Source organism: Ostrea edulis, chromosome 10 (assembly GCF_947568905.1).
Source record: "Ostrea edulis chromosome 10, xbOstEdul1.1, whole genome shotgun sequence".
NCBI classification, from domain to species: Eukaryota; Metazoa; Mollusca; class Bivalvia; order Ostreida; family Ostreidae; genus Ostrea; species Ostrea edulis.
In genome coordinates, this window is record NC_079173.1 from 12436335 (window position 1) to 12580513 (window position 144179).

General features: G+C 34.4%; 3 protein-coding genes, 1 long non-coding RNA gene and 19 other non-coding genes across 71 annotated transcripts; 11 read left to right on the plus strand and 12 right to left on the minus strand.

The window, feature by feature from the left end:
• Positions 1-16303: 16303 nt before the first annotated feature.
• Positions 16304-16375, minus strand: Trnam-cau (transfer RNA methionine (anticodon CAU)). The gene has a single exon. It is a non-coding gene; the product is annotated as a tRNA-Met (tRNA).
• Positions 16376-21428: 5053 nt separating this feature from the next.
• Positions 21429-21500, plus strand: Trnam-cau (transfer RNA methionine (anticodon CAU)). Its single transcript has one exon. It is a non-coding gene; the product is annotated as a tRNA-Met (tRNA).
• A 525-nt stretch (positions 21501-22025) lies between these two features.
• Trnam-cau (transfer RNA methionine (anticodon CAU)) lies at positions 22026-22097 on the minus strand. Its single transcript has one exon. It is a non-coding gene; the product is annotated as a tRNA-Met (tRNA).
• A 1396-nt stretch (positions 22098-23493) lies between these two features.
• Positions 23494-23565, plus strand: Trnam-cau (transfer RNA methionine (anticodon CAU)). Its single transcript has one exon. It is a non-coding gene; the product is annotated as a tRNA-Met (tRNA).
• A 525-nt stretch (positions 23566-24090) lies between these two features.
• On the minus strand, positions 24091-24162 carry Trnam-cau (transfer RNA methionine (anticodon CAU)). Its single transcript has one exon. It is a non-coding gene; the product is annotated as a tRNA-Met (tRNA).
• Positions 24163-25579: 1417 nt separating this feature from the next.
• On the plus strand, positions 25580-25651 carry Trnam-cau (transfer RNA methionine (anticodon CAU)). Its single transcript has one exon. It is a non-coding gene; the product is annotated as a tRNA-Met (tRNA).
• A 512-nt stretch (positions 25652-26163) lies between these two features.
• Trnam-cau (transfer RNA methionine (anticodon CAU)) lies at positions 26164-26235 on the minus strand. Its single transcript has one exon. It is a non-coding gene; the product is annotated as a tRNA-Met (tRNA).
• A 3280-nt stretch (positions 26236-29515) lies between these two features.
• On the plus strand, positions 29516-29587 carry Trnam-cau (transfer RNA methionine (anticodon CAU)). The gene has a single exon. It is a non-coding gene; the product is annotated as a tRNA-Met (tRNA).
• A 1582-nt stretch (positions 29588-31169) lies between these two features.
• On the minus strand, positions 31170-31241 carry Trnam-cau (transfer RNA methionine (anticodon CAU)). Its single transcript has one exon. It is a non-coding gene; the product is annotated as a tRNA-Met (tRNA).
• Positions 31242-32643: 1402 nt separating this feature from the next.
• Positions 32644-32715, plus strand: Trnam-cau (transfer RNA methionine (anticodon CAU)). The gene has a single exon. It is a non-coding gene; the product is annotated as a tRNA-Met (tRNA).
• Positions 32716-33240: 525 nt separating this feature from the next.
• Positions 33241-33312, minus strand: Trnam-cau (transfer RNA methionine (anticodon CAU)). Its single transcript has one exon. It is a non-coding gene; the product is annotated as a tRNA-Met (tRNA).
• A 1429-nt stretch (positions 33313-34741) lies between these two features.
• Trnam-cau (transfer RNA methionine (anticodon CAU)) lies at positions 34742-34813 on the plus strand. The gene has a single exon. It is a non-coding gene; the product is annotated as a tRNA-Met (tRNA).
• Positions 34814-35325: 512 nt separating this feature from the next.
• Positions 35326-35397, minus strand: Trnam-cau (transfer RNA methionine (anticodon CAU)). The gene has a single exon. It is a non-coding gene; the product is annotated as a tRNA-Met (tRNA).
• Positions 35398-38659: 3262 nt separating this feature from the next.
• Positions 38660-38731, plus strand: Trnam-cau (transfer RNA methionine (anticodon CAU)). Its single transcript has one exon. It is a non-coding gene; the product is annotated as a tRNA-Met (tRNA).
• Positions 38732-42350: 3619 nt separating this feature from the next.
• Positions 42351-42422, plus strand: Trnam-cau (transfer RNA methionine (anticodon CAU)). The gene has a single exon. It is a non-coding gene; the product is annotated as a tRNA-Met (tRNA).
• Positions 42423-42934: 512 nt separating this feature from the next.
• On the minus strand, positions 42935-43006 carry Trnam-cau (transfer RNA methionine (anticodon CAU)). Its single transcript has one exon. It is a non-coding gene; the product is annotated as a tRNA-Met (tRNA).
• Positions 43007-46270: 3264 nt separating this feature from the next.
• On the plus strand, positions 46271-46342 carry Trnam-cau (transfer RNA methionine (anticodon CAU)). The gene has a single exon. It is a non-coding gene; the product is annotated as a tRNA-Met (tRNA).
• Positions 46343-47930: 1588 nt separating this feature from the next.
• Trnam-cau (transfer RNA methionine (anticodon CAU)) lies at positions 47931-48002 on the minus strand. The gene has a single exon. It is a non-coding gene; the product is annotated as a tRNA-Met (tRNA).
• Positions 48003-49406: 1404 nt separating this feature from the next.
• Positions 49407-49478, plus strand: Trnam-cau (transfer RNA methionine (anticodon CAU)). The gene has a single exon. It is a non-coding gene; the product is annotated as a tRNA-Met (tRNA).
• Positions 49479-51795: 2317 nt separating this feature from the next.
• Positions 51796-113960, plus strand: LOC125666832 (rho GTPase-activating protein 15-like). 49 transcript variants are annotated; one of them, XM_048900148.2, is made up of 20 exons: positions 51804-53042; positions 67452-67700; positions 71263-71397; positions 71572-71589; positions 72411-72491; positions 79524-79736; positions 83178-83228; positions 85800-85858; positions 88722-88902; positions 89725-89823; positions 91446-91530; positions 93263-93289; positions 97838-97960; positions 98389-98487; positions 99275-99352; positions 103773-103808; positions 105526-105654; positions 107351-107456; positions 108131-108298; positions 109996-113960. In XM_048900148.2, exons 1-20 carry the CDS (start codon positions 52392-52394, stop codon positions 110024-110026), a joined length of 2619 nt encoding a protein of 872 aa, XP_048756105.2. In that variant the 5' UTR covers positions 51804-52391; the 3' UTR covers positions 110027-113960. The 49 variants fall into 49 exon arrangements, with proteins under 49 accessions (XP_056007954.1, XP_048756105.2, XP_048756112.2 ...); XM_048900155.2 differs by having other exon boundaries at positions 79524-79610; XM_048900152.2 differs by having other exon boundaries at positions 67452-67667.
• Positions 53567-63717, minus strand: LOC130050945 (uncharacterized). The gene is made up of 2 exons (XR_008799333.1): positions 53979-63717; positions 53567-53731 (listed from the first exon to the last, which is right to left on the minus strand). It is a non-coding gene; the product is annotated as an uncharacterized LOC130050945 (long non-coding RNA).
• Positions 113961-128132: 14172 nt separating the features above from the next.
• Positions 128133-132842, minus strand: LOC130050946 (toll-like receptor 8). Its single transcript, XM_056152002.1, has one exon. It carries the CDS (start codon positions 132722-132724, stop codon positions 131009-131011), a length of 1716 nt encoding a protein of 571 aa, XP_056007977.1. The 5' UTR covers positions 132725-132842; the 3' UTR covers positions 128133-131008.
• Positions 132842-133983, minus strand: LOC130050947 (biglycan-like). Its single transcript, XM_056152003.1, has 2 exons — positions 133775-133983; positions 132842-133431 (listed from the first exon to the last, which is right to left on the minus strand). The coding sequence occupies exons 1-2, from the start codon at positions 133794-133796 to the stop codon at positions 132866-132868; spliced, it is 588 nt and encodes a 195-aa protein (XP_056007978.1). The 5' UTR covers positions 133797-133983; the 3' UTR covers positions 132842-132865.
• Positions 133984-144179: the final 10196 nt, after the last annotated feature.

Below are 144179 nucleotides of genomic sequence, written 5' to 3' on the forward strand. Positions count from 1 at the left end.
TTTATAATGTGATTGAAAAGGAGTCTTCATTTTTCAGCAGTGTAAACGTTTGGGGGTAATTTGTATCTCATAATTCTAGTATTCATGTCACAGTCGGCCTTGTTTATTATTTCTAAGGATACAAAGCATAAAACAATAAATCATTTCCACTTCTAAAACACTTTAATGATAACAAGGTAAATTGAATTTTTTGTATAGAAATAGAGAAACCCAAGACACAATGTCCAAACGTACTCACAACGCATGTCAACTGCCCTGCTTCACATCACAAAACGTGCTCACAAAGCATGTCAACTGCCCTGCTTCACATCACAAAACGTGCTCACAAAGCATGTCAACTGCCCTGATTCACATCACAAAAGGTACTCACAAAGCATGTAAACTGCTCTGCTTCACATAGCAATGTCAAAATGTATTCACAAAGCATGTCAACTGCCCTGCTTCACATCACAAAACGTACTCACAAAGCATGTCAACTGCTCTGCTTCACATCACAAAATGTTTTTCTGATCTAAGGATACATGTATAAATAACTATACATTGAAAGCACATACCTTTGATAGTATTATGGCATAAGATTAACAACTTATAAAAATGGGCCACATTTGACCCTTGATACCGTGAAATCAATGTACATATACACGAAATAGATTCTTTAAGTTCTTAAGTAAATCTAGGGTCCTCCAGCAGTATAGGACTGGATTTATTGTGGAATTGATACTAGAAACACATAAAGCAATCCCATTCACGTAAAGCGGGATATTATCAAAAAGAAATATAAAAACGATAGGCCCAGCAAAAACAGACAACAGACTAATAAGTATACTGACAAGAACAATCGATTTTGATGTCTTGTGTTTCTTTGCACGAGTTAACGGCCGGTCGCAGAGGTGCATGGCAACCGTTGTACTTGATTCTTCCCACCTGACCCATGTGTGAGCCCGTGGTCTTTGAACAATTTTCCTAATCTTTTCTGTTGTAATTCCACTCTCTTCCAATTTTTTCCATCTGTATCAACTACATACGTTTTCAAATCAAGCACCATTTTTGAAATAGCATTTCGCGTGTTTGTTTTTTCAACTTTCGAAGTTTTTCCACGAACTCTTTCGTTTTCATCTTCTTTCGACTTCTGCGTCTCCGTATTACCTGAAGCAGTCTGAAAACTGGGCTGCATGTTTGAGTTAATTCGAGAATTAACAGGTTTGACAATGGATCTGATGACTTGCATTTGATTGTGCTTAGCCCACAGATGTCTGAGGGTATAGCAATAAAGCACCAGTGTTGATACTAAAATAAATGCTGTACACCCCACGACAATTTTTACAGCTTGAGAGTTGCCCTGATATACAAACGCTGAGAGACACACGTCTATTTCTTCGCCTTCAGGAGGCGACAAAAATCCAACTGTAATTGCTACGACAATCGTCCAGGTAGCCAAGCATAGGTAGTATCTGTATCTATAAAGAAAAACATTACCGACCGGAGTTGTCTTGCGAACTGCAAGGAATCGTTGAAGACTGATTAAAAATGCTTGTAGCAGCGATAAAACAAATCCGTTTATAAAAAGGATTGTCTGGAGTATGCATAAGGTTTTCGACTTTTCCAAAAGCGGATGTGCATCTCGAACTGCATTCAGGGAAGTCGCTAGTCCAATCAGAATGCCGGTAATGGCCAGCAGAAGAACGAAGACCTGATACGTATTCTTGAGATGCTGATGTCTTCTCTTGATAAAGAAAGCTAAGACAGATCCGTTCAAAATCAGACATGTTCCGCCCGTAATGAGAAGGGGAATCATGAAGTGTCTTTCAAAAGCATGTTGTTCTGGGGGTGTTGAACAGTTGGTACAATTCATGTTGTATGTTCAGTACTACCTGCATAAAACATTTTAAAGTCATATAATTCCAATGTTAGTTATTACAATTGTTTTGATTGGACAAAAATAAAGCTGAACAAGAGTTTACACATCAATAAATCCGAAAATGCGATGTATTCATACACGCCTGAAAACAAATAACATAGTGCGGGGAAACTATTAAAATTTTTGCAATTGTTAATAAAGTGAATGAATTGGAATTATAAGAATCAAAATTCTTTTTGAAGAATTTATCGATGTGTAAACTCCGGACATTTTACTCACAAACTTAACATAAAAGTGCTTCGCACTTTTATTCAGTTTGTGAGTAAAATGTCCGGAGTTTACACATCGATAAATTCTTCAAAAAGAATGTTTAATCCTATAATATACTTTTTCAAAATTCTAGGTCATGTCGTCAAGCCTTAAAATACGGTAAAATCATCAAATGCATGCACATAACTATAAATACATAGAAGAGACATTTGATTAATCATTTAATGTTTTCTAAGGGAGGAAGGAAATATACTGGATCCACGAAAACAAGAAGATTCCCAGGGTGAGGCTGTGGAATAGCTTTTATTCACGTTAGTTTAAATTGTCAGTAATCCAAATTAAGATATGATATAATAAATGCTAGACTTAATTTTCCCGATATTTGATTGGTTGAAAACTTACTCATACCCTTTCAAAGCGACTTCATCAAGAAGACTTATATTGTTGCTACCAAGGAATTTGAATAAAGCAAGGTGAAGATAACGAACAGTGATCAATCTCATAACTCCTATAAGAAATACAAAATAGATAGTTGGGAAAACACGGACCCCTGGACACACCAGAGGTGGGATCGGGTGCCTAGGATGAGTAAGCATCCCCTGTCGACCGGTCACATCCGCAGTGAGCCCTATAGATGATACAATTAACTAATATCAGAGAGGCATTTTTGATAACGTTGCAGAACTTCTATATTTAGGTTCGATTAAAACATCATATAAACACATAAATTTCATGTTTGAAAACTGAAAATTATCTTTAGAGGGGAACCAAACATTTATGCAACAGCTGACAATATTTCTAGGTGGATCATTTAAATTGAAATGATTTATATAATTTTATATTACATGTGCAGCACGTTTAAACTTACGTTTTGTCACAAATGTATATTTAAAGAGTGGAACTAGGAAGTTTCTGCTCTTTTTGATCTTACATTTCAGTGGCGGATCCAGAGGGGGTTGTGGGTATCGGAGGTATGAACTCCCTTTTCGTGAGGAACTTTGCTCAGGGTGGACCCCCCCCCCCCTGAAAATCAAAATTAATGGTAGACCCCCCCCCTTTCAAAAATCCCTGGATCCGCCCCTGCCTTTATGAACTACTAGTATATTCAGTATTTTACATCTTAGCATGAAAGAGGGTTTGACGGTAGAATTTCAAAGAAAAACCTATAATTGTTCGTCTCTCATCGTCATTCAACTACATACTCAAACTGTAATTTGTCAATATTGGAGACATCAAATCACAGAAGTGATAATGAACAGAAGGAATGGCGAAGTGATTATGAAATCGCTCCATCGGTGATTAGTCGCTACTTAATTATGTAGCACACATAAAGAAACTAAAGATGACGTATTTTTGTTACCAAATGTCTCACAGTATACTACTGAGGAGAAGCCTAATATCAGAGAAAAGCTCTTTTACTAAGTCTAAAGATGCTACAAAGTCACAATCATATTTATATTGTATCTATGAGACGATAAAGTTAACGAACAGCGATTAATCCCATAGCTCCTATGTAAAGAATACACTTTGTACAAAATTAAGTAGGTCAAAGACGGAAGCCTGGACATATCAGTGGTGGGATCTCTCTCTCTCTCTCTCTCTCTCTCTCTCCATATATACAGCAATGCATGATTTTTACTTTTTTATTTATTTATTAAAATGTTCTTCATCCTATGAAATAGTATGAAGAAATTCTCACAATTCTTACAGAGGAAAAAGTGAAGATACTGAACAGTGATTAATTTCATAAAGAATACAAAACGACAGGCAAACACGGAGCAAATGTGGAGGAGAAGTAACACGGGTTCATATCATAACTACAAGTCTATGAAAATACAGCTGTTTTTCATTTTGTAAATCATATCAAGTTCGGAAATAAGTTTGAATTTAGAACAAATAATAATGGAAATAACAAGATGCAATGTTTTTCATTGAATGTCCGAAATATCATCTCCGTCCGAAATATCAACACTTTCCTCTTTATGCCAGTACCTGCACCACTCGCACAAAATAACGGTTTTGACAGCTTTCATCGTCATCGACTGCAAACCTAAAGAGTAATCAAAACTGACCAGAACCTGTTTACTCCTCCTAGGCACCTGGAGGTTATAAATCTTTTACCGTACTCATACTCAAACTCAGCCATGTTTGTCTTGAGTACCACTCTGAGCAAGCTCTGAAGTATACTCCAAAAATCTTGAGCATGTACATCTTTTGAGTATGAGAATGATTTTATAAAAGTTTTATAACCTTCATTTTTTATATCAGTACGATTTAGAGATGGGAATTTGAGTTTGAGGATGAAAATCTGTTCAAAAAAGTTTTATAATCTCCAGGACAGGGGTCCGTATTGATCACAACTCTTAATTTTGTATTCCTTATACATACTGGTATTTAGGTGTAATGAGATTAATCACTGCCTTTTCATTGTTCTTGGCACACTGATTTTGACAACGGATAACTCCGTTTACCTGATCAGGATATAGGGCTCACGGCGGGTGTGACCGGTCGACAGGGGATGCTTACTCCTCCTAGGCACCTGATTCCACCTCTGGTATATCCAGGGGTCCGTGTTTGCCCAAGTCTCTATTTTGTATTGCTTATAGGGGTTATGAGATTGATCACTGTTCGTTATATTCGCCTTTCATTGTATAGCTATGATTGAATTTTGTTGTTAAGTAAGAGAGTTTGGAGCTCATTAGTCCCTTTTGCTTAGTAGCAGATTTATCTCAGTAAGAGAGCTTTGAACACATTAATAACTTGCGCTCACGACCTGCTTTGTGTGCATTGCGAACTTGGGTGTCAAGCGATAAAGAAATAATAATGAAAAAAACTTTAACACAACGCTTTAAAGACTTTCAGTCCTTAGAAATAATCCCACACAAAAAGTTACATTTTGATGGATGAAAAATACTGGAAATAAAATAAAATTCTTCTTTTTTAATTTTATGATAATAGTGCTATGTACTTACTTTTGTCTTACGTGTGTCCAGTGTTTGAAGAAAAATATCACGTTATGTGAAAGATTGGCTGTGTATTTATACACTATCCAATTAACACATAGTAACGTCAATTCCTGATTATGATCATGGTTATTAAAATGCTGTTAATGATATTGAATATCAAATATCTAGATTCCCCCAACACACAGATGCTAAATCCCATATATATCGTATCTATATCAGCCCGAGGGATGATATTGGGCCCGATTGATTAATATGTAATTTGGATTTCGACATGTAACATTCTATCTAACATATACCTGATCAGGATAAAGGGCTCACAGCGGGTGTCATTTATAATTTATTTACAAATAGTATTTTTACGTCGAGAAGTTATCTAGAAGCCAATGTACCAAGAAATATTATTCTTACATTAGCAAAATTTAGAACAAGTAATCACAGGTTATCTATTGAGACAGGCAGATGGAGTGGTGTGCCCAGAAACCAGAGAATCTGTAATTTATGTGAAAATGAGGTTGGGGATGAGTTTCACTATATCATGACTTGTTCAGCTCTTAGGGATAGTAGAAAATTTTATTTACCTTTTAAATACACAAACAGACCAAATGTTGTAAAATTCTTTATCTTGTTTTCATGTAAAAAGTTATCTGTTATGATTATGAGTAATCTTTCCAAATTCATGAATATAATTCACAAGAGAGTTACCCTTCCAGGTTAAAAATTAAAAACTGTACACTCTTTCATGCATTTCATCAACTGAATTCTTTGTTTAACATTGTGTATATATGTATATCTTCTCTATGTTGATTTGTGGAATATGAGAATAAATTGAATTGCAAATTGAATTGAATTGCAAGTCGACAGGGAATGCTTACTCCTCCTGGGCACCTGATCCCACCTATTTGCCCAACTATCTATTTTGTATTGCTTATAGGAATTATGAGATTGATCACTGTTCGTTATCTTCACCTTTCATACTCTATATTACATTTTCTAGGAATGGCTAAAAAACTATATTTTCCTTCAATATCAGGTGGTCCCTAGGAAACCAGTCGTACAATGATGATGTATCAATATTAGTATTAAAACACACGGTCTAACGAAGGTACTAATATTACAGGTGTTAAAGAACACTAGGGGTACACTGAAATCAGTGAATTCTTATCAAGTTTAATAAATGACAGGACTACAGGAATACATGCATTATCTTACAGCTTAGAAATTGCTCTCTTTATGTAGGCCAGTGTACAATATTTGTAAGGAGGTTTTATCTTAGTTAACGTACCGATAGTTGGCCTTTGGGTATCTTATAGTAAGTACTATATACCGATCATTTCACAGCAGTGAATTTTATATCGCTCCATCACAACTTGACCTTTATTGTAAAGTAATTACCATATTTTCCACATATTACTCCTAATTAAAATCCACCTATGACGTCATTCTTTTGTTCGAACACTCCATTATTTTTCAGGAATGGAGTGTTCGGAAAGTAGGTCAACCTTTATACAAGTAGATATAAATGCATGCAACAAAAGAATGAAAAACGTAAGACATGATTAAAATGCACAAAGTTTAGGTTTTATTAAGGTGGATTTTAAGTGGGTCAATGTACTCGTATCACTCCATTCCTTAAAAGCAATGGACCTCGGCCCCTTCGGGCCCAGCACGCTTCCACTGCGCCACTCTGCTAGGGTTTTAACAATTTAAATAAATATCTAAGGGTTCATATTTTCCAATTTAAAATCTAACTGCTTGTATAACGATATGATAATGATATGATCTATTTATTCCAAATAAGGGCCCAAACGGGTATACCACTCAACATATAGGATTCAAATCACAATACAATAATAGAATTGAATGTTATGCACATAGATATAATGTTATGTACACAAATATAATGTTATCATATGCAATGGACATATATAATCAATACTAATCATGGATATGAGGGTGTTATATGCAAGGTGAAGATAACGAACAGTGATCAATCTCATAACTCCTACAAGCAATACAAAATAGATAGTTGGGCAAACACGGACCCCTGGACACCCCTGTATATGTTGATTACAGACTCCGCTGAAATGGAAATACATACTAGTATGTAACATAATGTATTGTTTTGTTAGTTATAGTATGAGACGGTGCTAGAGGACAAAATTATTTCAATAGTGAAATATCCACTTCCACCCAAAGTAACATATACCCGTATATCAGGTTTTTTTCGCGTCACGTTTTTTTCCGCGAATCAGAACCTTTAACAGTATATTAAATTTACGCGAATCAAATTTTCACTATTTCAAAGTCATAGCGAAAATATAATTCACAATTATTTAAACTTATGAAGGAATTGGGGGAAAAGCCAGTATTTGTACGTATAACTCTTAATTTTTTATGCTAAAATTCAGTCAATGAAACAATATACAGGATTTCTGAGTTACTGTCCTAATTATAATCAAATCTCAATCATGGAATATGGATGATATTCTTGCTTCTCTTAATCCATCTCTGACGATTTGGGGTTTTGTTCGCATGTATAGAGCTTTGTCAGCCATTTCGCTACAAGTGGCTTCATCCAGGTGAGAGAGAAATCGAACTTCTCGTCAATTTCGGAAGACGCGTTCAGCTGATCACACACCTGCGCTGCGAACCAGTTTTCAAAAACAATTTTACGCTTTTGTTAAAAATCAAGTACATGTATATTGTAAATATGAATATGTACAATTTGGCGGTATAGTAACGAAAATCACTGTTCGTTTGCTATAATGGTACCAATACAAAATATTTATCGATAATTATTTGGCCATAAACCATATACCGTTATATGTATGAGTAGCTCAGGTACAATAGCAAAGAACGTAGTCCATTTAATTGTCTTGACCTTTGTTAAATAAACACCGAGGCTTACAGACATGTACCTGGCGCTTGTTGGATATAGGGGGAAACAAAGCATATTGGACTGGATTGTTTATTGACCAAGAACCACACAGTTCATAGGTATAAAGTATATACAACAACTTATACAATGAAATAGTAACAGAACATAATATATCATACTGATGGACAGGATAGATACTGAGGATAATCTTATAATAACTGAGATCTAATAGATGAACATTTATATAGGCATTTACCAAGTTTACATAATTCCGGAATATTTCCAGTTGATGATAGTTGGATAAGCTTGAAAGTGGAGGGGTGTTTATAATAATATTTCTTTAAATACTGTTATCTACAATCATTATAAAAAGGACATACTAATATAAAATGATATTCATCTTCAATACTATCTGAACATAATTTACATTTTCTTTCGTTTCTTGGAATATTGCTAAGTCTACCTTGTTCAATTTCTAATCTATGTGAGGATAATCGGTATTTACTAATATTTTGAACATACATACTTGGAACAGATTTTGTAAGATACAATTGTAATTGGACACAACTTTCACCTTACTATTACCTGTATGCTATATAACTCTATTACAAAAACAAAACTTTCAATCAAATTTACGCGGATTTATTTTCCGCGATTCGGAAATCGTCGAGAACAAAGCGGAGATTAGATATACACGGGGAAAAAAACCTGATATACGGTACTATACGAACGACCCCCCCCCCCCCAAAAAAAAAACAACCAACAACCCAACCCATCACAACCAAAAAAAAAAAAAAAAAAAAAAAAAAAAAAAAAAAAACCAATCAACAAAAACCCCCCCAAAACAACAAACAAACAAACAAAGCATATACATGTAATACATATACCTCACATATCTAAATTAACTATCAAAGCCAATATATAACATCCCTATCCACAAACTGTGTCTGTAGATTATATCTGCTGCAGAGGGTAGACGAGACGGTACTATAGGACAATTTGTTTATGTAAAATATCCACTTCTACCCAAAGCAGCACACTCAACATGTATAACACACAACTAGGAGAAAATATCTCGGTTATTATAGAAATCATACAAAATTATACATTTGCTCCACTTGACAATGTCTTCGGAGGGATGTACTTTAGTGGAGGGGAGGGGGCGATGCTAATTTTGCAATGGGCACTATGCTACTCATTATAGAGAGTCACCATATTATACACTTTATCTTTTAACATGTCCAGAATATTTGAAGTACATGTTGGGAAAACCTGCATTTAATAACCATAAACATTTTGATATAATAGTATCTTTGAATTTCGCGAAATTTAATACCTTCGAAAAAAATATAAGCTATTCGTTAGTTGTTTGGGGTTAGTAAAGTATCGTATTTAAATACCCCAGCTTTGTTATTCAAGTAGAATTGTGTGTTGATAAGATAGTTCGTAGCTGCTAATGAAAATGACATATTCAATTTTCGAGGAATTGGTGGGAGATGGGATTTGCCTTCTGAATTAAGGTTTCTAGGACAACAGCCATACAATGGCGAAGTTATAAGAAATGTAATTATATTATTAGCAACGCGCCAAAACCACGGTCTAACGAAGGTACTAATATCTGTCATTATCTGAGGTGTTGAAATAGACGAGCAGTACGCTAAAGTCCAATCTAATTAAGGTAGTACTCTACATCGTCATAATGGCTGCCTTCCTTTAAAAACATGGATGACAAAATCGATATCAGCAATATTTGACTTTTCCTTTTCAATTTAAATACCTAGCCGAGTAGCTCAGTAGGTTAGAATACCGACTGAGAAAAAAAGAAAAAAAAAAAAAGAATACCGACTGCTGAACTGTAGGTCGCAGGTTCGAGTCCAGCAGGGGTTTTAAATTTTTTTCAGATTACCTTCTACTAAAACTGTATTTTTTGACAAAATAAAGTAAATTTGAAAATTTTCAAATTCAAAATATTTTTGTACATATCCTACACTTTTCATCTACATCAAATTTCTCTGGTGTAGCACACCTTAAAATTAGACTTCTTAGATCCGCGCCGTATACTCTGCGTAAGTTTGTACGGATTGTGAGCGTATTCTAGGATCTGATTTTAATTAGATTGGCTGAAGTCGTGTAAGGATGAATAAATGACATGACTGCAGAAATACATGCATTATCTAATAGTTTCTAAATGGATCCCTTTGTGCAGGCCAGTGTAAAAAGACATGTTCCTGGAAAGGGATTGATGTTAATGTACTGTTAATTTACCTCTGCGTATCTTATTATGAGTACAAGAAGAAAATAGATATAAACAGATATATCAATTTTTTATACCGGTAATTTCACTATCAGTGAATTTTACACCGCTCTATGACTGTGTAACCTTTATTGTAAAGTAATTAACTTATTTTCTACGTGTTACTCCTATGATAGGAATTCATAATCGGGAATTAACGACTAATTTCTTGTTTGCGTTTCACTTAATTATTTACCGCAGAGGAACGACATTGACGTCCTTTCAATCTTGAAACCAATTAAGTCCATCAGCCATTATCGACCTCGTGATAATTTTTGGACGAAAAAAATTAGCAGAGCGTGGTTTCGATCCACGGACCTCTGGGTTATGGGCCCAGCACACTTCCACTGCGCCACTCTGCTTGTAGTCGTTAATTAAAATTTTTAAGGTTTTATGTTTTCCAATTTGAAATCTAAGTGATGTATTGCATCAGACAATTTCATATTTAGAGTTGCTTCCCTTATGCAGTACAAAAAGTTGATATGGATTGTATAACGTGTTTAAAGCGTAGCTATGAGAAAATATCTTGGTTATTACAGAATTCATAAAAGATGATCTATTTTTTAAATTACGCTTTATGTCTTCGGATGGGTGTAATGTATTGCACGCCGGGGAGGGGGGGGGGGTTGTGATGCTATGATGCTAATTTTGAAATGGGTAATTTTAAGATGGAATATTTTGACATAACTGTATGTTTGAATTTCTCGAAATTTAACACCTTCGAAAAATATGAGGAATTCGTTAGATTTTGTAGGAGTTGATGAGAAAAGGTATATATGTATTAAAACAGCTTTTCTTAATTAGTTATTTATATGACAGGTGTAGTGTAAATCAAATGTGGATTCTAAAAAATTCTAAAGAATGCTTAGGAAGCTTGAAATTGCAGAACTTTTCTCAGATCAACATCAAAACCTATGACTTTTTAACACTTTAAACTACCATTCCTCACGATGAATTAAAGACTAGACGTTTTGACATCATAGACAGTTGCTTCTTTAACAAAAATGGAAAACGGAAATATTCATATCTAGTGATTAGATATCCAAAAAATTACTTTGTTAAACACCACTCTGGTTCCACGCACAAGTATTCTGAAGTTGAAATAAAAAATATGCCACAATTCCTTAATGACAATAGCTTTGTGGTCTTTGGTGATCAGGTCTTCCAACAGTCTATTGGTATTCCGATGGGCACGAATTGTGCTCCTTTGTTGACTCACCTGTTTTTATATTCATATGGAGCAGAATTTATTCAGAAACTTCTACATGAGAAGAAAAAATCTCTCGTTGTGGCCTTCAATTCGACATTTAGATATATCGACGACGTTTTATCTATTAACAGTAATAACTTTCATTTATGTGTCGATTCGATATATCTCTGCGAGCTCGAAATAAAAGACACCACAGGGTCGTCAACTGCTTCATATTGAGATATTTTATTGAAAATAGATATCAACGGCAAACTAACCCAACTTCATGACAAATGGGATAATTTCAGCTTCTGCACCGTCAACTTCCCATATTTATGTAACAATATTCCATTATCATCTGCATACGGTGTTTATATCTCTCAACTGATTCGATACACAAGATCTTGTTCTGCGTATGGTCAGTTTTTAAATCGAGGCAGGCTACTGACAAACAAGTTGATGTTGCAGGGGTTTCAACAGACTCGTTTAAAGTCAGCATTTTGCAAAATCTTTGGTCATTATTCTGTAATTATTTTGTTTGCCAATACAACCTATCATTGGGTCAAATGCTGTCTGACTGGTTTCATACCGAATATTAGGCCGTTCTTGGCACACTGATTTTGACTACGGATAACTCCGTTTACCTGATCAAGATATAGGGCGCACGGCGGGTGTGACAGGGGATGCTTACTCCTCCTAGACACCTAATCCCAACTCTGGTGTATCCAAGGTCCGTGTTTGCGCAACTCTCTATCTTGTATTGCTTATAGGAGTTATGAGATTGATCACTCTTCGTTTTCTTCACCTTACATATACATGTATGTGCATTACACAGTTAGCTGGAAAGTGATTCATGGTTGAAATTGCACAATTGAAAAACACCCTTTAGAAAGGGTATCCCCTTCGCTTTGTATTTTCTTTAAATATTACATTAAAACGAGATATCCAAGGTGCAGTAGTGTACCTACATAGGGTCGCGTGTCACCATTTTGAGGAAAGGGAAGGGTGAATTATTTGCCATAAAAATGACCTATACAATGAAAATGTACATGTATTGCACATTCGATTTTCGAGAAATTGGTGGACGATTGGATTTGCCTTCACGCGGTTTCTAGGACAACAGCTATACAACGATGAAGTTATAAGAAATGTATCTATATTAGTAGCAACGCGCCAAAATCACGGCCTAACGAAGTACACAAAATACACAAGCAGTACACTGAAGTCTTGTAAGGATGAATAAATGACATGACTACAGAAATACATGTTTTATCTTATAGTTTCTAAATTGATCTCTTTGTGCGGGCCAGTGTAAATTGACATGTTTCTTGAGAGTGATTTATCTTAATTAACGTGATGATAGTTGTCCTATAAGTATCTGATTGTAAGTACTATGCCGGTAATTTCACTAACAGTAAACTGTACATCGCTCTCTCACCACGTGACCTTCGTTGTAAAGTTATGATCTTATTTTTCACATATTCCTCCTGTGAAAGGAGGTCAGAATGAATAATTAATGACTACTTTCTTGTTTGCGTTTCACATATTACATGTAATCGTTTAACGTAGAGAATGCTATTTTTCAAAGTGTACCTGATGAATATTGTATAAAAGACGAATCTGTTGAATCATGAAGCCACTATTAAATTAAATGGTCAAAATTTAGAAATATTGCGATTTTTCAAATTTGTACCAAGCCCCATCGGAATTAGGAATATGTAGTCACAGAAAACATTATTTTTTTTATTTGCAAATTTTAGTATTTGATAATAACATTCATACATACATTCACACACATAGTTTATAATAACACATCAAGGTTGACAGTACCAAGTAAAGAGTTGAAAGGCATTAATCAAAAATATTTTTCCATACAGCCCAGATTGTACTGAATTTTTTAAAATTACAGGTTTTTGAAAATATACAATGGTCAATTTCATATTTCATCCTAATATATTGTAATACACCCTCTAAAGATGGTAATCTGTTTTGTTTGCATCATAAATATATATATTGTTTGGTATATAAAATTATGAAATTTATTACTTTGTTGGAATTTAGTAATGGACAATCACCAAAAATAATATTAAATACATTGCCCAACTATTTATTTTGTATTGTTTATAGGAGTTATGAGATTGATCACTGTTCGTTATCTTCACCTTGCATTGAAACCGATTTTATTTGTTGTTTCTCATAAATATGTAAGCTTAGTTGGTTCCACAAAGTTCCTATTTTGTCGCAAAACACAAAAATACGTTCAATGTTTTCAGAGCTGTGTCCACAAAATGAGCAAATATCATAATCCACAACTTTGATTTTTTCAAGTAACTTTTAACAGGTATAATTCTATGTAATATTCTGTATTGCAACCATTGTGCTGCTGAATCTGACGTTAATTTGAAACATATTTCAAAAAGTTCTTTGGTAATGATATCTCTATAGCCCCTCAAAATGGACAGGAATTCCATTTAGCAATTGAAGTCGGATTTTCTTCTTTATTAGTAATGTTCTTATATATATAATTTGTGCATTTCTTATGCAATAGTATATCTTCATAGTGAAAGGGTGTGGATGGACCATTCACATATTTTCTCAACTCTTTTGACACACACAGTTTTTTTTGCCTTTGTAGAAATAGAATTTATAATACTGTTGTATTGCATAAAACAAACATGATCAATATCAATTTTTTCCCCAAATCTATCTATTGTTAGAAAAACACCGTGAGAGTCTATAAAATCATTGACTGTCTTGACACCTTTTTCATACCACTTTTTTGCAAACACATATGACTTGCCAACTTTAACTTTTGAATTGTACCATATTGGAACATTTACAAATTTCATTTGCGTCCGAGAATTCAATGCCAAGTGTGAACTCATTACCTTCAACCATGAAGTAAAAACATCAGTCCAAAATGGATTAAAAGTATTTTTTTAGCAGACAATATATATATATTCATCCCCAAAATCTAAGATTTTATTCACCACTCTTTTTCCATAAGAAGCTTCAAAAATGTTTATCCAGGATTGGTTGCATGTTATTACTTTTTGAATCCATGAGCATTTTAAAGATATTATGATATTATTTATATTGGCCATGTTAAGCCCACCCAACATGCATTTTTGAGTAACCGTTACTCTTTTAACTTTATCACATTTTGCTTTCCATATAAATCTAAAGAGTTCCTGTGTTAATGAGTTTATGATTTCTTGCCTGGGATTTGGTAGTGCAGCAAATAAGTGATTAAGTTTTGGAATGAGAAGCGTTTTAATGACTGTGACTCTTCCTATAGGTGTTAAAATCCTTCTACTCCACTGCTTAATCATTGCATGAATAGTAGGAATCTGAGGACTATAATTTAATTCTACAATTCTTTCTAGATCAACTGAAAATGTATTCCTAGGAGAGTGAAGCTTGTGCATCCCCAGTCTAGTTTCCATCTTGGGTGATGATAGACATCAGCAAATTTTTTTTTTGCTCCAATCCATTTAATTTTTGTTTTTGAGCTGTTTATTTTTAATCCTGAGAGCTTTGAGAAGAATTCTAGGGTTTCCAAAGCATTAAAAAGTGATTTATCTGAGCCATCAAGGGTCAAAGATGTATAATCTGCATACTGAGACATTTTATGTTTTTTATCATTGATAACTATACCATTAATATTTTTATTTTGTTTAATCAAAATAGCAAGTACTTCTGCACATAGAATAAATAAGTATGGGGCAATGGGGTCACCCTGACGACACCCTTTCTGAATGTCGAATTGTTAAGAAAGCTTTCCGCATTGTAGAACCGAGGCTTTGATATTGGTATTTATAATTTTAACCCAAGTAATTATATTGTTACCGAAACCAAAAAAAATCTAAGACCTTATATATAAACGACCATGATATTGAGTCAAATGCCTTCTCAAAATCTATAAGCATATGCAAGCCTGGTAAATTATGTTTCACAGAAAACATTATAATCAGAATGCTACATTCCCTTGATGTAAAATGATTTACAAATTAAATGAATTTATAAAAGAAATTAATTGCTTGATGAAAGGTGCGTACAATTAGCAACACTGTGATTATTTTAGGAATTTATATAAATTTTGATCGGGATCGGTACTTTTTTCTCTCGTGTGATTCAAATCTAAAATATAGAGATATATCTGAAATTTGGGCATTTCATTTCAATTTCTTTTTGAAATATATTTGTCAAGTATATCATTTTTCTAACTGATATGTGTTTTGAATATTTTATTCATAGATTTAAAAAATAATAACAAATACCGATTGTTAAGCCGTTCTTGGCACACTGATTTTGACTGCGGATAACTCCGTTTACCTGAACAGGATATAGGGCTCACGACGGGTGTGACCGGTTGACAGGGGATGCTTACTCCTCCTAGGCACCTGATCCCACCTCTGGTGTGTCCAGGGGTCCGTGTTTGCCCAACTATCTATTTTGTATTGCTTGTAGGAGTTATGAGATTGATCACTGTTCGTTATCTTCACCTTTCAAATGGCCTTTTCAGTTTTCATAAATATTTCTTACTTAAAAAATAAGAACGTCTATCTGAGTCGTTTAGGCATGTTTTATTAGATATTGATATCATGCACCAAATCACAGCGAAATTGCAATTGGACTCTAGAATCTCTTATTTGCAAACAAAACACCTTTTTTTATCATTCCGGAAAAAATCACAGAAACATTCATAGAAAATAATTGAGAGCTTGTATCACTCTTTTGATATTGAAATCATACTTCATAAGAGGTGTTTTTAAGAGCCATTAAATAAAATTTTGGTGTAATTAGCTACCTTAAAGTCCATCGTGATATTTTAGGACGAATTTTTTTTTAGCAGAGCGTGGTTTCGATCCACGGACCTCTGGGTTATGGGCCCAGCACGCTTCCACTGCGCCACTCTGCTTGTACTTTTTAAATAGATATCGAAGGCTTTATGTTTTCCAATTTGAAATATAAGTGATGTATTGCATCAGACAATTTTATATTTAGAATTGTCTCACTTATGCAGTACTGAAAGTAGACATGGATTGTACAACGTGTATAGAGCAACTAAGAAATAATATCTAGGTTATTATAAAATCAATAAAATATTCATATATTTTCTATTTAAACTTTTGTCTTCGGATGGGTGTACTTTAGTGCAGGGAGGTGAAACTAATTTTGAAATGGGTACTTTTAACATGCCATGGAATATTTATTTTGACATAATTGTATCTTTAAATTTCTCAAAATTTAACACCATCGAAAAATATAAGCCACTCCTTAGATATTATAGGAATGTATCAGAAAAGGTATGCATGCATTTAAAGCAATTTAGCTTTTATTGATTGATTATTTAAGCTTTGACGCTATTTTAAATAGCAATATTTCAGTCATTTTATGGCAGTTAATTCAAGTAAAGTTATATGCTGATGAGATATTTCTTAGCTGCTAATACAAGATACAGAGATTAAATATCCAATGAACTCGAAATAAAAGACACCACAGAGTCGTCCACTTCTGCTTCATATTTTATTGAAAATATATATTAACTAACAACTCGTCTTTATGGCAATCATCCCGATTTCAGCTTCTCCATCGTCAACTTCCCATATTTATGATCCCGTGGGGATCCGGGATAGAATAGGTCTTCAGTACCCTTGCTTGTAAGAGGCGAGTAAATGGGGCGGTCCTTCGGATGATACCGCAAAAACCGAGGCCCCGTGTCACAGCAGGTGTGGCACGATAAAGATTCCTCCCTGCTCGAAAGCCATAAGTGACGAGGATAGGCCTAAATTTTGCAGCCCTTCACCGGCAATGGTGACGTCTCCATATGAGTGAAATTTTCCCAAGAGGGACGTTAAACAATATTCAATCAATCGATCCCATATTTATGTAGCAATATACCATTATCACGTTCATACAGTGTTTATATATCTCAACTAATTCGATACGCAAGAGCTTGTTCTGCGTATGGTAAATTTTTAAATCGAGGCGGGCTACTGACAAACAAGTTGATGGTGCGGGGGTTTCCACTGTCGACCGGTCACACCCGCCTTGAGCCCTATATCCTGATCAGGTAAACGGAGTTATCCGCTGTCAAAATCAGTGTGCCAGGAACGGCTTAACAATCGGTATGAAACACGTCAGACAACATTTGACCCAATGATAAGTTGTATTGTTATAACGACCTTAGAATTTGCGAAATGCTGACTTCAATCGAGATTGTTGAAACCCCTGTACCATCAACTTGTTTGTCAGTAACTTACCTCGATTTAAAAACTGACTATACGCAGAACAAGCTCTTGCATATCAGTTGAGATATATAAACACAATATGCAGGTGATAATGGAATATTGCTACATAAATTTGGGAAGTTGACGATGGAGAAGCTGAAATCATCCCGTTTGTCATACGGTTGAGTTGTCAGTTTGCCGTTAATGTCTACTTTCACTAAAATATCTAAGTATGAAGCAGAAGTGGACGACGCTGTGGTGTCCTTTATTTCGAACTCACAGGGATATATCAAATCGACATATGAATGAAATTTATTATTGTTATTAGACAAAACGTCATCGATATATCGAAATGTCGAATTGAAGGCCGCAACGAGAGATTTTTTCTTCTCACGTACAGGTTTTTGTATAATTGTTGCTTCATATGAATATAGAAAATGGTCAGCTAATATAGGAACACAATTCGTGCCCATGGGAATACCAACATACTGTTGGAAGACCTGATCACCAAAGACCACGAAGATATTGTCAATGAGGAACTCCAGCATATTTTTATTCCAACTTCAGAGTACTTGTGCTTGGAATCAGAGTGGTGTTTAACAAAGTAAGTTTTTGAATGACTGATCACTAGATATGAATATTTCCGTTTTCCATTTTTGTTAAAGAAGCAACTGTCTATGATGTAAAAAAGTCTAGTCTTTAATTTATCGTGAGAAAAGGTCGTGTATAGTGTTGAAAAGTCATAGGTTTTAATGTTATTGATTTGGGGAAAATTCTGCAATTTCAAGTTTACTGAAAGTTCTTTCGAATTTTTTAGAATCCACATTTGATTAACACCACTTCTGGCATATGTAGTCGCACAGTAAGTTTGAAGTTTCTCCTTCACAGCTGTTGATATTTTCGTGAGGAGCAAAGATAGGGGCTTGGTAGAGCACTTACTGGATCCAGCAATGTATCTTTGTAAGGGTTTTATGTAGTTTAGGAATCCAGTATAGGTACGATAACTCATACTCATTCGACCCATTGACTGGGATATTAAATGTGTCTAAAACATAAATACAAAAGCCAGATAAAAACTAGTATCTTAAAGTCTTATTCCGGTAATTCTAATTAGAGGGAATTTTATCATGATCCATCATCACATTTATTAGAAAGTTGTTATGAGGCGGAGGGGATATTAATGTCTTTTCAGTCATCAAAACTCTACGAGTTGATAAATCCTATATTCTATCGCCCATCAAAACACTACATTATATCGACCATCAAGATACTGCATTTTATTATATGATTGAATAATTCCTAGCTCTCTCATTGGCTGAGATCCAACAATGTAGAAAGCATACTATGTTATGTCTACCTGCACGTGACCTTCCAGGTGAACATAAGGAATTATTTTTTCCACATAGGACCAAAAATACGTCGTGGACTTCCAATTGGACGCGATCGATTGTACTTATTTTTGCCGTCCAATGAAATTCCGCGTTTCTCACTGGGTTCGGCTAAGATTTCAGCAGACGTATATAATTCTAGAAAAATGGCGAGGTTTGCTTCGCTGGATGAGTAAGATTTGACAAGGTGCTCAAAGATAAGGATGCCGAAAACACGCAGAGAGCTACAAAAACGGCAATCAAGATCTTTCGATCCTATTTAGCGGAGAAGGGGCTCTCTCCTGATTTTTAATCACTCGAACCGGATTACCTGGATTCTGTATTGTGCAAGTTTTATGCAGAAGCGAGAACAGTTAGCGGTGAGCTCTATAAACGAAGTACCTTGTTTTCTATTAGACATGGACTTAATAGACATTTGTCCGTGAATTCACAAAATCCAAGGAGAGGCTTTCCGAAAATCACAACGCGCTTTCACTGCAGCTACTAAGGAGTTGAAACGCAGCGGTAAGGGGGGAATTTCACACTTCCTTCGGGCTGGGTGAATATTGTACTCCTCAGGTGTCTAAATCATCGTATTGACCTAAAAACAGCAATAATTGTATAATATCGACCACCAAAACTCCACGATAAATCCTATATTCTATCGACCATCAAGACACTACATTATATCTACTATCAAAACTTTACGATAAGTCTTGTATTCTATCGACCATCAAAACACTACATTATATTGACCACCAAAACACTACGATAAATATTCTATTCTATCGACCATCAAAACAATATAAAAAATCTTAAATTTTATCGACCATGAACATATGTGTTAAATCTTATAGTGTATCGACAATCGAAAAACTATGTTAAATCTTATATTATATGGGCCATTAAAACAATACGATAAATCTTATATTTTATTGACCATCAAAACACCACGAAAATCTTATGTTGTATCGACCAATAAACTCTAAGATAAATCTTATATTGTATTGACCATTAAACTCTATGATAAATCTAATATTGTATCGACCAATAAAACTCTACGATAAATATTATATTGTATTGACCATTAAAACTCTACGATAAATCTTAGATTGTATCGACCATTAGAACTCTACGATAAAACTTATATTGTATTATCAGTTATAGGTACACTACTGCACCTTAGATATCTCGTTTTAATATAATATTTAGAGAAACTACAAAGCGAAGGAAATTCCTCTTCTACAGGGTGCTTTTTCAATTGTACAATTTCAACTTTGAAATACTGTAAGGTAAAGATAATGAAGAGTGATTAATCTCATAACTCCTATAAACAATTCAAAATAGGGAGTTAGGCAAATACGGACCCCTGGACACACTAGAGGTGGGATCATGTGTCTAGCAGAAGTAAGCATCGCCTGTCGACCGGTCACACCCACCATGAGCCCTATATCTTGATCAGGTAAACGGTGTTATCCGTAGTTAACATCAATGTGCCAAGATCGGCCTGACAATCGGTATGAAATACGTCAGGCGGCATTTGACCCAATGATAGGTTATATTGGCAAACTAGATCGCTATAACGACCATAGAATTTGTGAAATGTTGACTTTAAACGAGACTGTTGAAATCTCTGCACCATCAACTTGTTTGTCAGTAGCCTGCCTCCATTTAAAAACTGACCATACGCAGAACAAGCTCTTGCGTATCGAATCAGTTGATAGATATAAACACCGTATGCAGGTGATAATGGAATAATGCTACATAAATATGGGAAGTTGACGATGCAGAAGCTGAAATTATCCCATTTGTCATAAAATTGAGTTGTTAGTTTGCCGTTAATACTATTTTCAATACAATATTTAAGTATGAAGTTGAAGTGGACGACTCTGTGGTGTCTTTTATTTCGAGTTCATTGGATATCTAATCTCAGTATATTGTATTAGCATATAGGAAACTAAGAAAAGCTGAGTTTTTAAAAATACATATATACCTTTTTTGATACATTCCTGGAACATCATTTTTTCGAAGGTGTTAAATTATGTCAAAATATTTATTAATACAGATTTTACTAACATACACTGAAATTATTCCATCTTAAAAATACCCATTTCAAAATTAGCATCGCCCCTTGCAATAAATTACATCCATCCGAAGGCAAAAGTGTATTTTAAATTCTTTTTATAATGTTTTAAGAATTCTATAATAAACAAGACAATCTCTCATAGTTGTCCTTTACCCGTTACACAATAGATATTCAGTTTCAGTACTGCATAAGGGAGACAACTCTAAATATGAAATTCTCTGATGCAATATATCACTTAGATTTCAAATCGGAAAACATAAAGCCTCCAATATTAATTTAATGACTCCAAGCAGAGTGGCGCAGTGGAAGCGTGCTGGGCCCATAACCCAGAGGTCCGTGGATCGAAACCACGCTCTGCTAAAAATCCTTTTTCATCCTAAAAATAACTTCGATCTATTCAGTAAGCCTATTCATAAAAGTACAGAACATTGACTGTCCATTTGGGAAGATGTTTTGCATATCTTAATTCATGAAAGGAAAATCCTTGAGGAGACGCATATTATAGAGGATATCAAAATGACTTTGTTACATTTAATATTCACTTTGATAGATAATGTTCGATAGATCGTAGCAAGAGTTTTAATGTTCGATACTATTGAATATAAGATTTTTCGTAGAGTTTTAATGGTCAATACAACACAAGATTTATCGTAGAGTTTTATTGGTCGATATAAGATTTTATATTCTATCAAACATTATCTATTAATATGAATATTAAATGTAGTAAAGTCGTTTTGAGATCCTTTGTGCGTTTCCTCAAGTATTTTCCTTTCATAAAGATATGCAAAAGATCTTCCTAAATGGAGAATCGATCAATGTTATATGTATGTTTACGAATGGGCTTACTGAGGAGATCAAAGTTATTTTTGAGAAGAAAAATTGTTTTAGCAGAGCGTGGTTTCGATCCACGGACCTCTGGGTTATGGGCCCAGCACGCTTCCACTGCGCCACTCTGCTTGGAGTCATTAACTGAAATATTTAAGATTTTATGTTTTCCAATTTGAAATCTTAGTGATATATTACATCAGACAATCTCCTATTTAGAGTTGCCTCCTTTAAGCAGCTAAAGGTGGACGAGGATTGTATAATGTGTGACGTGAAGCTATGAGAAAATGTCTTGGTGATCATAGAATTCAATAAATGTCAAACTATTGTCTTGGCTTGTTTCCTTAAAAAGTATTTCTATTGTAAGCCGGATTTTGGGGGTTGGTGCTAATTTTGCATTGGGTACAAAATCACTCAAAATAAGCACTAGATTTACGTCTTTTAACACGGCATATCTTCAGTAATTGATAGGACAATCTGCATTTCATAGGCATTAAACTTTTTTGTCTTTCAGTTGTGCGAGAGGAATTTACATGTATTACCTTCCCAAAATACAAGCTATTCGGTAGTTGTTACGGTGATTTTAAGAGAGAGGAGGGGGGGGGGTGCATTAAAAAATGTACCCCAACTTTGTAATTCAAGTAAACATGTGTGTTTATGCTAAACAACAGTATATAGGGAGATTGAATATCGAGTATATGCGTACATTTCACAGTTTGACGGATAAAAATTAATGGTTTAAACCTGAAATTGTACAATTGAAAAACACCCTGTAGAAGAGGAATTTTCTTTGTTTTATATTTTCTTTTAGTAAACCATTAAAGTAAGATATGATGAGTGCAATAACCTACTTTTAGGGGTGGGTGGGGCGTGTCTCCATTATGGGAAAAGGGAAAGGTGAAAACACTACCTTAAAATGTGAAGTTTAAAAAAAAAATTACATTATTTTTCAAGAAACATTCTGAGTGTAGTTATTTCAGAGAGAGAGAGAGAGAGAGAGAGAGGTATAAAATTTTTTTGGTTCCATCTGTTTCAAAAGGCATCAAATTTTTCAGTATCACCATATTTGTAAGATATAAAGTTTTGTGTTTCATAGAATACATATATATCCCCTTCTTTTTTTATACCTTCCTACAACATCTAACGAGTGGCATACATTTTTTTGAAGGTGTTAAATTTTGAAAGATTCAAATATACAATTATGTCAAAATATTTGTTAATGCAGATTTTACTAACATACACTGAAATTATTCCATCTTAAAAATACCCATTTCAAAATTAGTCTCCCCCTTGCAATAAATTACATCCATCCGAAGACAAAAGCGTAAAAAAAAAAAATGATCTTTTAAGAATTCTATAATAAAGAAGATAATTTCTCATAGTTGCGCTTTACCCGTTACACAATAAATATCCAGTTTCAGTACTGCATAAGGGAGGAAACTCTAAATATGAAATTGTCTGATGTAATATATCACTTAGATTTCAAATCGGAAAACATAAAGCCTCCAATATTAATATAATGACTCCAAGCAGAGTGGCGCAGTGGAAGCGTGCTGGGCCCATAACCCAGAGGTCCGTGGATCGAAACCACGCTCTGCTAAAAATCCTTTTTCATCCTAAAAATAACTCCGATCTATTCAGTAAGCCTATTCATAAAAGTACAGAACATTGACTGTCCATTTGGGAAGATGTTTTGCATATCTTAATTCGTGAAAGGAAAATCCTTGATGAGACGCATATTATAGAGGATATCAAAATGACTCTGTTACATTTGATATTCACTTTGATAGATAATGTTCGATAGATCGTAGCAAGAGTTTTAATGTTCGATACTATTGAATATAAGATTTTTCGTAGAGTTTTAATGGTCAATAAAACACAAGATTTATCGTCGAGTTTTATTGGTCGATATAAGATTTTATATTCTATCAAACATTATCTATTAATATGAATATTAAATGTAGTAGAGTCGTTTTGAGATCCTTTGTGCGTTTCCTCAAGTATTTTCCTTTCATAAAGATATGCAAAAGATCTTCCTAAATGGACAGTCGATGAATGTTATATGTATGTTTACGAATGGGCTTACTGAGGAGATCAAAGTTATTTTTGAGAAGAAAAATTGTTTTAGCAGAGCGTGGTTTCGATCCACGGACCTCTGGGTTATGGGCCCAGCACGCTTCCACTGCGCCACTCTGCTTGCCGTCATTATTTGAAATATTAAAAATTTTATGCTTTCCAATTTGAAATCTTAGTGATATATTACATCAGACAATTTCATATTTAGAGTTGCCTCCTTTAAGCAGCTAAAGGTGGACGAGGATTGTATAATGTGTGAGGTGAAGCTATGAGAAAATGTCTTGGTGATCATAGAATTCAATAAATGTCAAACTATTGTCTTGGCGTGTTTCCTTAAAAAGTATTTCTATTGTAAACCGGATTTGGGTGGGTGGTGGTGCTAATTTTGCATTGGGTACAAAATCGCTCAAAATAAGCACTGGATTTACATCTTTTAACACGGTATATCTTCAGTAATTGGTAGGACAATCTGCATTTCATAGGCATTAAACTTTTTTGTCTTTCAGTTGTGCGAGAGGAATTTACATGTATTACCTTCCCAAAATACAAGCTATTCGGTAGTTGTTACGGTGATTTTAAGAGAGAGGAGGGGGGGGGGGGGGTGCATTAAAAAATGTACCCCAACTTTGTAATTCAAGTAAACATGTGTGTTTATGCTAAACAACAGTATATAGGGAGATTGAATATCGAGTATATGCGTACATTTCACAGTTTGACGGATAAGAATTAATGGTTTAAACCTGAAATTGTACAATTGGAAAACACCCTGTAGAAGAGGAATTTTCTTTGTTTTATATTTTCTTTTAGTAAACCATTAAAGTAAGATATGATGAGTGCAATAACCTACTTTTAGGGGTGGGTTGGGCGTGTCTCCATTATGGGAAAAGGGAAAGGTGAAAACACTACCTTAAAATGTGAAGTTTAAAAAAAAAAATTACATTATTTTTCAAGAAACATTCTGAGTGTAGTTATTTCAGAGAGAGAGAGAGAGAGAGAGAGAGAGAGAGAGAAAGAGAGATATAATTTTTTTTGGTTCCATCTGTTTCAAAAGGCATCAAATTTTTCAGTATCACCATATTTGTAAGATATAAAGTTTTGTGTTTCATAGAATACATATATATCCCCTTCTTTTTTTATACCTTCCTACAACATCTAACGAGTGGCATACATTTTTTTGAAGGTGTTAAATTTTGAAAGATTCAAATATACAATTATGTCAAAATATTTGTTAATGCAGATTTTACTAACATACACTGAAATTATTCCATCTTAAAAATACCCATTTCAAAATTAGTCTCCCCCTTGCAATGAATTACATCCATCCGAAGACAAAGTGTAAAAAAAATTATAATCTTTTAAGAATTCTATAATAAAGAAGATAATTTCTCATAGTTGCGCTTTACCCGTTACACAATAAATATCCAGTTTCAGTACTGCATAAGGGAGGCAACTCTAAATATGAAATTGTCTGATGTAATATATCACTTAGATTTCAAATCGGAAAACATAAAACCTCCAATATTTATTTAATGACTCCAAGCAGAGTGGCGCAGTGGAAGCGTGCTGGGCCCATAACCCAGAGGTCCGTGGATCGAAACCACGCTCTGCTAAAAATCCTTTTTCATCCTAAAAATAACTCCGATCTATTCAGTAAGCCTATTCATAAAAGTACAGAACATTGACTGTCCATTTGGGAAGATGTTTTGCATATCTTAATTTGTGAAAGGAAAATCCTTGAGGAGACGCATATTATAGAGGATATCAAAATGACTTTGTTACATTTGATATTCACCTTAATCGATAATGTTCGATAGATCGTAGCAAGAGTTTTAAGGTTCGATACTATTGAATATAAGATTTTTCGTAGAGTTTTAATGGTCAATACAACACAAGATTTATCGTAGAGTGTTATTGGTCGATATAAGATTTTATATTCTATCAAACATTATCTATTAATATGAATATTAAATGTAGTAAAGTCGTTTTGAGATCCTCAAGTATTTTCCTTTCATAAAGATATGTAAAAGATCTTCCTAAAGGGACAGTCGATCAATGTTATATGTATGTTTAAGAATGGGCTTACTGAAGAGATCAAAGTTAATTTTGAGAAGAAAAATTGTTTTAGCAGAGCGTGGTTTCGATCCACGGACCTCTGGGTTATGGGCCCAGCACGCTTCCACTGCGCCACTCTGCTTGGAGTCATTAACTGAAATATTTAAGATTTTATGTTTTCCAATTTGAAATCTTAGTGATATATTACATCAGACAATTTCCTATTTAGAGTTGCCTCCTTTAAGCAGCTAAAGGTGGACGAGGATTGTATAATGTGTGACGTGAAGCTATGAGAAAATGTCTTCAAGTTGGTGATCATAGAATTCAATAAATGTCAAACTTTTGTGTTGGCGTGTTTCCTTAAAAAGTATTTCTATTGTAAGCTGGATTTTGGGGGTTGGTGCTAATTTTGCATTGGGTACAGAATCACTCAAAATAAGCACTAGATTTACGTCTTTTAACACGGCATATCTTCAGTAATTGGTAGGACAATCTGCATTTCATAGCCATTAAACTTTTTTGTCTTTCAGTTGTGCGAGAGGAATTTACATGTATTACCTTCCCAAAATACAAGGTATTCAGTAGTTGTTACGGTGATTTTAAGAGAGAGAGGTTGGGATGCATTTAAAAATGTACCCCAACTTTGTAATTCAAGTAAACATGTGTGTTTATGCTAAACAACAGTATATAGGGAGATTGAATATCGAGTATATATGTACATTTCACAGTTTGACGGATAAAAATTAATGGTTTAAACCTGAAATTGTACAATTGAAAAACACCCTGTAGAAGAGGAATTTTCTTTTGTTTTATATTTTCTTTTAGTAAACCATTAAAATAAGATATCATGAGTGCAATAACCTACTTTTAGGGGTGGGTGGGGCGTGTCCCCATTATGGGAAAAGGGAAAGGTGAAAACACTACCTTAAAATGTGAAGTTTAAAAAAAATATATTTTTCAACAAACACTCTGTGTGTAGTTATTTCAGAGAGAGGGAGAGAGAGAGAGAGAGAGAGAGAGAGAGAGAGAGAGAGAGAGAGGTATAAATTTTTTTTGGTTCCATCTGTTCCATAAGGCATCAAATTTTTCAGTATCACCATGTTTGTAAGATATAAATTTTTGTATTTCATAGAATACATATATATCCCCTTCTACGACATCTAACGAGTGGCATACATTTTTTGGAAGGTGTTAAATTTTGAAAGATTCAAAGATGTCAAAATATTTGTTAATGCAGATTTTACTAAGAAACACTGAAATTATTCCATCTTAAAAACTCTTACACATCGCTTTACCAGTTATCAGCAAACCTCTAAGTCAACTAATTAACATGTCCCTATCAATATGAACTTTCCCTAACCAGCTTAAGATAGCACAAGTGACACCATTACACAAGAAGAATAGTTAATTAGAGAAAGGCAACTATAGACCTGTTAGTGTTCTTCCTGCAATCTCAAAAGTTTTTGAAAGAGCAATTGAAAATCAGTTAACAATGTTTTTTAAAAATGTTTTCAATCCTTTTTTGGCAGCTTTTCGGTCAGGTTTTGGATGTCAGTCAACTTTATTAAGAGCAATTGAATATTGGAAACAAGCATTGGATAAAAACAAGTACACAGCAGCAATTTTAATGGACCTATCTAAAGCCTTTGACTGCCTTCCTCATGAACTACTTCTTCTTAAACTAAAAGCATATGGTCTCTCAAAAGCAGCACAAGAGATGTTAAGTAGCTATCTCTCATGTAGAAAACAGTGTGTTAAAGTAGGGGAGCACACCAGCATCATGTCAAATATAATCAAAGGTGTGTCACAAGGGTCTATCCTCGGCTCCTTACTCTTTAACATCTTTGTCAATGACCTCTTTCACTTTGTAAATAAATGTAATCTCTACAACTATGCAGATGACAATACTTTATCAAAATCAGATAAATCTTTAAATCATGTAATAGCAGCACTTCAAGATGACAGTAGATCTCTGATTAAATGGTTTAAATCAAACAAAATGCAGGCAAATCCAGAAAAATTCCAAGCTATCTCTGTTGGAAACAAAACACACAATGAAAACATAGTTTTTGATTGAGATGGGATAAAATTTTCATGTGATGAAGAAATAAAATTGTTGGGTATTACAATTGATTTTAAACTTTCTTTCAACATACATATTACCAATATTTGTAAAAAGGTAGCAAGGCAATTAAATGTTCTGAAACGAATAGGCAAACATCTTAGCAAATTAGGTAAACAACCATATATCATTCATTTATTATGTCAAATTTTAGTTATTGCCCGTTGACATGGCATTTCTGCACTGAACAAAACACCCACAAAATTGAAAAGATTCAGGAAAGAGCTCTGAGGTTTATCTATGGTGACTATAAAAGTACTTACGAAAACCTATTAAAACAATCTAAATTGCCTTCACTAAAAACCAGAAGAATGCGAACAATAGCTTTAGAAACTTTTAAAATTATCAACAAACTGTCCCCACTTTTTTTTTTACAAGATCTAGTTGTTATATAAAACCATTCATACAATTTTAGATATACAAATACAGCGGAAGTACCAAGACCTAGAACAACCAGGTACGGGATTAAATCTTTCAGATATGAGGCAGCAAAGCTCTGGAACTCTTTGACAAACGAAGCAAGAAATATTACATCATATAATCTATTCTCAAATTATATTCAAAATTGGTGTGGGGAATTAAATTGTAAATGCAGCTCATGCAAATTCCAGCCTCTCCTGCCTAAATCTTAAAGTTTTGATCTAACTTCTAACTATGCTTCTAAGCTTACATGTACAAATTTAACTGTTTTATTTTTACTCCGCTCTGTCTCTTAGGTATGCATATTTATTTATTTTATGTATATATCCATATTTTTATGTTTGTGTTGCAAACTGTTTTCAGTGCTGCATGCGCATCTTGATATAGCTAGTCCCTGTGTATATATATGCATGACTTGTGATGTCTGTATACATGTATGCGTCCTGTTTTATTTCAAATTTCTGTTTTTATGTCTATTCATGCAATTATATATAATTAGTGCTTTGTGGGTTTTTTTAATGCTATATAGTCGGTTAAAGAGCTCTTAGCTCATGTTTATTGTTTACCTGTATATAGTTCCGACTTTAAATAAAAATTACTTACTTACTTTTAAAAATACCCATTTCAAAATGAGCATCCCCCCTTGCAATAAATTACATCCATCCGAAGACAAAAGTATAAAAAAAAATATAATCTTTTAAGAATTCTATAATAAACAAGATAATTTGTCATAGTTGCGCTTTACCCGTTACACAATAAATATCCAGTTTCAATACTGCATGAGGGAGGCAACTCTAAATATGAAATTGTGTGATGTAATATATCACTTAGATTTCAAATCGGAAAACATAAAGCCTCCAATATTAATTTAATGACTCCAAGCAGAGTGGCGCAGTGGAAGCGTGCTGGGCCCATAACCCAGAGGTCCGTGGATCGAAACCACGCTCTGCTAAAAATCCTTTTTCATCCTAAAAATAACTTCGATCTATTCAGTAAGCCTATTCATAAAAGTACAGAACATTGACTGTCCATTTGGGAAGATGTTTTGCATATCTTACAGCGAATTACAAAAGACCGGTTGAGTTTTCAATTGCCTGCTGGATTGATCAATAGACTTTACAATTTGGTCAGCCAAGTATCACATTTGGTCTGAATTTAGGTCACAAAGTTACTCAAGCGTAGATTGCTTTTACAGGTAAATCTGAGTTGATTTCAGAGTCTTTTGCAGCTATTTCCCTAGGATTTTATTTTTCAAAGTGAACATCAATTAAATCAAATTTAATATATTTCTCTCTCAGATATTCATTTAATTACTTTAACATGTTTAATTAAAAGTGCTCTCTCTCTCTCTCTCTCTCTCTCTCTCTCTCTCTCTCTCTCATTTGAAATATTATTTCAAGTGTTTTTAAATCAATAAATTTAAAATCAAATTTGATTATATTATTCTTTCAAAATTACTTTTGATTACTTTAAGTAAAGAAAAGGGTGCATTCTCTCTCTCTCAAATACAATTTTTTTTATTGATTAAATTGAACTTTACTAAACTCTTATCAATCTCACTTTTAAAAAAAATTCATTAGACATCTCACAAAGTGTCCACATGTACATGTACCATTCGTCTGTTTGTCAATCTATATTTGAGGTCATTCCATTCATATCACACTAAGAATCTTCCAGAAAACTCTTCTATTGTTACTGTTTCTGACCAATAGAATTCTTGTTATTATAGCTAACCATTCAAGTTCAGTCTTTCTATTCTATTTATAGTTTTTAGGGTTGGTTAGTGCACATCCACCTTTGGGAATTTTACAACACCAATTCAGCTTATAACCATGAAAAAAATAAGATGGAGAGATATTTTAACAAAGAAATTATTAACTTATACAATTAGAGAAATTCTTTTTCCTGAAATAATCAGTAAAACTGAAGTGTTAAATTATCTTATTTATGGGGTTGTCACTCACACTGAGAAAAAAAGTTGTCAATTCTTTGTCATACCTGAGTAACTTTGTGACCTAAATTCAGACCAAATGTGATACTTTGCTGACCAAATTGTAAAGTCTGTTGATCAATCCAGCAGGCAATTGAAAACTCAACCGGTATTTTGTAATTCGCTGTAATTCATGAAATTCCTTGAGGAGACGCATATTATAGAGGATATCAAAATGACTTTGTTACATTTGATATTCACCTCGATAGATAATGTTCGATAGATCGTAGAAAGAGTTTTAATGTTCGATACTATTGAATATAAGATTTTTCGAAGAGTTTTAATGGTCAATACAACACAAGATTTATCGTAGAGTGTTATTGGTCGATATAAGATTTTATATTCTATCAAACATTATCTATTAATATGAATATTAAATGTAGTAAAGTCGTTTTGAGATCCTTTGAGCGTTTCCTCAAGGATTTTCCTTTCATAAAGATATGCAAAAGATCTTCCTAAAGGGACAGTCGATCAATGTTATATGTATGTTTACGAATGGGCTTACTGAGGAGATCAAAGTTATTTTTGAGAAGAAAAATTGTTTTAGCAGAGCGTGGTTTCGATCCACGGACCTCTGGGTTATGGGCCCAGCACGCTTCCACTGCGCCACTCTGCTTGGAGTCATTAACTGAAATATTGAAGATTTTATGTTTTCCAATTTGAAATCTTAGTGATATATTACATCAGACAATCTCCTATTTAGAGTTGCCTCCTTTAAGCAGCTAAAGGTGGACGAGGATTGTATAATGTGTGAGGTGAAGCTATGAGAAAATGTCTTGGTGATCATAGAATTCAATAAATGTCAAACTATTGTCTTGGCTTGTTTCCTTAAAAAGTATTTCTATTGTAAGCCGGATTTTGGGGGTTGGTGCTAATTTTGCATTGGGTACAAAATCACTCAAAATAAGCACTAGATTTACGTCTTTTAACACGGCATATCTTCAGTAATTGATAGGACAATCTGCATTTCATAGCCATTAAACTTTTTTGTCTTTCAGTTGTGCGAGAGGAATTTACATGTATTACCTGCCCAAAATACAAGCTATTCGGTAGTTGTTACGGTGATTTTAAGAGAGAGGAGGGGGGGGGGTGCATTAAAAAATGTACCCCAACTTTGTAATTCAAGTAAACATGTGTGTTTATGCTAAACAACAGTATATAGGGAGATTGAATATCGAGTATATGCGTACATTTCACAGTTTGACGGATAAGAATTAATGGTTTAAACCTGAAATTGTACAATTGAAAAACACCCTGTAGAAGAGGAATTTTCTTTGTTTTATATTTTCTTTTAGTAAACCATTAAAGTAAGATATGATGAGTGCAATAACCTACTTTTAGGGGTGGGTGGGGCGTGTCTCCATTATGGGAAAAGGGAAAGGTGAAAACACTACCTTAAAATGTGAAGTTTAAAAAAAAAAATTACATTATTTTTCAAGAAACATTCTGAGTGTAGTTATTTCAGAGAGAGAGAGAGAGAGAGAGAGAGAGAGAGAGGTATAAAATTTTTTTGGTTCCATCTGTTTCAAAAGGCATCAAATTTTTCAGTATCACCATATTTGTAAGATATAAAGTTTTGTGTTTCATAGAATACATATATATCCCCTTCTTTTTTTATACCTTCCTACAACATCTAACGAGTGGCATACATTTTTTTGAAGGTGTTAAATTTTGAAAGATTCAAATATACAATTATGTCAAAATATTTGTTAATGCAGATTTTACTAACATACACTGAAATTATTCCATCTTAAAAATACCCATTTCAAAATTAGTCTCCCCCTTGCAATAAATTACATCCATCCGAAGACAAAGTGTAAAAAAATTATAATCTTTTAAGAATTCTATAATAAAGAAGATAATTTCTCATAGTTGCGCTTTACCCGTTACACAATAAATATCCAGTTTCAGTACTGCATAAGGGAGGAAACTCTAAATATGAAATTGTGTGATGTAATATATCACTTAGATTTCAAATCGGAAAACATAAAGCCTCCAATATTAATTTAATGACTCCAAGCAGAGTGGCGCAGTGGAAGCGTGCTGGGCCCATAACCCAGAGGTCCGTGGATCGAAACCACGCTCTGCTAAAAATCCTTTTTCATCCTAAAAATAACTCCGATCTATTCAGTAAGCCTATTCATAAAAGTACAGAACATTGACTGTCCATTTGGGAAGATGTTTTGCATATCTTAATTCGTGAAAGGAAAATCCTTGAGGAGACGCATATTATAGAGGATATCAAAATGACTCTGTTACATTTGATATTCACTTTGATAGATAATGTTCGATAGATCGTAGCAAGAGTTTTAATGTTCGATACTATTGAATATAAGATTTTTCGAAGAGTTTTAATGGTCAATACAACACAAGATTTATCGTAGAGTGTTATTGGTCGATATAAGATTTTATATTCTATCAAACATTATCTATTAATATGAATATTAAATGTAGTAAAGTCGTTTTGAGATCCTTTGTGCGTTTCCTCAAGTATTTTCCTTTCATAAAGATATGCAAAAGATCTTCCTAAAGGGACAGTCGATGAATGTTATATGTATGTTTACGAATGGGCTTACTGAGGAGATCAAAGTTATTTTTGAGAAGAAAAATTGTTTTAGCAGAGCGTGGTTTCGATCCACGGACCTCTGGGTTATGGGCCCAGCACGCTTCCACTGCGCCACTCTGCTTGCCGTCATTATTTGAAATATTTAAAATTTTATGCTTTCCAATTTGAAATCTTAGTGATATATTACATCAGACAATTTCATATTTAGAGTTGCCTCCTTTAAGCAGCTAAAGGTGGACGAGGATTGTATAATGTGTGAGGTGAAGCTATGAGAAAATGTCTTGGTGATCATAGAATTCAATAAATGTCAAACTATTGTCTTGGCGTGTTTCCTTAAAAAGTATTTCTATTGTAAACCGGATTTGGGTGGGTGGTGGTGCTAATTTTGCATTGGGTACAAAATCGCTCAAAATAAGCACTGGATTTACATCTTTTAACACGGCATATCTTCAGTAATTGGTAGGACAATCTGCATTTCATAGCCATTAAACTTTTTTGTCTTTCAGTTGTGCGAGAGGAATTTACATGTATTACCTGCCCAAAATACAAGCTATTCGGTAGTTGTTACGGTGATTTTAAGAGAGAGGAGGGGGGGGGGGGGTGCATCCAAAAATGTACCCCAACTTTGTAATTCAAGTAAACATGTGTGTTTATGCTAAACAACAGTATATAGGGAGATTGAATATCGAGTATATGCGTACATTTCACAGTTTGACGGATAAGAATTAATGGTTTAAACCTGAAATTGTACAATTGGAAAACACCCTGTAGAAGAGGAATTTTCTTTGTTTTATATTTTCTTTTAGTAAACCATTAAAGTAAGATATGATGAGTGCAATAACCTACTTTTAGGGGTGGGTGGGGCGTGTCTCCATTATGGGAAAAGGGAAAGGTGAAAACACTACCTTAAAATGTGAAGTTTAAAAAAAAAAAATTAAATTATTTTTCAAGAAACATTCTGAGTGTAGTTATTTCAGAGAGAGAGAGAGAGAGAGAGAGAGAGAGAGAGAGAGAGAGAGAGAAAGAGAGATATAATTTTTTTTTGGTTCCATCTGTTTCAAAAGGCATCAAATTTTTCAGTATCACCATATTTGTAAGATATAAAGTTTTGTGTTTCATAGAATACATATATATCCCCTTCTTTTTTTATACCTTCCTACAACATCTAACGAGTGGTATAAATTTTTTCGATGGTGTTAAATTTTGAAAGATTCAAAGATACAATTATGTCAAAATATTTGTTAATGCAGATTTTACTAACATACACTGAAATTATTCCATCTTAAAAATACCCATTTCAAAATTAGTCTCCCCCTTGCAATAAATTACATCCATCCGAAGACAAAGTGTAAAAAAATTATAATCTTTTAAGAATTCTATAATAAAGAAGATAAATTCTCATAGTTGCGCTTTACCCGTTACACAATAAATATCCAGTTTCAGTACTGCATAAGGGAGGCAACTCTAAATATGAAATTGTCTGATGTAATATATCACTTAGATTTCAAATCGGAAAACATAAAACCTCCAATATTTATTTAATGACTCCAAGCAGAGTGGCGCAGTGGAAGCGTGCTGGGCCCATAACCCAGAGGTCCGTGGATCGAAACCACGCTCTGCTAAAAATCCTTTTTCATCCTAAAAATAACTCCGATCTATTCAGTAAGCCTATTCATAAAAGTACAGAACATTGACTGTCCATTTGGGAAGATGTTTTGCATATCTTAATTTGTGAAAGGAAAATCCTTGAGGAGACGCATATTATAGAGGATATCAAAATGACTTTGTTACATTTGATATTCACCTTAATCGATAATGTTCGATAGATCGTAGAAAGAGTTTTAAGGTTCGATACTATTGAATATAAGATTTTTCGTAGAGTTTTAATGGTCAATACAACACAAGATTTATCGTAGAGTGTTATTGGTCGATATAAGATTTTATATTCTATCAAACATTATCTATTAATATGAATATTAAATGTAGTAAAGTCGTTTTGAGATCCTCAAGTATTTTCCTTTCATAAAGATATGTAAAAGATCTTCCTAAAGGGACAGTCGATCAATGTTATATGTATGTTTAAGAATGGGCTTACTGAAGAGATCAAAGTTAATTTTGATAAGAAAAATTGTTTTAGCAGAGCGTGGTTTCGATCCACGGACCTCTGGGTTATGGGCCCAGCACGCTTCCACTGCGCCACTCTGCTTGGAGTCATTAACTGAAATATTTAAGATTTTATGTTTTCCAATTTGAAATCTTAGTGATATATTACATCAGACAATTTCCTATTTAGAGTTGCCTCCTTTAAGCAGCTAAAGGTGGACGAGGATTGTATAATGTGTGACGTGAAGCTATGAGAAAATGTCTTCAAGTTGGTGATCATAGAATTCAATAAATGTCAAACTTTTGTGTTGGCGTGTTTCCTTAAAAAGTATTTCTATTGTAAGCTGGATTTTGGGGGTTGGTGCTAATTTTGCATTGGGTACAGAATCACTCAAAATAAGCACTAGATTTACGTCTTTTAACACGGCATATCTTCAGTAATTGGTAGGACAATCTGCATTTCATAGCCATTAAACTTTTTTGTCTTTCAGTTGTGCGAGAGGAATTTACATGTATTACCTTCCCAAAATACAAGGTATTCAGTAGTTGTTACGGTGATTTTAAGAGAGAGAGGTTGGGATGCATTTAAAAATGTACCCCAACTTTGTAATTCAAGTAAACATGTGTGTTTATGCTAAACAACAGTATATAGGGAGATTGAATATCGAGTATATGCGTACATTTCACAGTTTGACGGATAAAAATTAATGGTTTAAACCTGAAATTGTACAATTGAAAAACACCCTGTAGAAGAGGAATTTTCTTTTGTTTTATATTTTCTTTTAGTAAACCATTAAAATAAGATATCATGAGTGCAATAACCTACTTTTAGGGGTGGGTGGGGCGTGTCCCCATTATGGGAAAAGGGAAAGGTGAAAACACTACCTTAAAATGTGAAGTTTAAAAAAAAAATATTTTTCAACAAACACTCTGTGTGTAGTTATTTCAGAGAGAGGGAGAGAGAGAGAGAGAGAGAGAGAGGTATAAATTTTTTTTGGTTCCATCTGTTCCATAAGGCATCAAATTTTTCAGTATCACCATGTTTGTAAGATATAAATTTTTGTATTTCATAGAATACATATATATCCCCTTCTACGACATCTAACGAGTGGCATACATTTTTTGGAAGGTGTTAAATTTTGAAAGATTCAAAGATGTCAAAATATTTGTTAATGCAGATTTTACTAACAAACACTGAAATTATTCCATCTTAAAAACTCTTACACATCGCTTTACCAGTTATCAGCAAACCTCTAAGTCAACTAATTAACATGTCCCTATCAATATGAACTTTCCCTAACCAGCTTAAGATAGCACAAGTGACACCATTACACAAGAAGAATAGTTAATTAGAGAAAGGCAACTATAGACCTGTTAGTGTTCTTCCTGCAATCTCAAAAGTTTTTGAAAGAGCAATTGAAAATCAGTTAACAATGTTTTTTTAAAAATGTTTTCAATCCTTTTTTGGCAGCTTTTCGGTCAGGTTTTGGATGTCAGTCAACTTTATTAAGAGCAATTGAATATTGGAAACAAGCATTGGATAAAAACAAGTACACAGCAGCAATTTTAATGGACCTATCTAAAGCCTTTGACTGCCTTCCTCATGAACTACTTCTTCTTAAACTAAAAGCATATGGTCTCTCAAAAGCAGCACAAGAGATGTTAAGTAGCTATCTCTCATGTAGAAAACAGTGTGTTAAAGTAGGGGAGCACACCAGCATCATGTCAAATATAATCAAAGGTGTGTCACAAGGGTCTATCCTCGGCTCCTTACTCTTTAACATCTTTGTCAATGACCTCTTTCACTTTGTAAATAAATGTAATCTCTACAACTATGCAGATGACAATACTTTATCAAAATCAGATAAATCTTTAAATCATGTAATAGCAGCACTTCAAGATGACAGTAGATCTCTGATTAAATGGTTTAAATCAAACAAAATGCAGGCAAATCCAGAAAAATTCCAAGCTATCTCTGTTGGAAACAAAACACACAATGAAAACATAGTTTTTGATTTAGATGGGATAAAATTTTCATGTGATGAAGAAATAAAATTGTTGGGTATTACAATTGATTTTAAACTTTCTTTCAACATACATATTACCAATATTTGTAAAAAGGTAGCAAGGCAATTAAATGTTCTGAAACGAATAGGCAAACATCTTAGCAAATTAGGTAAATAACCATATATCATTCATTTATTATGTCAAATTTTAGTTATTGCCCGTTGACATGGCATTTCTGCACTGAACAAAACACCCGCAAAATTGAAAAGATTCAGGAAAGAGCTCTGAGGTTTATCTATGGTGACTATAAAAGTACTTACGAAAACCTATTAAAACAATCTAAATTGCCTTCACTAAAAACCAGAAGAATGCGAACAATAGCTTTAGAAACTTTTAAAATTATCAACAAACTGTCCCCACTTTTTTTTTTTACAAGATCTAGTTGTTATATAAAACCATTCATACAATTTTAGATATACAAATACAGCGGAAGTACCAAGACCTAGAACAACCAGGTACGGGATTAAATCTTTCAGATATGAGGCAGCAAAGCTCTGGAACTCTTTGACAAACGAAGCAAGAAATATTACATCATATAATCTATTCTCAAATTATATTCAAAATTGGTGTGGGGAATTAAATTGTAAATGCAGCTCATGCAAATTCCAGCCTCTCCTGCCTAAATCTTAAAGTTTTGATCTAACTTCTAACTATGCTTCTAAGCTTACATGTACAAATTTAACTGTTTTATTTTTACTCCGCTCTGTCTCTTAGGTATGCATATTTATTTATTTTATGTATATATCCATATTTTTATGTTTGTGTTGCAAACTGTTTTCAGTGCTGCATGCGCATCTTGATATAGCTAGTCCCTGTGTATATATATGCATGACTTGTGATGTCTGTATACATGTATGCGTCCTGTTTTATTTCAAATTTCTGTTTTTATGTCTATTCATGCAATTATATATAATTAGTGCTTTGTGTTTTTTTTTAATGCTATATAGTCGGTTAAAGAGCTCTTAGCTCATGTTTATTGTTTACCTGTATATAGTTCCGACTTTAAATAAAAATTACTTACTTACTTTTAAAAATACCCATTTCAAAATGAGCATCCCCCCTTGCAATAAATTACATCCATCCGAAGACAAAAGTATAAAAAAAAATATAATCTTTTAAGAATTCTATAATAAACAAGATAATTTGTCATAGTTGCGCTTTACCCGTTACACAATAAATATCCAGTTTCAATACTGCATGAGGGAGGCAACTCTAAATATGAAATTGTGTGATGTAATATATCACTTAGATTTCAAATCGGAAAACATAAAGCCTCCAATATTAATTTAATGACTCCAAGCAGAGTGGCGCAGTGGAAGCGTGCTGGGCCCATAACCCAGAGGTCCGTGGATCGAAACCACGCTCTGCTAAAAATCCTTTTTCATCCTAAAAATAACTTCGATCTATTCAGTAAGCCTATTCATAAAAGTACAGAACATTGACTGTCCATTTGGGAAGATGTTTTGCATATCTTACAGCGAATTACAAAAGACCGGTTGAGTTTTCAATTGCCTGCTGGATTGATCAATAGACTTTACAATTTGGTCAGCCAAGTATCACATTTGGTCTGAATTTAGGTCACAAAGTTACTCAAGCGTAGATTGCTTTTACAGGTAAATCTGAGTTGATTTCAGAGTCTTTTGCAGCTATTTCCCTAGGATTTTATTTTTCAAAGTGAACATCAATTAAATCAAATTTAATATATTTCTCTCTCAGATATTCATTTAATTACTTTAACATGTTTAATTAAAAGTGTCTCTCTCTCTCTCTCTCTCTCTCTCTCTCTCTCTCTCTCTCTCTCTCTCTCTAATTTGAAATATTATTTCAAGTGTTTTTAAATCAATAAATTTAAAATCAAATTTGATTATATTATTCTTTCAAAATTACTTTTGATTACTTTAAGTAAAGAAAAGGGTGCATTCTCTCTCTCTCTCTCTCTCAAATACAATTTTTTTTATTGATTAAATTGAACTTTACTAAACTCTTATCAATCTCACTTTTAAAAAAAATTCATTAGACATCTCACAAAGTGTCCACATGTACATGTACCATTCGTCTGTTTGTCAATCTATATTTGAGGTCATTCCATTCATATCACACTAAGAATCTTCCAGAAAACTCTTCTATTGTTACTGTTTCTGACCAATAGAATTCTTGTTATTATAGCTAACCATTCAAGTTCAGTCTTTCTATTCTATTTATAGTTTTTAGGGTTGGTTAGTGCACATCCACCTTTGGGAATTTTACAACACCAATTCAGCTTATAACCATGAAAAAAATAAGATGGAGAGATATTTTAACAAAGAAATTATTAACTTATACAATTAGAGAAATTCTTTTTCCTGAAATAATCAGTAAAACTGAAGTGTTAAATTATCTTATTTATGGGGTTGTCACTCACACTGAGAAAAAAAGTTGTCAATTCTTTGTCATACCTGAGTAACTTTGTGACCTAAATTCAGACCAAATGTGATACTTTGCTGACCAAATTGTAAAGTCTGTTGATCAATCCAGCAGGCAATTGAAAACTCAACCGGTATTTTGTAATTCGCTGTAATTCATGAAAATCCTTGAGGAGACGCATATTATAGAGGATATCAAAATGACTTTGTTACATTTGATATTCACCTCGATAGATAATGTTCGATAGATCGTAGAAAGAGTTTTAATGTTCGATACTATTGAATATAAGATTTTTCGAAGAGTTTTAATGGTCAATACAACACAAGATTTATCGTAGAGTGTTATTGGTCGATATAAGATTTTATATTCTATCAAACATTATCTATTAATATGAATATTAAATGTAGTAAAGTCGTTTTGAGATCCTTTGTGCGTTTCCTCAAGGATTTTCCTTTCATAAAGATATGCAAAAGATCTTCCTAAAGGGACAGTCGATCAATGTTATATGTATGTTTACGAATGGGCTTACTGAGGAGATCAAAGTTATTTTTGAGAAGAAAAATTGTTTTAGCAGAGCGTGGTTTCGATCCACGGACCTCTGGGTTATGGGCCCAGCACGCTTCCACTGCGTCACTCGGCTTGGAGTCATTAACTGAAATATTGAAGATTTTATGTTTTCCAATTTGAAATCTTAGTGATATATTACATCAGACAATCTCCTATTTAGAGTTGCCTCCTTTAAGCAGCTAAAGGTGGACGAGGATTGTATAATGTGTGACGTGAAGCTATGAGAAAATGTCTTCAAGTTGGTGATCATAGAATTCAATAAATGTCAAACTTTTGTGTTGGCGTGTTTCCTTAAAAATTATTTCTATTGTAAGCCGGATTTTGGGGGTTGGTGCTAATTTTGCATTGGGTACAAAATCACTCAAAATAAGCACTAGATTTACGTCTTTTAACACGGCATATCTTCAGTAATTGGTAGGACAATCTGCATTTCATAGCCATTAAACTTTTTTGTCTTTCAGTTGTGCGAGAGGAATTTACATGTAAAACTTATACGGTACCAATTTTGATGCACCAGATGCGCATTTCGACAAATAATGTCTCTTCAGTGATGCTCAACCGAAATGTTTGAAATCCAAAATAACTATGAAGTTTTAGATCTAAATATAGCCAAAAACAGCGTGCCAAACAAGTGGAGCCAAATTCGTCCAAGGATAAGAGCTATGCATGAGGGAGATAATCCTTAATTTTGAAATGAATTTCTAAATTTTATAACAGCAATTAAATATACATCCGTATTTTCAAGCTAGTAACGAAGTACTTAGCTACTGGGCTGTAGAGACCTTCGGGGACTAACAGTCCACCAGCAGAGGCCTCGACCCAGGGGTCATAATGTAAAACTTATACGGTACCAATTTTGATGCACCAGATGCGCATTTCGACAAATAATGTCTCTTCAGTGATGCTCAACCGAAATGTTTGAAATCCGCAATAACTATGAAGTTTTAGACCTAAATATAGCCAAAAACAGCGTGCCAAACAAGTGGAGCCAAATTCGTCCAAGGATGTACATGTATTACCTTCCCAAAATACAAGCTATTCGGTAGTTGTTACGGTGATTTTAAGAAGGGGGGGGGGTGCATTAAAAAATGTACCCCAACTTTGTAATTCAAGTAAACATGTGTGTTTCTGCTAAACAACAGTATATAGGGAGATTAAATATCGAGTATATATGTACATTTCACAGTTTGACGGATAAAAATTAATGGTTTAAACCTGAAATTGTACAATTGAAAAACACCCTGTAGGAGAGGAATTTTCTTTGTTTTATATTTTCTTTTAGTAAACCATTAAAGTAAGATATGATGAGTGCAATAACCTACTTTTAGGGGTGGGTGGGGCGTGTCTCCATTATGGGAAAAGGGAAAGGTGAAAACACTACCTTAAAATGTGAAGTTTAAAAAAAAATTAAATTATTTTTCAACAAACATTCTGTGTGTAGTTATTTCAGGGAGAGAGAGAGAGAGAGAGAGAGAGAGAGAGAGGTAGAGAGAGGTATAATTTTATTTTTGGTTCCATCTGTTCCAAAAGGCATCAAATTTTTCAGTATCACCATGTTTGTAAGATATAAATTTTTGTGTTTCATAGAATACATATATATCCCCTTCTTTTTTTATACCTTCCTACAACATCTAACGAGTGGTATAAATTTTTTCGATGGTGTTAAATTTTGAAAGATTCAAAGATACAATTATGTCAAAATATTTGTTAATGCAGATTTTACTAACATACACTGAAATTATTTCATCTTAAAAATACCCATTTCAAAATTAGTCTCCCCCTTGCAATAAATTACATCCATCCGAAGACAAAGTGTAAAAAAAAAAATATGATCTTTTAAGAATTCTATAATAAAGAAGATAATTTCTCATAGTTGCGCTTTACCCGTTACACAATAAATATCCAGTTTCAGTACTGCATGAGGGAGGCAACTCTAAATATGAAATTGTCTGATGTAATATATCACTTAGATTTCAAATCGGAAAACATAAAACCTCCAATATTTATTTAATGACTCCAAGCAGAGTGGCGCAGTGGAAGCGTGCTGGGCCCATAACCCAGAGGTCCGTGGATCGAAACCACGCTCTGCTAAAAATCCTTTTTCATCCTAAAAATAACTCCGATCTATTCAGTAAGCCTATTCATAAAAGTACAGAACATTGACTGTCCATTTGGGAAGATGTTTTGCATATCTTAATTTGTGAAAGGAAAATCCTTGAGGAGACGCATATTATAGAGGATATCAAAATGACTTTGTTACATTTGATATTCACCTTAATCGATAATGTTCGATAGATCGTAGCAAGAGTTTTAATGTTCGATACTATTGAATATAAGATTTTTCGTAGAGTTTTAATGGTCAATACAACACAAGATTTATCGTAGAGTGTTATTGGTCGATATAAGATTTTATATTCTATCAAACATTATCTATTAATATGAATATTAAATGTAGTAAAGTCGTTTTGAGATCCTCAAGTATTTTCCTTTCATAAAGATATGTAAAAGATCTTCCTAAAGGGACAGTCGATCAATGTTATATGTATGTTTAAGAATGGGCTTACTGAAGAGATCAAAGTTAATTTTGATAAGAAAAATTGTTTTAGCAGAGCGTGGTTTCGATCCACGGACCTCTGGGTTATGGGCCCAGCACGCTTCCACTGCGCCACTCTGCTTGGAGTCATTAACTGAAATATTTAAGATTTTATGTTTTCCAAGTTGAAATCTTAGTGATATATTACATCAGACAATTTCCTATTTAGAGTTGCCTCCTTTAAGCAGCTAAAGGTGGACGAGGATTGTATAATGTGTGACGTGAAGCTATGAGAAAATGTCTTCAAGTTGGTGATCATAGAATTCAATAAATGTCAAACTTTTGTGTTGGCGTGTTTCCTTGAAAAGTATTTCTATTGTAAGCTGGATTTTGGGGGTTGGTGCTAATTTTGCATTGGGTACAGAATCACTCAAAATAAGCACTAGATTTACGTCTTTTAACACGGCATATCTTCAGTAATTGGTAGGACAATCTGCATTTCATAGCCATTAAACTTTTTTGTCTTTCAGTTGTGCGAGAGGAATTTACATGTATTACCTTCCCAAAATACAAACTATTCAGTAGTTGTTACGGTGATTTTAAGAGAGAGAGGTTGGGATGCATTTAAAAATGTACCCCAACTTTGTAATTCAAGTAAACATGTGTGTTTATGCTAAACAACAGTATATAGGGAGATTGAATATCGAGTATATGCGTACATTTCACAGTTTGACGGATAAAAATTAATGGTTTAAACCTGAAATTGTACAATTGAAAAACACCCTGTAGAAGAGGAATTTTCTTTTGTTTTATATTTTCTTTTAGTAAACCATTAAAATAAGATATGATGAGTGCAATAACCTACTTTTAGGGGTGGGTGGGGCGTGTCCCCATTATGGGAAAAGGGAAAGGTGAAAACACTACCTTAAAATGTGAAGTTTAAAAAAAAAATTTTTTTCAACAAACACTCTGTGTGTAGTTATTTCAGAGAGAGGGAGAGAGAGAGAGAGAGAGAGAGAGAGAGGTATAATTTTTTTTTGGTTCCATCTGTTCCATAAGGCATCAAATTTTTCAGTATCACCATGTTTGTAAGATATAATTTTTTGTATTTCATAGAATACATATATATCCCCTTCTACGACATCTAACGAGTGGCATACATTTTTTGGAAGGTGTTAAATTTTGAAAGATTCAAAGATGTCAAAATATTTGTTAATGCAGATTTTACTAACAAACACTGAAATTATTCCATCTTAAAAACTCTTACACATCGCTTTACCAGTTATCAGCAAACCTCTAAGTCAACTAATTAACATGTCCCTATCAATATGAACTTTCCCTAACCAGCTTAAGATAGCACAAGTGACACCATTACACAAGAAGAATAGTTAATTAGAGAAAGGCAACTATAGACCTGTTAGTGTTCTTCCTGCAATCTCAAAAGTTTTTGAAAGAGCAATTGAAAATCAGTTAACAATGTTTTTTAAAAATGTTTTCAATCCTTTTTTGGCAGCTTTTCGGTCAGGTTTTGGATGTCAGTCAACTTTATTAAGAGCAATTGAATATTGGAAACAAGCATTGGATAAAAACAAGTACACAGCAGCAATTTTAATGGACCTATCTAAAGCCTTTGACTGCCTTCCTCATGAACTACTTCTTCTTAAACTAAAAGCATATGGTCTCTCAAAAGCAGCACAAGAGATGTTAAGTAGCTATCTCTCATGTAGAAAACAGTGTGTTAAAGTAGGGGAGCACACCAGCATCATGTCAAATATAATCAAAGGTGTGCCACAAGGGTCTATCCTCGGCTCCTTACTCTTTAACATCTTTGTCAATGACCTCTTTCACTTTGTAAATAAATGTAATCTCTACAACTATGCAGATGACAATACTTTATCAAAATCAGATAAATCTTTAAATCATGTAATAGCAGCACTTCAAGATGACAGTAGATCTCTGATTAAATGGTTTAAATCAAACAAAATGCAGGCAAATCCAGAAAAATTCCAAGCTATCTCTGTTGGAAACAAAACACACAATGAAAACATAGTTTTTGATTTAGATGGGATAAATTTTCATGTGATGAAGAAATAAAATTGTTGGGTATTACAATTGATTTTAAACTTTCTTTCAACATACATATTACCAATATTTGTAAAAAGGTAGCAAGGCAATTAAATGTTCTGAAACGAATAGGCAAACATCTTAGCAAATTAGGTAAATTAACCATATATCATTCATTTATTATGTCAAATTTTAGTTATTGCCCGTTGACATGGCATTTCTGCACTGAACAAAACACCCGCAAAATTGAAAAGATTCAGGAAAGAGCTCTGAGGTTTATCTATGGTGACTATAAAAGTACTTACGAAAACCTATTAAAACAATCTAAATTGCCTTCACTAAAAACCAGAAGAATGCGAACAATAGCTTTAGAAACTTTTAAAATTATCAACAAACTGTCCCCACTTTTTTTTTTTTACAAGATCTAGTTGTTATATAAAACCATTCATACAATTTTAGATATACAAATACAGCGGAAGTACCAAGACCTAGAACAACCAGGTACGGGATTAAATCTTTCAGATATGAGGCAGCAAAGCTCTGGAACTCTTTGACAAACGAAGCAAGAAATATTACATCATATAATCTATTCTCAAATTATATTCAAAATTGGTGTGGGGAATTAAATTGTAAATGCAGCTCATGCAAATTCCAGCCTCTCCTGCCTAAATCTTAAAGTTTTGATCTAACTTCTAACTATGCTTCTAAGCTTACATGTACAAATTTAACTGTTTTATTTTTACTCCGCTCTGTCTCTTAGGTATGCATATTTATTTTTTTTATGTATATATCCATATTTTTATGTTTGTGTTGCAAACTGTTTTCAGTGCTGCATGCGCATCTTAATATAGCTAGTCCCTGTGTATATATATGCATGACTTGTGATGTCTGTATACATGTATGCGTCCTGTTTTATTTCAAATTTCTGTTTTTATGTCTATGCATGCAATTATATATCATTAGTGCTTTGTGTTTTTTTAATGCTATATAGTCGGTTAAAGAGCTCTTAGCTCATGTTTATTGTTTACCTGTATATAGTTCCGACTTTAAATAAAAATTACTTACTTACTTTTAAAAATACCCATTTCAAAATGAGCATCCCCCCTTGCAATAAATTACATCCATCCGAAGACAAAAGTATAAAAAAAATTATAATCTTTTAAGAATTCTATAATAAAGAAGATAATTTGTCATAGTTGCGCTTTACCCGTTACACAATAAATATCCAGTTTCAGTACTGCATGAGGGAGGCAACTCTAAATATGAAATTGTGTGATGTAATATATCACTTAGATTTCAAATCGGAAAACATAAAGCCTCCAATATTAATTTAATGACTCCAAGCAGAGTGGCGCAGTGGAAGCGTGCTGGGCCCATAACCCAGAGGTCCGTGGATCGAAACCACGCTCTGCTAAAAATCCTTTTTCATCCTAAAAATAACTTCGATCTATTCAGTAAGCCTATTCATAAAAGTACAGAACATTGACTGTCCATTTGGGAAGATGTTTTGCATATCTTACAGTGAATTACAAAAGACCGGTTGAGTTTTCAATTGCCTGCTGGATTGATGAATAGACTTTACAATTTGGTCAGCCAAGTATCACATTTGGTCTGAATTTAGGTCACAAAGTTACTCAAGCGTAGATTGCTTTTACAGGTAAATCTGAGTTGATTTCAGAGTCTTTTGCAGCTGTTTCCCTAGGATTTTATTTTTCAAAGTGAACATCAATTAAATGAAATTTAATATATTTCTCTCTCAGGTATTCATTTAATTACTTTAACATGTTTAATTAAAAGTGCTCTCTCTCTCTCTCTCTCTCTCTCTCTCTCTCTCTCTCTCATTTGAAATATTATTTCAAGTGTTTTTAAATCAATAAATTTAAAATCAAATTTGATTATATTATTCTTTCAAAATTACTTTTGATTACTTTAAGTAAAGAAAAGGGTGCATTCTCTCTCTCTCTCTCTCAAATACAATTTTTTTTTATTGATTAAATTGAACTTTACTAAACTCTTATCAATCTCACTTTAAAAAAAAATTCATTAGACATCTCACAAAGTGTCCACATGTACATGTACCATTCGTCTGTTTGTCAATCTATATTTGAGGTCATTCCATTCATATCACACTAAGAATCTTCCAGAAAACTCTTCTATTGTTACTGTTTCTGACCAATAGAATTCTTGTTATTATAGCTAACCATTCAAGTTCAGTCTTTCTATTCTATTTATAGTTTTTAGGGTTGGTTAGTGCACACCCACCTTTGGGAATTTTACAACACCAATTCAGCTTATAACCATGAAAAAAATAAGATGGAGAGATATTTTAACAAAGAAATTATTAACTTATACAATTAGAGAAATTCTTTTTCCTGAAATAATCAGTAAAACTGAAGTGTTAAATTATCTTATTTATGGGGTTGTCACTCACACTGAGAAAAAGAAGTTGTCAATTCTTTGTCATACCTGAGTAACTTTGTGACCTAAATTCAGACCAAATGTGATACTTTGCTGACCAAATTGTAAAGTCTGTTGATCAATCCAGCAGGCAATTGAAAACTCAACCGGTATTTTGTAATTCGCTGTAATTCATGAAAATCCTTGAGGAGACGCATATTATAGAGGATATCAAAATGACTTTGTTACATTTGATATTCACCTCGATAGATAATGTTCGATAGATCGTAGAAAGAGTTTTAATGTTCGATACTATTGAATATAAGATTTTTCGAAGAGTTTTAATGGTCAATACAACACAAGATTTATCGTAGAGTGTTATTGGTCGATATAAGATTTTATATTCTATCAAACATTATCTATTAATATGAATATTAAATGTAGTAAAGTCGTTTTGAGATCCTTTGTGCGTTTCCTCAAGTATTTTCCTTTCATAAAGATATGCAAAAAATCTTCCTAAATGGACAGTCGATCAATGTTATATGTATGTTTACGAATGGGCTTACTGAGGAGATCAAAGTTATTTTTGAGAAGAAAAATTGTTTTAGCAGAGCGTGGTTTCGATCCACGGACCTCTGGGTTATGGGCCCAGCACGCTTCCACTGCGCCACTCTGCTTGGAGTCATTAACTGAAATATTGAAGATTTTATGTTTTCCAATTTGAAATCTTAGTGATATATTACATCAGACAATCTCCTATTTAGAGTTGCCTCCCTTAAGCAGCTAAAGGTGGACGAGGATTGTATAATGTGTGAGGTAAAGCTATGAGAAAATGTCTTGGTGATCATATAGAATTCAATAAATGTCAAACTTTTGTCTTGGCGTGTTTCCTTAAAAAGTATTTCTATTGTAAGCCGGATTTTTTTGGGGGTTGGTGCTAATTTTGCATTGGGTACAGAATCACTCAAAATAAGCACTAGATTTACATCTTTTAACACGGCATATCTTCAGTAATTGGTAGGACAATCTGCATTTCATAGGCATTAAACTTTTTTGTCTTTCAGTTGTGCGAGAGGAATTTACATGTATTACCTTCCCAAAATACAAGCTATTCGGTAGTTGTTATGGTGATTTTAAGAAGGGGGGGGAGGTGCATTAAAAAATGTACCCCAACTTTGTAATTCAAGTAAACATGTGTGTTTCTGCTAAACAACAGTATATAGGGAGATTAAATATCGAGTATATATGTACATTTCACAGTTTGACGGATAAAAATTAATGGCTTCAACCTGAAATTGTACAATTGAAAAACACCCTGTAGGAGAGGAATTTTCTTTGTTTTATATTTTCTTTTAGTAAACCATTAAAGTAAGATATGATGAGTGCAATAACCTACTTTTAAGGGTGGGTGGGGCGTGTCCCTATTATGGGAAAAGGGAAAGGTGAAAACACTACCTTAAAATGTGAAGTTTAAAAAATTTTTTTAAATTATTTTTCAACAAACATTCTGAGTGTAGTTACTTCAGAGAGAGAGAGAGAGAGAGAGAGAGAGAGAGAGAGAGATATTTTTTTTTGGTTCCATCTGTTCCAAAAGGCATCAAATTTTTCAGTATCACCATGTTTGTAAGATATAAAGTTTTGTGTTTCATAGAATACATATATATCCCCTTCTTTTTTTATACCTTCCTACAACATCTAACGAGTGCTATACATTTTTTCGAAGGTGTTAAATTTTGAAAGATTTAAAGATATAATTATGTCAAAATATTTGTTAATGCAGATTTTACTAACATACACTGAAATTATTCCATCTTAAAAATACCCATTTCAAAATTAGCATCCCCCTTGCAATAAATTACATCCATCCGAAGGCAAAGTGGAAAAAAAATTATAATCTTTTAAGAATTCTAAAATAAACAAGATAATTTCTCATAGTTGCGCTTTACCCGTTACACAATAAATATCCAGTTTCAGTACAGTATGAGGGAGGAAACTCTAAATATGAAATTGTGTGATGTAATATATCACTTAGATTTCAAATCGGAAAACATAAAGCCTCCAATATTAATTTAATGACTCCAAGCAGAGTGGCGCAGTGGAAGCGTGCTGGGCCCATAACCCAGAGGTCCGTGGATCGAAACCACGCTCTGCTAAAAATCCTTTTTCATCCTAAAAATAACTTCGATCTATTCAGTAAGCCTATTCATAAAAGTACAGAACATTGACTGTCCATTTGGGAAGATGTTTTGTATATCTTAATTCATGAAAGGAAAATCCTTGAGGAGACGCATATTATAGAGGATATCAAAATGACTTTGTTACATTTGATATTCACTTTGATAGATAATGTTCGATAGATCGTAGCAAGAGTTTTAAGGTTCGATACTATTGAATATAAGATTTTTCGTAGAGTTTTAATGGTCAATACAACACAAGATTTATCGTAGAGTGTTATTGGTCGATATACGATTTTATATTCTATCAAACATTATCTATTAATATGAATATTAAATGTAGTAAAGTCGTTTTGAGATCATTTGTGCGTTTCCTCAAGTATTTTCCTTTCATAAAGATATGCAAAAGATCTTCCTAAAGGGACAGTCGATCAATGTTATATGTTTGTTTACAAATGGGCTTACTGAGGTGATCAAAGCTATTTTTGAGAAGAAACATTGTTTTAGCAGAACGTGGTTTCGATCCACGGACCTCTGGGTTATGGGCCCAGCACGCTTCCACTGCGCCACTCTGCTTGGAGTCATTAACTGAAATATTGAAGATTTTATGTTTTCCAATTTGAAATCTTAGTGATATATTACATCAGACAATTTCCTATTTAGAGTTGCCTCCCTTTAGCAGCTAAAGGTGGACGAGGATTGTATAATGTGTGACGTGAAGCTATGAGAAAATGTCTTGGTGATCATATAGAATTCAATGAATGTCAAACTTTTGGCTTGTTTCCTTAAAAAGTATTTCTATCGTAAGCTGGATTTTTTTTTGAGGGGGGGGGGGGGGTGTGTGTGCTAATTTTGCAAACATGCAAATGTTTGGTACCATTACGAGTTACCCATAAATATTCATTTTTAAAGATTGAACAGTATTGCGAATGGAACAAAACATCGCTGAATATGTGGGCAATTATATAAGAAGAGTATGTTAAAACAACCCCTATAAGAAAAAGTACCAGAATTGTCTTTTGCAATGAATGTCAGTGGCTGAGAGAGAGAGAGAGAGAGAGAGAGAGAGAGAGAGAGAGAACTTTGTCCCCTTTTTTGACCAGAAATATGAGCATATTTGGCAACCAAAATGGCCGAGTATTTTGGCTAATACGTGACTTTCACATGTGTCACCCCCTTTTTCTCTCGGAATTCCTGGATCCACCACTGAATGGTTTATCACCTGCATATATAGTGTTTACACCTCTCAACTGATTCGATACGCAAGAGCTTGTTCTGCGTTTGGTCAGTTTTTAAACTGAAGCAGGCTACTGACAAACAAGTTGATGCATGGTGCAGGGATTCCAACAGTCTCATTTAAAATCAGCATTTCGCAAATTCTATGGTCGTTAAATAATATTACGATCTGATTTGCCAATACAACCTATCATTGGGTTAAGTGCTGCATGCTGTCTCATATGTTAGGCCATTCTTGGCACCCTGATTGTGACTACGGATAACTTCGTTTACCTGATCAAGATATAGGGCTCACGGGGGTGTGACCGGTCGACATGGTATGCTTACTCCTCCTAGGTTCCTGATCCCACCTCTGGTACGTATAATTCAAGGGGTCCGTGTTTGCCCAACTCTCTATTTTGTATTGCTTAAATAGGAGTTATGAGATTGATAACTGTTCGTTATCTTCACCTTTCATTTAAGGTATGGATAAAATTTTATCTGATATTGGTTTCATATTACAAATACATTATAGCCCCGTAGCTAGCGGTAAATTTTTATTTGTGTTATTGGGGTAGCGGGATGTCCCCCTCCCCAGCGTTCTATTAATTCAAAGCTATAAGCTAAACGATTCAGTATTTTTAAGACATTACTCAAATTAAAACTTTACTCTCTCGTCAATAAACGTTACAATACTTAATGACATAGAATACTAGTTACATGTAGTTATGTTCAAAAGATACTGGTATAAAGTTTCGTGTTATATAGCCTATCATGCGAATAAAATAAATACGTTAATAATCGGAAACTTTGTTTTCCCCAACGAAAATCAGCTCAGTTTTATTCATTTTGTTCGGGTTAAAACCGTTTAGTTTGCAAACTACATTTATTTACTATTATCAAGCGTTTATAGTATGACTGTCTATGTACAGGTTTTTCTTGATTTGGGCGTGGGAATTTGTGTACGAACTAACAAACCTACTAAAACTCTCACCCAATCAGAAACAGCGTAACGAAAACTTTAGACAATAGTAAACAGCAGGCACTCGGCACACCTCGGACGATTACCGAACCCTTCATCAATTAGATGTAATCGTCCGAGGTGTACCGAGTACAGCAGAGGGCGATGTGAGGTTCCACTTGTGTACTTCCGGATAACAAGTAGCAGTTTCCTGAACAATATTATGTGGCATAATGTAGATACAGAGTGATACAACAAGTTTAAACGGAAAGTGGAACGTGTTAATGATTGAAGAAGGGAGCTTTTTGTTTACATTTGTCATATGCGAGTTGTAGATAAGCGTACACTTGTAGGGGGTGTCCATGTCTAGCTGTCTAGGAACAGCCTAAACTTTCACTTTAACCTCCACGTAAATATTTTATTGCAACTTCATCGTTACTTTGAACTCATAGAATGATGGTTCAGTGGCTTTAAGAGTTGATTATTTGTTAAGTTTGAGCAGACAGTTTGCTAATTGAAACCAAAATATATGCAATAGTACTTATATACAGTATATTAACATGTATGGCAGTTTCGTATGTAAAGAAACTGGCTTCAAAATGAGCGTGACACAGCATTGAATGATTGAGTTAAGATAAGCCCATGAAACATCAGACCCTATTCTTCCCGTTCCTGTTTTTCTAACTTTTATCTAGAATTAAAATAAACCAGTCATAATGAATTTTGACTTGGGAAACGGAGCTTCTGATGATGAGGAGTATGATCCATATTCAATGATGCCCATCACAAAACTTGTGGCTTTGTATGATTATTCATATCAAGATGATGATGGTAGTCTTGTTCATATGAGGGCAGGGGAACAGTATCATTTAATCCAAAAAGAAGGAGATTGGTGGGAAGTAATAAGAGACGTGGGTAACTCAGACGATCTCTCCTTTTACGTTCCTGCTAATTATGTGCGCATTGTTGACAGTGACGGAAGTAATGTTGTGGCCTCAACAAAAACGGATGATTCAGGACTCACATGCGATGAAGAAATCAGATCAGGAAATAGCACACTATATGAAGATTCCTCTGACCTCTCAAGTGTGCAAGTGACTCCGGAAAAAAATGTCGGCAAAACAGAAAATGGAGTTCAGGGATTAGATAGCAAGATGGACTCAAACAGTGAATTAACTTTTGAGCGAAAACAGTCTACCACTTTCTCAACATTTGGTAATCAGACAACAGGATCGTTAAGTCTTAACACTAAGGTTTCAGAAAACAAAGGAATAAGGAGAAGTTTTTCAGATGAAGGAGACTATGTTAATTTAGATGAATACAGAACAAAGGCTGGGTTGCCTTCAGAGAGAAGAGATGGAAAAAGGGTGAGTATTATACACAATGTTTGATACGTTCAGAATTATTTTCTTGTACATGTACATGTATGTGTACATGCTGAAACATTTAACAAATTATGTAATATACCATGTGTACTGCAGATGAATAATGCATTGTGGGTAGATAGTGGAATTAGCATAGTAAGAATTGTGATCACTTACACATGCACCAGAGTAATTACAAGTTTCCAAGTGCTTTGGTAGGAGACACATCTCATAGACTTTAAGCATTTTAACAATTTCCCCCACATTTATAGTTATATATCCGTAACTCTGGATAGATATTGTGATGATCACAAATGTTTCACTTTGGAATTTTCAAAAACAGAATTATTTCATGCATTAATACAATTTAATTCAAAATACATGTACTGTAAATCTTGATGGCCCACTGAAAAATGCATTTATAACTTCCTGTAATATCACACCTCTTCTAACAATTTTATAAGCTTATATTGCGCTGGAAGGGTATGTTCTTCATGACCATCATTTCAAAAGGAGGAATGTGCTACTGTATACAAATTTTATTCAGTATTTCTGGACAGGCATACGTACATAACAAACAAAAAATCAAATGTCATATACAAATCAGAATTTCTTTAGGGTCTGTAGAGGGCGAAAATTTGGTCCTAATGCTGAAAAGCAGTTGTTTTCCCCCAAATGATGCTCAAGAATTTCTAAAGTATGATAAAAAACAAAAACTCGCAAATTGAAAGTTTTTTGATTTTTGTTAAGAACTCATTTACCATGGATGTTTATGTAGTTGTTAGAAAATTTATTACATTTAAGCTTGGGATCATCATGATCATTATTGTATAAATCTGTCCATGTGACAAGAAAATGTTGCATGCATGTATTAAGTTACAGACTATAGTAGCTAATACCATTGCTATAGGGTAGGAAAAAGAAGAGGCTTATATTTACTAAAGCTATCTCTCAATGTGAGGAGCCCATGTTCCTTGACCATCCTTATGAATGAACAGGTAGAAAATCAACAAGAGGTTGGGTCCATATTGAACACAGCCATTGGCAGTGACAAAAGCCTCTTAATGGAAACTCCAAGGGGTTTTTCTTTAATTTCTCAGAATGATACTGAAAGTGAAAATGTTCAAAATCTTATGATTCAGCCACTATACTCACTTTAGAAACGGAAGCTGATTTCCTTTGATAAAATCTTACTTGGACAGTGCTTTACTGGAACATCTTTACCACGAAAAACAAGAAATTAAAGTTTGCTGAAATCTGAAGATAAAATTAATTAGTTGTATGCTTTTAAAATTTTGTTAAAATTATAAGTGTTTTCCCAATTTCATTGAAAATATCACTGTTTTTACCAATTGATGGAAATAGCCTTGAATAGCCTTGGCTCTTGAAATCAAAGGTTAAAAAAATCCCCGCAGGTGCATTATAATTTTAAAAGGGGGGAGATGGGTTAAATATCAAATACATGTATAAACTGCCAGGCTGACGGGCATATGTTAATTTTGAGCCCTGATATAATGCATTCTTTCATTGTAATCATTTGTAAGCAGCCTGACTCAGATTTTGAGACATACTCAGGCAGTTGATTGTTTTAGCTTTAGGTGCCAGGCGTTTTTTAAAGGATCTGTAAGGGGGCCTAAATAAAGGCCCCATTCCCAATTCTAAAAACTAAAAGCAGGTATTTTTTCCCAATATCTGCTTTAACATCCCCAAATAATGGAAACAATTAAACCAAAGCAGTCTATGCGAATTAAAGTTTTTGGACCACACAGGACATTCGGTCCTGTGTAATCAATGAACACACAGGAAATCTTATTTATTATACTATAGTAATACTATTGATATTTTATCTCTAGTGGGCCTAACAGCTTTTCTTTTACCGGGGATCGCTCCCGCATAATACTTTAGACGGTCCATGCGGTCTTAATCTCATTCATTTACATATTTGGATTTGTGCGATATTTTTTACTGATAACAAACATTTAAATGACTCCGCGTCAAATAGTAAAGCTCAAAACCAGACACTGCAGAGACATCGGACATTCCGGTCTGGCGTAAAAAAGAACGCATTGGACCTGAGGTCAGGTCCGACGGTCCAATGTCTTTCGCATAGAGTGCAAAGCAGTGTAGCCTTTTTATTCCCAATTCTCCTTCACAAATCTCCACAGAACACAATTTTTACTTCAAAATTGCTAAGGAAACTTAATTTCTTTGATCTGCTTATTTGTAAGGTAAGCTTTGACCAAATCAAAAGTCACAAGTTCAATTAATATGTAGCTTATTGTACTGGCAGGTTTTATTTTCCCTATTTCTTTGTATGAAACATTTTCTCCAGAACAGTTATTTTGTTACATTGGGAGACACTGACAGGAAATATGTGGAGAGGGATTGGTCTGAGAATGGTAGGGGGGGTGCCTTTTCCTTTCTCCACTGATGTTTAAGGAAGGAAAAAGAGTAAGAGGGAGATGTAGCAATGGAGGATAGGGAGACCCCCTTACAACCACCCTCTCCCACAGAGCATAGACTCAAGTTTGTTCAGATTATAGGGGGGGGGGGGGGGTGTGTGTCAAGATAGGACCAAGTAGATGGTGCAAGTTTTACAGAAGAATATATGAAAACAAATCTATTTCTCAGTTAGATTTACAAAGCTTTTATAATACATTTTGACAAAACAGAATTCAACTTTGTTCAGATTTTGATGTGAAATGTGGATATATATGAGTGCGTTCGAGATCACCGTTTTTCTTACAAGTACAAATCCCTGTCGATTCCGAACGTTGAGTAACGCAACCCGAGAATGGGTTCGAGGTGCAAGAACTCGGTAGGTAGTGTGGTTGAAGAACAAAGAACATGTTCGTGCGCACATGTTCTAGCTGTTCCTGACTCTAAGAACGGAGCACGAGAACAACGGAACGGCGACCTCGAACGCGGTTTAGGATTCATGAAGTCAGTTAAGTTTTACATAGGAATCAGAACAAAGCTACAGTGTGCTGAAACAATATGATGCAAGCATCCTCATGGTCTATGGAATCAGATTTCAAGCATGGTGTTCGAAATTGGTTTAAAACTTGGTATAGACCATGGGTCTATGCCAATTAAATCAAGATGACATAGACCTCTTCGAATTGGCATAGTGTTAAATCTAGGATCTAGAGAGGGCACACATATCATATGTTCAAAAGGGCACTTTTTGTCACGGCAAGTCAATTTCGGGGCACTTTCATAGTAACATACTAATCATTTAGCCTCTTTAAAAGTTAATACTTGTTGCCTTGATTTTAAAACTTTTCAATTAACCTTGTGAAATAAAAAACAATTGTTTATATTAACAAAAATACAAAAATAGGGTGGGGTCATTTAAAAATCTTCTTCTCAAGAACCACTGGGCCAAAGCTAGGAGCTGAAATTTTCATGAAAGCTTCCTGACATAGTGCAGATTCAAGTTTATTCAAATCATGGCCCCCGGGAGTATGTTGGGGCCACAATAGGGGATCAAATTTTTACGTAGAAATATATAGGGAAAACTTTAAAAATCATCTTCTCAAGAACCAATGAGCCAAAAGAGCTGAGATTTACATGAAAGCTTCCTTACATAGTGCAGATTCATGTTCATTCAAATCATGGCCTTTGGGAGTAGTTTGGGGCCACAATAGGGGGATCAAAGTTTTACATGGGAAATTGGGAATAAATACAAATTTTTAAAAAAAATCATCCTCTCAAGAACCAATGGGCCAGAGGAGCTAAGATTTACATGAAAGCTTCCTGACATAGTGCAGATTCAAGTTTGTAAAAATCATGACCTCCAGGGGTAAATTGGGGCCACAATACGGACTAAGGTTTTACATGCAAATACATATATGGAAAGTCTTTAGATATGGGCCAAGGTAACTTAGGTGAGCGATGTGACCCTTGGGCCTCTTTTTGTAGTACATGTACTCATGCACTTGCTAAAACAAATCAAATACATAAAATTAGCTGCTAGAAATTAAATGAAAGTATCCGAAATTACCAAAATTACCACAGAATTACACATGGACCTGGATTTCATTGGGTATTTGATAAGTATCACATCATTTTATTTGGTGCAGAAGGTGGGAAATGGGACTATTGTTGTAGAGATCGAGATATTGAGGTAAAATTGAATACTCAGCGAGGGTCTAAACTTCAGAAATGTACTGTCCGAAATTCGCAGAAGTTCCTGCATGTAATTATACGGAGAGCATGTTTCCATATTCCTCTACAGCATGTGCAGCTTATAATCATTATAAGCTGCACATGCTGTAAATGATTTATTAATTAATGTGAATACTGTGTTTTTTTTGGTGATGTATGAATGTATGAAATATAATAGAATTTGTTTAGATTCGATGCAGTTCTCTATTTTGTATTACATATATTACATACATTGTATATATTAAAGTTTTCCCGCGTTTAATTTGCAGAATAGCGGGAAAACATTGTATGATAGTTGCGTGTTCGAATGTATTGGCGTAATGATACGCAGGGTGATCATAGGACGACCAATCAGAGTTACGGAGATATCAAGTAGAGTAGGTTAACAATAGTCATCCTAAGTCAGCGCTTTCACGGTGTCAGACGCACCTTATTTTCAACAATTTATTAAATAGTATTGATAAATTACAGCTAAAGAATACACGTCCAGTATTCACTCTCTAGACATTATTAACACCGGCGTGTGGACACAGATTTCCATATAGTTTTTTCATAATCCTTTTTTATTTATGGTTTTTTCTGGGCGGTTAGTAATGTTTTTTATGAGGGTAAACGCTAAATGGTTATTAAGTTGTATTTCATTTTATGCAATATCGCGTTTGCTATGATTTATAATCATTGTATAGTTTTGTTTATTAATTAAACGCTCGGCTGCCCGAAAAGTTAGCCTGGCTTACCGCTAATTTGTGCGTGGTTAGTTTATATGGTAACAGTGACTAGGAGGTCACATTCTAGTAAGAGTATATTATACGTAAAATTAATGATTGATTGAATATTGTTTAATGTCCCTCTCGAGAATATTTCCCTCGCATGGAGACGTTACCACTGCAAAGGGCTGCAAAATTTTGGTCTATGCTCGGCGCTTATGGTCTTTGAGCAGGGAGGGGTCTTTATCGTGCCACACCTGCTGTGACATGGGATCTCAGTTGTTGCGGTCTCTTCTGAAGGACTGCCCCATTTAGTCACCTCTTACGACAAACAAGGGGGTACTTCCAATGTTTTAATACTTTATCTGGTATACTGACTTGAAATGATAAAAATACAGTTGATATGGTACATTTGATAAATCAGATATGTATATATCTAGTTAGATCTTCCCAATTATCTGAACAAAATTTTTAAATACGTTTGCTAAGTGTGTCTATATACTTGTAACAGAAAGAGAGATAATTCAACGAACCAAACCGGAATTCGAACCCAGGCCCCCTGAATCTTTAGTCAGGTGCTCTATCAACTGAACTATCCGATTGAACCCGGCTGATCGCTACATTCTTACTTACTTACTTAGTCCTCTTCGTGCTTGTCAGCACATAAGGCCGTCACCAGAGACTTCCATGTTGGTCTGTCTTTTATCCATTTCTGGACCTGTCCCCAACTGCAGTTGTTATCTTTCATTTCTTTCTCCACCGATCTTCTCCAGGTCTCTCTTGGTCTTCCTCTCTTTCTCTTGCCAGTTGGTGACCATTTCAAAGCAACCGCTACATTCCTCCCTCCTTAAATGTCTTCACACCTTGAAGACATGAACCCTGTATGATGCAGTGGATCTTTGTTCCCTGGCAGGCATTTTCATCTGTCAGTTCCAGGGGCTGGTCTATGGCACCAAATGTAACAGGAAGGGAGAAAATGTAATGGATCAGACTGAGATTCGAACCTAGTGGGCCCCCAGAATCTCTAGTCAGGTGCTCTACCAACTGAGCTATCTGGCCAATGGCGCGCTATCGAAACTGTGACCGCTACATACTCTTATACCCTATATATATATATTATATAGCTTTGTGTTGTCTGAGTGATTGAATCCTCAGCCATTTGAATTAACTGTTACGTTTTCATGATTAAGGGGTTAGTTTTTGGAAATTTCAGAAATCCGGCCTTACTACTTTTGGAACTCTTCTGTGTCAAATGAGAATTCAAAAGGTTTTTGGTGATCAGTATTTAAAGTAAAGCAAATATGGACCTGGGATTAACGGAAGGTCGATTTAAAACAACTGTACAGGAGAATCCAATGTCAGCATGTTTCATGTTTACGTTGTTGCACACTATGTCATCCAATGGTTTAGTTTTAGATCACAAGTGCACCCACAGAATGGATGAGCAGTATATTGGAGGGTAGAAAAGTCATTTAATTTGCTGATAAGAGGATCAGGGTTGTCGATCTCTCTAGGAATGGGTCTGATAACAGGAAACTTCCTAAGCTAGAGTGGAAAATAAAAATTTACCAATTCATATATAGTCCAGTAATTCCCAGTATTGAGTCAATTTAGGTAAGAATGATCAAATGATTACCTAAATACCAAAAATTACAGAGATTTTAAGATTACACGTTTGATTGGGAGGGAGTAAATGTGACTGAGTACGTCAGTCTTCCTTCATCTTAACCTTTAAAAAAGAGTAGAAAATCCTCTTCATCTGAAACAAAAATGTGGATGATTAATGTTTTCATTAAAAAATTCCCAATCTGAACAAAAAGTTTTGATAAATTTCCCGATCTAATTGGATCAAGACATATTATCTGTCGTCAATCTAGACCCTGTGTCCCTTAGTGTCTTCACTGCTTATGATTTTATTTGTTGTACTCCATTTTAGACAATCATCTGTGTACATTAGAGAACAGCATGGACTGGTCATTTGATTTATATATAAAGAGTGAAAGAAGTAACTATTGTGCCAACAGGAAAATGACACAGTATTGCGTGGTGCCAAAAGGTCAAGGTCATCAGGGATGAATGACCTTCAGGATGAATAACACATGGTCATAGTGGCTAACTTCCTTCTGCCATTAAATAAAAAATAGATATCAATGTATTCCTTGTCCTTTTCTGTCTCGTTGTTCAGTAGGTTAATTAACACAGTGGGTTAATTAACTCTTGTCCTTTTTCGATCTGGTTGCTTAGCCGGTTGACTCAGTGGGTTAACTCTTGTCCTTTTTTTTTTTATCTCGTTGCTTAGCTGGTTGACTCAGTGGGTTAACTTTGTCCTTTTCCAAACCCCCCCCCCCCCCCAAAAAAAAACCCCCAAAACTTTGTCCTTTTCGATTTCCTTGTTTTATAGCCGGTTAATTCAGTGGGTTAACTCGTGGAGATGTGGTTCTGTATTATCTGGAGTTCAAATCTCGTAAACGTTTTAAGTTTTTTCAATGTGACTTAGAATTTAAAAGTAGCTCACCACATTCCATCCAGAACTGTTTATTTTTTTGTTTTATTTTTTTGTTTATCTTATTGATTTATACTTTTGCTGTTCGAAAATTTTCTTGCTTTACAGTGAGTATTTGAATATGATTGTTAACAATAAGTTTGTATTGAAATGCAATGTAAGTTTTACAAACACCTGAGCAGTGGATTAAAGATTGTACCTTAAGATATTTAATTTTAGTTTTAACATGGAATTTGATTTCACATACACATATATGTATCAGTGATTTCATAATTTTACATTGCATTGCAAGTTAATTAAGAGATCTGTACAATAAACATGAATTTAATGTGATTTGATGTTAGAATTAATTGAAAAGAAATGAGGTGGGTGTGACAGCTGTGTTTCCTATTTTTCATGAACATGAACTGCCTCATGGTTTATGAAGCATGAATGAAACTATAACCCATAACATTTAAATCCATTTATGTCTCCATAACTTGGTTTTGTTATTCATTGTTTAATTCACCATACAGAGTGAGATTGAGACAGAGAGTAATCTCCCCTGTCAGTGCACTTTCAGTGTTATCAAACTTCCTGATTGTTGTACACATACTGAATTACAGTTAGAATTTTAACATGCACGTGTTAGAATTCATGTTTACTAGGATGCGTAGGTCAATAGATATAAAATCTTTGTCATGTGACATCCTAAATAGGGTCATGCCCTACAAACTTACAACACAACATCCGTGTAGATCACAAAAAATAAATTTTGAAAAATCAAATCTTTTAAAAACAAGTTGAAATTTTAAAAGTGTATTTCATGTGCATGCAATGGACCTTTCGTGATGATTGACTCTGAAGGAGGAGGGCGTAATCTGGCCGTTTTCATGTACCTATAGGCATATTACTCCCATTGTGGAAACTGACAATAAAGTCTAGAATATTTTCATGGAAATTGTAGACTGTCTCAGCTCTGTACAATTTTAAAAGTTCTGGGGCATGAATCAGTTGTGTGTTTATGATAACACAATATTCACATTTGCCAAGTGTTTTGTCAGTAATGATCAACCTTTGATGTTTCATTAATTATTCAATTCAATTAATTACCCCTGTTTACATGGGTCACTGTAACATAACCCATCATCATACAAACTCAAGACATTTACTTCTTAGATAAAACTTAATGGAATAACATGAAACTTGTCAGGCTCGGACTAAAATTGGTCAATAATTTTTTATGTTGTCCTTATAATTATAGATGATATTTTCAGGTTCTTTCAGGAGTCAAAAATATATTTCTCAGAATTTATTTAGTATTACACCTGACCTCATGACCATAAATTCATAGGACTCGGGTTTTACAGACTATAAGGTGTGACATTTGATATTGATGGTATGATTGGGAGTAGGTGCTTTGCAAAATATAACTCCACCTGGGTCCATGAAACTTGTTCCAGCTTCTGTTTATTAGCTCTTCTGAGCTGAAGGCTCAAAGTGCTAATCATATGGTGTGCGTCAACTTTTTGTAAAAAGGGTTATATCTCAAGAACCCCGTGGCCAATTTTTGTCAAATTTGTCACAGGGTATCCTTGGCCCAAGGGTTTTCATTTATACTAAAACTAGGGTTGTGACCCTTTAACAAGGGGAGATAATTAGGAAAATGCAAACAAAAGTAGTGGTTGCTAAAAAATCTTCTCAAGAACCACTGGGCAAATTGTCACCAAACTTATGCATAAGGATGATGATAGGTTGTAGATAAAAAAATGTTCAAGGCATCATCCTGGGGCAAAGGGTGTGGTCTCAAGGTCACTTCAAAGTTGACCTTAAATTTTGTTTTGTTAAACTTTGATATTTTGCTTAGTATAAGGACTAGGATCATCAAATTTTGTCAGTTGATGCATCTTAGGACCTAATATCATGCTGTCTTAAAAGTAGGTCATGGTGACCTACTTTTTGAATTTCGCAGGTAATTATTATTAAATGGATTTTGATGCATATCTTGGACACTATTGAGCCCATGATCATTAAAAATTGTCAGTTGATGGATCATGGGACTTTAAAGTGCGTCATGTGAAAAGTATGTCACCATGACTTACTTTCTGAATTTTTTGGCTAATCATTTATGAATACATTTTAGGTTATTATTTCAGATACCGAGAGGTTTAGAATCATCAAACCTTGTAAGTTGATGCGTCTAGAGGCCTTGAAACATATTTATAAATTAAAAAGTGGGTCACAGTGACCTACTTTTTGAATTTTGCAGACATTCAAATTTCACATTTTCAATTTTAGATGCAGATTTTGGTCAATATGAAAGCTAGAATCATCAAACTTTGTCAGTTGATGCATTTTGAGTCTTCATAGTTTGTTGACAAAAAAGTAGGTCACTGTGACCTAATTTTGGAATTTGATGGCTATATTTTAATATTTCAGATACTATTTGACTTACAATTATCAAACTTTGTCAGTTGATGCATGTTGAGTCTTCAGAGTGTGTTGACTAAAAAGTAGGTCACCATGACCTATTTTGGATTTTGACGGCTATATTTGAATATTCCAGGCACTATTTTGACTTCCAATCATCAAACTTTGTCAGTTGATGGGTCTTGAGTCTTCAGAGTGTGTCGACCAAAAAGTAGGTCACTGTGGCCTTCTTTTGGAATTTGTCCAATATATTTGAATACTATTTGACTTGTCAGTTGATGCATTTTGAGTCTTCAGTGAGTCGACCAAAAGTAGGTCAACGTGACCTACTTTTGGACAGTTACATTTAAATTTTCAGGTACTCTTTGACTTAACATAATCAAACTTTGTTAATTGATGAATCTTGGTTAGTGAGAATTTTTGCCTGTTCTACAATGTATCAGAAGAGCGATTCTAGGCCCATGGGCCTCTTGTAATATATAAGGTTAATATGCCTGCATGCTATCCATTGTGCTTTGCGGGCATGCAATGCCAAGTCATAGTTGACTTGGCTTGTTCAACTTTTAACCATAGCCTAGTTGTTGTGGTTTGTTTATGGCTGTGTGTATCTTGTTGATAACTATACACAATAATTCTGTCAATCAATGATGTAAGCTTATCAATGTAATTGTCTTGCAATTGTGAAACTAAGGATACTATTACATGGCTTTTACAATTAATGCACCAATGAGAACAGATAACAAATAAGATAGGAGGTGGGAATTGGTGTAGTCTGAAAATTCAAAGTAATTTAAATGTCAAATGGTCCTTATTGATGCACTTGTATGTAGAAAATAAGTTATATAATTCTAACATAACAGTCCCTTATTGACTGAAATTCTGCACACCTGATTAGCCAACATATTGCATGATATGTCAGATTCAGAATTCAGTTTCAAAAGGGGGGTGGGTGGGGTAGGGTGGGGTGGGTGGTTGTAAAAGACTATGGGGTTGTCTTTGAAGCCTCGGGCCTGTTTGCCCTGGACAGGGATCATGGGGCAAAGCCTCCTGAAGCCCAGACAAAACATAGTTTCTATAAAGTGGATTATTTTGTGTGTGTGTGGGGGGGGGGGGGGAGGGGGGGGGGCTGGCATTTGATCTGCTGCAGGTATGTTTATAGTAATCTTAAGGCAGCTAGACCAAATGTATTCAGGGTTGTTTTAGGAAAATTGAATTTCTTAATAGTGAGTTTACTATACTTGTCTTGAATATATATCATTTGTCTCTAAATTCATGAAAGTGCTTGAATGAATTAAATTACTGTCATTGAGAATGGTATATGCAAATTGTATCTGGGGTGTTTTGAAAAATTGAAATTAAGTTGCAATAGTTACAGTGACAGATACTTAATTTGTACATGTGGATATATAAGGTCGTCTCCATACAAACACAAGGATTAAATGCGGCAACAGGATGTTCACGTCAATTGCTACACTATTATTAGTACAAGTCGGTGGAAGGAAACTGGATGTTCTCATAAACACCCTCCCCGAAATTTACATTATCTTCTCCTACATAATGTTTCCTGAAAACTCGATCCTGTTGTTTTCAATTGGAGCACCATGGCCGTTATAAAGATTATGGTTTGACCTCCGTGTGGTGATTTTCAAACCGCAGTCTCAGTGTGGAAATAAAAGATAGTATTTGGATTATACTGTTTGGATGAAATATGTCGTTGTATTATAATTTAGTCGCAGATTATAGTCCACGGACGTCGGATATTATCGAGGAGCCGTATGGGCAGGTACTTGTGTTGGTATATTGTATATACTAGTAATAAGTCATTATAATCCCAGTGACTGTCAGTGGAGATTATATCTCCTTTATTCTAAGTACTATGTCATGCCATGTTACAAAACAAAGTTGTGGTTGTTCTAATATTCATGGATGCACTTAATGGTCACAATTTAGTAATAAAAGAGAAAAATCTCATTATTCAAAGTACTAAATGGTCTAATCACAAGGGCTTACATCAATACTGTAATGGCGTGCGGTGTTGTCCTGTTTGATAGTACTTTGCCCAGCTTCACTGTGGTACAGAGATCTACTTTGTAGTGTCGCGTACTTATAACTTTAATCCTATTTATGTATGTAAAACTAATACATATTTGCTGTACATGCAAAGGGTTGTATATATGTGGGTTTCAGCTAGCTAATGTTAAGGTTGATCATGATCATGCATGCTCCAACAGCATTGATCATCAACAGTATTGAGTATTGGCTAAATGTTTTGCATTTTCTTACATAAGAAATGGTAACTGAGTTGATATATATGTAATTGAACAGCCAGATCTTGTTATTATTTTGGTTAACTCCTAGCTGTTATAAACATATGTGAACATTTCATTCATTCCAGAAGTCATTGACTTATTCAATAATCTATTGTCTGATTCATGGTAAGATATGATGAGGATAGAGAAGCCATTTCTGTCTAGGTCAGCAATATGAGACATTTTTAAGTAGAAGAGGTTGCATTCTTATGAAAAAATCATGCAAAATGTAGCAGAAGCAAGGTTGCAGTATATCAACAGCATATTTTCTATGTAATATATTGTACATCAATATCACAATACTTAAATGGCATATTTTTTAATGGGGTACTGTATTCATTGGATGACTGCATGCTGCCATATGTTACTAAAAATTGCACTTTTGTTCAGTCAAAAGAAATGAAATTATGAATATTTTACACTTTCTGTTTTAAAAGTCTGACATATGTTATTGAAAATGGATTGTTTAAAATTTGTACAGTTTTGTTAAAACAACTGTAATAGTTAAATGAAAGACTTTCAAAGGCTCACTTACAGTCCACATATATGTAAACGTAGAATGCATTTTAATTGTTACTAAAACTAGAAATGACCTAGCTCTATCGATAAATTTACCTCAAATTATAAATATTCCAACCATAATACTGAAAAGATATAAATGATTAGAAATATACTGACAACCACCATTTTCTTCATTTAAAAAGAAACAGTTTAGCATGGTTTTCTCATAGCTGGACAAACTCTTGATAATTTTTCATTCTTTTAGATTATTACATATACAGTAAAATAGCAAACTTCTAGAGCCAACAAAAACAGTTTGTTAATTTTATACCAAAATTTGTTATAACCAATAAAAGTTTTTGCATTTTCCTTTCATAGAGGAACAAATATCACTCCATAATAAGTGTGAATTCATTATAAGTGTGTTTTACTATAAGTAAAATTTTCTTGCCATGTAAGCTATTTTGTATCCCCTTCCATTCCCAAAACAACGAAAACAAGAACTTGCATCCTCTCCTCAGAATTACATATTCCGTATGTATAATAACATCTGAGTGCGCAGCAAAGGAAATTGTATTGAGTGCAAAAGGATTATACTGGGAGAGGGGGGGGGGGGATTGTATGAATAAAAATAACTTTTGAATTAGAAATAAACTTGGACATTTAGTTTGATAGTTTGCAATATGTACTTTACTTGCTCCAAACTGCACGTAATTTAATAAGCTAAGATTTTGCAGGAATCAGTGATCCTTAGTATGAATCACCATAAAACGTATTGTTTTGTACTGTGACATGTAATGTGTACTGCGCAGTCAGTCAATTTTATTTGGGCTCAAGTTTTGTGGATTTCATGGGTATACTTCTATTCCGTGAATCTCTGAGACCACAAGAAAAACCATAAAATATTCAATGTTTCAATGTCCAAAAACCATATCCTCGAAACTACACCCCAACTGTCAAATCTGGATTGATTAATCGATTGCATATTGTTTAATGTCTCTCTCTTGAGAATTCTTCACTCGTATGGAGACGTCACTATTTCTGGTGAAGGGTTGCAAAATTTAGGTCTATGCTCAGCGTTTAAGGCCTTTGAGCAGGGAGGGATCTTAATTGTGTCACACCTGCTGTGACATGAGACGCAGTTTTTTGGGTCTCATCCAAAGGACCAGCCCATTCAGTAGCCTCTTATGACAAGCAAGGGGTACTGGGGACCTATTGTAACCTGGATCTTCACAGGATGTCAAATCTGGAAAATCCTCAAAAATTGGTCCCCACGAATTTAAAAGACTACTGTATGTGGGAACACATGATTTATACACAGTGGTGTTGACATGCAATTAAATCACTTTTCTTTTTAATTTCAAATATTATAGTTGGATGGAGACTTGCATGGTGTTGACAAACAAAATTTTAAAGTGAAGTGGATCGAGGTTAAGCATGTTATTAAGACAAATATCACTTTGTGGAAAGAAAAAAAAAAATATATGGCTTTGAATGTGATTTAATTTGATTTTAAAAGGTCTGTAATTAGAACAGGAAATTTTTAATTTATGTTTATTATTTGTTATCATCTAGTATTACATGCACATGATTTTTAAACTTTGTAATGGAAACACATGTAAACATGATCTGTGAACACACAAAACACATGTAAACATGATCCGAGAACACATATAAACACATATTTGTAAAGACGATCCAGAAACACAGATATGAATAAACATGTAAACATGATCATAGGGAACACATAACACATGTAAACATGTATTAAGTGTCTCATGATTTTATTTCATTGATATATGTTTATTTTCAGGATGGGGAAGATCTTTATGCCAATCTTCAGGATCTCCAAGGAGAGGAAACGAACCAAGCCCCTGATTCACCACCCCCTGTGGGGAATTACCTAAAGACCCTGTTAGGAGTGTGGGATAGTTACCTGGATCCTGTCACGAAGCGAATCTTTTACATCAATAAAGAAACCCATGAAAGAACATTCAAACCTCCGCGGCCCGCAGACAGGCAAAAGCAGGTGCGAAAAAAGTCATCCCAGTACCCTAAAGAGGTAGGTTCACGAATGGCGTAATTCGGCCCTGCGAATTTTCCAAAATATGAAAATTGTTTTGGTTGCATTAAGGAGTCATCATTAGGATTCATGTCGACTACGTGTTCCTCATTAGGCCAATTCAACTTAATTAGTAGATTATCATCCAGGGTCAGCAAAAAGTATGGGGCGGGTGGGAGGATTTTATTTTTTAATTTTTATTTTCTGAGACAAATATTAAAGACAAAGGAGTTTTTTTCCCCAACAGATCCGCATCATTTAATGACAGATGGATATCAATCTATGCTATTTTCATACACTAATTCCAGGTTAAGCTTTAATTTAAGGATATAACAGAAATATACCTAACTTCAAGATTTACCATATAAATCTATTTTCTTCACATGACTTTTCACATTCCTATACCGGAAATGTAAACAAGAAGTGTAAATACCGGAGTCGGACATGAAAATATTCCGGAAATCGCAAAATAAAAAAATTCGGGGCGGGCCAATTTTGAGGGGCGGGCGGGGATGATAATCTATCAATTAAGTTGAATTGGCCTTATGATGTCATATTCATATTAGCATTTGTACATTTGAAAACTTCATAATCTGCATCATTTGTAAAATTGTGCAAAATGTGTCATTTTTTAAAGAGCTTTTTGTTAAGTTAACTGCTGCAAACTCTGATGCAGTTTTTCTGGTATATAGGTTAATTAAAGGACCATTAATGGATTGGTGATAATTAATCAATAAAAACTTTTTTGATTGTTGGCTGCAGGTGTGGCCATTAAATATCAAATGTATGCATGCTGATTTTCAACAAAATGAAAAGTTTACGTAGTTCAGTGACTTTTCGTGTAAGTGAAATGATATACCTCAATGGATAAATTTTTTGGTAGGTACTGTATCAAACTCTTTATCTTTAAAGATATATCTTTAAATTTCTATACAGCTTTACATTTCGTGAAATTGCATATTAACAGGGCCGAATTATGCCATTCATGAACCTACTTTTTTTAACCTAATTTCAAATAAAAGCTTGTTGCATTTATTAAAGACTAACTATTGAATTACTCAGTTGGGAATTAATTGTATGGGATGGGTGGGTGAGGAAGCTTCTAAAATCCAGCACTCACTCACTGTGAAGACTGCAAACCACCATCAAGGCTGAACCATATTCCACTGTTGATAAGGCCAAAATGAGATAAATGTGTGTTTCCGGTTTTACCTACCTTTTTGCTGCTGACCCTAAATATTTTATTGATGATATATGAAAAAAAAATCAAACTTTAATTGCAGTTTCTTCATTTGACTTTTTTCTGATTTACATTTTTTAACTACTATTGATCTTCCAAATAATGTGAAAAGTATTCGTACTGTGTATAGACCTGTATTGAAAGCGTATCAAAAACTAATGTTTTAAAATGTTTTAATAGAATAAAATGTTTTACCTACCTACCCCACCTAAGTTTTTGGGGAGTGAAATAGGTGGGAAACACACTTATATTTTATTTTGACCTAACCAGCAGATTTTTTTTTGGTTTTATTTACATTTCATTATTAAAAAAAAAAAGCCCCACTAAACAATTGGCAGTGTATTGTGTGGATGGATTTAAGATAGAAGGGAAAATATCATTAATTATCCTCCAATTAACCTGAGAGGTAGCTGGCGGTGACTCACATATGGTTCTCAATTGGAGAAGGGGGGGGGGGGGGGGAGGGGGGGGGGGGGTGGCAGGAAGAATTAAGATAATCATTGAGTAACACAAGTTTGCTGAGTGAACTATATCCTTTTTGATTTTGAATAATGTCCATCATGTAGGTAGTAACACACTATGTCAGTCCGTATGATAATGTCCAAGAGCATTATGTTCAGAGAAAGGTATGTACTTCAGACATATCCTAGTGATTAATGTACTGTGAAGTGATTTCATTTCTAGGGGGAACCAGTTTTATTTGTTCAGTTTATTTGACCGTATATCAGGTAATTTTTTAGTGGATTTTTCTTTTAAAAGTATATGTTTAGTAAAATCTTACCGCTTTTAATTTTTACGAAATTTCATCTAACGAATGTATCATTTATATATGATTGTTGAATAGAAATTCTAGTGCTTTCAATTTTGGCGAATTTCATCATCCACTAAAATAGCTGCTATCATTCCAGCAGCTATTGACCCGATATACGGTAACTTAATTTATTTTGGGGACTAGTTAAATGTAGTGTATGTGCATCTCTAAATAGTTTAAAGAGTGCATCAATGAGTCTGTAGAAAAAAACATGGAATAATTGATGCTAGTAATTTTGTTTTTTGTAAATATATTTGCAAATAAAATTATATAACACACACCTTGATTTAGTGTATAAAATTTGAATCCTTGGAGTAAAATTATTTCACAGTACTTGATTATATCAGTTATTGGTCTTCTGAAAATTGTATATGTATCACATTTAATTATACATGTATTCAGGGCTGCACTAATGTTCCAAATCATCTGAATGATCATATGTATATATGTAGAGAAATTATTCAAAATCATATCATTTATCAAAATCATTTACATTATGTATTTAGTTATATATGTAATAGTGACGTTTATTTATACTGTATCCGACCCTACTTTCATTTTCATGAGCATTTTATTACTTTTAAAATTAAAATTTTGTTATCATTATAGGTGTATAATTATAATTTTCAATATGAATGAAGTAAAATGTTATGAACAAACTTGAAATTGTATAAAGTAATGACCTAAAAATTGACATTTTACTGGGCACATTTGATATTATTAGCAATTAGGCAGTAATTATTGATTGTAGGCAGTAATTACTGATTGTAGGTAATAATTACTGATTGTAGGTAATAATTACTAATTGTAGGTAATAATATTAATGGATGATTGTAGGAAATAATTAATGATTGTAGGTAATAATTACTAATTGTAGGTAATAATATTAATTGATGATTGTAGGAAATAATTAATGATTATAGGTAATAGTTAATGATTGTAGGTAATAGTAAATGATTGTGGGTAATAATTAATGATTGTGGGTTATAATTACTAATTGTAGGTAATAATTACTAATTGTAGGTAATAGTTAATGATTGTAGGTAATAATTACTAATTGTAGGTAATGATTAATGATTGTAGGAAATAATTACTGATTGTAGGTAATGATTAATGATTGTAGGAAATAATTAATGATTGTAGGTAATGATTAATGATTGTAGGAAATAATTAATGATAGTAGGTATTATAGTTAATGATTGTAGGTAATAATTACTGATTGTAGGTAATGATTAATGATTGTAGGAAATAATTAATGATTGTAGGTAATGATTAATGATTGTAGGTAATAGTTAATGATTGTAGGTATAATAATTAATGATTGTAGGTATAGTTAATGATTGTAGGTATAGTTAATGATTGTAGGTATAATAATTAATGATTGTAGGTAATAGTTAATGATTGTAGGTAATAATTAATGATTGTAGGTAATGATTAATGATTGTAGGTAATAGTTAATGATTGTAGGTATAATAATTACTGATTGTAGATCTAGTCATTACTGATTGTAGGTAGAAGCCTTGAATAGCAGGAAAGTCAGTTTACCAGAAATCCACGTGAACAGTGATCCCGCTGTACCTAGTGGATGGAGGGTGGAGGATAGTGCCGCTGGCAAAATATTTGTCAGTACGACCACTCACGAAAAGGTGGGGGAGAATTTCACAATAGTCTGTAATTACATTAACTTGGTGTGTTTAGTGAAATTTTAGGCTTAAGATTTTAAAACACATAGATGTAGTGTGACTAATTCAACTGCGGTTATAACATATGGAGGAGGAGGATACAGTTTGAATATACATTGTAAAGTGCATATCTTTCAGAGGGATCCAAAATACATAGTAATAATTTTCTCTAAAATTATTTGTATCTTGAATTACACTTCTAATTTTTATTTATATATAGTGTATAAGAATAGAATGATGTGTATGCATATTGATAGATTATGAGGTAATTATAATGGTCTAATTATCTCTTAATAGTCTATTTCTTAAATTTGAGGAAGAAGTTGATATTAAAGTTTCAAAATATAGTTTATATTGCTATAAGTAATAACTATGCTGCTTTAATTAATGATATGGAAATCATTATTATTATAATGTTTTGAAAGGCTGTAGAAATATCTGATATTTTAATCATTTTTATTTTTATTTCCCTCTTCGATCTTCCTTGTAGTTGTTAAATGCTTCCTGATTTTGTAGCAATGTTTTGTATGGACTTATTTATTATCACTAGCTTCTCTCATTGATCTTTGTTTTTATATATAAGCACAACTGCATCCTCATTTAATGACTATTTCATGCATGCATTGCTTCAAATATCATAGAAATATTGTGAAGTCATTAATGTTTATTTTGACCTAGGTTGACTTAATCAAAAATGTATGAATCTTAATTTTCCACAGGCATTTATTTAAAGATTTGAAGTGTTCAATGATAAAATTAACCAGATTGATTAGAATGAGTGAAAAAATGATTTCACAAGGTTTAGTGTTTCAGGGCTTTAAATGTCCAATTTTAAAACAAAATCTTTGACTGACTTGACCAGTTTTCAGCAATGCCACCCAGTAGAATTAGCAATTGTCTTGAGTTTTTGTTGCACACCCCCCTACCTTTTTTTCTGTTTATAACCACATCTTCTCTACTTTGTGCATGTGCTGTAGTGGGCTTCAAAAGTCAACGAAGACGGCCAACGGTATTACTTCAAAATAGATGGAGATGAGTCGGCTTGGGAACTCCCTAAGGTGTGTCCACGGTCATTACAACTTAATGCATGCACATATATCATACTGCCGATATAATGTTACATTAGTTTGTATGTCTTGTCAGCACCTCAGATCTGGGTGCTGTTAATTGTCTTTATGTGTAATGCGGTTTTGAATTATTCACTGTTAGTAATATGAGGGAATATTGACCCATTGTGTCAGGGCTATACAGTTCCTCTGTAGAAATATGAGGGAATATTGACCCGTTGTGTCAGGGCTATACAGTCCCTCTGTAGTAATATGAGGGAATATTGACCCATTGTGTTAGGGCTATACAGTTCCTCTGTAGTAATATGAGGGAATATTGACCCGTTGTGTCAGGGCTATACAGTTCCTCTGTAGTAATATGAGGGAATATTGACCTATTGTGTCAGGGCTATACAGTTCCTCTGTAGTAATATGAGGGAATATTGACCTGTTGTGTCAGGGCTATAAAGTTCCTCTGTAGTAATATGAGTTTAGGAATATTGACCAATCATGTCAGGGTTATACTGTGAGTTCCTCTTTGGTAATATGAGGGAATATTGACCCATTGTGTCAGGGCTATACAGTTCTTCTGTAGTTCTGTGTTGGGATGGTCAAGGCCCCCTACCATAGTGAGGATATGACATCACATTAACTTGCCTGATTTTTTGTAAATTATCATATGATATCACACCTGATATAGACATTATACACAAAGGCACCCAAACCTGGGCACAAATCCCCCCAAATGTTTATATTAGTCTTTGCAATATATATACATTGAGGGGCGTGGGCAGGGGAAGGAGGGTGCCTCCACATCTATACAAAAGGTATCGCGTAATACTGAGATAATGTCCTGGGATGAAATTTCAATGTTTTGTTCCATAAAAAATTGCTGGGTCAGACATGATAAGGAATGTAGTAACTTGTGTGAGATTTATTGTCCATATAGGCAAAATGTCAGACTCCTTATAAGATTACAATGTAGAGTGTCAGACTCTGTATAAGTTTACAATGCAGAGTGTCAGACTCTGTGTAAGTTTACAATGCAGAATGTCAGACTCTATATTAGTTTACAATGCAGAGTGTCAGACTCTGTGTAAGTTTACAATGCAGAGTGTCAGACTCTATATTAGTTTACAATGCAGAGTGTCAGACTCTGTGTAAGTTTACAATGCAGAATGTCAGACTCTATATTAGTTTACAATGCAGAGTGTCAGACTCTGTGTAAGTTTACAATGCAGAGTGTCAGACTTTATATTAGTTTACAATGCAGAGTGTCAGACTCTATATTAGTTTACAATGCAGAATGTCAGACTCTATATTAGTTTACAATGCACAGTGTCAGACTCTGTGTAAGATTACAATGTAGAGTGTCAGACTCTGTGTAAGTTTACAATGCAGAGTGTCAGACTCTGTGTAAGTTTACAATGCAGAGTGTCAGACTCTGTATAAGTTTACAATGCAGAGTGTCAGACTCTATATTAGTTTACAATGCAGAGTGTCAGACACTGTGTAAGTTTACAATGCAGAGTGTCAGACTCTATATTAGTTTACAATGCAGAATGTCAGACTCTGTGTAAGTTTACAATGCAGAGTGTCAAACTCTGTGTAAGTTTACAATGCAGAGTCTCAGACTCTATATTAGTTTACAATGCAGAGTGCCAGATTCCTTATAAGATTACAATGTAGAGTGTCAGACTCTGTATAAGTTTACAATGCAGAGTGTCAGACTCTATATTAGTTTACAATGCAGAGTGTCAGACTCTATATTAGTTTACAATGCAGAGTGTCAGACTCTGTGTAAGTTTACAATGCAGAATGTCAGACTCTATATTAGTTTACAATGCAGAGTGTCAGACTCTATATTAGTTTACAATGCAGAGTGTCAGACTCTGTGTAAGTTTACAATGCAGAGTGTCAGACTCTGTATAAGTTTACAATGCAGAGTGTCAGACTATGTGTAAGTTTACAATGCAGAATGTCAGACTCTATATTAGTTTACAATGCAGAGTGTCAGACTCTATATTAGTTTACAATGCAGAGTGTCAGACTCTGTATAAGTTTACAATGCAGAGTGTCAAACTCTGTGTAAGTTTACAATGCAGAATGTCAGACTCTATATTAGTTTACAATGCAGAGTGTCAGACTCTGTGTAAGTTTACAATGCAGAGTGTCAGACTCTATATTAGTTTACAATGCAGAGTGTCAGACTCTATATTAGTTTACAATGCAAAAATGGTAGTTTTCAAGATAAGATATAAAATGGAAATTCCAATATTTAGTTTTGTCAGGAGGAGGGGTTGCTTTCTTACTGTGAGGGGGTACTCTACTCAGCTGGGCACCTGTTTAAATCATTCTTCAATAAGTTTAAAACTTTAATGTGATTGATTGATTATATATTGTCTAACGTCCCTCTCGAGAATTTTTCACTCATAAGGAGACGTCACCATTGCCGGTGAAGGGCTGCAATATTTAGGAAACCTGTAGTAACTACAATTAGTTTTAAGGACACACGTGACATTTCTCATTAATATATAATTGTTTGTGACATTTCATGTATAATTCACTTGCATTCTATCTCGTTTCTACAAGATATCATAGGGGTATATAATACCATGTCTGTTTTAGAGATAATTAAGCTTATTTTGTTAGCTTTAGGTTGTTGCAAGTATAAATGTAAAATCAGCTCATATTTATTACAGTTAGTTGTATAAATGGATATTAAAGTGTCTGTGAAGCCGTTTTCAAAGTGCTTCTTTAAATATTGTTTACATAATAAAGAACAGAAAAAAACAAGTCTGATCACTCAGTGCTTTTTAATATGCGAGTTAGTGCATGAAATATCAAAATATTGCTAATCCACACCTTTACGATAATGAAAACGGGCTCTACCGGAAGTGACGCCAACTTACATCATTGGCGCCATTCTCGATGCAAAATTGGTAGAGCTCGGTAGTGATTATAACATCGAAATGGCTAGTAAGAATAAAGGACGGATGTGCGTTGTGGCAGGTTGTAGTAAAAGACAAGCAGATGGAGTTTCGGTGCATATTTTCCCGAAAGATCAGCGTCAACGAGCAGCCTGGGTTCGTTTTGTAAAGCTAACAAGGGCAGACTGGCCTGGGCCATCGCAGTACACAGTGATTTGTAGCGAACATGTAGTAAAGAAGGAAAGAAATATCATTGAAACAAATGGGTATCAAACCCTAGGACCCTACTAGTTAGCTGATGATTATAACCACTGAGCTACTCAGACCGACATACAAATCATGATGATACTACTACAAATTATTAAAATTTAAACCTATTTTGGAAAAAAATACAAGAACTCTTCATATCAAGGAGATGGAAATATTAATTTTAGAGAAAATGTCAGAAATGTCACAGATGTCCTTAACTCTTTCAATAGTATATGGAGAGCTGTTCGCACAGAGATCATAATGCAGTTAACTAAATTACGATCCGACGTGCGTATCAACTTTGTAAGCAGAGCTCTCCATGTATCAGGAAGTTATGCTTTAATATCATTTTGTAAAAGTTTGATGAAATTGCCTCAGCAAATGCTTGCTTCATTGTGTGAACTATTGATCCAGATATTATTGCTAGACAATATTCTGGTGGGAGATTAATGTCGCCAATTTACATGTTAGGACTTTTCTTTGAGGGATATATAAGGAAAGATGGTAAATTTTCACAAATTCATATTATTATAAAAATGCATGAAAAGAGAGAAAATCTTTTAGTAAGAATAAAAACTGAATCTTATTTGCAGTAGAACAGCATTGAATTTGCAGTTTCCTTACCAGATATAAATTCTAAGCTATTTGAACAAAATTTTTATTGCATTCTCCCTCATTTTGTTCATGTGAGTATAAAATAATGATACGACAGAAAAGAAAATTAAATAAAATGTTCTGCTCATTACAATCGAAAACGTGTACAAAATCAGCACATGTTTGAGACCATATACTGTAATTAGGACCCTATATATATAATACACTTAAGAAATAAATTTCCTTTAGGAAAATTAATGAGTGCAATTGCACTGTGACGCTTCATGTTGACATATAATTCATGAAATGTATTTTTATTGATAGAATTTTTATATTTACATTCTACCTTCATTCTGTCAGAATTCCCAGCTGTTAAAATAGATGTACTGTATTTATCAAGATTCATATACCCTTTGTTCACAACCACATTGCGTTCATGATTCACGAGGAAATGGGTATTATCAAATTTGTAAAGACATCAACGGGAAAATCATGGGTATATAATCAAATAAATTCCATTTACTGCATGGTTTGTAAAGGTCATGAAAAAAACTTCGAATTTCTCTTTAGTTTTGGAAGTCTTTGAAAAGAAGATAAAATGGTTGAAAATCATGGAGTTTAGTATTGAGGAATGTGTAGGAACTGTGCTGATCTTAGAGGAAGTTGTAATTTCTTATTGTAAGGAGTGGTAGGTTGACACTCATTAGTGTGGACTACATGGCCATGTTATAAAAAACACCGCATTGTGTGATACCAGTCTCAAAAAACACCGCACAATTTTTGTCTCTAAACAAACGTGATATATATATATTCCAAAATATGGCTGATACATGTGTCATTCTTGCATGAAATATTTATTTTTATTATTTGGATGTTGTTGAGATAGCTTTTTCCATGGATGTGACTGTATTTTCATGGCCTGCTTCTTCATCCACAATCTTTTGGCTTTCTGGAGTGTATACACATTATTTTTTATTCTCATATATACATGTAGAACTATGCTAATTAAGACAGAAGTAGAGCAATGACAAGAGTTTTGAGTTACTACTAGAACACTGCTTTAACCTGAATTTTATACATGCCTTTTACATTTTGACAGCTGCCCTATGAATTTCCAATTTCTTGCAAAGACATTCCAAGCAAAAGAAAAAAAAATTAAAATCCTGACAGATTTTTACACTTTGAATGTAACAGAGTTTGAAGACTTTCAAATTGAATGTAAAGAGATCTTAAACAAAATTTCTAAAAACGGGTGTACATGTAACCTCAATTCACAACATAAGACTGGTTACAATATGTGAACTTGTAATGCCACTGCTTTTTGCTTAGTATCAGCAGACGACTGGGGAAAAGGGGTGGGGGGTGGGGTGGGGGATACAAATTGTTGTGAAAACCTAGTCTACACATTGCATTAAAATTTTTAAAAAAGTACTAGAAACTACCAACCTATTGTGTAATTCAACTTTCGTAAGAGTTTTATCTGTGATGTCCCTGGCCAGTGGGTCGTGCAATCGTGAGCTCTGTGACGCAGACACTTCAGTCAATCTTGCCTACTCTTTTGGTCCCCTTTCTGTGTTGGGAAAGATGAAATATAAGCATAACTACCGGGGGCTTCAGATGGCATATAATAATCTCAGAGAGGTACGTCGAGGCGGGATATTTGGACTGACGCTTACGTATTGATTGGGATATAGGGGGAAGCCATAAACATCTTGACAATTTTATTTCATTTTGTCATCAACCTGATGACACATTATGAAAAAAACCCTATGTTAAATCCATGTTTTGATATACCATGCAATTTTAAATACTGTAGATGTGGTGGTTATTTACGCGTGGGAGAAATTTACAGTACTTACGCGTTCGTGTAATAAGCGCATAATTTTCCCCCACACATATAGTATACGTATACACCTATTTACTGGCTATTCGGACAATAGCAAGTTTATTGTCCCCGAAGACAGGAAGTATTTCCCGAGGCGCAGCTATTGTCCGAATAGTCAGTTAATAGGTGATTTATTATACCAAAGTAGACTTTACTTGTGTCAGATATACTAAAGTGGCCAGTAAACTAATTAGAGTTATCAGACTTTGACGTCACAGAAAAGAAAACGCGGGAAAACATAGCATTCGCGGTAAATAGTTTCAAGACTATATTTCCCTAAGACAGATAGTTCAGAAACTATTTCACGGCTAGCGTTATCCAGAAGAAATAGCAAATTTATTCACCTAACATTTCTATAGCAAAAGCATTCTGAGGTATAATAATTATAAATATTCAATATACACGTAATATGTTATACAAGGATTGTTCACTCTGGAGCCCGTCAAAAGCATCCAAAAATGAGCAATAGATTTTAAACTTCACTGCTCCTCTAACCACAGATCGCTGCTACGTTCACTGCTCCAATGAGTTCAAATAGATGCCTGTCACAAAATTCATAAATTGATCACCCCGCACTCTCCACTCTCTCTGAAAAATTATCGGGGCGATGTTGTTGCTCTGTTGCCCCTAGTTGCCCCAACGTCTTTGTCTTCATGTCTCTCTTGTAACGATGTGTCTGCGTTCAGTAATTGTATAAGGTATCGCATCATATCATGTTACTAGAGAATTCTGACTACAAATACCTCTACTTGTACATGTATCATCTGCACCAGAAGTATCGAGGACTGACAAAACTTCCGAAGTCAAGTGATCGCAGTGTGTAAATTCAGAATAAAATGGATGTTCAGGCAATAACTTGAAACTCTATTTAAATGTACAGTACAAGAAGTGTTATTGGGCGAGGCTTTGGTGTGATAAGGCATATATCACAAGGATCCTAGGTTTGATTCAGCACTGGGATCAATAATTAAAACATGATCTCTACTAACCATTGGGTTAGCTATAAAACCACGAGAGTAAAACGTTTAATTAACTTGTCCACCGGATAATTGTAAAGCTGTTGGACTGTAGAGAGTGTTGATGTGAATTTCTAAATTACACATTTAATTATAATTTACGTTTTTCATGTGCATGTGGAGGTGGCTGTTGTCATTGCGTGTTATAAGTTGATTGATTGTGATGGTAGGGAATTTCCTCATATATAGCTAATTAAGAAATTGTAATTAAAGTTTTAGACAAGCATGGAAATACTTAATTTTACAATCATGTTGGATACACTTAATAAGTACGCGTTTTTAACTTAAGCTGGTAAGGATGTTGACTGTACCAATGTTTAGATCCACTAAATTACTAACCTTCATGTTTCTGTGTGGACATTTTTTTCAGATTGATGGAAGCGAGCCTGGTAGCCCTCCCCCTGTGGCCCCCCCACCCACCCGCTCCCCTAGAAGTTCCCCACGGTTAGGACGTTCGGTAAAAGCCCAGTCCCTGGTTATTGGAAACAAAATTAACTTTCAGCCCTTTCTGCCTGTTGTTGCGTCTTCACAAATTCCAAAGTCACAAACTCTGCCTGCCAACATGTCTACCCCACTAATAATGGTATGTTGTCATGGTGACAAAGATTCACTAATAGAGGGAAATGATCTATAGTTCCTCAACATTCTTTTCGTAGTGTGTGTGTAATGATCATCCCTCTTTGTTAATGATAATTGTTTTTTCTGATATGAAATGTATGAATATACAGGTTCAATATATATTTTTAAAATTTCTTCTTGACTTAAGAGCCAATCATACGCATGTATAAAGCAACTAGGCATCGATACATTTATACTTCCTTCTTTTAATTATTATTTCATTTGTTTGTTCGTTTATCAGTCCCATGTTTTTTTGTATGAATTAAAAGTTAATTACTGAAGGTTTTCTTTTCAATTTCAGCTTTTAAGTATTAAACGTGTATGTCTGCATGTCCCCGTGTCTTGTGTGCCAATGTTTTAATTAACATACAAACTCGTGACATTGAAATGACGTTTTTGAGCTTGTTTACAAACTTACTTCCTTGTGCATGTAAATCATCATTATCAATGAAGCAATAGCTCACTGTCCTGACCAAAATTGTCTGTTAAATTGGCTTTGCGAAATTGACTCTGTCATTGTCAGTGTTTTTCAAACTCTTTACATTTTCCATTTCTTCGCCAGAATCAATTGCATTACTCTTGGCACTAGACCATCCCTTGGTTAAATGGATTCGAGTTTGCTGATATAAAAGAAACACCTTTCCCAAGGACAAGATAATCAAGAAATAGTGAAAATAGAGTGTTGTTTCAAAAATTATTCTTAAGAGCCAGACTCCTCCAGAATTAAATTTTTTAAAATGAAAACTAGTATGCATGCATGCATGAGGAAAGTTGGAAGTTTTTTAATGCTCGGAGTCCTGGGACCAGGGCAGGCCCACAATAGGGGTTAAAAGTTTAATTATGAATAGGCAGTAATACGTACAGTAAAAATCTCAATGAGAACCCCAAGGGTTCAAATTGTCAAATTAATTCTAAGGCATTCAAGTGTAGTGTATATTCAAATTTGTTAAAATCATGTGATATCCCTTAGGACCTCGAGAGAGCAGGTTCACATTTGGGATTTTAAAGTGTTAAATTGGAATAGATTGAAAAAAGTCTCTCAAAATCTTCTTCACAAGAAAATGTTACTATACTCGGGTGAGTGATGTGGCCCATTGGCCCTTTTGTCTGCATTTTGTTCTAATCAAGGGAGTTTTCTGCATTTTGCAGTTCAACCATTTTCATTTCACTTGTACATATTCAAATTCTAAATCTCGAAATCTTTAGAAATGAAATCATGTTTGAAGCTATAAGTCTATCTAACCAAACTCTTGAGAAACCCAATTGAATAAATATAAAGGCCAAATGCAAAGAGCATGTTAAAATTTATGACGTGGATTTAAAACTTATAAAATTGAAATTAAAAGTTAGTGATTATAATCAAATTTGAATTTGCAAACATACTTTTGAAGTAATAGGGCATATTTCACCTGATTGTTCATGAAGTTGATGATTTCTTTTTAAATGTAAATACAAATTCAAGCTTTGTTGTTTTCACAGCACCTGGCAATAGAACAAATGTAAATACAACAAAAATAAATGGTAGTTTTTCCAAGAAAATTGTAGCTGTATAAATCCGTCTAAGTCATATGGACTTGCTCAGGACAACACATTTTGTTGGGAGCTCAAGTAGACTGTTTGGGCATGTTGAACTGTGTATAGTGTTCAATAAATATGGAAAAGAGACACTTCAAAATGAAAATTAGGGTTGAAATATTCAGTGAAACGGAATATCTAAGTGTCAGATTAAACAGTTGTGACTGTAGGGGAACAATCAGTTGAAATGATTTTTGAATAATTATATATAATATATTTTGAACACATGAGACTAAAATTTTTTACTAATTTGTTTTCTGATTTTCCTAAAAGTGTTTGAAATTAACACAACTTATTGAATTTATATAGATAAATATATATATTTCTATATCTCTTTGATTCCAAATAGATATGAATTATAGAATCTATAATATTTCATTGTTACCAGATCTTGTGTAAATTCTGGCTTGCAGCTTAAATCATGTTCATTTTAATAACATATTAGTTAATATTCAGTTTGACTTATTTTACTAAGGAAATCATCAAGAAAAGTTGTATAATATTTCGATACTTAGACGTTCATTTGTCGCTGATTAATATGTATGTGATGTGTGTTGTCAAAATCGTCAAATCGGCCATTGACGTAATTTGCAACACCTGCTCCCCTCTTTAAATGAACAGTGTAAATTGCATCAACAATGAAGACATACTGGTTCCTTCAATACCAGGTCAACTGATGATTCCTAAAGGAGTATATCGAGAGTGTGCATTCTTTTGCATGTAAATACAATTTTGAATCATGCTGATCAAAGGACTTATTTCACAATCTAAAGAAATACATAAATGTAATTTTCATTTTGAAAAAAAAGGGGGGACTGTGTCAATTTGTTTTTGTGATTGTATTTGAAATTTTATATACCCAATGAAATTACTTTTTATAAAGTTCTATATCACTTAAATATATAGCTGTTTATGCATATACAGTGATTTAATTTTGTGTCAAGCCCTTTTCTCATACATCATAAGGCTTTCAGAGGATCATTTCTGATTGGGGAGAGAAATGCCAAAGCTTAATTAAAAGAAAATACAACCCCCCCCCCCCCAAAAAAAACCTGTTGATTTCCCCTTACTTTGACCTAAATACATGTACCTACCAATCTCGTCCTTACTGCACCCAGAGGCACATAACGCAGGGACTAGAAATTTCACTCTCCTCTATTTTCCCCTCAATTTTCTCTCCAGGTTAGCTTCATTTCCTTCAGTTCCGTAATACAAGCATTAGATATTGGTAGAATTTACTGTAGTTTTTTTTTCGCCGTTTGTAAATTTTTCAAAGGTAAAGAATGCGCTGAGTATCGAATCATGTGTAAAAATAATCACAGTTTTCAGGAAGTCAGACTTTTTATACTTATGATCGAATCGCCTGTAAAAGTAATCACGGTTTTCAGGAAATCATACTTTTTATATTAATGATCGAATCGCCTTTAAAAGTAATCGCAGTTTTCAGGATATCATACTTTTTATATTTATGATTGAATCCCCTGTAAAAGTAATCGCAGTTTTCAGGATATCATACTTTTTATATTTATGATCGAATCTTCTGTAAAAGTATATAATCACAGTTTTCAGGGTATCATACAGTAACTTTAAAATCAATGATCAATGTAGCAACTATTACAATAATTACAGAATGATTTTATAGGATATGCTTATAATTATATACATTTATACTGTAACAGTTGATGGATTCAACCTAAATGAATTTTGTGTATTTATTGTTTTAATAATTTTTTAAGAGATATTTTTCACTTAAATTGATTAGGAAATATCTATTGTTTGTAATCTTTTGAGCTCTTTTTCTAAATTTAATAGATTTTCACTGATATTATAGGAAAATGTTCCAAATGACCAAAGGAGTACGACTTTAGCCCCACAAATACAGGTAATGAAATTTTGATTAGTTTTTGCTATTCGCTAATCACAATGTATACATCACTTGCTCAGTTATGCACAAATGGATAAGTGTTTGAGAAATAATTTCAATTATTCTCGTTAGTTATCTCTGATACTTAAATTGAATACTGTATAAATACTATTTTAGTGGATATTTTATTGCGTTTGATGTAGCAAGACCACTTAATTCATGGTTGCACTCATAAATGGAAGTCTGTATTTATGATATCATACTAGTTAGATGAAACATTGATTAAGCCAATGTAGAGAAGGGGTCCTGTGACAAAACATCACAATTAATATGTACAAAACGTCACAATTAATGTGTACAAAACGTCACAGTGTGTACAAAACGTCACAATCAGTGTGTACAAAACGTCACAATTAATGTGTACAAAACATCACAATCAATACGTACAAAACATCACAATTAATGTGTACAAAACGTCACAATATGTACAAAATGTCACAATATGTACAAAACGTCAAAATTAATGTGTACAAAACGTCACAATCAATACGTACAAAACGTCACAATTAATGTGTACAAAACGTCACAATCAATATGTACAAAACATCACAATCAATATGTACAAAACGTCACAATATGTACAAAACGTCACAATTAATGTGTACAAAACGTCACAATACGTACAAAACGTCACAATTATGTACAAAACGTCACAATTAATGTGTACAAAACGTCACAATATGTACAAAACGTCACAATACGTACAAAACGTCACAATTAATGTGTACAAAACGTCACAATCAATATGTACAAAACGTCACAATTAATGTGTACAAAACATCACAATTAATATGTACAAAACATCACAATCAATACGTACAAAATGTCACAATTAATGTGTACAAAACGTCACAATTATGTACAAAACATCACAATCAATGCGTACAAAACGTCACAATTATGTACAAAACATCACAATCAATACGTACAAAACATCACAATCAATATGTACAAAACATCACAATCAATGTGTACAAAACGTCACAATTAATGTGTACAAAACATCACAATCAATACGTACAAAACGTCACAATCAATATGTACAAAACATCACAATTAATGTGTACAAAATGTCACAATTAATGTGTACAAAACATCACAATCAATATGTACAAAACGTCACAATCAATACGTACAAAACATCACAATCAATATGTACAAAACGTCACAATCAATACGTACAAAACGTCACAATTAATGTGTACAAAACGTCAAAATCAATATGTACAAAACGTCACAATCAATACGTACAAAACGTCACAATTAATGTGTACAAAACGTCAAAATCAATATGTACAAAACGTCACAATTAATGTGTACAAAACGTCACAATGTGTACAAAACATCACAATCAATGTGTACAAAACGTCACAATTAATGTGTACAAAACATCACAATCAATATGTACAAAACGTCACAATTAATGTGTACAAAACGTCACAATTAATGTGTACAAAACATCACAATCAGTGTGTACAAAACGTCACAATTAATGTGTACAAAACGTCACAATCAATGTGTACAAAACGTCACAATCAATACGTACAAAACGTCACAATTAATGTGTACAAAACGTCAAAATCAATATGTACAAAACGTCACAATCAATATGTACAAAACGTCACAATCAATACGTACAAAACGTCACAATCAATACGTACAAAACGTCAAAATCAATACGTACAAAACGTCACAATTAATGTGTACAAAACGTCACAATTAATGTGTACAAAACATCACAATCAATACGTACAAAACGTCACAATTAATGTGTACAAAACATCACAATTAATGTGTACAAAACGTCACAATTAATGTGTACAAAACATCACAATCAATGTGTACAAAACGTCACAATCAATGTGTACAAAACATCACAATCAATGTGTACAAAACGTCACAATGTGTACAAAACGTCACAATCAATACGTACAAAACGTCACAATTAATGTGTACAAAACGTCACAATAAGTACAAAACATAATGTCATTGCGCATTAGACTCTACACACCCAGGATTGTTAAGAGAAAGATCTGAGCATTTTATTAGGAAGATCAGGCTGTTTGTAAGACCAAGATTCCCACTGACCCAGACTGAAGTGTAACGTCCTAGATGATTATCTGGATCATCCAAAAGTTTGATATATATCTAAAACTTCCTTGTCTAGAAATAAATGAAGTTATACCTAGTCATCATTATTACTTCCACATGTAATAGCAGTCATTTACATTTTTGATGTAGCACTAAACTTTTGACTATTAACATTTTTTTATATCAAAATTTTGACGTTATTGTCATATAAAGCATTTTTCAACATTGAATTTGAAGTATGATAAATTAATAAGACAGAATAAGAATCTTGGATCTATATTCCATTGAAACCTAATTTTGTTCTATTTGTGTCACAGAAGACCCTTTTCTCATACACTGGCTTAGATCTTGATTACATCATATAGTATCTGACTGTGATACAGATAGAATATGCTGAATTAAGAACATATGCTTTAACTATGCTTTATTTTTGGTTAGGAGGGCCTCTCAGGAACTATAAAGGTTGCCAAAATCATGGATGCTGGAAAGCCAAAGAAGTAAGGATTCTTGGATTGTACTTCATGGGATACATCAGTTTATATCAGGAATTACTGTCTTTTGTGTGTGAGGCGATTCATTTTGCTGTTGTGCATTAATTATCATATTTTGTTGTTAATCACCTTATATATCCAACAAACTAGACAGTGATTCCTTGTATCGAAATAAAAATAGAAATATAGAATCAACATCATCGTCGCAAACCATGGCCATCATGTACGATTCTCTCCCAAACCACGGCCATTATGTACGATCCTCTCCCATGCGGAATCTAGACTCATGGCTTGAGATGATGAACCAACATACAACATATACTGGCTAATAGAAATTGAAATACACATGGCATTTCATGTTAATTTCCTTAGTCCCCGCCCACTGACCTGTCAATTTGCATAAAAGTTACATCCAGTTGTAAGTTGTTGGGAAATTAACACATTAGAGCTTTGAAGGGTTAGTTGAAAGTGTAATGTAAATATATATTATTACTACAGTAATTTGATCTGCAGGGTCGGATTATGGTAGAGTTGACAGATGTGGATCATCGGATCAAACAAGATACGAAGCGTCGAGTTTGATCTGATGATCCGCACCTGTCAACGTGATGTGATTCAACACTTAAGATCAAGTTATTGTAGAATTGATAAATTTATTATATACCCCCTTATGTATTTTTAAATACAAATTTATTAGATAATGTATTCCTAATTATCAAAAAGACAAACATACAGTAAAATTATTTTTTGTGCATGGAGTTTTACTTGTGATGTGATCGATCGTTTTCCAAAAAAAACCGTGTGTCGATGCATTGTGACATCATCAGTTTCAGAGCGACAGGATCTGGAATCAGATCATCACAGTGTGGTGATCCGGAAAGTCGGATCACACTTTGTGAATTTAACGGCATCAAAACAAGGGATTATAGTTGGGTAAACCCCATCGTCGGAAACCCACGGTTGATTACGCTTCGTTCCTCTCTCCATCACCCGTGGGTCCATTCATTCCTACTCACTCGTTCTCATGAATAATTAATGAGGCAATTCGATTGGGCGCTCATCGTATACCCTGAGCGAATTTGTCCAATCAACAAGACGCTTTCAGCCCAGTTTCGGTATACAATTATTGTGATAGCAAAGTTAAGTTGATACTACCTTTAAAAACAAAAGTTCCGTTACTACAACGATTACTTTGATTGGATGATATTTTTAAATATTTATTCATGAGAACGAGCGAGTAGGAATGAATGGACCCACGGGTGATGGAGAGAGGAACGAAGTGTAATCAACCGTGGGTTTCCGACGATGGGTAAACCCCAATGACATCCATTATATTTAGATAGTAAACATTGAATATTTAGTTTAGATACCGTATAAGCAGAATATTTAGCAAAGATTTAATTTTGGCATTATTATTGAGGGTGTAAAGATCGCTAAAATTGAATAACGCTAACAATCTATTCCGAATCGTCGTCAATACATTATCTCGAGTCTTGGAATTATAAAGTTGCTAAGATTAGCTCTCGCTATATATAGACCCAATTTTATGGGTAAATTGCTGAATTTGTGTCTTGCTAAAAATTCCACTTAATAGTATGCTGCAATTTGTATTACTGTTTATCATACATATGATTAAAGAGAAATTTTAAAGTATAAGCTCATTTTGGCGAAATTTTTTCTTTCAATCCAAATCATTTATTATATAAAAAAAGATATAAATGAGTGATATTTATGAACTTTGAAACGATTGGATATTCATCAAAGGTCACACTAGACACTATCTTATATAGAAGATTCAATTTGAATTTTTATCCAGTTAGCAAAAATTCAGGGAACATAATTTGAAGATTGCAATTTATGCATAAAATTCTTACTATTTACAGGAAATGACTTGTATGAGTCATTTGAATTCTTTAGAAAAAATTGAACAAAATGACCTTTATTTTCCCTTTAAATAGTAAATTTTTCTTCCTCTGATTGATCAAGATTACGTTTTCTGTGGTGCATTGACAAATATTCACATTTCCAACGTTTTTGCCTTAGATATCTTTGCCGAGTGCATCTTGGTAAATATAGTATGTGTATCTCTAAATCAATGTCTAGAAATTCCAACAGAAATGAAATAAAAATTGTTTTGAATTTGAAATTACACAAGGATATCATTACATGAACTGCAACGTTTCACATCAGCATAGTTTTCATGAAGCGCTAACGAAGTATGGCAAATGAAGTATGACTAACAAAGTATGGTTAACGAAGTATGACTAATGAAGTATGACTAACGAAGCATTGCTAATGAAGTTGTCACAGTTCATATGCTCTCGGGTATTTTCAAAAATTTGAAATCTATTTCATAAGTAAGTTCACCATGAGGTTGTGGTGGGTGTTATGTTCCGATTTCACAATTAATGCTGCACTGTTAATGATCTTGTCATGTTGGAATTGTTCATCAGAATAGACTAATTAGGGTACATTGGGGCATTGAAAGAAATTGTCAAATTTCTGATTTTTTCATAAAACATTTATTGACCATCGGTCTTGGTCTACTCGTGACTGTACAGACCTGGGAAGATGTTCGATAATTGGTTGGCCTCGGAGAGGGAGACCAAAATCAAACGTGAATTATTTTGTTTTATGTATGGCGATTTATACTTGAAACCAAATTCTGCTTTAACGAATTCTTTTCATGCAAATGTTTCCTCATGCTGTAGTTGCTTTGTATTGCAAATCTTTGAGAAATAGTTTGGCATCGTGGAAATATCCCACCTGCCAGGTTGATGTGACTGGTGTGTGTTTAATCACTGTCAACTTTGTCAATTTTCATCTTTTTGAGATGATGTAAGCTTGATTATTAATCTGAATGTTGTAGAAAAAGCTCAAACCAGAACTATGTCAAGCTGTCTGGATCCAATATGGTGTTTTACAAAGATTTAAGGGCATCAAAAAGTCAGCCTGGATCACCGAATGGCAGGCCGGAGTTCATTGTGCCTTTACACGGAGCAGTAGTGGAAAGACATGGCAAAGAAAAGGCTAGCAAAAAGATTTTAAAGGTGAGGAGTCTCTGATAATCATGAGGGTGGTGGCCATTTGAAACCAATGTTTCACCGTACTAAATATCCTCACACAACGTAGTTGTAGCAGAGGTACAGTCAAACCTACCATAGCGGTCACCTCTACCATAGCGGTCACCTCTATCAAGCATTCACTGTCTCGTGTGGACATTTTATTCCGTTCCAATTAAAAATATCCCATGGGGATTCGGGTTCAAATAGGTCTTCAGTACCCCTTGCATGTCATAAGAGGCGACTAAATGGGGCGGTCCTTCGGATGAGACCGCAAAACCTGAGGGCCCATGTCACAGCAGGTGTGGCATGATAAAGATCTTTCCCTGCTCAAAGTCCATAAGCACCGAGCATATAGGCCTAAATTTTGCAGCCCTTCACAGACAATGGTGAAATTTCCATTTGATTGAAAGATTCTTGAGCAGAACGTTAAACAATATGCAACCAATCAACCCTTCTTAATTAGGAGAATTCTAACAATGTTGCTATGCTACAAATGAAACTGGACCCACATTGATACCAGAAAGTGAAGCTATTGTGTGTAACTGGAATTCTTAGCGAGACACAAATTTAGCAATTTTCCCATAAAATTGGGTATATATATTTAGCAAGAGCTAATTTTAGCAATTCACATAACTATTTATAGCTACGATACAGAATAAATTGTAAGCAATATTCAATTTTAGCGATCTCAACACCCTAGCTATTGATGCCAAAATTAAATCCTAGCCCAAAATTCTGCTTATACATTAGCCAATGAATGAAGTGGGGAACCAGTTGGTTGAGAACTAGTTTTTTGTTTATTCACAGCTAACCACAAGTCAGGGAGACCAATACATACTACAGTTTGAAGATGATATCATGCTACAAAGTTGGTTGAATCAAATTGATAAAACTATTAAAAGTCTGGTAAGTAATTCTCCTTCAAGACCTGCATTATCTCTATGAAAATGAACTACCTGTATATACAGTAGAACACACTTATGGTGAACACACTTATAATGAATTCATGCTTGTTGTGAAGTGATATTTATTCCCCATTGAGAGATGAATGACAACAAATTTATTGGATATGATGAATTTTGGTTATAATGAAATGTTTTTAGATGGCCAGGGAGGTTCGCTCTAACTGTGTTTGACTGTAAATAAGAAAAAAATCCATTTCATGGATGTTACACAAGTGTTCTTTCTTATAATGTTTCGTTTTAATGTATGTTTAGGTACGCATTGATAACGCTAGATAACATGATAGAATTGCAATGTATGAAGACTATGAGATGTTACTGTTGGCAGTTGGATGTGTATGCTGTAGTTTCATCTAAATTCGGGGGAGGGGGGGGGGGATTTTTGTGGATTGCCAAGATTTTACGATTTCTTTGGGATATGATTTTGTGGACATGGTTTCCTTACTTTGAAACGTCATTATTAAAGCTGTATGGTCCGAATGACAATATTTTTTTCCATCTCGTAAAAACGCTATTAAATCATCGCATGTATGTAGTTATTAGACTGTGCGACATATCATAAATTATTTCACCTGTTTTAACCCAAATAATTTGATTTTAAATCGATGTTTACAAATAACTGTTTCACTGTCATTTCAAGTGACAGTCACGTGACGAGTTCAAACTTTCAGATCATCGGTGGTCTTATCTGTGTAAAGCTGTGTATTTTGTTATAACAGTACCGTACCATAAGTTTAATAGAAATAAAAATATCAAATACCTCTTAGTAATTCGTTGTTTTACACTCTTTCAGCCTTAAAACTAGACAGTTGCGTATGAGTTAATACATCATGTTGGGATTCCCCTGACGCGCGTGTGTCTATTTATAGACATCTATTATGGGATGATTTATATATGTAGCCACTATATTTACTTTCTAAATAATATTCGCACTGTTTTCTTTTACATGCAGCTGTTTTCAAGTATGTAATTAAGGAAAAGTTGATAACTTTATAAAGTAATTAATCTGCTTTAAAGTAATTATGTACACAAATAATACATGAACATCGGGTCATACAGCTTTAAGTTTTTTACTTCATTGTGATTTGAAATTTGTTGGGTAGGGGGTACTGTACCACAAAGTCCGCAAAAAATGAAGCCGGCACGAAATTGACTGATTCCACAGTAGATGATTGTATGTTCTGTAGAAATGTGATGTATGTTCGACAGTCTCGGCATTCTTGTAGAAATGTGATGTATGTTCGACAGTGTCGGCATTCTTGTAGAAATGTGATGTATGTTCGACAGTCTCGGCATTCTTGTAGAAATGTGATGTATGTTCGACAGTCTCGGCATGCTTGTAGAAATGTGATGTATGTTCGACAGTGTCGGCATGCTTGTAGAAATGTGATGTATGTTCGACAGTCTCGGCATTCTTGTAGAAATGTGATGTAGTTCGACAGTCTCTGCATTCTTGTAGAAATGTGATGTAGTTCGACAGTCTCGGCATGCTTGTAGAAATGTGATGTATGTTCGACAGTCTCGGCATTCTTGTAGAAATGTGATAAAGTGCGACATCTTTTACAGGGAGGTGCAGGAACGGACATAGCACCACCATCTCCAGCATTAACAGTAGACGAACCAAAGGTCAAAAAGAAGCCTTCATTCAAGAGTAAGTGTAGCCTACTGACCCAGTCTGCAAGGTCAAGGTCAACTCTAAGTGAATTTTTATCATTATGTCGCTGTGTGCTTGGAATTATCAGTTTGTTTTTGTTGTGAGGTGGTTGAATATATAACAGTACCGATACAGAAGTACAGTAAGACAGGCTTACAATGACCACACTTACAATGAATTCACATATTGTGAAGTACGTCATATCTACTCCCCTATGAAAGGAATATAATGAAAATCATATTGGATGTAACGAAGTTTGGTTATAACAAACTGTTTTTTTCTAGCCCCGGAGATTCGCTCTAACTATGTTTTACTGTATATCAGGTTTGATTTTTTATTCGTATATTTTTTTTCCTTCCTTTGAAAATTTTATCAAAATGTACTCTGCCATTGTTGAAATATTTGATTCTTATACATGAAGAGATATTTAGGTTAATGTATTTGAGTACATACATAGTATCTTTAGTTACTTGACAGCGTTTTCCCCCCACCATTTGGGAATCGTACCCATGCCCATTCAATTGGGAAAAATAGCTTCAACATGGGGAATTTGCTATATCAACAATGGCTTTTATTTTAAAATTAATCCTGAATAAACTATTTTTTAACGGATAAACAAATAAAAAAAGTATTTATTCATCGTGTACATTTTATGAATGTGTACTACTTTTTGATGTCTACTTTCTATTTAGGTGGCAGGGGACAGTTCTTTTGGTTCTGAAACATGTGGGTAGGGGGTATACATCAAAGTCAGATTATGACAGACTAATGAAAAATCATATTTTCCTATTATGTCAATACTTTTATTTCATATTGGTGTCATTAATATATTGTGATCCTAAATTACATGTCATTCATACATACTGGTGCTAGTGCACAAAACATGCTCTGAGAAGGTGCCCCTTTCTTGCTCCGATTTTCTCTCATTTAGGTTAAATCCGCACTACCCGAACCCCATTAGGGTAACGTGCGAGGGGATTTAGACACAGCACAATCAAGAACTCTCTGCCCTTCTTAAAAATCTACCTTTCATCTGGAGCCATCCACATTCCCGCTCAACCATAAACCTTTTGCTGGACCATGTAGTTCTTAAGCAACTCACCATGTGTCTTAGTTTCGTATTTGCACCCATCTATATGCATCATGGGGACACCTACATGTTGCATATCATTTTTATCATTTAGCACTTAGCTACACTTGACATGTTTTACACATTTTGTAATATCACTTCAAATATGGGATATCTCCATTTTTTAATCAATTTGACTGGGCCTATAGTTCGAAACTATCCCCTGCTATCGGGCCTATATTTCGAAACTATCCTCTGCTACCTTAATGAGAAGTGAAGAAATTAGATAACTTGTACAACATTTCCTTATGGTTTGTTGTTGGGGTAAATTGGGGAAAATCGATAGTATTTGGCATTGGGAATGATACTGTGTATCGGTACATATTTCACAAGGGGAAAACGCTGCTTGACTACAAAGTACCTTCATCATTAATGTTACCGAGTATGTCTTTTGTACAGTAAAACACGCCATAGCTAACACACTTATAATGAATTGTCAGTGAAATTATAGATGAAATTAAAGGAGAACTCGCTGAATGTAAGAAGAAATGACACCTACCACACAAAATAGGACATTTCTAGCACTGCTTTAACCGGGTTTTACTGTACAACAAAAGCAGTAGTATATATCATTTCATTGCCTGTACGTATTTACATTAGCAAGCCCCTCAAAGGAATCATTACTAGGTAAATTTTTTTGTATTTTTCTTCCTGCTTGCTTCTCTCTTTAAATTTTAACAAAATATGTATTAATTGATTAATCAATGAAGTAACTAAAAGGCAGGTAGAAGGCATGGTTGTCAGGAATTTGTTGTCAAAAGCACATGAAACACACTGCATTGATTTAAAAGCTGAAGTCAGTCCCTCTGTTAATCTGTCATCTGTTTAACATCAACCAAACTTTCTTCAATAGAGATGATTAGGAAAAGTTGAAAACAGATTAAATTTACCTGCAATAATGTAGACCTCTCCAAATTTTTTTCTCCTCCAGAAAATGTCAAAATAAAAAAAGAATTGGAAAGGGCTACGTTATTGCATCTAGAGTGAATTAAGTTCTGAGATCATCTTGTGAGCCATTCAACTTCTTAATCATAAATGAAAAATAAAAACTGAAAAAAAAAAAATTTTGTGATACATTTGTTATATAGTAAAGATTTTTTTATTTAAGTCTTCGATAAAGGTCTGCCATGTATGTAGATTTCACAACTGCGTATGTCAACAAGCATTTTCGGAAATGAATAATGATATAAATATTTGTGGAACTTGGCTTGATTTTTATGTGGCACACTACAATTATTTTTATTGATGAACAGGATTGTTAAAACTTTTGAAAAGCAAGAATATAAGTACATTTTTAATGTAAATCAAATTAGGAGAATTTTCGCATCTGGGTGGTCATTTCTTTATAAGGAGTAATTGTCTCTAGTTTTTTGAGATCATTTAGATAACATGACTCTTCACCCCCCCTACTCTCAAAATACAAGATGTTTGTAAATGCATGGTCTTAACTGTGTAGGTTCTCAAGCTTGATCAAAACTCTGTAAGAAGAGGTTGACCTGGTGAGTGTTGTGGCCCATGGGCCTTCTGTTTTCAAATATGTTTTCTTCAATTCATAATGGACAACTATGGACAGGCAATCCGAAAGTCACCAGACCATGAGACAGATCTGGTAAAATTTTCTTCTGTCTGGTGAAATATTTCAAGTCTCTCCAACCTATAGTTACATGTATGTATTTAACTTTCATCAAAATCACAAGAATGACTGGCAAGTTTTCAAAAACTTTCAGGGTTTTCTGCTTGACAATTACTAATTGATAACAGTAAGGACAGGTGACTCTTGATGGCTCAAACTTAATGCAATTTCTCAAAATTCTTCATCTCTGGAAGTAATCCCCCTAGCTGTTCTATTTGCCCCCCCCCCCTTGCGCCCCCCCCCCCCCCCTGTGCACTTTATGAATACGCTCTCTTGAACTCCAGATTGTTCGAAAATCTTGATCATTTGAAGTATATTTTAAATCCTAATATATTGTAAAAGTGGTTATTTACGCGTGGGGGAAATTTACACTAATTCCACGGTCATGTAATAAGCGCGTAAATTTCCCCCACACTTATAAGCAGTTGATATGATATATATTGGGTTATCGTATATTTTTCCCCCACGCATAATGTTGGAAATGGAAAAACACATACTTAATAAGTGGTCATCATTTACAACAGCCATTGGTCACTTGTGACCTCATTAGAACGATATGGATTATGTACCTGAGTGGTGGTCATTATTGTGAAGCCACAGTTTAACTATTTGGTACCTGCCTTTATTAGCAATTATCAACTGGTCTTATTAAATCTTTAGATTTAGACTATAAACTTTGTTTTCAAATATAAATATGTTTCTTCAATTCATAATGGTCAACTATAGGCAGGCAATCTGAAAGTCGCCATAAATACCTTCTCTTGAACTCCAGATTGTTCGAAACTCTTGATATTTAGAAATGTGTCTCTTAAATTTTGAGACATGTATTGCTGCAAAAAATGAAGAACATGCAAATGAATATACAGTCCACTCTGGATATATTGAAATTCTGGGGACCACCGGAATTGTTCATTGTACAGTCTACACCTGATATATCGAAATGAAGCGGACCGACCTGAAAATTACAATAAAACTGATTTTGAACTATATGATAAATATTACTTGAGATTTATTTTTACTTCAATATAACAGATAGTTCAATGTAAGTGATTTCAATATAACAGATAGTTCAATATAAGTGACTTCAATATAACAGATAGTTCAGTGTCAGTGACTTCAGTATAACAGTTAGTTCAATATAAGTGACTTCAATATAACAGAGAGTTCAATATAAGTGACTTCAATATAACAGATAGTTCAATATAAGTGACTTCAATACAACAGATAGTTCAATATAAGCAACTTCAGTATAACAGAAAGTTCAATATAAGCGACTTCAATATAACAGATAGTTCAGTGTCAGTGACTTCAGTATAACAGAGATTTCAATATAAGCGACTTCAATATAACAGATAGTTCAATATAAGTGACTTCAGTAGAACAGATAGTTCAATATAAGTTACTTCAATATAACAGAGAGTTCAATATAAGTGACTTCAATATGAGTGGAGTAAGCTGTATTTTGTTTCTTTTTTTAAGTGTAGTAATGTGTTAAGATTAAGTATATGATAATATTACTTGGGGGAAAATGAAAGTATAAATTTTTATTACCCTGATATGATACAAACATCATTATATCTGTTTAGTGTAAAACTGAAAAACGGTCAATGTAAACGTCAATTTAACCTGAACTCTCAATCTCTCAAAACTCTTATCAGAATCACATGGACTTTTAGTTTTGGAGAGTCACCTGTTCATATAAAGTTGATTGACTTTTTCAGATCTTTAGAATATTATGTTAACATGTAATATTATTATTAAAGAATTAAAGTCTCTTGTATGTATATATTAAGAAATAATTTTCATGTTTGAAAGTACGTGAGTGTTTGTACTTTGACACATCATGCTGTCATACCTCGTGAACCATGTTAGACATTCATGAAAAGTATGCAGGTGTAAAGTCTTACAGTTCATACCCTCATGAATTTTCAAAAATGTGATTTATTTCTTATATTACATTCTACTTTCATTTTGAGCCGTTGAAATCGATGTACTATGTTAAGATTCATATACATGTACGCATTGTTCACAACTACAACTCATTCATGAAGAAATAGTTATCATTACAATATGCAGATATGAAAGGCATGGGAAATGGAAATGTTTTCAGATTAACAGGAGCTTGGAAGCTATCAGCCTATGAATAACACCTCTCACTTCTTTAATTCACAAGTTCTCGATAACATTTATTTTGAGTGACAGGTAGACATCCAAGAGGGTTGTCTTTTATCGGAGGCATAGTTTTTGGTCTGTCCATTTGTCTGTCTGTTTGTCTGCAAAAACAGTAACTTTAGCCATAACTTTTGAATGGTTCATGATAGGGCTTTCATATTTTACATGTATATTCCTTGTGACAAGACCTTTCTTTTGGTACCAGATGTTTGACCTTATGACCTTTTACCTTAGAGTGTGACTGATTTTTGAAAAAAAAATTTAACCTTGGCCATGACTTTTGAATGCTTATTGCTAGGGCTCTCACATTTGTATTTCTTGTGACAAGACCTTTTTGTTGGTACCAGAATTACGGGGCATCAGTGTTTTACTAACACATCTTGTTTCTAAAATTTACAGTAGGGTAGAACAGCGTTTTGGTTAAAGTTTGGATAGTACTTTTGTTTTTAGCTTACCTGAGCCAAAGGCTCGAGTGAGCTTTTCTGATCAAAATTTGTCTGTTGTCTATCGGCGTCTGCACCGTTGTTGTAAAGTTTTCACATTTTCATCTTCCTCTCCAGAACCACTGGGTCAATTTCAACCAAACCTCACACAAAGCATCCTTGGGGGAAAGGCTTTCAAGTTCGTTCAAATGAAGGGGCATGCCCCCCTCCTTCAAAGGGGAGATAATCACAAAAATGCAAAATAAGGGTAATGTCATTTAAAAATCTTCTTAAGAACCACTGGGCCAGAGAAGCTGATATTTACTTGAAAGCTTCCTGACATAGTGCAGATTCAAGTTTGTTAAAATCATGGCCTCTGGGGGTAGGATGGAGCCACAATAGGGGATCAAAGTTTTACATACAAATATATAGGGAAAATCTTTTTAAAAAATCTTCTCAAGAACCAATGGGCCAAAGAAGTTGACATTTACATGAAAGCTTTCTGACATAGTGTAGATTCAAGTTTGTAAAAATCATGGTCTTCAGGAGTAGGTTGGGGCCACAATAGGGACTAGGGTTTTACATGCAAATATATATGGAAAGTCTTCAGATATGAGCCAAGGTTACTCAGGTGAGTGATGTGGCCCATGGGCCTCTTGTTTTATTTGTTAGGACAGCTTTAACTGATTTTGGTCCTGTAATCTTTGTAGTATACTTTAGTTTATTCAAAAATCAATGTTATTCAACATCATGCACAAAAGATCAACCGTTATCATATAGCAATCAAGGAAACTTTACAATCAATTTTACATGCATTTTGTTGTAAGGAGATCAATATAGAGAGAATATTTTGATATTAAAATGAAGATTTATGTTATGCTTAGACAGAATCTTTATCTGTAGATATCAATCAGTACTACTAATTTAATATGAGAAATAACATTTCAGTACGAAAAGCAAGTGCAAATGAGGAAGGAAGTTTGGAGAGAGGGAAGTTGAGGACCAAACTTTTTAACTTCATGAAATCTAGACCCACTAAGGAGTCTCTTGAGCAAAAGGGCATTATTAAAGGTAATGATTTGTGTAGCATTTAAGCTATTCCCATCTCCAATATCCATCCATTGTTTATAAATATTAGGTGAAGTTAACTAATATTTGACATTTATTCATTAAAGCAGATTTTTGTTAATTTTGTTCCACGGAAATTCTCTTAAGGCAGAAGAGTGCCTGCAGTTTTTATGAATTTACATTTTAAAGGAATCAGTTCAGAGCACAAAATACAAATACATAAGATCCTGAGCAGATTAAAATACCTTTACATCACTTAATTCATATTTGATTGCCAGAATGAAGAAAAAATGCATGGTTTCTTCCTTTCAACACCACAACTGGGGAAAAAATTTCCTTGTCTATTCAGTCCTGAATTTGTGTTGTAGTTAATGCGTTTTCTTTGTATTCAGTGATTGGTATCTGTTAATATAATGCATACCCATTTTCAGATGCTGTTTTTGGAGCTCATCTTAAACTACTTTGTGAAAGAGAAAAAGGAAAAATTCCGAAATTTGTCCAAAAGTGTGTTGTGGCAATAGAGAAAAAGGGTAAAACATATTGTTTTTCAATAGATAATCAAGTTGAATCTTTTTAAAGGAGCATTAGCTGTGAAAGTCATGGCAACCATTTTTTTTTTTACAGAATCTCTCAATGGCATGGGAATATATATTAATGACTAATAAAACATTTATTTTGAATGAAAAAAAAGAAGAGAAACCTAATAAACTTACATTAGATAGTCACTTTTAGTGTAAAGAAATAAATAAAGAAAAATAATTTTGCAAGACAATTATTTAATCACCAAAATTACATATTCATATGCCCCTTTTTAAGGGTAAAAAGTGTTTGAAATCATTAAATACTGCTGAAATATATAAGATGGGATAATTTTCATTGAATTAGATTTTTGGTGACAAAATGACAGCTAATGCCCCATTAAGTATCCTTTGAAAAAATTATTGAAGTATTTTTGGTGAGTGGTCTGTCTTCTGATGAATATAGAAAGGTCATTCTACCATACTGGTGATGAATGATGGGCCAAATAGAGTGATTTTTAATTAGAACCCTATGGTATTATTTTCAATGTTAATTTGCAGATTAGAGATTGGAATAGCTAATACTATTGTTACGAATCATGTTCTATATCTATAGGACTTGATCATGATGGAATGTACAGAATACTATTATTATGACTCGTGTTCTATATTTTTAGGACTTGAACATGATGGAATGTACAGAATACTATTGTTATGACTCGTGTTCTATATTTTTAGGACTTGAACATGATGGAATGTACAGAATACTATTGTTATGACTCGTGTTCTATATTTTTAGGACTTGAACATGATGGGATGTACAGAATTAGTGGGAACCTTGCTCAAATCCAGAAACTCAGGTGCCAAGTGGATCAAGGTAGTAGCAGAAAATTGTGTTTTTTTTCTCCATAATATTTAATACTCTAAACAACAAATACATAATAGGTTGTGCTGGATACAGAGCACATTACTGTAATCCTAATACAGTGAAAAATGGTTAGAGCAAAGTACCAGGGAAGTCCGATTTAATTTCATAATAAGTGTTAATTCATTACATCTAATGAGTTTTTTGTTATACACCCTTTTTTGATTGGTGGTATACACCTTTTCTTTGATGGGCCCGTATACACCCATTATTTGATGGGTGGTATACACCCCTTTTTGTGATGGGTTGTATAACTCTGTTTTTTTATGGGCCGTATTCACCTGTTTATTGATGGGCTGTATACACCCGCTTTTTGATGGGCTGTATACACCCATTTTTTATGGGTTGTATACACTGGGTCCGTTTTTTCATGGGCTCTATATGCTAGCTGGGTCCATTTTTTGATGAGTTGTTTACACCTGTATTTTGGTGGGTTGTATACACTGGGTCCATTTTTTTATGGGCTGTATTATACGGTATAAGCTTTCCTATCTGTCCATCATCGGTCCATTATTTTTTTGTTTCTGGGTCATATCTTTGACAAAGTGATATCTAGAACTATCAAAGTTGGTCAGTTCATGCATCTTTGGGGGGGGAGGGGGGGGGGGGGGGGGGGGGCATGTGTCACAACCCAAAATTAAATGGCTGTGGCCTCCTTCTGGAATTTTATGGCTATACATATTAAGTCATGTCTGGATCAAATCTTGGACACTGTGAGACCTATAAGACCATCAATCTTGGTCACTTTTGTGCATCTTTTCGAAAACTCATGAACCAAAAATTGGTTACAGTAGCCCCGGAATCATCATGTCTAGATTCTATCTTTCACACTATGAGTCTTGGGACCATCAAAATTGGCCAGATGATGCATCTTGGGAGGTGTGTCAGTCACATGAGCAAAAAAATAATAATAAAAAAAAAAAAAAAAAAATGAAAAAATTAAATTAGTGGTCTCATTTTGGAATGGCTATTCATACTCTTATCCAGATCATATATTGCACATTGTGAGACTTGGGACCATTAAACTTGCTCATTTGATTCTTTTTGGGGAGGGGGTGTGCAAACCAAATATAGGTCACTATGACTATGGCCTACTTCTGAAATTTTATGATTGTCCATACTCAAATTGTTTCTAGATTGTATCTTGCACACTGTGAGGTCTATGACCATCAAACTGGGTCATCTGATAAATCTTGGTGGAAAGATGTGTTGTGAATGAAAAATATAGGTCATTGCGGCATCATTGTCATATTCTATGGCTATATATACATATACAAATTGTGTCCGGATGATATCTTTTGCACTGTAAGGCCTAGGACCATCTAGCTTGGACAGTCAATGCATCTTGGAGGAAAGTGTGTCATGACCCAAAAGTAGGTCATAGTGTCCTCATTTTGATTTTGCAATTGACAGCTTCACAGCTTATGATTTCAAGCATGCAGTTTGCGTTATGTACATGTATTTGCAGACAAGTGTATCATGTACGTACCCTAGCAGTGCGCTTTTATTACTATTTTAGTATGGGGAATGAAAATCACTTTGTTTGAAGTGGTAATTCATTACAAGGGTGCTTATTATAACCATTCCTACTGTTTGATGTATATATAAAAAAGAAATTTATGAGGGTGTTGCAGGGAAATTGTACTTGCAGCTTTAATATCGTGTATGCATATTCATGTAAATGCCTACATAAGAATATACTTCTACATTTTGTTTGTATTTATGTATAACAATGTAGATTAATTTAAGCCAGATTACGTACAGTATCATTTGATATTATTTTGTACAAAAAGAGATATAGAATTTTGAACCCCAATGAAAATTTAGAACATGCATGAAATATCATGTAAGGTACATTTAATTTGGATATTACATATCTACTTTGAATTAATTTTCTTCCAGTTTTGGAAGACTGAATAATGTATATGTACATGTTGTGTATATGGAAATTCATCATAAATTATTAGCAATATTAGAAGGGATTGTTTACATAATATGTTATAATTATTTTGACATACCATACATTTATAAATATGAATAATGAATTATTTCATTCTGAAAGTATCTTAGTGAAATTTACCTAGCCATTGCAGTAAAACAGAAAAGAACAGAAAATTGATTATTATAGTCTAAAATTACAGGTTGATACATGTAATAGGAGAACAATGTTATGTTGTAATAGCTATGCATATTGTATAAAAATGAATAGAGTACTAGTATATTGCTCTTAACAATATGCAACTTTTTGTCATCCCAAAAAAATTTCCAGAACGTTTTTATTACCTTTTAGCCCCCCTCCTCCCCCCGAACCCTTCAATGAGGAGATTACATATAACTGCCAAATGTTGTCAGTTTCTAGATTTATTTTCATAATTGTCAGTCACACGCACGCACGCACACGCACACACACATGCACGCACACACACACACACACACACACACACACTCACACTCACACACACTCACAAAAAAGGTATGTCATGATGTATTATGGTATAAATTTTAATGATCAAGTTTCAGATGGTTAAAGACCAGAAGAAAAGTTGATCTCAGAATATTCTTTTTGAGACTGAAAAAAAAAAAGAAATGTTCTTTTCAAATGAACAGTTCCCATGGTTGATAATATTTTTATAAGATCTACAGTAAAACATGGATACAGCTTATTACACTTATAATGAATTCATGCTTACAGCAAAGGTATTTTCTCTCCTTGTAGTTTTAAAACCTATTGTAAACTTTTTTGGATAGGGTAAAGTGATCGTGAGTCGGACATCCTTCCCTTTCTATTCTGTATGCAGATTTATTCCGACTGTTTCTCCTCTGGTATTTGGTGTTGCCCAAAAGAGCTCGAAATTATTGACTATTTGTTGCTCGGATCTTCCCGGTATTTTACATCATAATGCATTCAGATTAGGGCTGAAATGATACGTCCCCTTCACAATACGATACATATTGCAATACTTATGCCACGATTCAATACTTTCAATACAATACAATTTACAGAAGAAACCAATAATAACATTGAAGGAAAATTTAATTACCAAGATTCACATTCATAATTATTTTAAAAGCAAAATGTTTCCAAATTGCCAAATGGTAAGATGCATGTTGGCTCTGTAGTTTAAACTGATGAAGTGTATTATTGTTTTCGTAAGACTCAAAGTAAACAACAGTCTGAACGTTATTTGAGGCTAGTTTGTCCCCCATGCATGTAAAAATAATCATTACAGACTGAACCTGATGTATTTTACTGAACCAGTTTGAAATAAACGTATCGAACCGAAAATCTGAATCGAGGGTTTATATTGAACAGTATCGATATTTCGGTGAATCGTTTCAGCCCTAATTCAGATGCGATAAACTCCCAAAATCGAAATTCATTCGTAATTCGGACTCATTTGATATTGAGTCGGACACTGATATTATTACGAATTATACAGGCAGGTAACTTACTGCGGGTTGTATATTGTATGCTACTGACAAATATTTTATATATACTTTTTGTGAATTCATTAAAATCGTAACACAGGAAGGTACAGTACTTGATTTTAAAAGAAATAAATCCAGTCATGAATTATCTAAAATCGGGTGTAATGAATCGAGTTGTACCAACCAGACATGTAGAGTCGGGGAGGGGGTATTTTTTTAACGTTCATTTTCTGTTATAGTAACATGTAAAGTTAGTATTTATTTTCACATGCAAAGGAAGATATTTTTCTACATTATATATGGGCATTATGTATTTTCCAAACAAATTTCCATGTGGTTTTTAATGTTGATTTAAAGTTAGACAGTGTCCAACTTTGTATCAAATAGTGAAATTTTACTGTCTGACTCAAGATCAGATTCATTGTGTTTGAACTTAAATATTTCAAAACAGAATAAAAATTTTTCCATAAAAACATATGAATTCTGCATTTTCAATATTAAATTTATTATATGTTTGTAATTAACATATTCAAATTAATTTCTTTTACACTTTTTGCTAAGTTTCACAAGTTTGATCTATGAAAATATTACTTGGCGGGTCTTCGATGTTCCTGCTTTTCAGTACTTTTTGATGCATGGTCATGTGTAAAATTAAATGAAACCGTAATTGCGGAGACAGGGATACAATCTTTAACATTTAATCATTACCTTTATATAAATCAATAACAGAGAAAGATCAATTTATTGAATGAATTTTGTTAAAATTAACATCAAAGTTGTCCGACTTTAGATCGTGTCCGACTCACGATCACTCTACCCTATAATGGAATTATATTTATAACGAATTAAAATCCCCCTCCCCACCCCCCAGCTATAAGTGTGTTTTACTGTAGTTTGTTTCAGTTTTATGTTTTCCTTGATTTTAACAATTACTAATTACTAGATGCAGAGCTCAACATAATTAATGAGATTCAGAAAGGTAATTACTTAGATTAAAAAAGGCATTTAATTAGTATTGTATTCCATTGCAAAGCTACAATATAGACTTTTGTGTTTTGAATCATCTTGTGGCTATTCATTGTAGACTGGGCTGTTTGAATTCATGAAACCACAGTGCATTTTCATGACAAATCTAACATTTTTATTATCGTATTACATTATTTGAAAAACAGTTCATCAAACGGAATTGAATTTTTGCTTCAATGCCTTTGATATTCACTGATGTCATATGTCTTCATAAATTTTTATTTAGATTGTAAATATATATTGAATTGTGCATTAAGATTTTCTGACTGATCTTTTGCATGTACATTTAACTTTTTCAGGCATGTACATCAAAAACATGATACTTATATTGACTGGCCTTGCAAACATAAAGGGCGCACTTGTTTCAGAAATTCGGGCGACGACCCGGTTCACTTTTATCACGTGACTTTTTGACCCGGTTTGTCTTGCGAAACAATTAAGTGGGAAATCAGCCGAATATATATCAAAATGTAAAAACAAAAATTATGTATTTTTCAAAGAACATCTACATAACAGATTTCATAAAATGTAATCCATGTAAGTTTAAAAATCATAATTGATCATCAGTTTTATATTCAAACATTTTGTTCACAAACACTGCAGACTGGGCTGTAACTTCCACAGAGAAGCGGTGTTGATCGTATCATCCAGCATTCGGAAACAAAAATGTCAATAAACTTACCTCTTACCTCACTACTTTATGGTAACTGAAATTTAAACTCTTTTAATGAATGAAAAATGGATAAATAACAAGCAAGAAAATGTTTATCCATATTTTCCGCCATATTGTTTTCCATGTGCCCGCTCTAAATTTTTCGGGCGATCCGGGCTACTTTTCGGCCGACTGGCGGCTTAAAAATACTTGAAACAAGTTACTTGCCCGCTTCCGAAAGTATCAACCGGCTTGACCCGGGCGATGAAACAAGTGCGCCCAATGATTATAAATATTAGGTACAATTTCTTGAATTCTTTGTACTATAGTCAAAATTCAGAATTAACTTTGTTAACTTTTTAGATACATTTAACAAAGTATACTTTTGAAGTGTTTATGATTTTTTTTATTTTATGGAGGTTTTCTTTTGCGAGACTGAGATATTTTTATAATCCCAGGTACTGTTCATGTATGTTGCATGAAAATCTGCATTTAAAAACTACACAGATTCAGATGAATGTGATGATTATGGTACATAACTTCTATTTTTTAAAAAATGAAATGAAGTGAGAAAACTGACAGACTGATAGGAAATTTTGCTAACAGAATTGACTAATGACTGTAGACAGTTGATATCAAATTGGTTTCAGAAAATGCTTGGGCTTTAAGCTTATATAGTTGGGAAAAAAAAACAATCCAGAATTTTGATGTGTTGAAGACATCGGGAAATTTCAAAATAAATCCATTTTGTTCTGTCACAGAAAATAGAAGAAAAGATAAATGAGTTTGGCTTATAACATATAATTATAGAGTATTTTTGATGGATAACTGATGGCAGATTAAGTGTCTGTAGTAATCACTTTTAATGTCTAAAATAATGGGAGACAGATATGAATCCTTTTCACATTTAGTATTGTGGAACTGGTAAGTAACGAAGACACAGCATGTATGTGAATATACTTTTGGACTGAATGTTTGTATTTTTACTTTCTCTTTCATAGAATTAATTATTTTGCAGATCACTACAACCTAGATGACGAGTGCTGGGACGTCCATGTCTTGACTGGTTCCCTCAAGTTGTTCTTCCGAGAGTTAAAGGAACCACTTTTTACCTTTGGTGTGTTTGACAGGTTCATTCCCGCCTTAAGTAAGTTGGAATTTTTTTTTTCGGCATCATCATCTGATCAATGTCAATCAGGACCCTGTCATATGGCGGATGCTTTCAATCACTCTGTCTGTCTGTCCATCTGTCAGCACTGTCTATGATATGCAATAACTGAAGTTTTCCTAGCTGTCTGTCCGTCAATCTGTCAGCACTGTCTATGGTATGCAATAACTGAAGATTTTCTAGGAAAATTTTCGCAGTCAAATGTTTCACATAATACTTGGACTTGGCAGATTGATTATATCTTGTTTAACGTCCCTCTCGAGAATTTTTCACTCGTATGGAGACGTCACCAAGACCAGTGAAGGTCTTCAAATTTAGGTCTATGCTTGGCGCTTATGGCCATTGAGCAGTGGGAGTTCTTTAGCGTGCCACACCTATTTTGACAAGGGACGTCCGTTTTTAAGGTAATCTTAGAGGACCCATGACATTCACACCTGATGCCGAGCGTTTGGCGATGGAACTGTCACTACCTGTTTTAACGACTTAGTTCTGTCGCAGCCGGGATTCGAACCCCGACCTTCTGCATGCAGGGCAAAGGCTCTACCTTAAGACCAAGAAGGCTCCTCTCAATCTTCAGATTTATCGGCTTTGTCAATACAGAGTGATGTGACTTAGATTTTTTCAAATTTCTGTTCAACCATTTGTCAGCAATTTCTATGACATGTGATAGCTAAAGTTTCCTTAAGAAAATTTTTGTCTATATCCATCTGTCTGCCTGTCAGGCACCAATATGGAGCCCTTTCTGAGCTGCCAGTTTTCTAGTTATAGATCAATGTTAATTAAAGAGGCTGTCCATAGAAAATTCTGATAGTGGCATTTAAAGGGGAAGGCAACCCCCCAAAAAATTGCATGATAAATGATAGGATTAATCATATGATAAAGATTTGTCATACTATTCTGTTGATATACGACCTAGATAAGCTTCAGTACTAATTTGAAAATGTTAAAAATTTAAATTCCCGCCATCTATAGAGGCAGCCATGATGTGGAACTCTTTTGTATTCAACACCACAAAAATCAATAACTTTGATGTCACACCGTCTGTTCCAGTTTTAATGAGATTCTAAGATCATCGAAGATGTGCATGTAGTAGATTTTACGAAAAAATAGGATGATGTCTCTCTGTCAAGCTGATAATTGCACTAATGCAAAGGGGAGATGTGAAAAAAGTTTTTTTCTCTTGAAATTCCTAACCCAACCAAGTCATCTGAAAAGAAAGGACTATATGTAAACTGAAGTTTGAGACATTTCTATGAAGAAATGTGTACCGTCTGCCTGGTCTGCGACTCGACTGAATGCCTTCTTTCCTTAATTTATTCTTGCGAAAGAACGGGCTCAAATCTATAGGGCTCCATACTTAAATGTTCATAACTTGTCATGTTTATAGTGCTGCTGATGAAATAAACCGGAACCGACAGTGTAATGTCATAAATTAGACTTCAATGGCCGTTCTCTTAGCAGTGGGTAATTTAAAATATATGATAGATTAATCTTGATTTAATCATTAAGCAAGAATTGTTGTTGTCAAAGACTGTCATTTACGATATCAGTAAGTAATACTTTATTCATGAAAGCAACAATGTGGTTAGGGTTGCCTTTCCCTTTAACCTACAGATGCCACAGGGTGTAAGATTTCCGTATCTCAATTCATTCTATTAATGGTTTTAATTCATAGGTAAAGAAAAAAACAGTGATCGTTTAAAGGCAGTGAGAGAATTGGTCAGCACAATACCCAAGTATAATTACGAAACATTAAAGTTTCTTTTGGCGCACTTGTGCAAGTAAGTTGGAATGTTATGAAAACTATAGTTTTAAGATGACTCTTACTACACATACCGTACAGCAGGTTTTTTCTGCAGGTCTTAAATTTTTGGCGATTTGCTGGCTCAAAGGTATGCTAATTTTAGCGGAATAAATTTTTAGCAGACAGGGAAGAGTTATTTTCTCTTGCAAATACTGATGTCGCAATATTGGGTGCATATTTGGCGAGTGAAATTTTTGACAGAAAGCTATATTTACCGCTGAAATAAACCAGATTTATCACCCCACAGTAGAAAAAAAATGCTATACGGTATGACAATTAAATGATATGAATATGAAATTTTCTTTTGGGTTTACTTTTGATCTGTATGATTGATTTTCTGAATAATTGAAATTTTGAACTGCACCAAACATGTGTTGAATTATGCAAAACATCTGTTTATTAGATTACATTGAAATAGACATGTACATGTAGCATCAGTAAAAACATATGAAATCAAATACCAGAAAGAAATTTTTTTTTTTTTAGGTTAAAACATACTTTTAATTAAGTCATTTCCTTTCATGAAAAAAAAAAATCACTGATTGTTTGGTGCTCATGTGTTTATTTAAAGAAAATATTTTGTGAGCGTAATAGCCACGTGATTCTTCAGCTCTTTTATGTATAAAGCTAATCACTGTCGTCTTATCTTAGGGTCATAGAGTACAGTAAAGAAAACAGAATGCAGGTTCATAGTGTAGCCATTGTCTTCGGACCAACGTTAATTTGGCCAGAGACGGTCACGCCAAACTTAGCTGCCAATATGATATATCAGAGCCGCATCGTAGAGTACTGCCTACTGGAGTATAAAAACATATTTAGGTGAAAAAAAAAGGAAGCATGACTTGTTCATTTCATATACTCTGTTATACTTCATGCTCTCTGTGCTATAGACATGTATGCTGTGTAATACTTGAGATTGAAAAAAAAAAACAACCCGAAGTAAGTAAGACTACAGATGGCGTTACAGAGACGAGGAATAATGCTCACAAAGATAAGGTGGACAGCAGCCATTCAGACTGTTGTTGAGTTTAGGAATAGAGAACTGTATGTTCTTGGCTGTAAAGAAATTTCAGTACTGAGAAAGCTAGAGAGTGCTCAACATTTGCCAAAAGGTTGATGATGATTCTACAAATCACTGTCATTGTCTGCAAAATTATCACAAACTTGTATACCAAATAACTACATCAGAGACGCATATACCGCGTATATATTTCTCTGTTTATATGCTATAACTTAAAAAAATGTTCAAGAACGTTGTTTCAAAATCATTGTTTACAGTTAATGTGCTAACTACCTATACATGTACATAAGATTCCTTGGTTTTTATTTCTTCTTGTGTTCAAATTGCATGATTTCATTTCTTGTTTTCATCCTTTTTGAAAATAGATACATTTAGTATCTAGGGTTTCATAAGAATTTTCTTCGTTCAGTTTTAGAAATATATATATGTTTTTGAAACATTCCTTTAAAACATTCCTATTGAACATATTATTTTCAAATTAATATATATAATTATATTTATATAGTACTTATTTCCTGAACTTGATGATTAATTATGCATATTTAAATTGGTGATGATTTCGAGAATATTCAGAAAATAGTACATGTGTTAAATAATGTGATATGGAAACATATTTTTATCATCTTATTTACCTTTCTAAATAAATCTGACCAGTGTTAGAAGTGCATGGAAAGTTCAAATGAAGATTTGCAAATTTACAACCATTTGAAATATTCATGTTTCAAAATGAGAATTTAATTCTATATCATTTATTCCAGTAAATACAATGTAATTTCTGTATGAAAGAACAGGAATACACAAATCACTAAAATTCCTCCAAGTGAAGTTTTCACAAGTAAATTATGAAATTTACAGTCAAATCTTGTTATCTCAAACTGAGATAAGCTTCGAGATATCCTTGGATTCAAGATATTGAGGGTGAGATACTTCACTTCGACATATCCTTGGTATTTGAGATATCAGTGTTTGAGATACTGAGGTTCAACTGTATTTTTGCATTATTGTTAATTTTTTTCTCTTTAAAAATCTACACAAGAGTATGAAATCATTGATTTGTCTATCAAATAGAAAAACATTAGTGTTATTTTTTGTTTGATGTTAAACTAGGTTTTATTGATTAAGACTTATTTTGTTTTGATAAAAGCTAATTTTTTAAAATGCATATAAGCATATATTAGCATCTCAGAACATGTATGAATACCTATCATTTTAATCAAATGTATTAATATATTTATTAGATGTGAGTCCTTGGTTTTTAGATGATATCGTATCCTACGATAGTTTGTCAACTTTTCAAATATCTGTTACTGTTGTTGAGATTTGTTCAGATAAAAAAAAAGGTGGTCAAGATATGTTTCCGATAGTAATGTTTGTACGTGTATGTTTAACATTAGTAGAACTATATCATTTTTAAAGAAAAGCAAAGTTAACTTTATTGTATCTTGCCGAACAGTATACATGCATTTAATGTTTTTTTTTTATGTCAAAATTGCAGTTGGACGGGAGATTATGAATGCCGTGAGTGACAGGTTTTGAAATCGTAAATGTTTTCTATATGAAGTTAATATTTTGGATAATGTATTTAACATGTGGTTAATCAGTATTTATTGTTAACTTTGTGTCATTTTATGGCCCCCCCCCCCCCCCCCCCCCCCCCCCCCCCCCCCCCCCCCCCTAATTGGGGATTTGGTCTGTCTGTCTGTCTCTTTGTCCACAAAAACTTTAACCTTGACCATAATGTTTGAATGGTTAGTGATGTGAATGACATATTTCACATGTGTATTCCTGGAACAAGACCTTTCTTTTGGTACCATTTTTTTTTTTTGCCCTACTGATCTTTACCTTTGGAGTTTGACCTACTTTTGAAAAAACTTTAACCTAAGCCATAACTTTTGAATGCTTAGTGATAGGACTTTTACATTTCACATGTGTATTCCTTGTGATATGACCTTTTGTTTGGCACCAGAATTACTTGCTGCCGTAGAGGGCATCAGTGTTTCACAAACACATCTTGTTTAAGGTTAATAACAAGTTATGACATTGGGTAACCACATGTTTTTTATATTATACAAAATTTTCTTTTTGTCAGCATGCCAGTATGTTCATTACACACACGCCTTGTATTGTTTTTTTCCTCCTTTTTCTCTTAAAATATTTTCATACTTCTCATACCAGTGATGTGTAAGTTTGCCAATTAGCCAAAAAATATTTTTGTAATAGCATTGTTTTTAAAGGTTTATGGGTTGCATAATAATATAATCGGGTCTATATTTATTTTTAATGTAAATTCTGTGTTTTGATGTGAATGCATTGATTTAAAGTTTACAACGGTTACGCATGGATTTGTGTGTTTCCAGAGCAATAATCGTACATTTAAGGAGGTATACTACACCAGAGAAATTTGATATGGATGAAAAGTGAAGGATATGTACAACAATATTTTGAAATTGAAAACTTTCAAATTTACTTTATTTAGTCAAAAAATGCATTTTTAGTAGGAAGCAATCTGGAAAAAAATTAAAACCCCAGCTGGTCTCATATTTCATCCATGGTTTAAAAGGAAGTAAGCCATTATGATGATGTAGAGTACCTCCTTAATTACAAAATGGACACAAAGCTGGAGTATCGGATAGAGTTATTCACAAGTTGGACACAAAACCAAACAAACCCGGTAGTTTTTTCCCCTCTGTTGGGGGTTTATGTATATTTTTCTAAATTCTCTGGCAGTATAACCATGGTATCATTTCTGTTGTAAAGATCCCATGTAGATACTTACAGTCAAACCCCATTATCACAAACTCGATAGAGCCGATAAAAAACTTTGAGATATTTGAGGGTTTGTGATATTGAGGTTAAAATACATAAAGAGAATGTAGTTGGGACTTCCAACTCACTTTGACATATTCATGGTATTCGAGAAATCGAAGTTCATCTGATTCTGTGTTTAATAGCATATACAGTGCAATTGAAATATACATATTCCTTTCATTTTTCACATTTTTTATTTTCTCAGCAAAATCTAAATGGCATATAGTATGTAAAAATTTCAGTTTCTAAAATTTGATGTTATCATTTCTGAAATTCATTAGTCATGGATTAATGGAATTCTAATTTTTTTCAAAGCACAAAAGCAAAGAAATATTTCTGCTGATTCAAGATCTTTGATTGTTGGTAAATATGTTTAGTTCAAGTTGTGATGTATGATAATTAATGCATAACAGGCTCTGGAGTCACGGTGCTGGTCTGTTGTCCTTTATATAAGGGGTATCAGTTTGTAAAAAAACCAAACTAGTTCAGTATATATGTGTGAATGTAGACTCGGGACAATCAGTTTTCTGCTACTTTGTATGTGTATATAAACTACAGCAACTTTTCTTGTTTCATTCCAATAATTTTTGTAATATAATCTTTTTTTTTAATTTTCAAAACTTGCATCAGTGTTTTCTTTCAGAAGTGCTTGAAATGTCAAATACTGTAGTGATTTATCATACGGAAAATTTTTGAAAGTATGTGATCGAGTTTTTAAAAAAAGTAGGTCTTGTTAAAGAAATGCATGGTGTGGAATCACAACAAAATGCAGCGTTTATTTTTGTCTTCTTTATCATAAAACAGACTGTAAATGAGCTACAATCTTTTGTTCTGTGACGAAATATTCTAGAATTCATTATGTCTTCTTCTGTTGAGTTTTTTAAAATGTATTTTTACTAGAAATCGATGATAGATTGATAAATTTGGAGACTCTATGTCAGGAAAAGTAACGGTGTTATCGATGATTGAAAACATATTTTGCCATGCTTTATTGCTATAGACAAGGTGCTATATGAGAGATGTTTCACAGGTGTGTGTAAAAACACATGGGTCATTTTGTGTTGCACGGGATGTAATCACACGTGACTCATAGTACGACACGGGATGTAATCACACGTGACTCATTGTATGACACGGGATGTAATCACACGTGACTCATAGTACGACACGGGATGTAATCACACGTGACTCATTGTGCGATAGGGGATGTTATCACACGTGACTCATTGTATGACACGGGATGTAATCACACGTGACTCATAGTACGACACGGGATGTAATCACACGTGACTCATTGTGCGATAGGGGATGTTATCACACGTGACTCATTGTGCAACACGGGATGTAATCACACGCGACTCATTGGTGATTGCATCATCAGTCTCTTGACGCCAGACACGTGGCATGTTTGGGATGGAGGGGAGGGGGGGGGGGGGGGGGGGGTGCGGGCTTGGTCCCTCACTTTTTTGACAACTGAAGATTTTCCGTTACTTAAACATGCAAAGATAGATTTATTGGCTGGTTGAACCCCTCCCCACCCCCAATTGTGTCTTCGTAGCAGTGAGAGGTACTTGACATGTAAGTTTAAAGAAATTAGATCTGTGCGCTGTAGTGAAGAAGTGACTTTCCCCATTATTCCTAACAATTTTGAGGTTCAGTTGGGCAGAACTACCATTCTAAGTTTTTGTTTTATCAGCAAGTCAAGAATTTTAGACAATCGCTGGTGTGGAGTGAACTATGGCTGCGCCCCCCCCCCCCCTATTTTTTGGAGAGAAAAGAAAACAATCGTACCTACTTGACGTTACATAAAACCCACATATATTGAAAACCTCGTATCTACACTTTATAGTATTTACATTTCGTATATAGGTGCGTGATTTTCTTCGTCGAGCGCGTATGATTGCGTCCTGTGTGTGTGAGCGCGTATGATTGCGTCCTGTGTGTGTGAGCGCGTATGATTGCGTCCTGTGTGTGTCAGCAATGTTGTCTTTTTCTTTCAGGTCGGTATAATATATTTATTGAACTTTTCTTTTTGGAATTTTTCTTTTGGGAACAGCCCGACACTATCCGCACATTATCACAAAATGGTTTTCTGTTAGAATCACGGTCTTAAGTTTGAAAGCTTATGAAAATATACTTCGCTCATGAAAATTCGCATGTAATAAAATCCATACTTTTATGATGTGGTGTATCGATTATGTTTGTCAATAGATGAGGGGAAAAAAAAGAAATAATACATTTATCAACCTCATTTATTTATTAGATATTTAGGCGTTTGAAGAAAATGAATTGATACCTTTTTTTCATTCATAAAACCCATTTTAGTCATTGAGACCAATGGCCCCTCAGTGACAATGTTATAAACATTCCAGATTGTGTGTTAGGAATTTGAAGTATAATGTGATTATTTGGATGGAGAGTGTTCGAATAATTTTTTTCATGTGGCGGCGTTTAAATATAGTTTGATACGAACAACGACTTTTCACCTGTTTATTGTTGATTTATAGATGCATTTATTATTATGTAAATAATATGTTTAAATATAAATTTGTTAATACAAATGATATGTACAATATCGGATTAATATTTAATATTTGTGTGCTTGTTTTCTGTTCAAACAAGAGCTATATTAATAAATATTTAACAAATTTATCCATTATTTTCTTTGTTGCATATCTGCGAAATGTTTTATATATTAATTTTTCTTAAACGTGATATGTTCATAGAAACGAACTATGTACAATTTTTTTCTGTCCGCAGTACGAGTAAAGATTTCAATTGGGATATAGAATACACGATATTTCTAGTTTTTCTACAACTTTTAACTTTGATTTGAAAATGATGTAATTTTCATTCGTGAGAATACAAGACAAGGATTAACACGTCAAGGTTATGTGATTGAACAAATGGATGTTTGTGGTATCAGTTTCATAGGCCACAAATTCCAATTCGAAACAAAAAAGTGAACTACATAAAAACTTCAATCAAGAAAACTAAGCCACACGAATTTGATTGAATTTATTCAAACCACGAAAAAATATCCACGCAGAAGTGACGTTACTGCATGTTCTGTAATTTTTGTCACGTACAATTGCATTAGTATCCTATCGGTGAAATCGGAGGGGACAATGTGTTTCTTCTGTCAGTCAGTCTGTCCCACTGAGTTTTTCGGACTTGTTTTCATCATGTGTTGATTTAGGGAGCTGAAATTTAGTATGTAGTTTACTACTGCATGTCTACAGATCAAGTTGGAGTTTCGTCACAGTTGAGTGATTTCATCAAATTAGCATGTATATACATGTAGAATTTGGTATCAAATATAATTTTTGGACCTTTTCCACTATGTTTTATTTTAGGAATCTGAAATTCGACATGTGATTAGATGCAGATCAAGTTTCATTATTGTAAGTTGACCTATTGTAAAACTTTATTATGGTCGAATGAACTTGTTCTCCAGTTTTGTCTTTGACTGTGGAGGCTGCTTTGGTATGTGATTTACAGATATATGTTTACAGATCTTTCGCTGTCATAATGCAGATTTTCATAACTGTAAAAATAAAAATATGACAGATTTAAGGCAACCATGTACCAAATATAGTTTGCCTGACCATTCCCTAGGTACAATGTCTTAAAAATATGAAATGATACATACATGTAAGGTGTAGTTATCGGATGAGTAGATGCATAATATTATTAAGGTCTTCCGTAACAACGGAAGACCTACTGATTGTGCTGGTTAAGATTATTCTTATTATGTTCCCCAAACAAAGTTTGGGAACATATTGTTTTTACTCTGTTTCTTATTATTATTATTATTATTATTATTATTCTTTTTCTCCGGTACTTTTTTGTCCGGTAGTGTTCTCAGAAACTACAAAAGGGATCGATATGAAACTTTCCAGGATGATAGTATAGCGTTTGTAGATGTGCATAGTGATAGTCATTTTGTTTGCACGTGCATGCACGCGCGCGCACGTGCATTGCAATTTTGGTACAAAAAATGGAAAATCAGAATATTGAAGGAAGCGATATAAAACCTAAATAGGATGATAGTATATCATTTGTACATATGAAAAATAATAGTTATTTTGCCAGCACGCGCACGCATGCGCGTGCACGCGCATTACAAAATTTGTACGCTAACTTTGGAATCAGTCCAACTTTTTTGTTGTTCATTGAAATGGCTTGAAATTCATATCATAGGTAGATATTGAGACCCTTAACTGATTTACATGGTCAAAATTACCAATTTGCACGCGCATGCACGTGCGCTTCATTTTGATTGGATAATGCTAAAACGTTTGTAACTATCTTATTTATGAAGCGAATGAGATGATATTCACAGCATATGTAGACAATATGTGTATCTATATGTTGGTGTAACAAAAAATGCCAACGCACACGCGCATGCGCGTGCAACGTTTTTTAAATGTTCAATTTTTAAAGGACGATAACGTTTTTGTTTTTCATCAAATTCTATTCATATTAGGGGTTTAGATGTATCTTGGTACTCCTTACAAATTGCTGTGGTTAGAATTACTGCTCATCACGTGCATGCACGTGTGCTGATTTCTGATTGGACGATTTTAAAATCGCTATAACTTCCTTATATTTGGTGGAAACGTTATGAAATTCATACTGTGGGTATATGATACAAATGCCTGTTGAACGACATCAACAAAAATTCGGAATCATATACGCGTGCGCATGTATGCACGTGCAACGCTTTCTTTCATTTCTTGGTACTGAAATGACCATATTGAACGTACTACATGTAATTAAAGGCTAAAATAAAATGATTTTTTCCTATAGATTCACAAGGACATCACTTTTTAATTGGGGGAGGTTTGGGGAACATCTGTAACGGTCCCCGTTACAATTAGAACTAGTTATTCTTTTTTTTCCTAGACGCTAACTTTGAAGCTTCATATCTCGCTCATTTCTGCATGGATTTTGCTCAAATTTTCAGGGTTTATAAACTTTACAGAACGATTTTAAAATAATGTACTACATTTTAGAAATCCCCTTCTGTTCACGAGTTATTCCCCTTTGAATGAAATCTTAGGGGCTTTGGTTTCCAGACAAAGGCTCCGAGACTGTATAAGCTTGAGCAGAAAATGCATTGAAAATGAAAAGTAGGAGCATTGTAGTTGTGCACATAGTTTTTGTTTTGTTTTGATTACAGCGTTCGAAATGGTGGTTGACGGGGTTCAAAAATTAGGACGCCTAAAGGAGCAAATAATTACACATATTTTCCTTTGTATCTTTTAAACTAAAAATATTTTGTTAAGACGTGTAGAACAAAAGTGGTGCAAAATGTTAAGAGCTTTCTTTTGATATCCCTAAAAAGGGATTGGCCCCTTCAATTAGGGATCTGGGGATCTTCAAAGTTTTCGCTTTATAACTCAAAAAACCGGTAAATATTTCGATATGGCTCTCGCTGGAAAAATTGTTCTTTAACATCTTATTGATCTCATAAACATAATATTTTGCTCGAGTATTGTGTTATTTAAGAAATAAGGTATCATTTAAAAATATTTATCGGGATATAAATACGGGTTGGTCACGTGATCAAATTCCATAAAGCCCGAAGGGCTTTATGGAAAATTTGATCATGTACCAACCCGTATTTATATCCCGATAAATATTTTAAAATGATACCTTATTACTTATATTTACATTTTTGGTCGGTAACATTGCTGAATTGTGTTAACAACACGTTTCCATACATTTCAAATTGTTGACGTCCACAACGAAGCGTCATAGATGTTCAAAATGACGACAACACAAAACAAAGTTCTATAAAATGAAGAACTGTTTTAATTATTAAGACGCTAGAAAGCAAGTATATCAACATATACTTATACATTAACTCGGGAGTATATAATGGAAAACTCTTCCATATGTCTAATTTTAGGGGGTGGGGGAATTATGATTTAAACGGGGATGCGCAGTGTTACACTTAGAGTTGTGATGCGCTTTGACTTTTGAAAAGTGAAGACGTTGAAGACCGACTTTGAAAGATATTCTGTGGATATTACGGAGTTAACAGAAGACTGAGATGGAGGAACATGAAGAACAGGGCGGCAGTCGTCAGGTGTAGGCAAATCATTTAGAGACAGGACAGAGGACGCAGCTCAGATGAATCTCCGGAAAGAACTGAACATCGCAGAGAATGTGGAACTGCACGAAGGTAAGGGACGGTTTGGATTTGGATATGAAATTGTTGATAAACATGAGCTCACTGAACGCTTCTTTTGACTCGATAATTTTTTGTAATAGGTTTTTAACGACGCCTCGCTTCGATGTCCCGACATAAACTTGGAAACCGACATCAAGCACTATGGCTGCTGTGGCACGGACGCAGTGTGGTGTGTAGGTCTTAATGCACTTTGACGACTTATCGGCCATACATCCTGTGAATGACCTTTTTGCTAAAGCCTAATGTCATCGTCTAGCAGTAGGTACAATTCCGCATCACCGATGACCAGGGTGAAGTTGTAGTAGACGAAATTTTAGACATGTATACATTAGGCCTAGTAGGCTAGTAACTAAAGACATTGTTTACAGAAATGCTTTTATCAATTATTGATGAAAGTCCACTGCTTGGAATACAAATAAAACCGTAAATACATTTTGTGATGTTGATTTCATCTATTGAAAGATTTCTGTAGTAAGTGAGAGCGATTGCTAGATGTGTATTGCCTTAGTAAAAGTTGTACCTGTTACCTACTTTTAACAAATGTTCATACGCGATTTATCCAGAAATAAATACGTATTGCTCGTAATAGTGTTATGTAGGAGAAAACAGTTGCAAATGTAAATATATATGAGTAAAATGCTTGACCCGCAAACAGGTAACCGTATTATTAGGTAGGTGAAGGGGGAAAAATATGTGTATAACTTACTTCGGCACGTGCCCCTGGCGTGAAATTCATACGCGACTTCTGTGCGCACTGTGTACATAATATACCTACATGTATTTATGCAGATAGATATTAAAGTTTAATAAAATATTCAAGATTTGAGAGCAATTTATTTGATTTGTATGTATAAATAATTCAAACTCGATGAATTATTCTCTTCAGTCTGAATATTATGCTATCATAATTTTGTTGTATGATAAAATATTGGTAACAGCTATAAACCTTTATTGTATGCCCTGAACCATAAATTTCATAAATTTAAATAGTAATTTTTTGTTCATTATTGGGACTGAAAAGTTAAAAATGCTGAAAGAATTTAATCCCACATACATGCGCACCTCAAAAGACTGATTCGTGGAATGAGATCATACACGCATGTACTTGAGTAGTATACATTTATTAAACACCTAACGATAAAAATTTATAGCACACCTTTATAGCTTCATTTCAATGATATATATTAAATTCTCAAACTATTTCATAAGTACATACGAGAAGTCAGAATCGCCAGCGTAGCCAAACTATTTATATCGTTACAGTACTTATCTTCCTGTCACAGTACAGTTGATTATTTTCTTTCTAAAAACTTAACTTGTATTCGTCTTTTGTAAAATCACTGGATAAGTATTTCAAATAATTTTTCCCGGGGTGATGTTACGTGTAACATATCAAGAGGGAAAGAAGGCGAAAGTTAGATCCCACACACACATACTCATGTACGGTTCCTGTATTTTCATGTTAACTAGGCTGCATTAGGACCTGGCCCAAGGACATATGGTCAAGTTTAAGGTTTTTATGTCACACAGCTCCGACGGAAGACCTCTCGTTGCTTTGCAACGAGCTTGGCTCTAGTTAAGTTTTACTTTTGGTAGTTGAATTATTCTAACAAAAATTGTAAAACTTCGTCACATGGTTGACTGAATTATTTCTTATACTCTGTCAAGTTCTCTGTATTTTTTTTCTGATCAAAATTTCTGTTGTCTGTCGTCGTCGTTGTAAACTTTTCACATTTTCATCTTCAGAACCACTGAACCAATTTCAACCAAACTTGGCACATATCATCCTTGGGTGAAGGGAATTTAAGTTTGTTCAAATGAAGGGCCATCCCCCCTTCAAAGATGACATAATCATAAAAATGCCAAAATAGAGTGGGGTAATTTAAAAACGACGTGGAGTGCCTGTGGTCTCTTGTGTAAGCAGTCGGATATTTCTGGACAGGTGCTTAGATATTGTTTTTCAATACATGCACAAGGAAGTATTACAATTTTATTCTCTTGTCAAAAGATGCCTCTAATTTTAAGGATTCTAAATATAAATTGTATTGATACGCCTTCAGTTTTTGTTTATAGGAAGACGTCGAGTGCCTGTGACGAGAGATATAGACCACAAGCAGATTGCATCGCTTGGGGTTGAATTTACTTTTAAAGCGGCGGTTATCAATACAATGCAAATAAACATAGTGAAATATATACATAAATATGTACAAAAATGAAGTTGTGTGTTAAGGAGAACAGACTAATTCGTATATCTTTAAAATAAACATGCACAGGTTTTTAACATTACTCGTTGACATAATTTCATTACATCTGGTCTCGTACAATATTTTCTGTGTAGATATTCTTTTCTGATACTGGATAAAGCACTACACCCAATACAAAATGACATTTATCTGCAATTTTTGTTTCATTACATAAAACACATAATCTTTCGTTTTATGGTATACTCTACTGGGAGGCGATGGTTCGTGATACGAAATTTCAAAAAGATGCTTCTGAGTTTCTTAGGTAGATTTTCAAGATAAATTTCCAGACCAAAACTTGTTTTAAAAATTCTGTATAATGTACCTCTGGAAGAGCTAAAATCTTCACTTGACCAAGTCTGGACAAATTGATCCTGAAGACTCTGTTTTACAGCGTTTGTTATCCATTTTCAGTCACAATTTACCCTGTTCATACCATACATTAGAGTGCCTTTATTTGCTTCATTGTCAGTGGCGGATTTAAGGGGGGGGGGGGGGGGGGGCAGCCGGCGCGCGCCCCCTATAATTTTCAAATTTAAGGTAAATTGTGGTATCTTTTTAAGAAAAATGTACTAAACAAACAAACAAACAATGATTTCTTCCACTCCCGGAGAAATAAATGACAAAATAGTTTGATTTCTTGAATTACTTTATTGGGAGAACTTTATTTTTTCCAAAACCCTTAAAATATGCATCATTTTATTAATTTCACCTTATTAGAAATGATAGAAAATAGCACTAATGACTAAATAGAAGACATATTTCAAGCCTTTTAAAATCTGTAAAATCCAGGAGCTTCCGGGGGCTTTGCCTCCTGGGTTCCCACCAGGACTTCGCCCTGGACCCACTGGGGGCCTCAAGGCCTCCCCCCCCCCCCGCCTCATAAAGTGGCGCCCCCGTAACCGCAATTCCTGGATCCGCCCCTGATTGTTTTGAATACTGGATGTGAGGTTGTTACTAACACAGCAAAAGAACTCAGGGCAAAGGATATAAAAACGAAGAGTTGTTCCACGCGACGATAACGACATATTCGTTTGCAGATGGTCGATGACATGTTTAGAGTACTGATTGACTGATGTTTTACGCCACACTCAACAATTTTTCAGTTATCTGGTGGCGCCCAGTTTTTATTGGTGGAAGAGAGAACCCAGATACAATGTACCTGGGAAGAGACCACCGACCTTCCGAAAGTAAACTAGGAAACTTTCTCACTTATCGGGGATTCGAACCCGCTCCAACAGAGGTGAGAGGCTGTGTGATTTTGAGCGTTATGCTCTAACCACTCGGCCACAGAGGCAAATGCAAATTAAGATACAATATATGTACTTGGAGAATGCTTGTTTTTATAAGGAAACTTTGTCGACAATAATTATTGATTTGCCATTTTCATATTATATAGCTGAAGGACATTTCCCCTTTTCATTTAATGCTAGACCCAATTTAAAGATACATTATTCAAAGGTAAACGTACCTTCTGACTGCACCTAATGTACGTCAATGATTAAGTATAATGATTTTTCGTAGGTTATTTCAAAGAATATGGCTAGGAAACTGATTCTTTATGGGTATTTTAAAATGACATGACGGTAAAATGGGTTTTCATGGGTTATTTATAATAAAGTGATAATTTATCAATCTCATGGTAATAAATTCCACATTGCAGCAAGCTTAAGTAACCAGGGGAGACAACTGACATTTTGTCGAATCCGTGTAAAATTATATACGCACTAGAAACCGTCTCTGCACGCACTCTACAACCACAACAATGGATACTGAATCCTGCATCCAAGGGATAGAATGGATCATATCAAATCATTCGAGTATTTTTCTTTGGAGAACAATTCAAAGCTAATATTGCCAAGCCTTTTCTTTGATTTGAAACGAACGTAGCCTAATGCAAACAAATCATGTTAGACCAACGTTTTAAAAATATTCTCCTGCAAACAGCCTAATGATAAATTTAAACGGTCCGTAACAAGAAAAGCTGGTACATGTACCGTAAGTGTGTAAAACCGATTAAAGAGCCTTCTACTCAAACGCACCGTGACAAGGGAGCCTCTCTCTCTCTGAAATCGGAGCTGATTATTCAGTATCTTAAGCACTTAAGAAAACTTCTTTAATCGGTCATTTGCTACTTCAGAGGCAACAAGTGGACATCAATTCTCTGTGAAAGCATGCACCGGAAGCAAAATCTCGTCATGATTTGTCTTAAATAGTTGCGTGGAATGGGGCATTGTTCTTTTTGGGACGTTGAGATGAGTGCTTTCGGACGAGACAATGTTTGGAAACTGTTTATACTTATATTCATTTTATCAATGTTAATTGTAGGAAATAACTGTTTTAGAATGAAACAAACATTCAAAATCAAACGCCAGCAGTATTCGTCCTCTGAATCATGTGCTATGGGACTTATTGGTGTCTCGCTCACACATCCGGGGTGTCAATCCAAACGTGTTATAGCAACTGCTTGTAGAGGCACATGTCATTCCCGTGCCGTACCAGAATGGCGGTATGAAGAGCAGGTCGTTCGACTGGTCCATTATTGCACGTGCTGTGAGCCTTTGTCTTCTTTGAGTAGAGCCGTGACACTAACTTGTCCGAACACTTCCACAGGATTCCGTGTTTTTCGTGTTTCAATACCTGTGAAATGTGCTTGTCGACCTTGCTCTGATGGTAACCCCGAGGCGGAACAACCCTATGATTACTGAACTATTAAAGCTTAACTTCTCTAAACTTTCTAAATCAAGATAAAACAATTTTCAATTCATGTGGATTTTATTTTATATGAAATACGATGCAGTCATCCTTCAATTCGTAAAAATATATGTTGATTATGTATAGATAAGTCATTTTATCTCTTACCTGTACCCAAGACGTTTTAACTGTAGAAAGTTTTTATCGGAGAAAAAAAAAAAAACCAACAAAAAACCCAACCATATGTGTACAATGTTTTTCAAAAGATTTGATTAACATTTTGAAAGATATCTGACGGAATGATGGACAATTTATAGAAAACACAGCAGGAAATGATAATTTTTGTGGAGTTAAACACGAAAGGTATGTTTGCGAATATAAAAGAAACTATATTATTCAATGCATAAATGGATAAAGTGTACATGAAAAAGTGAAAATTACGGACAGAGGTCAATCTCATGAATACTAGAAAGAATGCAAAATTGAGAGTAGCGCTAACACGGACCCCTGGATATACCAGAGGTGGGATCAGGTGCCTAGGAGGAGTAAGCATCCCCTGTCGATCGGTCACACCCGCCACGAGCCCAAGCTGTATATCTTGATATATGCATTATGTATTGACTCAATTTGAAATGCTTTGACTCGAAACCTGTTTGATGTATATTACTAAATTAAACTAATTCATCATTCAAATGTTTAAACACCAAGGCTTTGTCGTGCGTTTATGATAAATGAAACTAATATAACATGTAAATGGTTATAACTCGCACTTGAAGTTTTAAATAGTACTCAAAATCGCGTGCATGTTTATCGACACGTACATGTAACACAATATTATGCAATTATTGAAATTTGCACGGTTAATTTCGATACGATGCTTTGGCTAGCCTCAAAGTACAATATTTACATTCACTTTTCAGGTAGCTAAACATTTGTATCGACGAACGAATGTCAATTGTTGCTTTATCATTTAAACAATAATGCTTTCTTTGTTGTTTCATCGGGTGATGAAGGTAGCAATCAATACAGGAAAAAAAAAATCATAACCCGCATTAAAAGACATTTTATTGTTTAATATATGTATATCTTTATATACAAATGTATTTTTTAAATATATACTATCACATCGTTGATCCATTCGTTACCTTAAACGGAACAGCCAATACACCCGTTGACCTTGATGACGCTCCATATTTATTTAGTAATGGTTACACAGACAGGTAGTACTAAACTCCGGATCAAACTGGTTTTCAACAAACATGCATACATTGTCGCAGATGAAAGCAACGTCAATTTCAAAAGAGATTCAGTGAATATAGATATATGTTTATTGAATAATTTAAAACACCGAATCTGGCTTCTCGTACCTATGACCTGATGAACCACAGGGATTTGTTTCTGTAAATAAGTTATGACGTCTGTATACTAATAATAACACAAGGTACCTAGCTTCAAATGACACCGAATGATACCCCTCTGAGAATGTTGGCCTTTTGGGCTACCAGGGAATACGCGATGCAAATGTATTTAATGCAGTTCTCATGTAAGTTGAAAAAGTTGAAAAGTTAAGTTAAAAGTTGAAAAAGCAGTCGCAAAGTTGACTTAACAACTACGAAGTATATAGAAATTCTTGACAAGCAAAATAATAATAATAATAATAAAATAAAACGGATACTTCAACCCCAAAACATTAAATCGGGGATGAGCTGGAGTGTTGGTTGTTCATCCTACAGAACACGGGTTCGTTTTATCGGTCCAAACTGATGTTTTCACTGCCATTTACTTAAATATTAAAATCATTGATTGATTGAATATTGTTTAACGTCCGGGTCCCTCTCGAGAATATTTCACTCATGGAGACGTCACCACTGTCGGTGAAGGGCTGCAAAATTTCGGCCTATGCTCGGCGCTTATGGCCATTGAGCATGGAGTGATCTTTATCGTGTCACACGTGCTGTGACACGGGAACTCATTTTTTGCGCTCTCATCCGAAGGACCGCCCCATTTAGTCGTCTTCTACGACAAGCAAGGGGTACTGAGGACCTATTTTTACCCGGATCCCCAAGGGATTAAACAATATGTCTTTCTTGTAACAATAGAATATCTTTCTTTGTTGTTTTATCGGGTGATGAAGGTAGCTAGCATTGTATTGTTTTTTCTGCAGTTATTGCTACCTTCATCACCCGATAAGACAACCACAAAAAGGACATTTTATCGTTAATATTAGTATTTTCTGTATTCAAAAAAATATATAGATTAGACTGAAGCACTAAAATATATCTTTGACCATTTCGTTACTTTAAAGGGGCATGGACACGATTTGAGCTGGACATTTTCAAATTTTATTTTTACATTTTTAATCTTTAGAATGCATAACTAAGGTATATCTAAAGGTAAGCAAAAATTGTGAATGTCAGTTGTCGAGGTACATGGGAGATACATAGCTCACAAGTCTTTGTTATGTAAACAAGGCTTACGTCATGTTTTGTTTACATAGGTTAAATATACAAGTAAAAGTTCGTTGAAAGCAGAATTTTTTAAAATTTACAAGTGAATTCTGAACATAATTAGATAGTTTCTAGTGTTTGGGTCATATCATTTTATTTTAAACATGTTATTTTCTATACTTAAGCGATCTATATGTAAACAAAAACATGTCACGAACCTTGTTTACATAACAAGGAATCGTGAGTGCTGTATCTTACTTAGAACTCAACAACTGACACTCAAATTTCGGTTGACCATACGAAATACTTTAGTTAAGCATTGTAAACAACAATAATGGAAAAATACAATTTTAAAATTGTTGGCTCAATACACTCTTTGACCTTGGCAATGCTCCCTATTTGGTAATGATTGCACAGACAGGTGGTACAAAACGTTTGCAATAAACACTATGATGAAAGCAATATCATTTTCAAAAGAAAGATATATAAGAGAAAACATTCAGTGAATGTAAATATTACAGTAACTGAAATAAAAAATAGGGGAAGGGGCAACCAGCCGAATTATCGAACTTGACATACAAATATCACGGTAAAGGTACTTTATCGTGAATAACATCGATTGGGTTTTGTGAATTCAGACAAATGTCCACTCTGTTAGATTAGTCAAAGTTTCTGTAGAGTGGTCAGTGAGGTTTCAGTAGAGTGATGAGAGAGGTTTAAGAAGAGCAATCAGATAGGTTTTAATAGAGTGATCAGATAGGTTTCAGTAGAGTGATCAGTGAGGTTTTAATAGAGTGATCAGTGAGGTTTCAGTAGAGTGATCAGTGAAGTTTCAATAGAGTGATCAGTGAGGTTTCAGTAGAGTGATCAGTGAAGTTTCAATAGAGTGATCAGTGAGGTTTCAGTAGAGTGATCAGTGAAGTTTCAATAGAGTGATCAGTGAAGTTTCAATAGAGTGATCAGTGAGGTTTCAGTAGAGTGATCAGTGAAGTTTCAATAGAGTGATCAGTGAAGTTTCAGTAGAGTGATCAGTGAGGTTTCAGTAGAGTGATCAGTGAGGTTTTAGTAGAGTGATTAATGAGGTTTCAGTAAAGTATTTTCGTATCGTGCTAGTTCTTTTAAACACTCGTGGACAGTCTCAGCGATTATTTGAATTTGACTCGGTCGATCGCTATTAAAAACTTGCAATTATCTCTATATGGAAGGCATTTCCTGCATTCTAATTACATAACTATACATGTTTCAGTGATCAATACATCCCTGTTGTATTCTGCCTTTAAGACTAGGATTATGCTAAATTGTGAATGTACATCTATGTGAGCAGGGAGGTTTCATTTTCTTGTGTAACACGAAGTTTTAGCTCGTACTGTTAAATCAATAACGTTTTCTGTTCACCATTAGATGGTATTCCTTCACTTAAATCACGAGGAAGAGATCACGTGTGTGGGTTCACACATATGGCATAGTGCAAATTCGATGTTTCTTGCACGTCACCTGTCTTCTCACAGCGGGAACTATAGAACTTGAGAGAATGAATTCAAAACGTATAATGGCATCAGGAATCACGAGCGAAGGTAGAATCACAAGATATCTCTATTTCTCTCATATTTACGCTTGTAAGATACAGATATCCTATGACAAAAAGGCATAAAAGATATTTCCATCTTTTTATCACGTGACGCTGTCACGCGGATGAATCGTGAATTCGTCTGCTTGTTAAAAAAACAACAATCATGACATCATGATGCCCAGCATTCTCGAGATTTCTGCCATTAAACGTAGAGGCGAATGAAAATAAGAACACATTGATGAATACAGCTAGTCACCTTAAATTCTTCTAAGCGAAACAATCGTGTGATTCATCGCCCCGCCCCAGCGTATGGACTAAACACTTATTTATCTAAGTTTATGACATCTCGAATGCTCTACTAGTATCTCTGCACTCCCCCTTCCAACGTCGACATGTGTCTCCAATGTAATAAATGTCTCCTACATGGGTCAAAATGAGACTTGGGCCCGTGTAGGTTTGGAAACAAAAGTAAAATCCATATCTATAGCCACGGATCCAGGATTTCTGAAAAGAGGGGATGGTATATGTGAAGGTCAAGTATCAGCCAAAATACACAGCCATGTTGTAAATACCAGACGGAATATCAAACTAGCATAGGAGTTATGATATTGATCACTGCACTATAAACCTTTCATTTTGTTAAGATGTTATGTGCAGGGTTTGAATGAATCATCAATGTGTACCAGTAAATTTTTGCAAATATGCTGCGAAAAAAGGGGGCTCTAAACCCTTCACTGCATTAATATTGTCCATGGATAACTGGACTTCAAACGATATTTGACTGGCTGTCATTAATCAAATGAAATTTTAGATATACTATGTAGAAAACGCCGATCCAGATGCATCCAATCTTTTGAAGTCTTGGGTGATTTAAGAAGGTATGAGGTAATCGCATTTGTACAGTTCTTTCTAGGTTTATTGACTCATAAGAATATAGATACACTGTACATGCATATGATATTTGGCAGTATGCTTTACAATGTATTTACAAATATGAAATTCATATGTACATGTATTATGAATACGCATGAAAAATAAAATACAGAATAAAGATATACAATTAACAAACCTAAATTAACCATTACATAATAAAGATAATTATATATTGATATCACTTTCACAAATGATATACAATGTACTTAGCATTAAGATATGTGAGATATATGCAGGAAGAAACGTGCCCCAAATTGGACTAAACGTGGAAAATGCATGTCAAAATATCAGTTACTGACAGTGCTACACAAACACCCTAACACAAATCCAATTACCTGTGTAATCAGACGCATCCTTATATATTTCTTACACAAACAACGAAGCACAAATCAGATCACCCGTGTAACGCCAACAACAGCATCAAACACATTCTTACATATTTCTTATATAATACATGGTTATAATTACAAGGTTAAATAACCAGTTAGGACAGTGAGGTAAACTTTTACAAACAAATATTGATGGACATGGCTTACATTTCTCTTTCTGAAATAAACAGATAAAATAAAGACAATAAATTGAGCCAAACAATACAACCTTTGCCGTTCTTGGCACATTGATGTTGACTACGGATTACTCCATTTACCTGATCAAGATATAGGGCTCATAGAGGATGTGACTGGTCGACAGGGGATGCTTACCCCTCCTAGGCACCTGATCCCACCTCTGGTGTGTCCAGGGGTCCGTGTTTGCCCAACTATCTATTTTGTATTGCTTATGGGAGTTATGAGATTGATCACTGTTCGTTATCTTCGCCTTGCACAAATAACCACTGTGATATCAAATTTCGCGCAGAAATCATTCACTGCGACATCACATGACCACAGGAATTCATAAAAAAATAAATTTCAAACATGAAAGGTAAATACAACCAACAGCGATCAAACTCAACCCAAAGAATACAAAACAGAGTTGGGCAAACATGAACTCCTGGACACATCAGATATTGGACCAGGTTCTCAGGAGGAGAAAGCATACCATATCGACCGGCCACACCCTCCGCGACCCCTACATCCCGATCAGGTAAACGGAGTATTCCGTAATCAAAATCAGTGTGCCAAGAACAGTCTAACAATCAGTATGAAACATGTCAGACAGCAATTGACCCAAAGAAAATTTGTATTCGTAAACTAGATCATTATAACGACAATATAAATTTTAAAATGCTGACTTTAAAAGAGAATGTTGAAACCCCTGTAACATCAACGTTTTTGTCAGAAGCCTGCCTCGATTTGAAAACTGACCATACATAGAACAAGCTCTTGCGTATTTAATCAGTTGAGGGATATAAACATCATATGCAGGTGATAATGTAATATTGCTACATAAATGTGAGAAGCTGACGATGAAGACGCTGAAATCACCTCATCAAAATTGGTACCGTACAAGTTTTACATTATGACCCCTGGGTCGAGGCCTCTGCTGGTGGACTGTTAGTCCCCGAGGGTCTCTACAGCCCAGTAGCTAAGTACTTCGTTACTAGCTTGAAAATACGGATGTATATTTAATTGCTGTTACAAAATTTAGAAATTCATTTCAAAATTAAGGATTATCTCCCTCATGCATAGCTCTTATCCTTGGACGAATTTGGCTGCACTTTTTTGGCACGCTGTTTTTGGCTATAATTAGCTCTAAAACTTCATAGTTATTTCGGATTTCAAAGATTTCGGTTGAGCATCACTGAAGAGACATTATTTGTCGAAATGCGCATCTGGTGCATCAAAATTGGTACCGTATAAGTTTTACATTTGTCATAAAGTTGAGTTGTTAGTTTACCGTTAATATCTATTGTGAATAAAATAACAAAGTACGAGACAGATGCTGAGGATTGTGTGGTGTCTATCAAATCGAGATATGAATGAAAATTATTATTACTCGTAGATAAAACGTTGTTGATATATTTTTAAAGATGTGGAGTTTAAGGGCACAGCAAGATATATTTTGTTCTCATGTAGAAGCTTTTGATTAATCTCTGCTTCATACGAATATGTGTTTCATGTTTCACACTTATTTTAATAATGAGAATTAAATGAAATGAGAAATTTGGGACAAAGAGAGATGATTCATTTGTGTCCCACATTATAGGTATACAATAAAGGTATCCATACAACAGTGTTGTATACGAACAGCCCTTCAGATATACAATAGTATTGTATACAAGCTATCCTTTAGTATTTTATATATAAAATTAAGTAGTTATAAAAATGTACAATGGGCATGCAAACTGACACCTGCTATACAGTGCTTGGCCCTGACTGGGTTATCTTTTCATTTTTGCTCTATGCAAGGTGAAGATAATGAACAGTGATCAATCTCATAACTCCTACAAGCAATACAAAATAGATAGTTGGGCAAACACGGACCCCTGGACACACCAGAGGTGGGATCAGGTGCCTAGGAGGAGTAAGCATCCCCTGTTGACTGGTCACACCCGCCGTGAGTCCCATATCCTGATCAGGTAAACGGAGTTATCCGCAGTCAAAATCAGTGTGCCAAGAACGGCTTAACAATCGGTATGAAACACGTCAGACAGCATTTGACCCAATGCGAGGTCGTATTGACGAACTAGATCGTTATAACATTTAATTAAAAAAAAACCCCGCCTTTTTAATATAAAAAAAACTTATTCCGATTTTATTTGCAGCTCATTTGTTGTGGATATGCCATTCGAAGAAGGCTTTGTACTTTGTTATTTGTAGGCATTGTACAGATATGACACAGCAAATGCGACATTAACATTTTACGAAATGTTGACGAATTGTAGCATGTTCAGGTTCGGCAGTTTGCCTTGATGATTAATATATTATTTACAATGTGAATTGTATCACAATTTACTTAGCATTTTAGGAAAATAAATATGTAAAATTTATTTTACGTAATTCAGTAAAAAAAAAAGTATGAAAATTGGACTAATGTGGACCTTGTAGTAGTAAGTTATAATAAAAATGAACTTTTCAAAATGACTCACTCCCGTACTACACGAAGTATGCTATCATAAAGCAACGCAGTTCATACTCTCGTGTGTTTTTTTCAAAACTAAGAATTATTTTACAAATTTGTATTCTACTTTCATTTCTGTCAGAAAACCGTTAAAGAAGACGTACTCAGATGATGAAGATTCATATACAGATTGTTTACATTCACATTTATGAGATGACTATCATTACAGCTTGTAAAGATGCCGAAGGTAAAAAGATTGTATAATGTGAAATGAAATAAAACAATTATTGGTATAATTATGAGGCAGATATGCTTTTCATGGAGGCAACATTTTGTTTGACATAAGTATCCAGACACGTATCAATTACAAAGTAGTCTACTCTATGTCCACATCTGAAACAAATACACTGTACATTGTATAATAAGTACAGTGCACACGGAAGGCTGTGTTATTGTATTCTATAATACATACATTCTGCTTATGCAATCAATATTTTGTTTCTCGTGAGTGTCCGGAAACGTATTACTTTCAAATAAGTCAATTCTATTTTATAATTGAGACATATATATTAAATAGAGTACACCACGAAAGTCTGTTTTATTATATTCGATTAATCCTTTATAGTGGTCATTAAACGTTTGAAAAATTTTGCTTGTTTTCCTTCGGTTTCATTTTCATTAAACACCAATGGTTTGATTTTCCACCAAATGAACAAGATGTCTTTTGGAAGGTCTTCAATTTGGATTCCATCCCTAATGATTAGAACAAGTTTTGCTTTAGTGTGAATTGCATGTATTTTTGCGACCTGAATTTCATAGGATCCCCATTCAGATTTGATAAAATGCCGCGTTATAACGAATATCACATATTTGCTCATGTTAATAAATCTAACTATTTCTTCTGCATAGGAACTACCTGGGTCAAAATCTTTATCTTGCAGTGCGATTCGAAGATTTTCTCCATTTAATGCTGGGTAAAGTTTTGAGCGCACCCAAACAAAATCACTGGACGAATACGAAATGTATGCGTCATACACAGGTATGTCACATGTAGTGATTGCCGAAAGCCTTTTTCTCCAAAATAATCGTATTCTCAACCTACCATAACGCAGGAGGATTCTGTAGCGGTATAAAATTGTAAATGTTACAAGAAACAGAAATGTGACCGACAGAGCAGAAGTCGATATTTGCACCCACAGCCTTGAAATGCTTCGTAGTTCCAGTGATCGCGTATCATTAATCACACTTAAAATCGTTTTGGTTGGTTCCTCAATACAGTAGGTCTCGTTCAAATGAAGAAATAGTTCCCGATGATCAGACATCCAGTGCAAGGAATCAAGGGCATTACAGAAACAATCAAAGGGGTTACCTCTAACATCTATCTGAACGCTTTTAAGGTGATTTAAGGTAATGATAGCGTCAATCGAAAAGGATGATATTTTGTTCGATCTCATTTCAAGAATTCGTAATAATGCTACGTCCCGAAGAGCATTTGGAACTGTAGTGAGTAGATTGTCATTTAGTGATAACGTTTTCAAGGAGAATGACTGACTTTTAAAAAGGTTCGGATGTAAATCTTTTAAGGCGTTCTCTGAGAAATCGACTACCCTTAATTTAGTAAGACCGTTAAGAAATTCACCCTTTACATCTTTTGTTAGACCTAACTTAAGATTTACATCACTGATGTAGAGTTCCGACAAGGAGTGCAAATCTTTCAGAAATGCTACATATAAATCTTTACATTTCACACCCGAGAGATCCATGAACCACAGCCGAGGTAAAAAGAGTTTGATGTTCTTCTTCGTACAAAGGGAAAAACTTGTGTATCTTAAATTGAGGCGTTGTAGATTAGCGCCGTATAGGTGAATAAGCGGCATGGAAGAAAGTGGATTAACATATGTGTTGGACAAGTCTAAAATTTCTAAAGATGGCGAGAACGTTAAATTGAATGACAATTGTTGACTCATTAGTTTACGGTTCGTACTGGGAAATGAATCTGAACCGCAGTAGCTCTGGTGACTTAAATTGATTAATTTGATTTGTGGTGCTTCTAGAATTGCAAATACCAACGGGGAGTTGCGTAACGTATTATACGACAAGTCTATTTGTTTAATACAATTCATGAATATGGAGGATTTCATCGCACTTATGCTTACAATATGCGTGCCCTTGAAACTAACCGTTTCAGCACAGACGTTTTTCAGATACTTTACATCATTTTGATACAACATCATGGCTTTTCCAGAGAGCGGGAATGTATGAGTTAAATTTACATAGTTCAATTTCTTAAACTGCAATCTCATCAGTGATTTCAATGCGTATCTCATGCCACAAAACGTTTTAAGGCGCAGACCTTGTAAGTTAGGAAACGCCCAAAACAAATCTTCGTTGATATTTCTGCAGGGACAATTGTTATGAAAGAAGAAATGTACATATTCTATATTGAGTTCAGCAAGATTTTCGAAGGATTAATTAGTTAAACGGAAATGGACGTAAGAATCAATTTCCAACTTTTTAAGTTGTTTTAATGGTTGAAATTTTGGAGAAAAATGTAGGGTTGCTGTAGTAGCGCTCATTGATAAGTTTCTCAGGGACGAAAGACGTCCTATTTCGTCGTCAGGAAATCCTCCACCTAGAAAAGGATTGTCATTGATTCTGAGGTCCTGAAGAGAATTCATATCTTGAAACGTTCCCTTTTCTATGGATCCTTTGCGAAGTTGGTTTGAGCTTAGATCTAGGATGCATAGATTAAGCAAATGATGAAATACGTTCTTCTTGATGTGATTTATTCTGTTCCGATTAAGATAAATGGCTTTCAGGGTGTGCATTCCTTTAAAGTCGTCATCCTGTAGTTTGACTAGATCGTTGTCAGAAAGATCGATGGCTATGATATTTGACGTAATGTTTCTTGGTACGGATTTCAATTGTTGATGTTGACAATTGTACACATCCCCAGTCGAATCGCATATGTCCGATGATTTAGTAATTATGCAGTTTGCATGGGCATCATACAAAAGCAAAATTGGAATAAGACCTGTCGTCAAAAGAAACAGTCATGCATAGTGTAAGACAATGTAAAATTATACAAAATATAGGGGAAGGGAAGCATTGTCAAGTTCAATGTGTTGTGAAAATAAAGATATTTAAATTCCGTTGAAAGCATTATCCCAAGTCACATAGGTATGTTTTCATTGCATTAGCACAGTTTATGGACACAAACACATGGTCCGTGTTTCAAAATACGACATTTCGTTTAACCTTCATTATCATTATATCTCCATTGCATTAGGAACTTATCATTACATTGGTATACACACTTCAGAATGATCTTTATCTTTAAAGGAATGAGAGAGAAAACATTTCTATCAGAAACTTACCGCACTTTGTCCAGAAACCCATTCTAGACAGTCTAAAGAATATGATACAGTTTCACGAAATGCTTCACGAACGCAACATTTCCTATGCCTTTTTTTACTGCTACGTTTACTCTTTGGTTAAATTGGTCACAGATTGAATAACTTCCAAATCAACGGAAATTGTGAATGCACATGTAAGATGTTAATACAAACTTGTTCAGTGGCGGACAGTCTTTATGATCTTTTGAAGCCGACAATTGAAAAATAGTTGACTGTAAAATTCACTTGATTTGGATCAAAAGGAAAAATTTTCCTGCTTTTAAATATTAAAATATACCTAATTGAGTGATTTCAAAACTTCCCCTTACATCAGATATCAAATTACGGACAATGAGCCAGGGATGTATCAAATGAAATTGAAAGGAATAGTGTTTTCCGGGTCAATCAAAATTTTGTGTACCCTTCCCTCCAAAATGAAATAGAAAAACAAATGACAGGAAATAAATAAAATAATGAAAGCGTCAGAGATGTTCGTTTGAGTGTTGATCGATAAGATAATATATAAAGAGCTTTACATGTACTGACATTTTATGAAAAGATGTAGTATTAATGCAAAAAGGTCCATGGGCCACATGGCTCACTTGAGTCACCTTGGCCCTGCTGTTGTTTAGCTGTTAGAGTTTCGAAAGATATTTTCAATTTTTAGTTCTGTGAGAAGTTTGATCCCATATCGTGCCCCAAACCTAGCCCAAAAGCGTATCGATGTAACCGATTTTATATTCAGAAAAGATGGGGATGTCTCAAAATGAATCTGAGAAATATGACCTTGTTCTAGAGAATATCAATTTTACAAGGTCAAAGGTCAAGGTATGAAATTAAAGGTTGGTTGCTTGTTTGTTTTACATCCCGTCGAAAGTTGTTCACTCACATGGAGACGTTACAAGTTGCAGGTGACGTACCACAAATTCAGACCTGTATTTAGTGCTTACGTCCGTAACAGTGTGATTTCTTGAACGTTGTAGAGTCTGTCGCGACATGGGACCTCTGTTTTGAAGGTCATATCCGCAATACCTCTGATTATCACTTCTAAATGCCGAGCGTTTGGGAAAAGGAACAATCCCTGCCTATGTTAACGTCTTAGGGTTGATGCGGTCATGGTAAGAGCGGTGCTCGAAATCACGTCTTCCGGATTACGTAGCACTCGCTCCACCTTAAATGAAAGGTCTTGCTATAAGAAATCCGTCAATGCCAACGGTTAAAAAATATGGTGCCTTAAAAGGCTTTATCACAAGACATGAAATATGGGAGACCGGTCATTCATCTTTTAAACGTTTTGAACAAAAAAAAAAAAAAACAAAAAAAACAAAACAAACAACAACAAAAAAACCTATGTTAAATATACCCGTAGGAGTTATGAGATTGATCTATGTTCGTTATATTCGCCTTTCATACAAAAACATTATTGTAGATATACACCTAAAAATGAAAATAGTTTAAAAAGACAGTCTTTCTACCAACCTTTTTTTTTTCGAATGGAGCCGAATACTGACCACGTGACTGTCTGATTAGCATATTATGTGCTACTTCCCAAGGCATGTTTGGATCTGTACATTATCGAACTACCGTTTAGTGTTTTACACATGATCTAACATCATGGATTTAGTCTGATACATCCTTACTCCTATATCTACAAATCAATGAACTTCATGTAAAACTTATCGACAGCATTGTTTTGTTTCTGACCACGTGAACAGAATGCGCACGCAATTTGAACATTACGCAGATAAAGGCAACCGAATGTGTCCGAGTTAAATTAGTCCAAAAAAATGAACTTAAAATTTGCTCGGGATTAAATGAAATGGATTACGTTACACAAGTTATTTTATATATTGTAGCGCCATTATAGATCCATCAATCATGTAACCTTGGAAACAACAACAAATTGATGCTAGTACTTATGTGCCTTCAAGAAAAAGGATAAAATTGGTACCATATAAGTTTTACATTACTTTACACATAGCCGAAATTCTTCAAAATGCATGCATATTTTAATATAAGATTTACCATTTTCTTTAAATCTCTTAAATAAATTAGAAAGTGTTCAGTCTTAGAATAGTAAGAAGAATTAAGCACTAAGTACAGGTCTGAATTTGTGGTACTTCACCTGCAACTTGTAACGTCTCCATGTGAGTGAAAAACTTTCGACGGGACGTAAAACAAACAAGCAACCAACCTTTAATTTCATACCTTGACCTTTGACCTTGTAAAATTGATATTCTCTAGAACAAGGTCATATTACTCAGATTCATTTTGAGACATCCCCATCTTTTCTGAATGTAAAATTAAACCATGCAAATCTATAATGATAGAAATGCATATAAAATGATGAAAACATTAGTTTTTGCATTCTTTTCTTCCAATTAAAACTATTCAGTGAGGATCCGGGTTAGAATGGGTCCCCAGTACCCCTTGTTTGTTGTAAAAGGCGACTAAATGGGGCGGTCCGTCGGACAAGACCGCAAAACCGAGGCCCATGTCACAGCAGGAGTGACACGATAAAAATCCCTCTCTGCCTAAAGGCAGAGCATAGGTCAAATTTTTGCAGCCCTTCACCGGCAATGGTGACATCGCCACATGAGTGAAAATTATAAAGCGGTACGTTAAATAATATACAATCAATAAATTCATTAAAGACTTTTAAAACCTGTGACACTTAAAGGTGAAACACGGTGAAAATAGATTGAAAATAAAGTTTACAGTTCATTAAAACCTATGTTGAAAAAGTTACAGCTGTGATTGTTTTTGTCAAACAATTCAGGTATTAACGCAAATACCTATTTAGATATAGTTATTTATAGAAACGAATGACGGAATGATCGCCCATCCTACTCCGTCGTCTAAATGAATTTTACTTGCCACTTGATTACCGTTTTAATTTCTGCGACAAATGACCAGTTTTAGAGACATTTTGGATTTAGAAGGTGACAATATCAAACACCGACCTGAGTTTACTGGTTCCATATATATATATAGATATAGATAGATAGATAGATAGATAGATAGATAGATATTAAGCCGTTCTCTTGGCTCACACTGATTTTGCCTGCGGATAACTGTTTACCCGAACAGGATATAGGACTCACGGCGGGTGTGACCGGTCGACAGGGGATGCTTACTCCTCTTAGACACCTGATCGCACCTCTGGTGTGTCCAGGGGTCCGTGTTTGCCCAACTATCGATTTTGTATTGCTTGTAGGAGTTATGAGATTGATCACTGTTCGTTATCTTCACCTTTCATATATTAATCATTTGTAGAAAAACAATCCAAAAAAACAATGCAATCACACCAGGTATAAACGTACATAGACACAAACACTGACAAGACATAGACATTTCATATTTACTGTAATCCAAACATCAATAATTATTTCATACCGGGATACCCTGGAGAAATAAAAAGCTTCCAGAAATTCTTCTTGCCTTGTGACGGACTAGGCTAAAAGTGATTTGGCAGAAATCGTGTGGCGTGGAAAATGCTACTAGTCACATGTCTGTCATTTGATTGGTCAGTGTCTTCGCATTGGTACCTGTTTCTAAACCACCAGATAAGCGATATGCTTGACGTTATTCCATTGGAGTCAGAGCAAAATGAAAGTGCTCTTTTGACTGATATTAAAAAAAAATGTCTAGTTCCAAATACATGGAGGAGGTTTAAGTAGTGACATACTCCTCATTATACCCCAATGTATGGATATTTTTCACACCTTTTAAAATCCAAGGGAGGTTAGGGTGTAAGTAGCATATCATATATATTGCCTCAGAATTTTTCTTTCTCAAACTCCGATTATTTGAATCGTGTGGAGAACATGTGGATTCATTTCACAACTTCGAAATTCCATTCCTACCATTCACTTCTGCCGTCATAAAAAGTGGTGTGGGGTGTGGTTGTGTCACTGAAGAAATATATTTTTATTTAGATAATAGAAAATAATGGTTGTTAAGGGGGGGGCATTATCCCCCCTCCCTGATTCTACGTGCATGCCTATTAAGTACCGATATATCTGTTTTCGTATTTGTACTGCCTATGTCACCATTCATTCCAATGGTGCCCAATATTTTTAAAGATAAATCATGACGCAATAACTTTCAACAGCTGGTACATGTATGTCTTGATTTTTTTTACCACAATTTTATTGATGATTTCCAGCAATTCAATAAGTTTTCCTTACCGATCGGCAATTGACTTTCAAGAGCTTCAGATAAAAAAAAAATTGTATGCATAGACTACACGAACATTTTAAGGAGTTTCTAAATTCATACCAATCGCAAATCTACACAGGCTTAGTAGGTAACATTTACGGGAAAAGAAACAAGAAATACTCATCTATTGCAAAACATTCTCCAATTCGATACTTGCATGGAATCAACATCCATTTTAATAGGTTATACACTTGTGTATGTACATTATCGACGATTAACCGTAAATGAGCATGCCTAAAATATGACTTAATAGTGACTAAATGCAGAATAAACACGGACATGGAAGAACTCGAAAATCCCCTATTGTTAGTGTTCTATCAAAAGACAACATTTGTTTTAAAGAAAATATAAACAGATATTGAAATTAAGTAGAAATAAAAATGTACAATGACCATCTAAATCGACACCTGATATACAGTTCTCAGCCATGAATGGGTCCTCATGTCATTTTAGCACTATATATTTCCTTGCGAAACGCTTTTCTGTAAAAACAAAACAATATGTGGCTCATTATTCATGGATATCATATAATATAATACATAATAGTCATTTCTGTCGAAATTCCAAGCCGTTAAATAGACGTACCCTATTTACACAGATCCATACGCGTCCTATTAACAACTGCATTCACGAGGAGATATATATCATTAAAATTTGTAATGATATCTAAGGCAAAATATTGTATAATATAATGTGATTTAACCACTGAGGGTTAAATCCATTTATCAAAGTGACATTGAGCCTGGTATTTCATTACTGTATCATTTACGTCATCCTAGTTGCACTAACCGGTCTTTAGAGCTTTAGAGTCACCCACGTCAGGATTTTCGGGATATTAGCCAAACATAGTAAAAACTGACGTCAAACACAAAGCGTCAGTCGTCTGCAAAAAAAAAAAAAAAAATCAAGGTAAGACGTGTTTTATTTTCTATCCACTGGAAACTCATATTATTGTATTAGTTGTCGGAAGTGTTTTGTTACGATTTTTTATGCGATGTGGTAGATTTTTTTGAAAGGTCTTCGCACCGTCAAATTGTCCGATGGCCACACAATTCGCAGGTTTCAGTCGGATTTAACTTTTCATCTTTGGATCTACATGTGGCTCAAATCTCCATATTTTTCTCAACTTGCACTTTTCCCATACTGTGAGATATCATATGATATTCTTTATTTGAATTCCTTTTCTTTTGTATTCGCACTACTTAACGAGCAGTATTAACCATGCCAAAGAGGAAGAGCCAACAACCTACGCTTGAGGTTAGGTCCCTTTCATTTGCTGTTGTTGACCAAGAGCTATGGCTCCTGTACATGCACAGTACATCGACCACCCAAATTTCCTACCCCAAGGTCTTGCTCCTTAAAGGAAGTGAACATGAAAATGTGACAAAGAGTTTAGATTTGTCATTTTGATGTATATAATGAATTCTGAAAATCACTAAGATGTAACTTTCTTCAGTAGGTAGATATTTCACAAAGAGTAACTAATCTTTTCAATCCTTGGAAGCTGCCATATTGAAAAAATCCTTATCTCCCTGCTGGGTTATCTCTTGGCATCCACTAGAGGGCAGCACTTATGCTCACGTCAGTAGGACACATTGTGTATTTTTGCCACAGTGTAAGCATCAACGTTAGAAAGTGAATTAAATATGGGATATCCGTTTGAACCTGATGTTACAGAGGAAGAAATTGTTTCTCAGAACAATACTTCTTCATCAGTAGTTGAATTTAATGAGAGGGGAATTTTCCTTGATTGGTGTGCTTTTGGAAATTGTAGCTATGTACATTCAAGGAGTGTCTTTGTTGTCATGAGTTTGAACATTTTGTGTCAGACTAAATAGATCTACACATAAAGTGCAGTTCTCTGAGTACAAGCATATTTTAACACAGTGTGTCGAAGTCCTGTTATAATTGATACAGCTTAAATTTATCCATGAATTTATGTATCCAGAGAGGAAGGGTCTCAGAGGACTTGGATAACAACTTGTTTAACAAGTAAGAAAACACGAAAATGAAACATACCTTCTGTATTCACATGCATCAAAATCAAAACACAACATGGCATTTGTGTGTAAACATTTCCAATTACACGCACACGTGATAGAATACAGTAACAATTCTGTTGCAGACATGCTATCAAGATTTATGGCCTACAGAGAGTTTATCAACTAGGTCAGACGCGGTCAGCCTCTTGGGGGAAAAATCAGAGTAGTTTTACCCTCATTTGTTGTGACATAAATTAAGGAATCATTTCGTAAAGAGCACTGCAATTTTGAAGGATTTTTTAAAACCCCAGGCTCTGATACAGATTCTAAATAAATATTTTTTTTAATGTAGATAAAAAATAATTGTAAATTGCATCTCCAAGAATTATCTGTGGTCCATGTACATCAATTATTATAAAATATATGAATTACATGCCTATATTGCAGTACATTTATGACACATGTTTTTATAACTTATTAGCAATGGTATTTGATACTTTTGTCGAAGAAGAATTTACAATTTGGTTGTGAAAATACGCTGCTTCTGAGTAAGTTTAGAAGTTGGAGGATCTGAAAATATTTTGTGGGAGTGTTTTCTTCTTTTTCTTAATGCATTGTACTTAGATTCGATTTCAATTCTTTTTGCTCCAAAACCTTATCCACCAATTCTAGTATGAATTCATAAGGTTATTCTGCTGTATAACAGTGACCCAGTCAACAGCAATGTGTCTCATCTACGTCAGAGCACATATGCATGCTGGGAAATAATGGATGACCTCCATAAACCTTTAACTTGGAGTGTTTAATTGATCAAATCTGGTAATAGAAACAGGCAAATTAGATTTAGGCCCCACTATTCAGTTTTAGGAGGTCTTTTAAGTTTATTATGCAACAAATATTTTTTCATGTTCACTTCCTTTTAATGTTACGATTTTAATTAGAAGGGGCAATGTAGCAGACCTCAGTGCCAATATATACATTAATGCATATCATGTTCACAAAATCACCCCTACATCAGACACGAGGCATCATCAGGCTCATTGTTGGTTTAGTATATTAAGGAATACTATTCAATACGTTATTGTGTCTCGAGATCGGGAGGGGGATGAAATAATATAATAAAAATACATAGTCGGTGCAAGAAGAATATGGATCATTGGGTCGTCCATAATCAAGAACGTCTTTTACTATGCCAGAAAATCCCCATTCGCCTCCACCCTACAGCTAGATCGCCATAATGCTACCATATCTTGGCAATTAAGGCGAAAGAGGCATGAGGTTGGAAGAGATTTACCCAAAAATTATTATCCATTGGGGACAGCATGTCATTGCACTAAGGGGCTCAGTCATCTGAATTGCATTTCATATTAAAGGGAACGTTGCTAACATTGACAGCAGTACTACCATCAACAAAATTGATATGGTCACAGATACTTCAATGTCTTTATTGGAAGGGGGATAAATCAAACTGCCAGGGAAAGAATAAAAATTAGAGTACACAGCCACGTGGCTACTTTCTTGCCAAGGTCGGGGGTTGGGGGGTTGGGTTACATCAGGTATCCAGATTTACATCGGCTCAACACGCGCATGAAAAGATATAAGGTCTACCTTTCTAAGATGGGGAAAGCTGCTTGTTTTTCATATTGATTGCAACAGACATTGCAAGTATCTTTGAAGGATAATTCTGCTCAGGTGTCTCCGAGACATAGCGAAAATGGGCCATGGCTGCATTACAACTGATTGATTGTTCACTTAGTCATAGTCTTAATCTCTCCACTTAAATTGACCAATTATAGACTATTGAAGGTCTACAATTTTGTGCTGACAATTTGTCTCACCTAGTCTAGTATTTTAGTGTTATTGTCTAAGTCAACTTTGACCGAGTACTTGATTGACATGGATATCCATTGATGTTTTGGTGGTTATAGAGAACTTTGCCTCTTATCATTAGTGTGAAGCATACTATGACAGTGTTTTCATGTGGTGGCTTTTTTAGCTCACCAGTAGTGCTCAACAGCTTGCTTCTTATTTGAGTTTCTGTTTAAATGAATGAATTTTTCTGCACTAGGTGATCAAGCATCTGTGTCAAGGGCCCGCCTGTTTATAATGGTATTGTTTAGGGATGCAAGAAAGGCAATAACTGATGCCTGACTCCCTTATCCCTTATTAAATGGCAGCCGTGACCAACAATCGCCAAATAAAGTTTTCAAGTGTTTGTGCTATTTTCCCTTCTTTCTTTCTGCATAAGTGTATGCAAGACTGGACTCAATGCATATTTTATAAACTGAAATAAAAATTGTTGTACATCTATAATACATACATTCTGCTTATGCAATCAATATTTTGTTTCTCGTGAGTGTTCGGAAACATTACTTTCAAATAAGTCAATTCTATGTTCACAATTGAGACATATATATTAAGTAGAGTACACCACGAAAGTCTGTGTCAGTGTATTTGATTAATCCTTAATAGTGGTGATTAAACGTTTGAAAAATTTTGCTTGTTTTCCTTCGGTTTCATTTTCATTAAACACCAATGGTTTGATTTTCCACCAAATAAACAAGATGTCTTTTGGAAGGTCTTCAATTTGGATTCCGTCCTTGATGATCAGAACAAGTTTCGCCTTAGTATGAATTGCATGTATTTTTGCGACCTGAATTTCATAGGATCCCCATTCAGAATTGATAAAGCGCTGTGTTATAACGAATATCACATATTTGCTCATGTTAATAAATTTAACTACTTCTTCTGCATAGGGACTACCTGGGTCAAAATCTTTATCTTGGAGTGCGATTCGAAGATTTTCTTCATTTAATGCTGGGTAAAGTTTTGAGCGCACCCAAAGAAAATCACTGGATGAATACGAAATGTATGCGTCATATGCAGGTATGTCACATGTAGTGATTATCGAAAAGCTTTTTCTCCAAAATAATCGGATTCTCAACATGCCATAACGCAGGAGGATTCTGTAGCGGTATAAAATTGTAAATGTTACAAGAAACAGAAATGTGAACGACAGAGCAGAAGTCGATATTTGCACCCACAGCCTTGAAATGCATCGTAGTTCCAGTGATCGCATATCATTAATCACACTTAAAATCGTTTTGGTTGGTTCCTCAATACAGGAGGTCTCGTTCAAATGGAGAAATAGTTCTCGATGATCAGACACCCAGCGCAAGGAATCAATGGCATTACAGAAACAATCAAAGGGATTACCTCTAACATCTATCTGAACGCTTTTTAGATGATTTAAGGTAATGATATCTTCGGTCGAAAATGATGATATTTTGTTCGATCTCATTTCAAGAATTCGTAGTGACGTAGCAACACGAAGAACATTTGGAACTGTAGTGAGTAGATTGTCATTTAGTAATAATGTTTCCAAAGACAATGACTGACTTTGAAAAAGGTTCGGATGTAAATCTTTTAAGGCGTTCTCTGAAAAGTCTATCACCTTCAATTTTTTAAGACCATTAAGAAATTCCCCCTTCACATCTCTTGTTAGACCGAGATCAAGATTTACATCACTCATGTAGAGTTCCAACAAGGAGTGCAAATCGTTGAGAAATGCTACATTTAAATCTTGACATTTCACACCAGAGAGATCCAGGAACCACAACCGAGGTAAAAAGAGTTTGATATTGTTCATAGAACAAAGGGGAACACTTGTGTGTCTTAAATTGAAGCGTTGTAGGTTCGTTCCGTACAGATTAATTTTGAAGTGGTATGCACGTAGATTCACATGCGTGTTGGAGAGGTCTAAATCTTGTAATGATCGTGATAGTGTGAAATTCAATGGCCATTGTGCAGTCACAAGTTGGCGATGCGTACGGGTAAATGTATTTGAACCACAGGAGCTCTGGTGACTGAAATTTATCACTTTGACTCGCACTGCTTGTAAAATTGCAAATGCAAAAGGGGAGTGGCGTAATGTATTATACGACAAGTCTATTTCTTCAATGCATTTCATAAATATGGAGGATTTCATTGTATCTATGCTAATGATATGTGTGGCCCTCAAATCAACAGTTTTAGCACAGACGTTTCTCAGATACTTAACATCATTTTCATTCATAATAATCTCTTCTTCAGAGAGTGGGAATGTACGAGAAAAGTTTACATAGTTCAATTTCTTCAACTGTAATCTCATTAGTGATTTCAGTGCGTATTGCATCCCACACAAC

What these genes read in the sequence shown, in the direction of transcription:
- LOC125666832 (XM_048900148.2), top strand. Translation starts at nt 52,392, where the DNA reads ATGAATTTTGACTTGGGAAACGGAGCTTCTGATGATGAGGAGTATGAT. An exon ending in TGTCTACCCCACTAATAATG is followed by an intron (nt 79,737 to 83,177) that starts GTATGTTGTCAT and finishes CTGATATTATAG; the next exon opens with GAAAATGTTCCAAATGACCA. An exon ending in AAAGAAGCCTTCATTCAAGA is followed by an intron (nt 91,531 to 93,262) that starts GTAAGTGTAGCC and finishes TATTTACATTAG; the next exon opens with CAAGCCCCTCAAAGGAATCA.
- LOC130050947 (XM_056152003.1), bottom strand. Translation starts at nt 133,796, where the DNA reads ATGGGTTTCTGGACAAAGTGCG. An exon ending in GGGTTTCTGGACAAAGTGCG is followed by an intron (nt 133,432 to 133,774) that starts GTAAGTTTCTGA and finishes TTTTGACGACAG; the next exon opens with GTCTTATTCCAATTTTGCTT.
- LOC130050946 (XM_056152002.1), bottom strand. Translation starts at nt 132,724, where the DNA reads ATGAGATACGCATTGAAATCACTGATGAGATTGCAGTTTAAGAAATTG.